Source organism: Nicotiana tomentosiformis, chromosome 6 (genome assembly GCF_000390325.3).
Source record: "Nicotiana tomentosiformis chromosome 6, ASM39032v3, whole genome shotgun sequence".
Lineage (NCBI taxonomy): Eukaryota > Viridiplantae > Streptophyta > Magnoliopsida > Solanales > Solanaceae > Nicotiana > Nicotiana tomentosiformis.
In genome coordinates, this window is record NC_090817.1 from 6603564 (window position 1) to 6747742 (window position 144179).

General features: G+C 38.1%; 4 protein-coding genes and 2 long non-coding RNA genes across 6 annotated transcripts; 3 read left to right on the forward strand and 3 right to left on the reverse strand.

Annotated features, from left to right (window-relative positions):
- Positions 1 to 235: 235 nt before the first annotated feature.
- Positions 236 to 3965, reverse strand: LOC104085905 (uncharacterized). The gene is made up of 6 exons (XM_009590029.4): positions 3605 to 3965; positions 2480 to 2647; positions 1861 to 2107; positions 1388 to 1537; positions 959 to 1224; positions 236 to 564 (listed from the first exon to the last, which is right to left on the reverse strand). Exons 1-6 carry the CDS (start codon positions 3863 to 3865, stop codon positions 409 to 411), a joined length of 1248 nt encoding a protein of 415 aa, XP_009588324.1. The 5' UTR covers positions 3866 to 3965; the 3' UTR covers positions 236 to 408.
- A 2305-nt stretch (positions 3966 to 6270) lies between these two features.
- On the forward strand, positions 6271 to 40219 carry LOC138893497 (uncharacterized). The gene is made up of 2 exons (XR_011409023.1): positions 6271 to 6522; positions 39767 to 40219. It is a non-coding gene; the product is annotated as an uncharacterized lncRNA (long non-coding RNA).
- Positions 40220 to 41794: 1575 nt separating this feature from the next.
- On the forward strand, positions 41795 to 44625 carry LOC138893525 (uncharacterized). The gene is made up of 3 exons (XM_070178138.1): positions 41795 to 41840; positions 42947 to 43474; positions 44234 to 44625. The coding sequence occupies exons 1-3, from the start codon at positions 41795 to 41797 to the stop codon at positions 44623 to 44625; spliced, it is 966 nt and encodes a 321-aa protein (XP_070034239.1).
- A 7602-nt stretch (positions 44626 to 52227) lies between these two features.
- Positions 52228 to 99881, forward strand: LOC138893264 (uncharacterized). The gene is made up of 2 exons (XR_011408317.1): positions 52228 to 52599; positions 99422 to 99881. It is a non-coding gene; the product is annotated as an uncharacterized lncRNA (long non-coding RNA).
- Positions 99882 to 100695: 814 nt separating this feature from the next.
- LOC104120592 (protein argonaute PNH1-like) lies at positions 100696 to 114944 on the reverse strand. Its single transcript, XM_018766344.3, has 24 exons — positions 114811 to 114944; positions 114081 to 114193; positions 106620 to 107003; positions 106323 to 106531; positions 106078 to 106224; positions 105860 to 105993; positions 105650 to 105759; positions 105246 to 105352; positions 105016 to 105154; positions 104817 to 104933; positions 104447 to 104554; positions 104176 to 104247; positions 103953 to 104075; positions 103689 to 103848; positions 103320 to 103441; positions 103102 to 103239; positions 102869 to 103011; positions 102709 to 102771; positions 102554 to 102617; positions 102339 to 102474; positions 102049 to 102122; positions 101375 to 101469; positions 101247 to 101278; positions 100696 to 101104 (listed from the first exon to the last, which is right to left on the reverse strand). Exons 3-24 carry the CDS (start codon positions 106977 to 106979, stop codon positions 100932 to 100934), a joined length of 2826 nt encoding a protein of 941 aa, XP_018621860.1. The 5' UTR covers positions 106980 to 107003; positions 114081 to 114193; positions 114811 to 114944; the 3' UTR covers positions 100696 to 100931.
- Positions 114945 to 123015: 8071 nt separating this feature from the next.
- On the reverse strand, positions 123016 to 126930 carry LOC104120591 (myb family transcription factor EFM). Its single transcript, XM_009632387.4, has 4 exons — positions 126326 to 126930; positions 125067 to 125624; positions 124433 to 124509; positions 123016 to 123727 (listed from the first exon to the last, which is right to left on the reverse strand). The coding sequence occupies exons 1-4, from the start codon at positions 126519 to 126521 to the stop codon at positions 123296 to 123298; spliced, it is 1263 nt and encodes a 420-aa protein (XP_009630682.1). The 5' UTR covers positions 126522 to 126930; the 3' UTR covers positions 123016 to 123295.
- Positions 126931 to 144179: the final 17249 nt, after the last annotated feature.

A 144179-nucleotide genomic window follows, 5' to 3' on the forward strand; every position in this document is an offset into this window, starting at 1 on the left:
TCCTACATATCTGAACAGACATATAGCCTAAAACATGATAATGGCTATGATGATCAAACAGTTATATATACCAAATGGCCAAAGAAGATAAAAGGGAAAAGTAAGGAAATGGGAGATTATGATCAAGTAAACAAACACATTTGAGACCGGATGGGCGACTAACCAAACAGAATAGACTTTGCCAAGTGAGCTCAGGAGAGAACAAAATTGCAAGCACTGAGTGTCAAGTACAGCCTAAAGATGAAAGATAACTTCTTCCAGATGTCAAACTTAAAAAGATAGAATACTTTGTCCATTACATTGGCTCAACAGCATTCACCAGAAAAAGAAATGGTATGTGATATCAAAAAACTATCAAATCTAACTTAGAAAAAGAAAAGACGGGAAAGGCTGAACAGTAGACGAAAGTCAACCTCTCCTTCCCCTACCTCTTCCCCTTCCCCTTCCTCTTCCCCTACCTCTTCCTCTAAAACCTGTTGTACCATAATCTCTAGCATCATCTCTTTCAAATGTGAACATGCTCATTCTAATATTCTCTGCCTCCGTCGTTGTACCGTCTTGTTCCTGAAAATTGGTATAAGAACTATATCAAATGGCACTTCCCAGTAAACTCTGGTGAAATATATGTCAATATAACTCTATCTGAGCTTTAAGAACGATTATTGTTCACATGGACTTTGGAGACATTATTACCAATCGTAGAGGCAAGAGGAATTTTATAACATCTTCTTTGCTTCAACTGGTAAACCTCAAAGCAATCATATTCCCAAAAATTATAAATTTGGTTATAACTGAATAAATATAAGCTGTAACCTATTCTAGTAAGTGGATTATTGACAATTATCGACCGAGGCTTGATCTTCGTATCATAACTTAAAGGGGGCATATAGAAACCACATTATGAAAATATAGGTTAGATGCCACTATTTTTTGAATATTGACAACCATATATTCTTACGTGAATATCTTCCAAATCTAATTGCTGTTGCAGCTGCCTTGCAAGTTCTTCATCTTGGCTTACATCAGGAAAATCACGTGTTGCAGAAAGATTAGCACCAGTTTTTCTCCTTTCCCATTCATCTAGGGTAAGGACCTCTGTCTCTTCCTCTCTTCCTCTTCCCCTGAATCTTTGCCCTCTTGAACGATGACCATCACGAAGCTGACTCATTTTCTGCAGTAGTTTTTGTGCAGCTGCTTGGTTTTGAACAGGGACTGCTTCGACCACTGTCAGACAAAGAGATGAAGGTCAAGATGAAAAGAACTTCAATAAACAGTGAAATTAAAACTTCGGTTTACTTGAAAGGACACGCGACATTGAAATTCAGGATGTATTAAGAGAATGCAGCAAGTAGTTCCCTTAGAGAGCAATTTGACGAGTAGGCTACACCTTCCTTTGGCCTTGATTCAGAGGTGCTTGACTTTTCTTCATTCTTTTCAATCTGAGCAGGTGGCTTCAGTTCATTACCCACGCTCTCTGTTCTTAAATCATGGTTCTGGTGTCTATGCATTTGACTAGCTGTAGAACTTTGAGCTTTTTCTGCAGAAGTCAGACAGGCACTTTAACCAAATGAAACAGAACCGGCTTCACAACAGAGGAGTATTGAGAAGAGATATATTTGACTTGGTAATATTGGAGGAAAAATCAACACCCTCTAAATAACTACAATATCCACATACGAAGAGAGCAAGGTTACAACCCACCCTCCCCCCAAACAAAAACATTCATTGCCTTCTGCAGATCACCTAATAAGAGGTACAATCGTTTAAAGATGGTATGTCAGACCCCCATGTTAAAAATCTAGGTTCAGGATGACAGGATATCTAACATATATTGTCAAAAAAATATGTCACGCCTCTGACCGGAATATCTCTTCTGCTGAGAAAGGTGTTTATGCAAAGCTCCAATCTGCAACTTTTCAAATGGTGGTGGACCAGCAGTTCCATCCTCATGTGCTTGTTTCAAGGTTGAACGGGAGAAACCTGAATATTTCTTGTTCATCTGCCATTCCTCGTAAAGAGAACTAACACTACCTCCTAGAACAGTAATCGTTTTGGCACTCAAACACACAATACCACTGTGCACTATAGCTTTGTTTTCCAGGCGCACCTGAAAAGCAGAACATATAAAAAAGAGGACTATTGTTGATGAGAACTGTTCGGCACATCTTATTATACTACCAACAAACAGGACAGTCATGAGTTGGAATTTTTATAACCGGAATTAGATATAAATTACAGCCATAAGTTGGTAGCCTCTGATGAGCTTTTAAATGTCTATATTATATGTCAAAAATTGTACCAATAACCAGCAGGAATCAAGAATAACATAATTTAGGACTAATTCTTTGTAAGAACGATTAAAAATAGTAACAATGAGAGATACATATTTTCAGTATGCCACGAGCCAATAGGATGTATATTAGAAAGTTACCCGTCTACTGTGAGTTTTCTATCAAATTGTCATAGCGAAAGGGATTACCTTAGTGCCAGGAACAACATCATCAGGAATTGAAGGTATATGAGAGTACTCTACAGCAGTTATTTCAGAGTGCCCATCACTGAGCCTTAATCTAAGTAGACGCCGATTGTTAGAAGTTCCAGAACTCTCAGCCATTTTACTTCGGGATATATCTCTAACAGAAGATATCTGCTCAAGACCATGATAACAGAATAAGGAAAGAAGCTCGGCGGCAGAAGTTCAAAGTCTGGACAGACAAATTTTCAGTAATATCAAAGTTACATGCACAGAAACTATCGATAAAGAAATTTATATCACATTGAAAGGGGGAAGGAGAGATAGCGAGGGGATGAAAAAAGAAGAGACTGATTGAAATCTGATTCTACTAAAGTAATTTAACGTCGGTGTTGTTCAATGTAACTCAGGTTGTGCTCTTTGCCTTGCTTAGTTGATGCTTTGGTGCAGGCGCCAAGGTGATAACTTATAAGGCAAGCCCCTCTACACCGATGGACCGAACTACGCCTCAGTCCCAAACAAGTTAAGGTCGACTATATGAATGCTCACTAATTCTGCCAGTGAGAGCTTGCTCACATTGCTGATTCCAAGCCAGGATAAAGGAGGAGTGCAACCAGCGTAAAACTAACCAATTTCATGATGAATCCTCGAACATATATACATATATAAAAAATTTATACAAAAAAAGACCATCCTAATCACAATCTACTGACTCTGAATACTGAATCTGCGTCACAGCAATCATCATTTGGCTACTAATACTAACATCCATGATGTACACAAAAATAATACTTCCTCTGTCCCACTTTATGTGGCGGTTTGCGGATTTCAAGAGTCAAACGAGTTAACTTTGACCGTTAATTCTGAAATAAGTTTTTTTTTAATTTATATATTTGAAAACTACTTAAAAAATTCTATAAGTCACAATAATTAATAATTCAAAATACTTAAAAAGGTATATGAAAAACTCACGGTCAAAGACAAACCAGTTTGACTGTCAAAATTTGAACATTGTCACATAAATAGAGACGGAAGGAGTACAAAATACACACACACAAAAAAACATAATGTATTTATACAAATTCGTTATGCAACAAAAATACATAAAGAGAATTGAAAAGGAATAATTACTTGAAGGATTTTAGGGCCTTGAAAATGAGACGCTTTACGGAGAGTAGAAAAATCGGGCAAAGATTTCCCACCGATGGATCGCAAGTCCATGTTTACGAGCTCCGATTCGATCGAATCAACGGTGTATGATGACGACGACGATTGAGCTGCAATTAGTGTATTTACTTCATTGACATCTCGGAAACACCAGCCTCTGGTGGTTAGGGTTTGTAGCAAATACTGTGATGAAGAGGAAGAGGAAGAAGAAGGTGAGTTCTCCATTTCAGCGCCTATTAGGTGTTTGATGTTTGAACTCTGAGAATCTCGTCCGCTTTGGGGAGTTTTTTGCCAATGTGCAATTTTGACCGAAAATTCTATTTATAAGTTGACTTATAATTGCAGTCCCGAAATGCAACTTATAAATTTCAGAAATTTCCTAAGCTAATGATATCAGTTGCATTTCACGTTGCGTTTAAATTACACAATTATGAAAATTTTAGTTGGATAAATAGAAATTATATAAGAAATACTATAAAATTCATAATTAAAAATAAATAAAAAGATACGAGATGTTGGAATAATAGTGTTAATATTGATTCTTCAAAGTTATCGATTCCTAATTTTGCTTTCACTTTTAATAATTAATTTTTTTTATGTAAAAGATAATAATGTTATTAATATTAATATGCATCTTATAAAAAATTTTGGTATAATGATATGGTATCCGAGACTCGCTAGGCCACGATTAATCTGGATTCACACCTACATAAGTAGGGGTAGACATAGTTTGGACAAATCTGAAATTCAAATCGAAATTCGATTTTTTTGGATTTTTGGTTTGGATTTTCGAATTACGGATTGAATTTTGGATTTAATTTTTAATTTTTTTGGATTTCGGATTGAATATTGGATTTGGTACTTCGAATTTTTGGATATCCGAAAATACGAAATTTTTATACTTTATATTTAGTCAATTATCCATATTTCAATAGTAATAATTTCAATACCTTACCCATTAGATATTATCTCATATATTCAATATTAATTACTAAGTTACAGTTAGAAAACTTTCTATTTGGACATGATTTTATTATTGCTACTTCTTATTGGCTGTATTAATGTCTCTTTGTTGTATTTTTTATAATAATTCCATTACTTGAAGACTTTATTTGGATAATTGCAGCAAGAATGAGGAACTTTTCAGGCAATTTAAGATGAGTAATTCATTTAGATATTCATTTTTGTAAAAAGTAGAAACATCTCAACTTATATGCTCAAAACCGAAAATTCATAATATCCAAATTGATTAATCCGAAATCGAACTTAAAAAATCCGATCGAAATCAAACTTATTTAAATTGTCATTTTTTTAATCCGAAAACTAAAAATTCAAATCGAAATTCTCATATCCAATTCGATCTCAGTGAGCCCGGCCCGGCCTAGTTGCCAACCTTACCCCTTAGAGTTCATGCGAAGGTATATATGTCGACATTTTCACGATATTTCCCGTCAAAGGAAATGTCGATAAGGTTGTCAACATATTCTTTTCTGCAGTGTAAACCTGTCAACATGGCGTGCCAACTAAGCATCCACGAGAGGCGGATGTAGCGTGTTACCGTTCAATTAAACTCATAACTTTCGACGCGGATTAAAAATTTATATATAAAAATTAATTAAAATTAAAAAAGATAATAAATATGAACTCATAACTTTAAGAATATAATGTGTTCAATACTAAAACCTATTAAAATTGAACCCATAAAATTTATATCTATCCGCCTCTAGCATCCACGTAGATTATATATACAACTTCCACGTGCCATGCACACGTTTCCATGGGCTAATTAAGATTTGTCCATTTGGGTCATTTGCCTACACAGTGAGCTGCAATTTGGACCTATACTTCCCTTTCAAGACTTTATTATGTCTTTTCAATTTTAATTTATGGTAAACTTTAAAGGTTCGAAACACTTGTAAGGAGGAAACTGTATGTGGCGAAGAGACTACGTTATGAAAGTGAAACCAGTAACGTGATGCCGATGATGATTTTTTATCTTGTAGTAATTTTTAAGTATGTTGTACGGACTTTTCAAAATGATGCCGAACTCGTGTCGGATCCTTCAAAAAATATACTATTTTTGGAGGATTCGACACGCACCCGATAATATTTTCGGAGAATCCGATCAACATAATTTTTTAATAGAATTTTTTTTTTGCTTTACGTTCTTTTTAAAGGATTTTGATGGTTTTATACTAAAATCCCGAACAAAAGTAGAGAAAATTATGAGGTCTCAAATTCGAATCCTGCTGAGGTAAAAACAATATACTAAGTGATTTTTTTTCTCTCATCTATTTACGCGTTGGTAGGGCGAAATAACCTATTACTCATGTATGCTGGTAGTAGGTAGCAGATATCCAATAAATTAGTCGAGATATACGAAAGTTTGCCGGACGCAACCATAATTAAGAGAAAGTCACAACGAGATTGAGAGATTCTATCTCCACCACCAGGATGGAGAATAATATAATCTCTAACACTCATCATATACAATGACATGTAAAGTGAATTTACATCGTGGCATGCCCAAAAGCAGCTTTACTGCAACCAAGCTTATGGCTGTGCACATTCTTCAGGTAACATAACACACTTCCTGACGTGCCAAACTCCATCAAAATAATAGTCTAGACTTTAGTGTTAGCTCTTACCATTATATATGCAAATAGTTTCTTCACCAATCGTCATATACACTATCAAAGTGATATACACAACGTAACATTCAATATCTCATATTCTAATAGTCCAATTAAGAAGAGATAAAATGTCTAGCACTTTCAAAATTATTGGGTTCGAGAAGAGAAGGTCGTTGTGTTTAGATGGAGATGGAGATGATGACGGAGATGATGGGTATGATTATGCTCCCGCAGCATCCTTAGAAAGAGGTGGTGACGACGATGATGGAAACTATTCCTATACTCCTGCAGCATCCTTAGAAGGAGATGATGATGATGGCGATTATGATTATGCTCCAGCTGCGTGAATTTCTTGGCAATGGCGGATATAGGATAGACGCAACGTGTTTGGTCAAACTCACTACGTCTACTTCAGCACATAAAGAATTTCGTAGGCAAGAATGAGGAAGAAGAATGGTTTTAATTTATCCAAGTCTGTTTTTTTTCTTTTTTAAAGTAGGAATATGTAGGTTTATATAACTATTACTTAGTTGAAATTTTTTGCGGCTTAGGTCTACATCAAGGTGTTAGGGTTCTGATATTACTAGCTTATTAGATCACTCACTTGATGATGTGATTGTATTTATATATTTTTCATACATTGGTCACATTATTATAATACTCGGCGAACTATAAATACTATTCTTTTTTGTCTATTCTATATACATTGCTCTAAAGTCTAACCATTATCTGTCAAGACTTTTTATTGAAAGTAGAGATGCATTTATCTTTTGAGATTTATTATGCTTTATTTACACCATGACAGTAGTTTATCATCCTCTAATTATCATATTTTAGTTGATTTGAATGTTGACTTACCTAGCGTGTTAGAGCTTGCTAGGTGCGATCACGACCATTGGTTGAATTTTGGATAGTGATATAGATACTTAATGTAGTTTTTTTTGTCTTTTTACAATTTGATATGTCTTTGGATTCTGAGTTCTTTCTCCCCCTAATTTTCCTACATGCCAAACATAAAAGGGAAGAAAGAGAAAAGTTTGGGAGAAAATTGTGTCTGGTTTTGAAAAGGGAAGAAAGATAAAAGTTTGGGGGGAAATCGTGTCTGGTTTCAAGAGTTTTATAGTCCAATAACTAAGAGATATATACAATGTCTAGCATTTTTAAGATTATTGGGTTCGAGAAGAGAAGATCATATTCACATGGAGATGACAATGGAGATGATTATGCTCCAGCAGCATGCATAGAAGGAGGTGGTGACGACGATGATGGAGACTAAGACTATGCTCCTGCAGCATCCTTAGAAGGAGATGACGATGATGGCAATTATGATTATGCTCCAGCTGCATGAATTTCTTGGCAATGGCAGATGTAGAATAGACACAACGTGTTTGGTCAAACTCCTACGTCTACTTCAGCACATAAAGAATTCGTAGGCAGGAATGAGGAAGAAGAATGGTTTTAATTTATCCTAGTCTGTTTTTTTCTTTTTTAAAGTAGGAATATGTAGGTTTATATAAATATTACTTAGTTGAAACTTTTTGCGGCTTAGGTCTACATCAAGGTGTTAGGGTTCTGAGATTACTAGCTTATTAGATCACTCACTTGATGATGTGATCGTATTTATATATTTTTTATACATTGGTCACATTATTATAATACTCAGCGAACTATAAATATTATTTTTTTGTCTATTCCATATACATTGCTCTAAAGTCTAATTGTTAATTGTCAAGACTTTTTTTTTATTGAAAGTAGAGGTGGATTTATATTTTGAGATTTATTACGCTTTATTTATACCGTGACAGTAGTTTATCATCCTATAATTTTCATATTTTAGTTGATTTGGATGTTGACTTACCTAGCATGTTAGAGTTAGCTAGGTGCGATCACGACCATTGGTTGGATTTTGAATAGTGATATAGATACTTAATTTAGTTTTTTTTTTTTTTGTCTTTTTGCAATATGATATGTCTCTGGATTCTGATTTCTTTCTCTCCCTAATTTTCCTACATGCCAAACATAAAAGGGAAGAAAGAGAAAAGTTTGGGAGGAAATCGTGTCTGGTTTTGAAAACGGAAGAAAGAGAAATTAAAGTTTGGAGGCAAATCGTGTCTGGTTTCAAGAGTTCTATAGTCCAATAACTAAGAGATATACACAATGTCTAGCATTTTCAAGATTATTGGGTTCGAGAAGAGAATATCATATTCACATTGAGATGACGATGGAGATAATGAATATGATTATGCTCCGACAGCATCCATAGAAGGAGGTGGTGGCGACGATGATGGAGATTATGACTATGCTCCTGCAACATCCTTAGAAGGAGATGACGATGATGACGATTATGATTATACTCAAGCTGCATGAATTTCTTGGCAATGGCGGATATAGAATAGAGGCAGCATGTTTGGTCAAACTCACTACGTCTACTTCAGCACATGAAGAATTCGTAGGCAGGAATGAGGAAGAAGAATGGTTTCAATTTAACCTAGTCTCTTTTTTTCCTTTTTAAAGTAGGAATATGTAGGTTTATATAAGTATTACTTAGTTGAAACTTTTTGCGGCTTAGGTCTACATCAAGGTGTTAGGGTTCTGAGATTACTAGCTTATTAGATCACTCACTTGATGATGTGATCGTATTTATATATTTTTTATATATTAGTCACATTATTATAATACTCAGCGAACTATAAATACTGTTATTTTGTCTATTCCATATACATTGCTCTAAAGTCTAACTGTTAACTGTCGAGGCTTTTTATTGAAAGTAGAGATGGATTTATGTTTTGAGATTTATTACACTTTATTTATACCATGACGGTAGTTTATCATTCTCTAATTATCATATTTTAGTTGATTTGTATGTTGACTTACCTAGCGTGTTAGAGCTAGCTAGGTGCGATCACGACCATTGGTCTGATTTTGGATAGTGATATAGATACTTAATTTAGTTTTTTTTTTTGTCTTTTTGCAATTTGATATATCTCTGGATTCTGAGTTCTTTCTCCCCCTAATTTTCCTATGTGCCAAACATAAAAGGGAAGAAAGAGAAAAGTTTGGGGAGAAATCGTGTCTAGTTTTGAAAAGGGAAGAAAGAGAAAAGTTTTGGGGGAAATCGTGTCTGGTTTTGAAAAGGGAAGAAAGAAAAATTAAAGTTTGGGGGGAAATCGTGTCTGGTTTCAAGAGTTCAATAGTCCAATAACTAAGAGATATATACAATGTCTAGCATTTTTAAAATTATTGAGTTCGAGAAGAGAGGATCATATTCACATGGAGATGACGATGGAGATGATGGATATGATTATGCTCCAGCAGCATGCATAGAAGGAGGTGGTGACAACGATGATGGAGACTATGACTATGCTCCTGCAACATCCTTAGAAGGAGATGACGATGATGGCGATTATGATTATGCTCCAGCTGCATGAATTTCTTGGCAATGGCGGATGTAGAATAGACGCATCGTGTTTGGTCAAACTCACTGCGTCTATTTCAGCACATGAAGAATTCGTAGGCAGGAATGAGGAAGAAGAATGGTTTTAATTTATCCTACTCTATTTTTTTCTTTTTTAAAATAGGAATATGTAGGTTTATATAAGTATTACTTAGTTGAAACTTTTTGCGGCTTAGGTCTACATCAAGGTGTTAGGGTTCTGAGATTACTAGCTTATTAGATTACTCACTTGATGATGTGATCATATTTATATATTTTTCATACATTTGTCACATTATTGTAATACTCAGCGAACTATAAATATTATTTTTTTTGTCTATTCCATATACATTTCTCTAAAGTCTAATTGTTAAATGTCAAGGCTTTTTATTGAAAGTAGAGGTGGATTTATGTGTTGAGATTTATTACGCTTTATTTATATCATGATAGTAGTTTATCATCCTGTATTTATCATATTTTAATTGATTTGGATGTTGACTTACCTAGCATGTTAGAGCTAGCTAGGTGCAATCACTATCATTGGTTGGATTTTGGATCGTGATACAGATACTTAATTTAATATTTATTTTTTGTCCTTTTGCAATTCGCCCTTATTTTCCTACATGCCAAACATAAAATGTAATATACAAGACAGTCTCGCATAAGCTGACCAAAAGAAAGTATAAAAAGGGAAAAGGCAAGGTTTTTAAGAATAAAACTTAACCTATGTACAAAATCAACCTCAGTTATAATCATGCATACGGTCGAAATAGATTTCGTCCTTCCTACGTTCGATCGAGTTCAAGTAGTAAGAAGTCGGAGTGAGATTTTGGGAGTGAGCTCCGAAGACAGTACTAACGAGCCTCGAGTCCGAAGGCTGCTCGAGGAGTCGGCTCGATAACCTTATCGAGCCCGTGATCGAATCGATCTGCAAGGCATTGCTTCGAGATCGAAAATACGCGACGCCCATCCCGAAGGTCGAACTCGAGCCAAGACCGAAGGGCTCGACCCAGTAACGAGTTCGAGCCAGTATCGAGCTCACAGATAAGATCCGATGCAACCGCACCAAGAGAGAGAATTTTGGCGGGAATCGAGAAAGAGACAAATCATCATGGGTCCTCCACTATATGCTTTATTTTATTATTTTTTGTAATGACCCTCTACTATAAAAGGGGAATCCTTGTAAGCTATTGACACACTGAATACACTGGAAAAAAAAGAGACCTCCTTGTGCTTGTTTTACTTCATTTTATTCGTCCTTCTGATTCATTATTCCCACTGTCATAGTCAAGAATATTCGTATTGCTATCTCTCTATACGATTTGTATCAAAGGGTATCACGTATCCTTAGAACCATACATAAATTTAACATTATCCGATTTTTTGGGTAAACAGTTTGGCGCCCACCGTGGGGCTAAGGATAACAGTGGTTGTTTGGTATAAATCTACAGTACACACCAGCTTACAACTTCAAATCAGCAATGGCTTTACCTATCGACCACGAAGTCAGCCTTCAATATGAAACCAACAACTTGGCACCCGGGGCCGGAAGGCCACTTGACGATGGCACTGAGGCTCGAATCGAAGTACCCAAAATTCGAGCCGAAGTACCATTGGATGTCAATTCACAAATAGCTCTGGAGGGGAATCAGCGTTCCGAACCGAAAAGAAGCATTCAAGGCGGTACTCGATCCGTAGCCCGAGACACCCATAACGCAGGGGAAATTGGGGCCAGCTTGCGTATGATCTTCGAGATGCTACAAGCCCAACAAGTAGCGATAGCTCAGTTACAGAGCCAAACTCATATACAAAGCAAGCCGAATTCCAATCCGCTTCGAGAAATCACCCCCAGAACGGAGCCCGCCATAGTGAAATCAAACGAGCAAGAATCGGGGACCACTCCCGAAATTACTAAATTGCTCGAGGAACTCACAAAACGAGTCGAAGCCAACGACAAGAGAGTGAAAACATACAATGTCAGGGTCGATCAAATCCCGGGGGCTCCACCAATGATAAAATGGCTTGATTCGAAAAAATTCATACAAAAGCCTTTTCCCTCGAGTGCGGCCCCAAAACCAATCCCCAAAAAATTCCGTATGCCCGAAATTCCCAAATATAATAGTACGATCGATCCTAACGAACATGTCACCTCTTACACATGTGCCATCAAAGGTAACGATTTGGAGGACGATGAGATCGAATCCGTGTTGTTGAAAAAGTTCGGGGAGACCCTCTCGAAGGGAGCAATGATCTGGTATCATAATTTACCACCAAATTCCATCGATTCTTTTACCATGTTAGCAGATTCGTTCGTAAAGGCACATGCTGGTGCCATAAAGGTTGCAACAAGGAAGTCAGACCTCTTCAAAGTAAAGCAAAAGGGTAATGAAATGCTGAGGGAATTCGTATCCCGATTTCAAATGGAACGCATGGAATTGCCACCGGTCACAGATGATTGGGCTGTACAAGCTTTCACCCAAGGGTTGAACGAGCTAAGTTCGACAGCATCACGTCGGCTGAAACAAAATTTGATCGAGTATCCAGCAATAACTTAGGCAGATATACACAACCGATATCAATCGAAAATTAGGGTCGAGGATGATCAGTTGGGAGCTCCGTATGGACCCGTGCATCAGAACAGGACAGCTACTAAAAACCAAAGGGGGATCGACAGAGAATAAAGGTCGAACAGAGACCGATATCAACCGTACGTCGCAGATCGGATGAACAACGGTTCAGCACGCAATACAATTCAGAACAATCGAAGGATTGATCGAGGGCAAAATTCTCGGGGACTTATGAGCAAGAGCGGCTTTGATAAATATGCCGATCCTATAGAAGCACCTCGATTATCAGAATATAACTTCAGCGTTGGTGCATCCGCCATCGTGTCGGCTATCGGATGCATCAAAGACACTAAATGGCCTCGACCCATGCAGACCGATCCTTCCCAAAGGAATCCCAATCAAATGTGCGAATATCATGGCACCCATGGCCACAGAACGGAAGATTGCAGGCAACTAAGAGAGGAAGTAGCCCGCTTATTCAACAAAGGGCACCTTCGGGAATTTCTGAGTGATAGGGCGAAGAACCATTTTAAAAACAGGAATTTCGACAAGCAAAACGAGCAAGAAGAACCGCAACATGCCATTCACATGATCATCGGTGGCGTCGATACCCCTCAGGGACCGGTGCTTAAACGCACTAAAATATCGATTGTGAGGGAAAAGCGATCTCGGACTCAAGATTATGCACCCATAGGGACTTTGTCCTTCGATGATGAAGATGCAGAAGGAATCATCCAACCTCATAACGATGCACTGGTAATATCCGTACTCATGAATAAAACTAAAATTAAGCGTGTGTTACTCGATCCAGGTAGCTCGGCCAACATCATCAGATTGAATGTCATAGAACAGCTCGGCCTGCAGGACCAGATCGTACCCGCAACTCTAGTTCTAAACGGATTCAATATGGTATGTGAAACCACCAAAGGCGAGATAATCCTACCAATAAATGTGGCCGGAACCATCCAGGAAACAAAGTTTCACATGATCGAAGGCGTTTTGAGATACAACGCCCTTTTCGGAAGGCCATGGATCCACAACATGAGAGCTGTACCTTTGACCCTACACTAGGTCCTCAAATTCTTTCCCAACATCGAGAGGTGTCAAAACAGTGTACGGAGAACAACCGGCCGCAAAGGAAATGTTCGCCGTCGAGGAAGCAAAATTAATATCCTCGCCTTCGCCGATAAAGGGATCAGGCTCAGAAGGAGAACGGAACACCAAATAGCAATCACATATGTCGGCTTCGACCCAGCCAGATAATCAGAAGATCGAAGAAGATGATGATCAGAGGATCCCTCGATCCTTCGTGATCCTCGATAATTTCGACGCCACCAAATCAACAATTGAGGAACTGGAGCAAGTCATACTAATCGAGCACTGGCCCGAACGAAAGGTATACCTGGGAACGAGGTTGAGCCCCGAACTCAGGAAGAAACTTGTTCGATTTCTTATCGATAACATTGATTGTTTTGCCTGGTCCCATTTAGATATAACAGGGATCCCACCGGACATAACGACGCATCGGCTAAGCTTGGACCCTAGGTTCAGACCGGTGAAGCAAAAAAGAAGACCCCAGTCCGAGGAAAAGCACGCATTCATAAAGGACGAGGTAACCAAACTTCTCAAGATAGGGTCCATTCGGGAGGTGAAATATCTCGAATGGTTAGCCAATGTGGTTGTAGTGCCTAAAAAGGGAACAAACTTAGAATGTGTGTGGACTATAAGGATTTGAACAAAGCATGCCCCAAAGATACCTTTCCGCTACCCAAAAATCGATCGCATGATCGATGCCATGGCCGGCCACGAGATCCTCACTTTTCTCGATGCCTATTCCGGGTATAATCAAATCCAGATGAACCCGTAGGACCAGGAAAAAACTTCATTTGTCAACAAATATGGAACATATTGTTATAATGTGATGCCCTTCGGGCTAAAAAATGCGGGGGCTACTTACCAACGCCTAGTAAATAAAATGTTCGAAGAATAAATAGGTAAATCAATGGAAGTTTATATTGATGACATGCTAGTTAAGTCCCTGCGCGCAGAGGACCATTTGCAGGAAATGTTCGAGATTTTGAGGAAATACAACATGAAACTCAACCCCGAAAAATGTGCTTTCGGGGTCGGTTCGGGCAAGTTCCTCGGCTTCATGGTGTAAAATCGGGGAATCGAGATTAACCCCGACAAAATCAAGGCCATCGAAGACATCGCCATCGTGGACAGTGTGAAAGCTGTACAAAGTCTAACGGGACGGATTGCAGCCTTAGGCCGATTCATTTCGAGATCATCAGATCGAAGTCACAAATTTTTCTCTCTACTCAAAAAGAAGAACAATTTCGCTTGGACACCGGAATGCCAACAAGCATTAGAGGAACTAAAACGATATCTATTGAGCCCACCACTACTTCACACTCCAAAAACAGACGAAAAACTTTGCTTGTACTTGGAAATATCGGAAGTCGCCGTAAGCAGTGTCCTAGTTCGAGAAGAGCAAGGTATGCAATTTCCCGTTTATTATATAAGTTAGACCTTAGGAGAAGCGGAAACTAGGTATCTGCACCTAGAAAAATTGGTACTTGCACTGATAAGCACCTCTAGAAAGTTAAGACCGTACTTTCAAAGTCACCCCATTTGCGTATTAACCACCTACCCACTTCATAATATTTTGCACAAGCCCGAACTCTCAGGTCGATTGGAAAAATGGGCCATCAAACTCAGTGGGTACGTTATCAAATACCAACCCCGTACGACCATCAAGTCTAAAATTTTAGCAGACTTCGTGGCCGATTTCACGCCAACCCTCGTACCCGAAGTCGAAAAAGAATTCTTGTTGAAATTGGGTACATCATCGGGGGTATGGATCCTTTTTACGGACGGGGCTTCGAACGTGAAGGGGTCCGGGCTAGGCATAGTTTTGAAACCACCCACGGGTTACACTATTAGGCAATCTATTAAAACTACCAGGTTAACTAACAACAAGGCCGAGTATGAAGCCATGATTGCAGGTCTCGAGCTAGCTAAAAACTTGGGAGCAGAAGTCATTGAAGCCAAATGTGATTCTTTGCTGGTGGTAAGTCAAGAGAACAAAACCTTCGAAGTTCGAGAAGGTAGAATGCAAAGGTATTTAGACAAACTACTTGTCACTTTGCACCATTTCAAACAATGGACTTTACGGCATGTTCCACGAGAACAAAACAATGAAGCCGATACACTTGCGAATTTGGGATCGTCGGTCGAGGAAGATGACTTGAGCTCGGGGACTGTCGTCCAACTCTCGAGATCGGTAATCGAAGGAGGTCACACCGAGATAAATTCTACAAGCTTAACCTGGGATTGGAGAAATAAGTATATTGAATACTTAAAGAGCGGAAAGCTCCCATCGGACCCAAAAGACTCTAGGGCCCTACGGACTAAAGCTGCTCGATTCACGTTAGCTTCAGATGGAACGCTATATCGAAGGACATTCGATGGACCGCTGACAGTATGCTTGGGTCCGGGAGGTACCGATTACATCCTATGGGAAGTGCACGAGTGCACTTGTGGGAATAACTATGGTGCCGATACATTAGTTCAAAAAATAATCAGAGCAGGGTATTATTGGACCGATATGGGCAAAGACGCGAAGGAATTTGTTCGTAAATGTGACAAATGTCAAAGGTTTGCGCCAAAGATCCATCAATCCTTTGAGCAACTTCACTCACTCCTATCCCCATGGCCGTTCATAAAATGGGGATTGGATATCGTCGGCCCTCTGCCATCGACCCTAGGTAAAGCCAAATTTATTTTATTTATGACTGACTATTTTTCTAAATGGGTTGAAGCGCAGGCGTTCGAGAAAATAAGAGAGAAAGAAGTTATAGACTTTATTTGGGATCATATCGTATGCCGATTCGGGATACCCGCCGAAATAGTATGTGACAATGGGAAATAATTCGTTGGCAGCAAAGTAACAAAATTCCTCGAAGATCACAAAATAAGAAGGATACTATCAACACCATACTACCCTAGTGGGAACGGACAAGCCGAATCAACGAACAAAACTATCATTCAAAACCTAAAGAAGAGGTTGAACGACGCTAAAGGAAAATGGAGAGAAATCCTTCCCGAAGTCCTTTAGGCGTATCGGACAACATCAAAATCCAGTACGGGGGCGACCCCATTCTCCTTAGTATATGGGTCCGAAGCATTGATACCAGTCGAAGTCGGTGAACCCAGTACCAGATTTTGATTCACGATGGAAGAATCAAATAACGAGACTATGAATACCAGCCTCAAATTATCTTACGAAAGACGAGAAGTTGCTCTCGTCCGATTGGCCGCCCAAAAGCAGCGAATCGAAAGATATTATAATTGAAGAACCAAGCTCCGCCATTTCAAGCCCGGGGACTTAGTGTTAAGAAAAGTCACCATCAATACCCGAAATCCGAACGAAGGAAAACTAGGACCAAATTGGGAAGGACTATATCAGGTTCTCAAGAACGTCGGAAAGGGATCGTACATGCTCGGCATTATAAACGGCAAACAGCTATCAAGCAGTTGGAATGTGTCACATCTAAAGCGATACTACTACTAAGGTACGACCCTTCCATATTCATTTATATTTCAAAACTGACCCCTGCAGAAGTTCGAACAAGAGCTAAGATGGACCCATCGCTTGAAAGCACGCGTTGCACTCTTTTTCCCTTAGACCGGTTTTATCCCAAATGGGTTTTTCGGCAAGGTTTTTAATGAGGCAACCACTGATTGTGCTGCATTTACAACAAGTATCCGAGGCCTCCGTACAATTGACCTCGAATACCGGGGGGCATTATCCCTCAAATATATCAAGTTCTGATACAAGAAAGTTATTTCGCAACAACGGGGTTCCAGTAGGAAAAGTTGTTAGAGACAAAATGGTAAAAATGAACCATGCTCATATAGTTGGCCCGAACCCAGACGCGATATCTTATATCCAAGAAAAATTCCTCTATTTGGAGATTTATTATGCAATCAGAATTAAGATAAACTCGACCATTACGCCCACAGGCTACATTACTTCGAGTTCGAATCATTCACTCGATGACTAAAGCTTACGAGATACTTTTATTTCGAGTTCGAGTGAGCACTCACTTGACCATTATGCCCATGGGCTACATTACTTCGAGTTTGAATCATTCACTCAACGACTAAAGCCTACGAGCTACTTTCATTTCGAGTTTGAGCAAGCACTCACTCGACCATTATGCCCACGGGCTACATTACTTCGAGTTCGAATCATTCACTCGACGACTAAGCCTACGGGCTACTTTTATTTCGAGTTCGAGCAAGCACTCACTCGACCATTACGCCCACGGGCTACATTACTTCGAGTTTGAATCATTCACTCGACGACTAAGCCTATGGGATACTTTCATTTCGAGTTCGAGCAAGCACTCACTTGACCATTATGCCCACGGGCTACATAACTTTGAGTTCGAATCATTCACTCGACGACTAAGCCTACGGGCTACTTTTATTTCGAGTTCGAGCAAGTACTCACTCGTCATTATGCCCACGGGCTACATTACTTCGAGTTCGAATCATTCACTCGAAGACTAAAGCCTATGGGCTACTTTCATTTCGAGTTCAAGCAAGCGCTCACTCGACTATTACGCCTACGGATTATATTTCTTCGAGTTCGAATCATTGACTCAACTAGTAAACCTAAGGGCTACGTCACTTCGAGTCTGAAAAAACAATCAATCATAGAGACTACGAAGTCCAAATTAGATTAAATTGTTAAGATCCTTGTGAAAACATTTGTAAGACACGTATAAAGTCTTCACAAGTCGGCCAAGTTATCTATATACAAATTTTTTTATATGATTGATTACAAACGTAAAAAATTAAGAACTAAGCTTCCTGACCATCCTCAGGGGCGTTTGCTTCTCTGTCAGACTCTTCCCCGTCCTCGGATCCGCTCTTGTTACTGTCATCATCATCATCATCGCCATCAGAAGCCAAGGCTTCAGCTTCAACTTCGAGCTCTTTGGCCTTTTTTATTTCTTCAATAAGGTCGAAACCTCGAGCATGTATCTCCTCGAGGGTCTCCCTCCGAGACCTACATTTAGCAAGTTCGGCAATCCAATGTGCTCTAGTGTAGGCAGTATCTGCCGCCTCTCGTGCCTCAATCTGAGCAGCCTCGGCATCAGCCCGATACACGACAATGGACTTATCCGCCAAAAGTTTCGACGAATCAACCTCTGCCTTGGCCTCAGCAAGCCGAGCTTCAAGCTCCTCGATCCTCTTAGCTTGAGCCGAACCCTTTTGCTTGATGTTTCGAAGCTGAACATCGGCCGATAATAAGTTGGTCAAAATGGTCTCTTTTTCCGCAGCCAGGCGGTCGATAGTCTCGTTCCACCGATTACATTCAGCTCTGATTTGATCAATTTCTTCCCGAAGTGACCCGATCTTTTCAACCTTTTGTTGCAGTTGAGACAACGAAGGGTTAACTTCCACAGTCGAGTCAAACCCATACTTTAACAGAACGAGGCTCACCTGCTTATCGAGTTCGGCCTCTTCTTCACGAGCCTTAGCCAAATCCGCTTGGAGGTCCTTTATAGCCTCGTCCTTTTGACTGCAAAGAAGCCGCATGGCGTATATCTCCCCCGAGACCTTCTGAAGCTCGACCTCACACTGGCTAAGGTCGACTCAAAACCTACTAATGGCCTGCATAGTAGGGAAAGAACACGAGTCAAGTTTGGAAAAGAACAAGGAGACCAAGTATAGTAAAATCATTACCCGAGTAATGAATCGTTGGGCCTCTTCTAGTAGAAGAGAAGCGTCACCAATATCGGAAGCATCATCGACTCCAGTAAATCAATCCCGAAAGGGATACCCTACACTACAGCCTCCGCCCATATCGGGGGTCTTCAATTCTCGAGCTTCCTTTAATGCCTCCTCAGAAAAGGTTGGAAGGGAAGGCGAATGACCCACTGTCATAGCCCCAAGTGAATCACTCGGTGCGCTCCGATCAAGACTTGGGATCCTGGGGCCAACCCCGAATGGTACAGCCACCATCGGCTCAGGAGCTTTAGTGACCTCGATAGCTCTCGCAGATCGGATCATCAGAGCTGAGGCACCACCTTCTTCTTCTTCTTCTTCTCTCAGCCGTTGGACCGAGTCAATCGGAAGAACAATTGCCTTCCTCCTCACCCTTCGAGTTTTGGGCTTGGGGTCCTTTGACCGAGAGGCAGCTTTTCGCTTCTTATCTTTCCCCGGTTTCGGGACCGGGGACTTGGTTCCTTCTTCACTGTCGAAGGCCTCAAATCGACATCCTTGGTTACACCTGCATGAAAGGAAATCGGTAACAAATGGAGCACAAAGAACACTTCGAAGGGAACTAGAAGTAAAACCTTACCGTGATTCTTGGCCTCCCATCTACCTTTTGCCAAATCACGCCAAGCGCGTTCGACATAAGTGGAGGTCGAGGCTAGCTTCCGAACCCAATCCTCGAGGTCGGGTACCGCTTGTGGCATCTAAGGGGCATCTGTATATCGGAGAAAAATATCAGAAAAAATTGGAAAATGATACTAAAAGCAATGTCTTGTGAGAACCACTTACGGTCGAAATTCCATTCCTCGGGGAACGACATCTTCTCTTTCGGAATAAGGTCACGGGTCCTCACGAATATAACGGCCCATCCAACCCCGATCCTTGTCTTCGTCGATGCTCGACATCAAAGCCTTCGATGCCCGACGATGAAGTCTGATTAGTCCTCGAAAGATTTGAGGCCGATACAATCGTATGAGGTGATTCAGGGAAACATCCAGCCCCCCGGCTTTGATGGAGAAGAAGCGAAGTAGGATTACTATACGCCATAGAGAGGGATGAATTTGACCGAGGGTGACTTGATATATTTTGCAAAAATCAATGATCACCGGGTCGACGGAACCCAATGTGAAGGGATAAGTGTAAACACTAAAAAACTCCTCCACATGGGTGATGACGCTCTCGTCGGGGGATGGAATTTGCAACACAACCTCGGAACCCCAGTTGCAGTCTTTCCTAACGGCCTCGAGATGACCCTCCATTATAGAGCACATGTACATCGACACGTGCTCGCATCGACTCGGAACAGATGAAGGATTCTCAACCTTAAAATCGATCTTCAGAGTACACGGGCCGGGAAAATAGTCGTAGGTGGACGGCTCCACCAGTGCCTTGTCGCCGGACGGTCGTGAAGAAGAAGCTTTCTCCTTCTGAGGTACAGTTTTCGAAGTTTTGGCCATTGATATGAGAGGAAGAAAGGCAAAGGAAAGTGAAAAATTGACGACACCAAAACTCTGGTGTAGATGGCTCTGCAAGCGACGAGATAGAGAGAAAAGATAAGAAAATTTGGGGGAGTGAATGCGCAAAAGTGGTAAATGTTAGATGGAAGGGTTATTTATAGGCTCGCATCATGACGGTTCAATATCAGAGGTGGCCGACCGCCATCTGACAAGCATTAAATACCTTGAAAGGCTAAATCGATGGGACAACTATCACATACGTCATATTCGATCCTTGTTAAAACGTCAGCTTATAACCCGATCGAACAGTCAAAAATCAAATCGACTCTCACCGCATCCTTCGTGAGAAATGAGGGGACTATCTGTATACGGTCGAAATAGATTTTGGCCTTCCTACGTTCGATCGAGTTCAAGTGGTAAGAAGTCGGAGTTGGATTTTGGGAGTGAGCTCCGAAGACTGTACTAACGAGCCTCGAGTCCGAAGGCTGCTCGAGGAGTCGGCTCGATAACCTTATTGAGCCCGTGACCGAATCGATCCGCAAGGCATTGCTTCGTGGTCGGAAATGCACGATACCAATCCCGAAGGTCGAACTCGAGCCAAGACCGAAGGGCTCGACCCAGTAACGAGTTCGAGCCAATATCGAGCTCACAGACAAGAGTCGTTGCAACCGCACCAAGAGAGAGAATTTTGGCGGGAATCGAGGAAGAGACAAATCATCATGGGTCCTCCACTATATGCTTTATTTTATTATTTTTTGTAATGACCCTCTACTATAAAAGGGGAATCCTTGTAAGCTATTGACACACTGAATACACTGGAAAAAAAAAGAGACCTCCTTGTGCTTGTTTTACTTCATTTTATTCGTCCTTTCTGATTCATTATTTCCACTGTCATAGTCAAGAATATTCGTATTGTTATCTCTCTATACGATTTGTATCAAAGGGTATCACGTATTCTTAGAACCATACATAAATTTAACGTTATCCGATTTTTCGGGTAAACAAATTAAAAAGAGCAAAAGGAGTTCTTCAACTACTGCTTCAGAGATGGAGCTGAATTGGGTATAGTGAAAGGATGATTTTCGTCCATTGGAGTTTGAAATTTGAGAGTGAAAATGATGAAGAAATTGAGGGGTTTTACAGAGTTTTCGTAGAGAAACGCAAAACGACGTCGTTTTAATACCTTGTATACATACGAGGTAATTAAATTTTTTTTTTTAATTTTATTTAACTCATGTGACCTGAATTACCCTTTGCAGGAGACAGTATTGAGACAGTAAAACACTTTTAAAAGAGTGAAGCTAAAGACAGTATCAATAATGGAAGATTCTCAATTCAATTTCTTTCATCTTTAGGAAGATTTGTCACGGACTCACACGTGACACGTATTGTTCGTTTTGGGTCTTGGTCCGTATAAATTTGTTTATATCACATTGAATCTCAAAAGTGTGCGTACCAAGCCCATGACACGTAAACTTGTGCCATGCTTTATAAATAAATTTTACTTTTCTTTTCCATTCTGACGTGAGATTCACCTAATGTGACATGTGCACCTAGGGGTGGCAAATGGGGAGGTGAGGTCGGATATGGTGCGAGTCGAAAACGGGTAATACAAAAATAGATAAATTATTCGACCGGCACATATTTAATATGGATAGAAAATAGGTTAACCGATGGATAATATGGATATTCATATTATCCATGACTTCTTGAATATAATTACTTTTGGGAGAATTCTTAGCTTCCCAAACTTGAGGAACAGTCCAAATTGAATCTTTGCAAATTTAAAAGTTAAACTCATTGGTTATCTAGTTTTTAAGTGGATAATATGGTTCTTATCCATATTTGACCCAATTTTAAAATGTTCATTATCCAACCATAATATGGGTGGATAATTATTCTTTTTATCCATCTTGCCACCACTATGTACACCCCGTCTTCAAAAACCTGCCAGTCCTACTTGACCCGCCCTCATCAGCCCGCACTCTGTCATGGGACTCACAAATCTATTATCACATGACACTAAATTTGAACTTCAGTTAATACGTGATAATTAACTAGTACCTTAAAAATATTATTCTCAAAGTTAACTAATGAATTATATAATTTAACGAATGTTTATTTCCTCATAACTCAAGATTATGACACTAAATAAACCAACATTACAGGATGCTATTATGTGAGGAGACTCAACCAACATTATATAAGAATAATGTTTACCCGTAAAATGGTACAGTTGGATTTATACATGATTTCTAGACAAGTGAACTAATTTGATCATAAAATAATATAATAATTGAAGAAATGTACAATACTTAGCCTTGAAATATAGATGAAACATCAGAGATGACAGTTCCGGGAACAAGGTTTCCGGGCACATCAATGATGAGATCAAAAAGCATGAAAGTAAGATTGTATTAAGCTTTGTATAGAATGTAATAAAAGTTTAGCCAAAAAATTCGTATCCTTTACAATGATAACTGAGCTCACTATTTATAGCTATGTCTAGGGAAGGAGGACCAAGGATCGTGTCCTCCCTTAATGTCAATTATGAGGGTCATTGATGAAGATGTAACGGTGAACATAAATGCCAAATTCTTTGTAACGGACCGTCGCTCTTAATGCTGCAAAATATTCCCTATTAAATGCTACCGTACGCGGAGCATTTAATATACCTTTATGAACGTTATCCTTTCCGGTGATAAGCGGAATGACTGCGTTCAGTCTTCGGCCACCCCTGTCTTGAGTTCCACATGTCCTCCCTTTAGACGACCACGTGTCATATCATATTTTACCCTATACAGATAGTCCTCCTACTTTTCGGTGACATAACTTTATGTTACCGGGAAGTTGGTAGAAATACCTTTTTGGCGGGAATGACTATAACTCCCTCTGAAGGTTCCTGATAGTTGATTAGACGCACGTCTCTCCACATTTAATGCCCCAAACACGCGTCATCCCATGATTCAGCACAACTTTTGCCGATTATCGAGGTAATCATGGCCATGAATTTAGCCGCCAAAATTTTACTTATACACAACATTCTTTTCCTTTGCGTTTTCATAATTTCTCGAGCTTCTGATTTGCATCTTTGTTTCCATCCTTTCTCTAATTCTCTTCAAACACAAAACCGTGCTGATTATACGAAGAATAAGAACAAAACCGAGGACTCTTTTCGTCCAACGGTGGGTTCCATCATCCCAAGAAAACTTAGTACCACAAAGGACCTTGAAGAGAAATTCCCTACTGCTAAACCTCATACGTGGGCTGTTAGTAGGTACCCTTCTTCCATTCATCCCTCCAGTATTCCTGCTGTGAAGGTAGAATGCTGCTGCCATGAGTTGGATATCATTGCTCCTGATCTATCGGAGCGAGTGACCCTTCCTAAGGAAGATTTTACATACTTTTATACGTATCCCTTTACTTTGGGTGCATTTTCTTTGAGTGGAGAGCTTGATTCTGTGATTGCGGAGTTTTGCCTTTAGCCATCAAGTGTGTTTGGCACAGGTAAGTCCTTCATTGTGGAGGACGGTCGCCTGTCTTCGACGCTTGTGCGAGGAAACTGGAGAGGAGCTAACCTTAGTTTATATGATGAATCTCTATTCTCCCAAATTCTTCCGCGGGGGAATGATAAACTTGTGCAAGCATGGCCACCATGCTTTGCTATCTATCATGGATAATGATAATGACCGTGGGTGGATGGAATGGTTCTTTGCAGTCGCCACCAACGACATCATTCCGACAATGGCTTCATCCTTTCCGGCCGCTTGGAACTGCACTCGTAAGCTCTTTGTTTTGTATTTATTTTTACTAGATATTCCTTTGTGGCCATATCAACTCTTCACCCTTCGCATGTTTCAGCAACTCTATGGATCCCACTGGTGGTGGAAGGTTTGGACCGGTGGGTTCAAAAGATCTTAGACGTCATGACGCCCGAAACTCGTTTGTGGAAATAACTGGCCCTTAAATACGGGTGGAAGGCCAAAAATCATGATAATCTTAATTTACCTTGCTTCCACTTTTTGTTTTGTATATGGAGAACTTGGTTGAACCCTTTTGACTTGTTCACGAAATTAGGTCTACCTGTGGGCTCTGTTGCTATCCCCGAGGAGGACGTTTTGGCTGATTATGCTGATGCAGCGAGGCTGCTTTAGGAAGCACTTACTCGAACAGGTATCTCCGGGCCTGTTTCGGACGCAAACACTTCTTTACGGAGTTCCCGGCCGGAGGATAAGCAACCAAATAGAAGACGTTCCTCTGCAGTTGGGGAAAAGAATAAGAGGGCAAAGACTGATGCCCCCGAACCATCTCCGGTGGAGATGACGACTGGTTCTCCTTTTGGGCCGATCATAGACACCGTGATGATTGATGATGATGAAGAAACTAGTTATGAGGGAGCTTCTCTACATAGAACGCGACGATCCTCATCATCTCTACATGATGCTCGACATGTTGAGGTAGTTACACTAACTGAAGACGATGTCTTGGCACTTTGGGGAGAATATGATTTAGTAGAATATGCCAACTCCCGTTTCGGGCCCCAATGTTGTAACCGGTGCTGCGAGGCTGAATACCAGGTCCTTGCCGTCTTTGGTTGGCGAGCATCCAACAACCAACACTGCATTTGATGCAGCTGCTTCTCACTCTTCAACTCCATCAGCTTCATCTCCACCTTCACCAACACCAGCAACTGCTACATCATTTCCATCTTCATTCATTCTTCCACCAACAGTTGCTACATCACCTCTATAGGCCTCCTCTGACCATGAAGAAGGTGTTCCTCTTCCACAGTCCCTAGTTCATGGGGATTTGGGGCAAAATTATGTTGCCTCTTCTGAAGATCCATAAAGGAGGAGGAACGTTACTCTTTCGGTCTCTACTAGATGCAATTTGCTATCCCGGCCGGTGGAGCTTACTAATTATCAGAAGCCTTTGGCTTCAGAAAAAGACTGGGAAAAGATTCAGGCACTCTCGGGAGAGTGCTTGTTGAACAATGCCATGCTCAACGCCGCAGCGGTACATTCTTTTCTTCCTTCATTACTTTTTCTACTTTTGTATGAATGTATTCTAAGTTTTACTTCTTCTTGTCTTGTAGGCCAACTTTCTTACTTCTGAGGGCCTTCAAAGTTTGATTTGTGAAAAGGAAGAACTTACTGGTCCGCCCGGGAAAGCCTTTTTGCCGAGGTTACATGACTCAGAGAAGAACTTAAATACCGAGCGACTACCCTCGTTGTTGAAAAAACTTACGCTATGTACAACATGAGGAGAAAGACCTTGGAGGAGGCCTTAGCCAAAATTGCTAAGGCCCGAAAGCTTGAGTTTGCTGCTAAAAATGAACTCCCGACGCAGTCTGATGCTCCTGGTTCTTCTGATTCCGGTTCAAAGTTTTCGAAAACTGAAGAGGGATCGGAATGTGATGATGCTGAAGACCAAACTGGGGAAAACGCCGAGCCATCGGTGGAACCACCTACTTCTCCCGGGAATGCAGACACTTCTCTTCCTCCTGGTTCCGGAGTTGCTGCAGTTTAACTTTTGTTTTCTTTTTCCCATGTTGAACTTTTACGTTTTGGCACGTTCTTGTAAATAAAGACATATATTTTCTCAAGTATCGTTTGAGTCTTACTTTCATTTGAATATCCATTCAAGTCTTTAATCTTTGCATTTGCTCAAGAGTTCTGCGCATATTTTCCTATTCGTGCTTTACTATGTGTGGTCTCGAATGTGTTTTCCTTGAAGCACTCTGGTTCCGAGCATTGTCCCTTTTACGTGAGTTTCTATAAGTATTTGCGCAAGTTTACTTTTTGCATCCTTTTCATATGTGGCTTCAGGTGTATTTTTCCCCGAAGGCATTTTTGATTCCAGGCATAGATTCTTCTGGAACCAATCCTTTAACATGAGGGTTTTTATAAATATTTGCGCAAATTTACTTTTTGCATCCTTTTCTTATGAGGCTTCGGGTGTATTTTTCCCCGAAGGCATTTTTGATTCCGGACATAGATTCTTCCGGAACTAACCATTTAACGTGAGGGTTTTTATAAGTATTTGCGCAAGTTTACCTTTTGCGTCCTTTTCTTATGTGGCTTCGGGTGTATTTTTACCTGAAGGCATTTTTTATTTCGGGCATAGATTCTTCCGGAACCAACCCTTTAACGCGAGGGTTTTTATAAGAGAGAGCCCTCTTATGTTTACGGTGCTCTTGAAGAGGACGTCTCTTGTTCATTACGATACTAACATTTGAAGTACTTGTTTAACTTTCAAATGAAAAAGTTTATTCATCGTTCAGACAAAAAACAAGATAAAAACAAAAGGATTTTATTTTATTCCTTCTATTTTCAAAAAAAACATAAGCATTTGCTATGCTGAAAAGAAATTGCCATTACTTGTGGCTATCTTGTACAACTTGTTTCTACGGGGCTGGCTGCGCAGTCCCAGGTCCCGATGATGCGTTTAGTTTTCGGATTTTCGTTCCCCGGTTGACGTGGCAGTCATTGTTGCTGTATCCTCATATCATTCCCCCCAGTGTTTGAATGCGAGTGCGAATTGGAACATTGGAAGTCTTGTATCTTCGAAGATTCCACTAATGAATTGCTAGATAATCCTCAACTTGGTAACAAACTTTACTTCCCCTCAGGAATTTATGCTATCGAGCGAAGGAATATCTAACAACCCTCTAGTGGTTTGTGCTCGTGAACGGTTGGGTAACCTTTGTTCGGTAGCAAACTTAACTTCCCAGTGGGAATTTGCTATCGAACCAAAGATTATCTAACCGTCCCCGAGTGTAAGCCTTATTGTTCTCCTTGCTATCAAAGGTCTTATTGTTGTTGTCTTGGTAGTATGATTTCTGTTGCTGCCTTATTAAAAACCTTGCCCGAAAAACCTAATTGGGACAAAAATTGAATGAAGGAAAAAAGAGTGCAACACATACTTTCCGCTTGAATAATGTTCATCAGTAATAATATCTTCTGAGGTGTGTCACGTTCTAGTTGCTAGGCAACTTGTCTCCATTCTAATTCTCCAACTCGTATGATCATTTCCCAGTGATAGCTGAAATCTGGTAGGGACCTTCCCACGTTGGACCTAGTTTCCCCGCGTTAAGCTCCCGTGTATTTTGGGTTACTTTCCTCATAACCAAGTCTCCTACTTGAAATAACGGAAATTGGCTCTTCGATTATAATATCGCTCAATTCTCTGCTTTTGAGCTACCATTCTTACATGCGCCAAGGCCCTGCGTTCCTCGAGCAGTTCCAAGTTGATTAACATCGATTCGTTGTTCGATTCTTCATCTACCCGAAAATATCTCAAAGTGGGTTCACCTACTTCCACCGGAATTAGGGCTTCAACACCGTACACAAAGGAAAACGGAGTTTCTCCTGTACTTGATTTGGTCGTTGTTCGGTAGGCCCATAGAACTCTGGGAAATTCTTCGGGCAATTTGCCTTTTGTCGCTTCCAACATTTTCTTGAGGTTTTGAATAATTTCTTTGTTTGTTGACTCCGCTTGACCGTTTGAGCTCAGATGATAAGGGGAAGATGTGATCCTTTTTATCTTCAAATCTTCGAGGAACTTTGTAACATTTGCACCGATAAATTATGGCCCATTGTCGCATGCTATTCCTTTTGGTATTTCGAATCTTCAAATTATATTTTCCCACATGAAATCGACCAGTTCGCATTCTCCGATCTTCTGATAAGGACCTGCCTCCACCCATTTAGAAAAATAGCCAGTCAAAATTAAAAGAAACCTTAACTTTCTGGGAACCGGTGGCAGCGGTTCGACGATGTCCATCCCCCTTTTCATGAACGACCATGGGGACAAAACCGAATGTAAGGGTTCTGCCGGTTGGTGTACTAGTGGTGCGTAGCGTTGGCACTTATCACACTTTCGTACGAAGTCTTTGGCGTCTTGTTCCATGCGAGGCCACTAATACCCTGCCCGTACCAACTTCAACACCAAAGTATCTGTGCCCGAGTGATTGCCGTATATCCTTTTGTGGACTTCTCTCATGACATAATTAGCTTCTAACGCTCCTAAGTATCGGGCCAGCGGGCCTTGGAAGGATTTTCTATACAATTGGTCTCTCTTGAAGCTATAACGTACAACTTTGGCGCTTAACGCCCGTGATGCTTTGGGGTCTTCGGGAAACTTCCCGTGCTCGAGATAGTTGATTATTTCATTTCTCCAGTCCCATACCAGACTATTCGAATTTACATTATAGTAACCATTCGTATCCAGGACTGAGCTCATCAGTTGTAGTACCATTCCAGATTCCGATCCCTTTATTTCCGTCGATGATCCTAAGTTTGCTAATGCATCCGCTTCTGCGTTATCCTCCCTCGGGATGTGAGTAATTGACCACTCCCGGAATCGCGCCAAAAGAGCTTGGATCTTTACCACGTATTGCTGTATACGTTCTTATTTGGTATAAAAGATCCCGTAGACCTGATTTACCACCAGCTGCGAGTCACATTTAATTTCGATAACCTGGAAATCATGTCCCTGGGCCAATTCGAGCCCTGCAACCAAAGCTTCATACTCTCCTTCATTGTTAGTTAAAAGGATCGTTCTGATAGCTTGCCTTAGGGTTTCCCCCGAAGGCGTGATTAAGATTATTCCGAGTCCAGACCTCTTTACGTTGGAAACCCCGTCCGTAAATAAGGTCTAGACCCCCGATGTCAATTCCGACACTATTACTGCCTCCTTGGTTGCCAGAGGTAGTAGTCCCGGACTGAAATTGGCCACGAAGTCAGCCAAGACTTGCAACTTAATTGCAGTCCTTGGTTTATATTCTTTGTCGAACTCACTCATTTTGACTGCCCATTTGGCCAATCTGCCCGAGAGCTAGGGTTTATGGAGGATGTTCCTCAAAAGGAAAGTAGTCACCACAGCTATCCGGTGGCATTGGAAGTAGGGCCTCAGCTTCCGAGCGGCGACTACGAGATCTAAGGCCAGTTTTTCCAAATGTGGGTAGTGAGTTTCTTCTCCCGTTAAAATTTTACTAACGTAATAAATGGGAAATTGCATATCTTTGTCCTCCCGGATTAAAACTGCACTTACCGCAACTTCTAAAACTGCGAGGTAGACTAGCAATGATTCACCTTCTTTTGGTTTCGAGAGCAATGAAGGGCTCGATAAGTACTTCTTCAGATCCCTCAGATTCTGCTGGCACTCTAGTGTCCATTCGAAATTCTTCTTCTTTTTGAGCAATATGAAGAAGCGATGACATTTTTTTGATGACCTAGAAATAAACCTGCTCAAAGCTGCTAATCTTCCTGTGAGCCTTTGGACTTCCTTTACGTTTGATAATTGATCAGGGATATCCTCTATGACCTTTATTTTGTCGGGGTTTACCTCAATTCCCCTTTGTGAGACCAGAAATCCCAGAAACTTACCAGAACTAACTCCGAACGCGCACTTCTCGGGATTAAGTTTTATTTTATGCTTCCTCAGGATGTCGAATGCTTCTTGCAAATGCTTAAGATGATCACCTGCATTCAAATACTTAACGAGCATATCATCTAAATAAACTTCCATAGTCTTTCCTATTTGCTTTTTGAACATCTTAATTACGAGCCGTTGATAAGTGGCTCCGACGTTTTTCAACCCAAAGGGCAATACATTGTAACAATATGTACTGAAATTCGTTATAAACAAAAAAAAATTCTGATCTTCCAGGTTCATCTTGATTTGATTGTTCCCGGAATAAGCATCGATGAAACTCATCAAACTCGTGCCCGGCCGTGGCATCAATCATTTGATCGATATTTGGCAGTCGGAACGAGTCTTTTGGGCACGCCTTATTATGGTCTTTATAGTCTACACACATGCAGAATTTATTATTCTTCTTAGGAACTACTACTACATTGGCTATCCAGTCAGGATATCTTACCTCTCGAATCGAACCGATTTTAAGCAAGCGGGTTACCTCTTCTTTGACGAATTTATTCCTGGCCTCGGCAATAGGGCATTTCTTCTACCTTACCGGAGGTATGTTGGGATCCAAACTCAGCTTGTGCACGGCTATTTCTGTCGGGATATCTGTCATATCCTCGTGCGACCATGCAAAACAATCAGCATTAAATTTAAGGAATTCAATAAAACTAGACCTGAGCTCTGGGTGCAGTCTTGTCCACAAACAGAATTTTCTCTCTAGGAATTCCTCGAACAATGGAACTTGCTCTAGTTCCTCCGCCGTGAACTTCGTTGCGTCCGTCTCTTCTGGAACTTGGAAATATCTTGGCACCTGATATTGTTCTGACAACTCTACTTCCGGGCTAACTCCTTCTAGCTCGGGAGTAGGTGCCAGTTCCTGTAATTGCTATATCGTGCGTTCCTTCCCTTTGCTACTGGAAACTGAGATTGTATTCATCTCCCTTGCTGCCTGTTGATCACCTCTTATCTGCTTGATTCTTTCGAGCATTGGAAACTTCAGCAATTGGTGATATGTTGAGGGTACAACTTTCATCTCGTGTAACCATGGCTTTACCAGGATGATGTAGTATCCCATGTCACCATCTACTACTTCTAAAAGAGTTGTTTTCATTACTCCTTTGGAATTTGTGAGAAGCAAAATCTCTCCCCGGATCGTCTCGCTCGCAAGGTTGAATCCAGCGAGGAGCTTTATTGCCGGAATAATGCTTCTGGTGAGTTTAGCTTGCTCTAATACTCTGTATTGTATGATATTAGCCGAACTTTCTGGATCTATTAGAACACGTTTAATCTTAAAATCTAACACATTTAAAGAAATTACCAGTGCGTCGTTGTGTGGTAACTACAATCCGTCTGCGTCCTCCTCTGTGAAAGTGATATCATCTTCCTAGAGTCTTTTACTATGAGTTATTGATACTTTTGTCTTCTTCGCTACCAAAAAGGTGACCCCGTTAATTTCATTCCCCCCCCAAGATCATATTGATCGTTTGGCGTGGGGGTTCTTCTCCTGCTTTCGGAAGTTTCGCGCCGTCTCTATTACGACCATAATTGTTCTTAGCTCGGTCACTCAAGAATTCTCTGAGGTGACCATTCTTCAATTGCCACCTCCTCTCGTAGGTGTCGACAGTCCCCTGTCCGGTGACCGTTCGTCCCATGGTACTCGCACAATAAGTTGGGATCTCTCTGGCTGGAATCGGATCTCATTGGTCTCAGGAATCGTGCATCTTTAATGTTTCCCATGGCTGACACCAACTCTACTATACTGACGTTGAAGTTATATTCGGATAACTTGGGGTAAGAAGGATCCCGAAACCCCGACGTCTCCTTATCCTGGAGTGATCTATTATTTTGACCACGATCGGTCCCTCTATCAGTGATGAACTTGTTTGCTGCCCGGAAGTTTCTGCCATGGCCTTCGGTCTGTTCGTAGGGCAAAAACCGGCCCCTCGAAGTCCGTCTTTCCGCGTCGTAGTATCCTTTGTTTTTTCTCTGCTCTTCTCCCGTCCTTTGGCCGATGATGTGGAACCGACCTGGTCATCTTCGATCCTTATCTTTGACTCGTACCTGTTATGGACATCTTGTCATGACCAAAAATCCAATCCTGTCGTGATGGCACCTATCTCAATACTAGGCAAGCTGACAACCTCAATAAACCATAATTTCCTTTAAGTTTGAAAATATAATATTTGAATTTTCATAGAAAATCTCACAAATTATTGACATAAAATACATTCCCAAAACCCGGTGTCACTGAGTACATGAGCATCTAAATGATAACAAAGTCTGACCGATAAAATACTGTCTGAAAATATAGAACAGTACAATAACTAAAAGGAAGAGAGTCAAGGTCAGCGGATGCCAAGCAGCTACCTAGATAGTCTCAAACTGATAACACTCTGAGATCTAATAGTCACCGTATCCGGAAGCACCTGGATCTGCACACGAAGTTCAGGGTGTAGTACGAGTACCACCAACTCAGCAATTAACAATACTAAATAAAGAACTGAAAATAGTGACGAGCTTCACAGCTAAGTCCAATTACAGTAATTTAAAACATAAGAAGGTCGGCATGATTTCAAGTTCAACATTTAAGGCCCAAACAGTAATTTCATGTCAAGTTCAACTGAAACATAGATAATATCTCTCAGAAATTTCCAAAACAGTGATATATGACAAGTGTAGTACAAAAATAATGAAATCAACGCATCCTCTCAAAGCATCAGTCACTCAGTCTTTCCATTAGCTCAGCACTCGGCACTCGCACTCAGTAGGTACCTGCGCTCACTGGGGGTGTGTACAGACTACGGAGGGGCTCCTTCAGCCCAAACGCTATAATCCTCACGGACAACTCACGTGCTGCACGGATAACTCATGTGCTAGTATAATATCTGGATCCACACGGACAACTCACGTGCTAGTATAATATTTGGATCCGCATGGACAACTCACGTGCTATAGTATCAATATCTCACAATCAGGCCCTCGACCTCACTCAGTCATAAATCTCTTCAGTCTCTCGGGCTCTCAAAAATCATGAAAATTAGCCCCAACAAAAATGATATAATGCATCAATAATGAACAATAGAGACTGAGATGTAATATGCAAGTAAAATTGTGACTGAGTACAAAACAACAATTTAGCAGATAATTCAGCATGTATATGACCTATGTGGCTCCTTACAGTGTCAATACATGGTGTAAACATGATTTGTAGTTCGATTTCTCTAATACGTGGAAAATGTACGGATAACAACAGATTATTCAACTACACAATTCCATGGAATTTACCAAGTCATAATTCCTACGGTACACGCCCACACGCCCGTCACCTAGCATGTGTGTCACCTCAAAACCAATCACATAACACATAATCCGGGATTTCATACCCTCAAAACCAGATTTAGAATTGTTACTTACCTCAAACCATATAATTCTTTATTCTGCTATGCCTTTGCCTCGCGAATTGGCCTCCGAACGCCTCGAATCTAGTTACAATTAATTTGATTCGGTCAATACAAATTATAGGAATTTAATTCCACATAAAAATATTAATTTCCAACAAAATTCGAAATTGCACTCAAAAATCGCCCGTGGGCCTCACGTCTCTGAACCAGACAAAAGTTACAAAATATGAACGCCCATTCAACTACGAGTCCAACCGTATAAATTTTACCAAATTCCGACATCAACTCGACCTTTAATTCTTCAAATTAAACCAAGAGAGTTTTCTAAATTTTCCAACTTAATTCATCAATTAAATGTTAAAAACAACCATGGATTCGGGTAATTTGACCAATATTGAGTTAAGAACACTTATCCCATTATTTTTCTTGAAAATCTCCCGAAATCCGCCTCTTCCTGAGCTCCAATTCGTCAAAAATAAAAAACGGGACTAAGTCCCATTTTCAGAACTTAAACTTTTTGTCCAGGCATTCCTTCTTCGCGAACGCGACAGGTCCACCCTCGCGTTCGCGAAGCACATTTTTGTGTTGCTCCAATTTCTTCTTTGCGAACGCGAAGGCAGTCTCGCGAACGCGATGGTTTACCGACCTTAGGCCTTCGCGAATGCGAAGCCTCTCACGCGATCGCGTAGGCCAATGCGTTTGGTCCAACCCCAGCTCCCTCTCTTCTTTGCGAACGCGACCACCCTCTCACGTTCGCGATGCACAACCTGCCCAACCCTCCGCGAACGCGTCCTCTCCTTCACGAACGCAAAGTGAAAATCTTGCCTGCCCCTCAGTTCCTCTTCGCGAACGCGAGACTCCTCCCGCGAACACGATGAAGGAAACCAGATAGTGCATCAGAAAAATTCCAGCAGCATTCCAAGTTCAAAATTTATCCGTTAATCATCCGAAACTCACCCGAGGCCCCCGGGACCTCAATAAAATACACCAACAAGTCCTAAAACATCATACGAACTTAGTCGAAACCTCAAATCACATCAAACAATGCTAAAACCACGAATCATACTCCAATTCAAGCCTAATGAAACTAAGAATTTTTAACTTCTACATTCAACGCCGAAACCTATCAAATCAAGTCCGATTGACCTCAAACTTTGCACACAAGTCATAAATAACATGACGAACCTATTCCAATTTCAGAATCCGATTCCGATCCCGATATCAAAAAGTCAACTCCCCGGTCAAACTTCCAAACTTAAATTTCTATTTTAGCCATTTCAAGCCTAATTTAACTACGAACTTCCAAATAATTTTTCGGACACACTTCTAAGTCCAAAATCACCACACAGAGCTATTAGAATTATCAAAATTCTATTCAAGGGTTGTTTATACATAGTCAATATCCGGTCAACTATTTTAACTTAAGCTTTAAAGCTTAAAGCTTAAAACTAAATATTCCAATTCATTCCAAAACCTCACCGGACCCGCACTAATTATCCCGGCAAGTCATATAACAACTGTAAGGCAAAAATTAAGTAGTAAATGGGGGAACGAGGTTGTAATACTCAAAACGACCGGCCGAGTCATTACACATCTGTCCAAGTTGTTGCTTTGAACTCAAGCAGGCTCTCCTTCAACTTCGGGGAAACATCTGAGCTTCTCGGGTTCAATCCTTTAGTGAATGCTTCAGCTGCCCATTCATCTGGGACAGCCGAGAGCAACATTCTTTCTTTCTGGAATCAGGTAACGAACTCCCTTAGTAATTCGGATTCTCCTTGTGTGATCCTGAATATATCGGCCTTCCGGGATTGTACTTTTCTGGCACTGGCATGAGCCTTGATGAAAGAATCTATGATCATCTCAAAGGAATCTATGGAATGCTCGGGTAATAATGAATACCGCGTTATGAATCCCCTCATGAGAGTTTCTCCAAATTTCTTTAGCATCACAGATTCAATTTCATGAGGAGCTAGATCATTTTCTTTTACCGCCATTGTGTAAATGGTAATATACTCTTGTGGGTTTGAAGTCCCGTTATACTTTGGCATTTCAGGCATTTTGAATCGCTTCGGGATTAGTTCTGGTGCCACACTCGGCTTGTACTGTAATTGAGTATACTTCTTCGAGTCCGGGCCTTTCAATATTGGTGGTGCGCTCGAGATTTGGTCCATGCGGACGTTTACTTCCCTCATAAACCGTAAAAGTTCATTCTTGAACGGGTCGTTCTGGTTGTTGAGACTGGATCTGCTCCCCCAGCCCCGTCGGAGCCAACTTTACCCCTGGGAGTGTTGTTGTCGACTCTCTGCATTGTTTGGTTTGCGGGGACAACGAGATGAACTGGATCTTGTCTGTTTGCATTATTCGAAGCCCCCGATATCACCTGCTTCAGTTCTGTCATTACCTGATCCTGCCGTGTGAGATGGCCTAGAATGATTGCCTGTTGCTCTCGCAGGATCCTCATCACATCCACGACATGCTCCTCATCAGCATCATCGGGAGTTGTCTTTCGAACCTGTCGAGGGTTTTTCCTGTCATGCATCGGCATGGCGCCATTTCCCTCATTGCGGGTGTCACTAATTGAATCCTCGAAATGAGGCTGATCCCCTCGAATTTCTGGGTTGTACGTGTTGTTAAAAATATTATATGCGATTTTTTGTGATTTTTTCTAAGACAAAAATAATCAAATCGCGTTAGTAAAAAAGACACGGATCAATTTAATTGCACGGATGTCTAGGCCCCACGGTGGGCGCCAAATTATTTACCCGTAAAATAGTACAGTTGAATTTATACGTGGTTTATAAACAAGTGAACTAATTTGATCGTGAAATAATGCAATAATTGAAAAAATGTACAATACTTAGCCTTGAAATGTAGATGAAACAGCAGAGATGACAGTTTCAGGAACAAGGTTTCCGGGCACAGCAATGATGAGATCAAAAAGCAAGAAAGTAAGATTGTATTAAGCTTTGTATAGAATGTAATATAAGTTTAACTAGAAAATTCGTGTCCTTTACAATGATAACTGAGCTCACTATTTATAGCTATGTCTAGGGAAGGAGGATCTAAGATCGTGTCCTCCTTTAATGTCAATTATGATGGTCATTGATGAAGACGTAATGGTGAACATAAATGCCAAATTCTTTGTAACGGACCGTTGCTCTTAATGCTGCAAAGTATTCCCTATTAAATGCTACCGAACGCGGAGCATTTAACACACCTTTATGAACGTTATCCTTTTCGGTGACAAGCGGAATGACTGCGTTCGGTCTTCGGCCAACCCCGTCTTGGGCTCCACGTGTCCTCCCGTTAGACGACCACGTATCATATCACATTTCACCCTATACAAATAAATAGTTTACTTTTTCTTTTTCCCAAAAGCTCTGCAGCTGAAATAAATCTTATGAATATTCTGTTTTAGATCCAATTTCAAAAGAATGTAAAGATGTCTTGACTGATTAAGATGCTCCTAAATGTTATCATATGCTTGATAATTAATTCTTGCAAAGGAATAATTTCGACATGTCCACAATATTATTTCTCGTCAAGTATATGTCTCAACGTATTCCTTCTGAAAGTATTGCACGTTAAAACTATACTACGTACCCTTTCAAGACTTGATATCACAAAAGTAGCAACATATATAGAGCCCATTTAGCCGAAGAGACCGGGTACTTAATTGTGAAAGCGAAGGCAGCAACAATATGCTGCTGCTGATGATCTTTTCTTTTAATTGATTTTGATGTTTTACTGAAATTCCATGGTATATATACACAACCAAAATTTAAAGAATAAATTTATCTAGCTATACAATACAATGTAATTTTCCGACGAACAACACCCATTAGACAAAAGTGGCTCCGCCATTGTATGTTTGTGTATCATCGTGTACTTCCTTCGTCTCATTTTTTGTGAAGGACTTCAGAGTTTGTGGGTCAATTAAAGTATTTAATATTCGGTGTGAATTCGGGCACAAATTCTTTAAGTTTTTTTTATAAAAACAAAGTTCACAATTTTGAAAACTACGTGAATACCACTATAAGTCGACATAATTAATACTTCAAATGTAATAGTGTATATGGTGAAATATGACATGACACGTGGTCGTCTAAAGGGAGGACACGTGGAATCCAAGACAGGAATGATTGAAAATCGAACGCAGCCATTCCACTTGTCACCGGAAAGGATAATGTTCATAAATGTGTGTTAAATGCTCTGCGCCCGGTAGCATTTAATAGGGAATATTCTGCAGCATTAAGAGCGATGATCTGTTACAGAGAATTTGGCATTTATGTCCACCATTATGTTTTCGTCAATGACCCTCATAATTGACATTAAAGGAGGACACGATCCTAGGACCTCCTTCCCTAGACATAACTATAAACACTGAACTCAGTTATCATTGTAGGAGACATGAATTTTCTGGAAAAACTTGTACTACATTCTATACAAAGCTTAATACAATCTTACTTTCTTGCTTTTTGATCTCATCATTGATGTACCCGGAAACTTTGTTCCCGGAATTGTTATCTCTGCTGTTTCGTCTATATTTCAAGGCTAAGTATTGTACATTTCTTTAATTATTGCATTATTTCAGGATCAAATTAGTTCACTTGTCTAGAAACCACGTATAAATTCAACTGTACCGTTTTACAGATAAACAAATAATGTCACATAAAATGAAACATATGGAAATCTTTTAACTTGAGCTCTTTATTATGAAAGGAGATTTATTATTAGAATTTTCTTTGTTTTCTTGTTTTTTAAAATAAACATGCTACATTTGGTACTGCATATCTCTTTGGTCATTTAACTTTTGCAGATCCAGGCGAAGTTCGTCGGTCATGAAAATTTATATACTTTAATATGCATATATCACTCGATATTAACTACTCCATAAAGTAGCAAGATAGAGCCCATACGGGAAATTACATGAAAAAGTACGTGCGTAATTAAATTTGATAAATTAAAGTTCTCTAACCAAAAATCGTGTTCAGCTTTTAGTTATGTTTAAGAAGGGGAACTTTGGCATAACTGGTAAAGTTGTTGCCATGTGACCAGGAGGTCACGTGTTCGAGCCGTGAAAATAGCCTCTTACAGAAATACAGGGTAAGACTGCGTACGATAGACCCTTGTGGTCCGGCCCTTCCCTGTACCCCGCGCATACAGGAGCTTAGTGCACCGGGCTGCCCTTAAGAAATTTTGTAAATATTCTTAAGTGGTTTTTTAGAAAAATTGTTCAAGGCCCTTTTCTTCTAAAAGGTTATTCTATAATTTGCACAAATGTTTGGCAAAAACAACAAATAAACACCCAATTGAAAATATCTACAAAATTGAAAATTTTACATGGTATTAGCGCCCCCTTGGCCCTTGCAAAAGAGTTTGAATATGTTGAGCAGTTTCTCTTTGACCTCAAAGATTTTATTTAGAGGCGGAGAACGTGAGAAGCAGATGATTAATCATCTCTTTCCGGAAGAAATCGAAGAATGTCCAAGCAGGAGACAATATATTTTGATATTCTTGATCATTCTTTGATTCAAAGCGCTTCTTCATGGCAAGCGCTACCCTAACCTAGCTAGCACTACATCTTGCTAACGTCATCTGAATTGCCTTGCAAGCGCTACATCTATATGGCAAGCCCATGTCGCCTTCGTCTACCATTGTAGTCGCCTTCTTCATATGGCAAGCGCTACCCGTCGCTTGCACTATATTGTCTGACGATTACCTTGCCTGACCGCTTCCGCTCTGACTAAGATGACCATCGCACCTGACTTCTATATCCCATTATCCATAGATCAAACAGAATTTGAATTTTTATGAGTTTCGAACTTACACTAAATTATAGCTCATTTTTGTTATTGTATAGCAATTAAACATTTAGAATATTTAATAAATTTTTAAATATAAATACAAAGTCTAAACAAAAGTTATTGGATTTATCTGAAGTCTGAACCCGTTCCTAATTTTATAGCTCCGCCCCTGTGACAATGATGAAGATGAAGACAAAATTTCACTACTAGATTCTTCGCTTAGTTGTGATTATTTGCACCAGAATTAATGGAGAATAATCTTTACCACTTAATTGTAGTATAATTACATGTAAAGTGAATATTGAATGTGTGGCAGCCCCTAAAGTAGCTTATAATGTAGCCAAGCATATGGCTTTGGCACATTCTTAAGTATATTACATACTTCCTAGTCCAGAGTTGGCTCTTCCCCTTATATAAGCAAATGGTTTCCTCACCTATTCATACTACAACCAACAATTCTTCATATCCTATATTCAAATAAACATATACAGCATCCAGTATCATATTTCAATATTTCCATAGTCCAAGAATTACAAGATGTATACGATGTCTAGCATTTTCAAGATTATTGGGTTCCAAAAGAGAAGGTCGTGTTTAGACGGAGATGATGATGGAGACGATGGGTATGATTATGCTCCAACAGCATGCTTAGAAGGAGGTGGCAACGACGATGATGCAGACTATGACTATGCTCCTGCAGCATCCTTGGAAAGCGATGACGATGATGATGGAGACTATGACTATGCTCCTGCAGCATTGTTAGAAGGCGATGACCAGAGGCAGACCTAGGATTTGAGCGCAGCTGGGGCACCGCTATTGACATAGATATGTCATCTAGTAATGGCAAAATCTAACGTGCTAACTCCTTGAATCGACGGATGTCTGCTACTTTGCCGAAGTGATCCTTGAAGGCGGAAGGATTTTTAGAGTTTTTTATTACTGTTTTGGGAAAAAATCTATTGAATTACGTATTTTTATACATGTCAAGAAAATAATAATACTTATAAACTTAATTATGAAGGTGATTGGCTTTATGCTAATGAAATATCTTATTCCCCTTCCAATTTTCTTTGATATATTTTTATGTCTCAAGTTAAGCACTAAATACATGATACTATTCTATCTTGAATTCAAAGAGGAAAAGAATAAAATGGAAAAAAGCGTCGGTATTGGGTCTTGAACCCAGATCATTAAGCAATAGAGGCAATAAACACGGCGTGCTCAACCAGTGGAGCAATGCATCTTTTCTTTAAGGGGCATATCAAAATTATTTAAGGTGTCCTCGTCATATATATATATACAATTTTTACCGAGACTAGCAGGTTTCGGTAACCCCTACGCTTCATGTGGGTCCGTCTCTGGCGATGGCGTTGATGATGGAGATTATGATTATGCTCCAGCTGATATTCATTAAAAATTCTTGGCAATGGCAGACTTCTTTTTAGAAATATATAGCTTTATATAGTAATATATTAGTTGAAACCTTTTGCGCGGCTGAGGTCTACACCATGGTGTTAGGGACTCTGAGATCACTTGCTTATTAGATGTACCTTTTTCTAGATAATATTATTTTGAATAATAATATTTATCTTAAAAATCGGATAACAATTAAATTTGTAAGTAGTTTAAGGATACGCGGATTTATTTGACACAAAGCGGTAAATAAAGACAAATTAAATAAATAAGGATGAAGTAAGCTCAAACCACAAGAGGAAGACGATTTAAGCCTTAGCGAAATATTTGCCCTCGATCTAGGCTGGTAATAACAAGCACTGACGTACGAAAGCAGAAGAACTAATAACAGAAAAATAATGATATATTGCCTTGAAATGCGTGTTACAATGTACTTTATGAATTATCAGACCCCATTTATATAATAGAGAAGTCCTACTTTAGGTACAATTTTATAAAAGAAATTTTTTTTTTTGATTTACTGATTGCCGGTTCTTTATCGGTAGGTGCCGAGATTTTCGCCGTAATATCCGGTCGGTCACGGATATTTCGGTCTTCCGTTGGCTATGTTGACAATGTTTCTTCAAAGTCGTTTGAGGCTAGGATCGGTTCCGAGATCATGACCTCAATATTCTCGAAGGTAGGCGTCCTGTCTCCGGGTTCTAGTCCGGATGAACTTGGGATCGATCTTCAGTCCTTTATCGTCATGTCTCGAGCCTGGCTTACCATGCCGGAGGTTGGAACGTACCACGAGCTCGATTTCGACCGTATATAAATAACTTATTCAGAAAAGCGATATGGATTATATAGTTAAATGTAGTCTCCCTTGATGATGTGATCGTATTTTTCATATGCAATAATTGGGTCAGAAGATAATTAATTACGATCAGCAAACTATAGAATAGCTTTACCTATTCCATATGCATTGCATGCGCTATTAGTCTATCGTAAAAAACTTGTTTGCTGTGATTAGTTGACAAGTTTGCACTATACCAAGTTAATGTAAAGTTGGACATCCCGTAAGATTTCACACTTCGAGCCTATTGATCTCGTTGAAACAATAGAAAAAGGAAAGGAAAAAGGTCCAAACATATACTTAACATTTGCGATATGTCTAATATTTTCCCTCTGTTTGTCTTTCGATCTATGAAAGTTTCGACCATTATCTTTTGTGTCAAATATGTCGATCCCATTAATTGCTATTGAACGTGTTGGTCCAAGTGAAGGTTAGTTTTGAAGATTGACAAAGAAAGCTCATGCATGAACCAAGTCCATCCCTTGTGTGCATAGACACGGATAGATTCGAGCATGTGAGATATACGTGAAAGAGATAAGCTTAACTCAGTCTAATTAATATCTCCTGATCAAAAAGGGTTGCATAATTGATAAGGAGAATGACTCATTTATCAAAGAGAACACTATCCAAGATAAAGGAAAGAGTTAGAGGTTGAGATCAACTAGAACTCTTCCACAAAGGAAGAGTAGCATTAGAACTCTAGTTATTTTCTACTCTACTGACTATATAAATCGTAGGATGTTCTCATTCTACAGGGGACGCACAAAAGCAGAAGTTAAACGTGAATTGAGAGCAAAATAGCAAGGCATTTTGCAAGCAGTTTGTGTGTGATTCAAGTGTGCAAACCTGAAGTTACATGAATCAGATAGAAGAACCAGCTCCGAGTGTCTGTCTTTTATTCTAGTTCAATTATAGTAGGTATTTTCATATTGTACCTTTCAGCTTTATCTAGAGACAATTGTAATAGGTACTCAGAGTTTTCAAGTTAGAGTTAACTTGAAGTTGTCGCAGCAGTTAGAGGCTGGTTGCCACAACGGGATTAGAGTTAATCCTAGATTTACAAAAGTATTTTGTAAATGCAGTTTTTGGCTCAGTGATTTAGTGAAGAGTTTGGGAAAATTCTACTAGGAAGTAGGTCGTAGTTTTTTCACCTTTTGAGCCAGGTGTTTTTCACGTAAAATACTTGTGTTCTTTAATTTCTGCATTTATTATTCCGCAACAGTAATATAAGGAACACATAGAAAAACTAGGTCCTTCTATAATCTGTCCACGCAAAAATTTGGACACCACACAAATCACCTCCCCCCCCTCTTGTGTGGTATTGAAGTTAAAACATCAATTGGTATCAGAGCGGGTTATCTTTGAAGAGGCTAACACCTTAGAAGAAGATCAAGATGAGTGCACCACCTGGAAACTGGGAAGGGCAATCCTCTGCTAGGCCACCACTCTTCAACGGCCAGTATTACTCTTGGTGAAAAAATATGATGAGAGATCACATCATAGGAGAAGATTATGAGCTATGAGACATTGTCACAGATAGTCCACTGGCTACCATGAAGATAAATGCCGAAGGAGAAGAGGTGCCAAAAACAAGAGCTGACTGCACTGCTGACGACTTGAGGAAATGGGAAAAGAATACTAAAGCCAAAAAATGGCTTGTTTGCGGACTCGGTCCAGATGAGTACAGTAGAATCCAAAGTTGTACCACCGCTAAGGAAATCTGGGACACTTTGCAAGTGGTCCATAAAGGAACACCTCAAGTGAAGAGGTCCAGAGGAACAATACTGTATTCTCAATATGATAATTTTACCATAAAGGAAGGGGAAACCATCCAAGATATGTATACAAGGTTTACCACACTGACAAATGAACTTAAGTCTCTTGGAAGGATTATTTCTGAAGAAGACAGAGTTGAGATGATTCTGACAAGGGTTCTGCCAGTTACTTGGGAGAGCAAAATCACTGCCATTCATGAATCAAAGAACATTGTCACTCTTAGGTTGGATCAGTGTTTTAAAAGGCGTGGGCGTAAGGCGGGGCGTTTTACATATGCCTCAGCGGGGCGTAAGCCCCGAGGCGCGGGGTGTAAGCCCCATAGATATTTAATTTTTAATATTTTATAAAATAATATAATGACAATTAATATTTATAAACATGTAAAATTGCATAAAAATTAAAGAAAACTTTATATATGTGTGCTCCATCCCCACAAAAAACTAATCAAAATAATATATTATACTTTACTTACAAGCACAAGTAATTTGAGTCTAAAAGAATAAAGTTTTCTATATGGAGGAACAAAAATGATGATTAACTTGCAATTTGAACTTTGAATTTGCTGCTATGAAAAAAAATATAGTTCTCTTTGTATTTGTAAAAAAAATTAAATATTCATTGCTTTTGGGAGATATTAGCAGACTAGCGGACAAGATAAAAATTTGAAAAAACCATGAATTAGGGCTTAAATCAATAAATAAAAGGTCTTTACTTTTAAATTTAATACTTTTGAGTTCCTTTTTAAACCTTTTGAGTAATTACCAAACTCACTTTTGAGAATTTGAGTATTATATGAAGGACTAATTCAATAAATTTTGTTTTAATTTGAAAAAGTCTCTGGGGCTTACTCCTTACTAAAAAAACGCGCCCCGAACGCCCGGGCGTACGCCCCAAATTGCGGGCGTATGCCTCTTGAGACTTTCGCCTCACACCATCACCCCGGGGCGTTTTTGGTACGCCTCGTCCCGGGGCTCGCCCCAGACACGCCTTTTAAAACAGAGGGTTGGATGAGCTAATTGGAAATCTCACTGCTTATGAACATAGTAGAAATGAGCCTGGCACTCAGAATCACTGAAGGTTCTGATCTAGAGGAAGATGAAATGGCTATGATCACAAAAGATTTTAAGAAGTACTTAATGAGAGGAAAGGGTTCTTCAAGAAGTGGAAGCTACAACAAACCAAGGGTTTCTGCAAAACAGACCAATGAGGGCTGCTACAAGTATGGGAAGACTGATCACCACATCAAAAATTGTCCTCAATGGGAAATTGAATGGAAGAAGGAAAGAGCTAAACTAAAAAACAGAAAGAAGGAACAGGTTCATCCCAAGAAGAACAAAGGATCAAGAAAGGTTATGGTTGCTGCTTGGAGAGAAAGCTCAGATGAGGACTCAGATGATGAAGTGAAGATAAATATGAACAAGCACTTATGGAAATTGTAGAATCCGATGAGGAATTTGAAGTAAGTATAATCCATCTAAAAGACAAGATTAAGTTGTTGTCTAAAGAAAGGCTATCTGAGTTACTTCTAGATTTCATTGATGAATCTAAGGATATAAACAATGAAAAGAAACAACTGTCTAAGGAATGTGTGATTTTAAAAGCAAAATGTAAGAACCTGGAACTTAGAGTTAGTGAAAAATACTGCACTAAAGAACCAAGTTCATGCATTTGAATCAAATGTCCTAGAACTTAGATCTGAAAACCTAAAACTGAAATTAGGAACAAGTAAGAAGACAGTTGATTGCAGACAACTCGCTCTAGAAGAAAATGTAGGTAAACTAAAAGATGAGTTGTATAAGAAGGATGAGTAGGTAAGAATTTTGACAAAGGATCTAGGCAAGGTCAAGCATGAACTAGACAGAACTTGTAAATGGAACAGGTCCTCCGATGCACTGTCATGGCTACAGGAACAACACAGTAGCAATAGAAGAGGAATTGGCTTTGGGAACCTGCCACCTAAATGGGATCCCAAAAGCAAATATCTCACACTTCCTGAGGATAAAATTTGCACACACTGTGGTAAGACTGGTCACTATAAAAGTGAATGCACTGCAAAATAAAAGGCTAGTCAAAACAATAAAAAGTTTGTACAAGGGAAAAATAGGCTGTCAGGTTGGGCTAAAAAGAATTTGATTCATCCTTTTGCCTATAGAAAAGGATCCAAGCTAGTTTGGGTTCCTAAGACTAACCCCTGATTTCCTTTTGCAGGTCCAAGTGAAGGGGAGCAGCCAAATATGGTACATGGATAGTGGCTGCTCAAAGCACATGACAGGAAGCAAGAACCAGTTCCTTTCACTTGAGGACCTCAAAGGAGGTAATGTCTCCTTTGGAAATGGGAAGAAATGTGAGATCATTGGGGTTGGTAAGGTAGGTAAGACTGACTGTCACTCGATTGAGAATGTCTATTTGATAGACGACCTAAAATACAGTCTAATTAGTGTATCACAACTGTGTGATAGAGGTAACTTGGTAGAATTAACCTCTACAAAATGCTTAGTGATTAATCTTATCACTGACAAGATTGTTTTGCAAGAAAAAAGAGTGAACAATATATATATTGTAGATCTGTCCACACTGTCAGAAAATAAACTCACTTGCTTAAGTGTGTTGGACAATTATCCCCTCATTTGGCACAAGAGACTTGGACATGTAAGTCTTAGTCAACTCAACAAATTAGTCTCCAAGGACTTGGTGATAAGACTGCCTAACATCAAGTTCAAGGAAGACAAAGTTTGTGAGGCTTGTGCAAGGGGGAAGCAGGTAAGATCCTCCTTTAAATGCGTGAAAGTGGTAAGTACCACCAGAACGATGGAACTGGTCCATATGGATCTCTGTGGTCCAATGAAAACATTAAGCAGAAGTGGTAAAAGATACGTGATGGTGCTTGTTGATGATTACTCTAGGTTTACTTGGACATTATTTTTAACATCTAAAGATGAAGCATTTGACATGTTCACTTCTTTTTTTAGAAAAATTCAGAAATAACTAGGTAATCAACTTGCATCAATTAGGTCTGATCATGGCACTGAATTTGAAAATGCTAAATTTGCTGAATTTTGTGATGAGCATGGCATAGATCATAATATATTTGCTCCTAGGACTCCACAACAAAATGGAGTCGTTGAAAGAAAGAATAGGACACTGGAAGATATGGCTAGGACAATGCTTCTTTCTAGTAAACTACCACATAGCTTCTGGGCAGAAGCTATAAATACTGCATGATACATCATAAATAGATGCATGACTAGACCTCTTGTTGAGAAGACTCCCTATGAGTTACTTAAAGGGAAAAAACCAAATATATCTCACTTAGGGCATTCGGATGCAAGTGCTTTGTGCACAACAATGGTAAAGACTCCCTAGGCAAGTTTGATCCCAGAAGTGATGAGGGAGTATTCTTGGGATATTCTTCACATAGCAACGCTTATAAAGTCTATAACAAAAGAACTATGTGTGTTGAAGAAAGTGTTCATGTGATTTTTGATAAAACTTACATTCTTTTTGAGAGACAGGAACATGATGATGAAGCAATTAGGCTGGTAAGAAACCTAAATGAAACCATAGCCCAGACTAAAGTTACACTGGAAGAAGGAACAGGTGATGGAACATGTTCTTCCACCCAGAGAAACATGACAGGGGGAACAATACAAAGAGGAAATAATCCTCAAACCTCAATGGAACCTGTCCATGAACTTGCTCCACGGTAACAAAACACTGAAGGAACATCAAGGGGAAACCAATTGGTTGTGAAACCTTACAAGTATCAAAGTTCTCATCCCATTGATAACATAATTGCTAATCCAACCTCTGAAATCAAAACCAGATCTTCATTAAAGAATCTTTGTGCTTTTGATGCTTTATTATCTCTTATTGAACCTAAAAATATTGCTGAGGCTTTGCAGGATGCAGACTGGGTAAATGCAATGCAAGATGAACTGAACCAATTTGAAAGGAGTCAAGTTTGGCATCTGGTACCAAGACCCTTGGACAGATCAGTAATTGGGACAAAATGGGTCTTCAGAAACAAACTTGATGAAGATGGAACAATTACAAGGAACAAGGCAAGATTGGTGGTTCAAGGATATATCCAAGAGGAGGGCATAGTCTATGATGAAACCTTTGCTCCAGTTGCAAGGTTGGAAGCAATAAGGCTCATCATAGCCTTTGCTGCTTACATGGAATTCACCCTTCACCAGATGGATATCAAGAGTACCTTCCTCAATGGCTATCTAAAGGAAGAAGTGTTTATCAAGCAACCTCCGGGGTTTGAAAGCAAGGAGAGTCCTCATCATGTGTACAAACTTGACAAAGCACTTTATGGGCTCAAGTAGGAGCCAAGAGCATGGTATGAAAGATTATCAAAGTTTTTGCTTGAGCATGACTACATGAGAGGTAAAATTGACAATACTTTGTTCTTGAAAGAAAAAGGTAAAGATCTCTTGGTAGTTCAGATATATGTTGATGATATAATCTTTGGAGCAACTACTGATAAGTTAAGTAAAGAATTTGCTAAATTAATAGAGAGTGAATTTGCAATGAGCATGATGGGTGAGCTTAATTTCTTTTTAGGCTTACAAATTAAACAAAATTTAAATGGAACTATGATCCATCAGCAAAAGTATGTAAAAGAGTTGCTTAAAAAGTTTAAAATGGAAGATTCCAAAGAATTTTGACACTCCTATTGCAACAGCTACAAAGTTGGATATAGATGAACCTGGTTCATCTGTTGATCAGAAGTTATATAGGGAAATGATTGGCTCATTATTGTATCTCACTGCTAGTAGACCTGACATTATTTTCAGTGTAGGCCTTTGTGCAAGATTTCTGGCAAATCCAAAGGAGTCTCACTTGACTGCTGTCAAGAGAATTTTGAGATATCTAAAAGGCACCACTGATCTCTATCTATGGTATCTAAAAGGTAGTAATTTCAATCTTGTGGGATATGCTGATGCTGATTATGCAGGTTTTCTAGTGGATAGAAAGAGCACTTCATGTATGGCACACTTTCTTGGCTCATGTCTTGTGTCTTGGGCCACCAAAAAGAAAAATTCAGTGGCCTTATCTACTGCTGAAGCTGAGTATGTTGCTGCTGCTTCATGTTGTGCTTAATTGTTGTGGATCAAACAACAATTAATGGACTTTGGAATTGATGTTGGTTGTATCCTCATTTTTTTGTAATAACACTAGTGCAATTAGTATGACCAAGAACCCGGTTCATCACAAGAGAACTAAGTACACAGATGTTAGACATCACTTTTTGAGGGATAACTATGAAAAAGGATTGATCATTGTAGAATTTTGTGCTACTGACAAGCAAATAGCTGACATCTTCACAAAAGCCCTAAGTAGAGATCACTTTGAAAGGAACATGTTAGAATTAGGGATGATTAAGATCACCTAAAAGGATCAGTTCAGAATTCACAACGAGAAAAAAATTTGTTGTTTTTGGTTAGAAAATCTGAAAATGTGTATATAATTAGATTAATTTTTGCTCAGACTCATACTTTCAATAGTATACTCTTGTGCCATGTGTTAAAATGACTCATTAATCTCTAATAATATTTTCTCTATTTTGGAAAATTTAGACTTACACAAGAGAATTATCATTGGAGAACCTGTTTCATCAAGATAACACGATATGTTTTCTACACTCTGCATAATTTAAAATAATAATATTTGGATCATGAGCAGAGTCCTACTTAATTCCAAATTCCTTTTGGACTTATCAGTTACAAGTGAACCAGTTCTGTTCAAAAAGAGTTCCAACCGAATTGAAGTACCTAGATTCTAGGGATACACTCCAAAGTCTTTTCAAAACTGAAATTCAGTTTGATTAGACTTCCACACCCACTACATCCCTTCCACCATCCCAATCTCTAAGAAAAGAGTAAAGATGCTTGCTCGCAGGGTTGTTGCGGGGAGAGAAAAAATCAAGAAAATAAATGAAAAATTGAAAGCACGTAAGGAAGAAGAACCCCAAAAATCTGATGAATCATTCAAATCTGCTACTGAAGGGAAAAAAAATTATTTCTTATGAAATTGAACAGGTACAAATTTGGAGAATATGTTTGTACTAGTAGGGTCTAAAGCAGGTATTGAAACTATAGAGTCTGGAGGAATTGGTGGTAAAAATAAAAAAAAGAAAAGAAAAAGAGAGCAAGGGTGTTCGAAGTGCTGTGAGGGGAAAGGGTAAAAGAGTGATTAATTCTTCACCCACTCCTGTGAGTTTAACCAAAGACACAGGTGCAATGGTTGTTTAGGGAGAAAAATCTGCTATAGTAGAGAAGAGTGTAAAGAAAACAGGGGGAAGTGGGTTTGGCGAAGCCGCTGAAGGGCTGGTTCAACTTGGAAAAAATATAGATGAACCTGTTTCATCTGAACATGAAACCCTCGCAGACCTACTGAAGAGAGTGACTGAAAGTTATAATCCAAAGAAGAAAGGGAGGTTGGTACAAGCAAGGATCATTTTGGGGCAAATATGCTGCCTTCTTGTGACTATGAAGTCCATGTCACTCCTAAAGAACCTGGTTCATCTAAGAAGGTACCAGTGAATAGCAAGGTGCGAGCCTTGGTGCAAGAAAGTGGGGCTAAGGATGCTGAGATTGAGAGGCTGAAGAAAAGGTTGGCTGAGGTAGAGTTTGAGAGAGATGCTCTCAGAACCGAACTAGCAAGGGAAAAGGAGAAGAATGATGGAATTCTTCAAGATATGCTGAAACTTCTCCAAGCTAAAAACCAAGCCCCCTAGTTCTTCCAAGCCTTAAAAGCCCAGTGTAGACCTTTCAGTGACCTAGTTTGGGATGTTTTTTGTTTGTTCATGTTTTCAGTATTTTTATTTCTTTTTATGCTTTGTGGAAGAATCGTATCAATCATCAATGAAATTCACTGTTTTTGCTCTAACTATTTATTTATATTTCTTTGATGGTTAAAATTCTTAGCTTGATCTATGATGATTAATCCATGATTGCATTTGAAGTAGCCCAGTGGCCATGAGTAAGTTTTAAAATCTGGTTATCTGACATTTTTATGTAACTTTTCGATGATACCAAAAGGGGGGAAAAGGTTGTGCTTTTTACTTTGAACAGTGATGTTTATAACCTAATGAACCTGGTCCTTGATGATAAGTGATAAAAAGAAAAAATGTTCTAATATTGTGTTGATGTTGGGCTAAGTTGAAACAGGGCCTAAGCTTATGAAGAGAACAGAGTTTGTCATCATCAAAAAGGGGGAATTTGTTGGCCCAAGTGAAGGTTAGTTTTGAAGATTGACAAAGGAAGCTTAGGCATGAACCAGGTCCATCCCTTGTGTGCATAGACACGGACAAATTCGAGCATGTGGGATGCACGTGAAGGAGATAAGTTTAACTCGGTCTAATTAATATCTCCTGATCGAAAAGGGTTACATAATTGATAAGGAGAAGGACTCCTTAATCAAAGAGAACACTATCCAAGATAAAGGAAAGAGTTAGAGGTTGAGATCAACTAGAACTCTTCCACCAAGGAAGAGTAGAATTAGAACTCTAGTTATTTTCTACCCTACTAACTCTATAAATCGCAGGATGTTCTCATTCTACATGGGACGCACAAAAGCAGAAGTTAAACGTGAATTGAGAGCAAAATAGCAAGGCATTTTGCAAGCAGTTCGTGTGTGATTCAAGTGTGCAAACCTGAAGCTACATGAATCAGATAGAAGAACCAGCTCCGAGTGTCTGTCTTTTATTCTAGTTCAATTGTAGTAGGTATTTTCATATTATACCTTTCAGCTTTATCTAGAGGCAATTGTAATAGGTACTCAGAGTTTTCAAGTTAGAGTTAACTTGAAGTTGTCGCATCAGTTAGAGGTTGGTTGCCACAACGGGATTAGAGTTAATCTTAGGTTTACAAAAGTATTTTGTAAATGCAGTTTTTGGCTCATTGATTTAGTGGAGAGTTTGGGAAAATCCTACTGGGAAGTAGGTCGTGTTTTTTTCACTTTTTGAGTCAGGTGTTTTCCACGTAAAATACTTGTGTTCTTTAATTTCTGTATTTATTATTCCGCAATAGTAGTATAAGGAACACATAGAAGAACCATGTCCTTCTATAATCTGTGCACGTGAAAAATTGGACACCACACAAATCACCCCCTCTTGTGTGGTATTGAAGTTAAAACATTGGAACGTGAAAAAAATTGATCATATTTAGGTTATATGGTGAAAGCCACGTAGAAGTATATTTGGACTTGTTAAATTGTCTAGTGTTATAATTGGACATTTTCAATTGCTCAGAGGTATATTTCAAATTATTATAGAGGATATAATATACATAAACCAACTTGATAGATTAGGGGTACAAGATCATAAGATGTGGTAGAAGAATAGTTTGCTTTCTCTTTTACCCAAAAGCTCGGCATCTCGAATAACTCTTATTAGTATTCTGTTTCTTGAGAACTCATGCACAAAGACATTTCACAAGTCAAAAGACATGTACTCGACATTTTAGTCACATATTCGTTTATGCAGTGTAGCCGTGTCTAGGTGGCATGCCAACTAAGCATCCACGTGGATTATGAACACGTTTCCACGCGGGCTAAGATTTGTATTTTTGGGTCATTTGCCTATACAGCAAGCTGCAATATATATAGAACATGTACCTTCCCTTTCAAGACTTTATTCTGTCGTTTTAATTTTTCTGGTAAACTTTAAAGGTTGAAACACTTGTAAAGAGGAAATTGTTTGTGACGAAGAGACTGCGTTATGAAAGTGAAGTCAGTAATGATGATGATTTTTTTTATTTATATGTACTTTTTATTGGATTTTGATAAAGGTAGTGACGTGCACAAAACATACCGTATTTATAGCAGGGTTCGAGAAAGGGCCGCACCCCAATAAAGTATATATAATGTAGGCAGATTATTCTGATGCAAATATCAATTGTTAATTCCACGGTTCGAACTCGACTCGTGACCTACAGGTCTCTTGAAACAAATTTTATTATTGCTCTAGCTCCTTTTAATGGATTTTGATTGCTTACTAAAATCCACCCAGCAAAGCTAGAGAGAGGGGGAAGAGAGAATATTCTATTTCCACTAGGATGGAGGTCGTAGTGCTCATCATATTTGATGGATGACATGTAAAGTGAATTACCCCAAAAGTAGGTTCAATGCAGCCAAGCTTATGGTTTTGCACATTCTTCAAGTAACACAACACACTTCTTAGCGTGCCAACTTGAGTTGAAACGAGTCCAGAGTTGGCTCTTACCTTTATATAAGCAAATGGTTTCCTCACCAATCATACACACCACAAAACCATCAATCTTCATATCTTATCAAAGAGCTAGGTACGACACACAATATCTCATATTTCAATATTTCTATAGTCCAATTAAGAAGAAAGATACAATGTCTTGCATTTTCAAGATTATTGGGTTTGAGAAGAGAAAGTCGTCGTGTTTAGATGGGGATGATGGGGATGATTATGCTCCATTAGCATATTTAGAGGGAGGTGGCGACGACGATGATGGAGACTATGACTATGCTCCTGCAGCGTCGTTGGAAGGAGATGATGATGATGATCGAGATTATGATTATGCTCCAGCTGCATGAGATTAATTCAACGGAGGTTCTTAGCTATGGCGAATCTAGAGTAGACGCAGCGTAGTTGGCCAAACTTACAACAGCTAATTAATACATGGTTAAGAAGTAGGAACCTTGATTTTAGTTAATCCTAATTTTTTTCCTTAGAAATATATAGGTTTATATATATACTAGTTACTTTTTGCGGCTGAGGTGTGCACTACTATGAGATCACTAGCTTAGTAGATGTACCTTCTTTTTTGACATATTAATTTGGACTTTATGTTAAGCGGGAAAAGAATAGTTAATTGTTATTTTAATTATGTGTATTCATAAGTGAAATATAATTAACTGTTGGCTTGTGATGCACAGATTTTTCTATATAGAGTTGGCTCTCGAATTATAGCTCAACGACCTTCGTCTCACCATAACTCAAGATTATGTTTGTGTTTTAATCTTTCCTAGTAGATTATGTGTATTCATGTTTATCATTTATTAGCAGCAGAATATTTTAGCTAAATAATTCAATCCCTCATCTTATTAATAACCACTACAAGATATATGATTTTTTCTGTCGATCTTTTGTTGTGACTAATTAAGTCGCAATAAAAGGGCTTTGTGAAACTTATTTGCGGCGTATTTTTTTATTTTTTGTGGAGAGTTTAGTCGCCACAAAATATATATTTTTGGTGTCTCGACCCCGAGCAATCATCCCAAAAAAACATTCATTATCAGAAGTACTTGCAGCAATCCAAGATCGCCACTAAATTTAATTAGTGAGACTTCTGAATTCTGATCTTTTGTACCTACTTTCGTCGCAAAAAAAATCCAGTTTCTTTTAGTGAACATGTGACACTAAATAAACCAACATTATAAGATGCTGTAAGAATAATTTTTTTGCCTTTTGTTTTACCCAAAAGCTCTGCCTCTTTGGAATAAATCTAAAGAATATTCAGTTTTAGTTCCAATTTCAAGCGAATGTAAAGATGTCTTGACTGATCATAAAGCTGCACTCAAATATTATCATGCTCGCAATCATATGCTTGAAAATTCATGGAAAGGAACAATGTCGACATGTCCACAACATTCCGCAGTGTAACCCTATCAAGGTGGCATGTAAGCAAAGGTGGATTCAAGATTTGAAAGTTATGGGTTCATATAGTAATATTAATTAAGTTAATATACAATAATAATCGAATTTATAAGCAAATATTCATAGATGGTGAATTTCTTGATGCATTTATGGAGTTGAGATAGAAACTACTGGTTTCACGTGAACCATAGTAACACTATATAGCTCCTCCTTTGCAATAAGTTTCCACAACTCTTCACCATCAAGAAGGTACTTTTGAAGCTTCGAATTCGTATAAGAGTGTCCATAGTTGAGTTCAGTCATTATGGTGAACTCACGAACGTCGAAGCGAACTGGTAATCTTTTGTAATCAAACCATAACTCATGGGTTTTCTCACACAATACTCTACAGAGTAGAAGGCCATGTACTATAGACGCTTGAAATAGTGGCCTCTCAGGTAAATCCAAAAAGTGTCCGAAAGGACTACTCCTAAACTTGTTTTCGAGGCCCTCATCCTGCAATAACTTTCGGAACTCACCCATACCTGCTAATCCTAATGAGGATCTCACAGTGATCTTCTTGTTGAAAGTCTCATTATCATCTAAAAATGCCTTACACTTTAAGGGTGGAAGTTTCGACCGAACCTTTAAGATTTCAACCTCGCACTGTCAAACTCATCCTCAGGTATCTTATCATGTACATGATTTAAAGGTGTTGATTAATTAAATGCACAAAAATAATTAATTTAATAATTAAAAAGATCTATTTACAGTCATGTTTAGTGAAACATCCTAGGAATATTTTAAACATCAGACATATACTTTTAAACATCCAGATAGATATTTTAAACTTCCAGAAAGATGTTTCAAACATATTAAGCTTACATAAACAGATTGGGAAGGTGCATTATCATTCTTTCTCAATATTTGTCTCCTCTTTTGATTCTTTTTCATCAACATTTATCTTTTCTTCTCTTACTTTCCTTGTTTCAACTCTTCTTCTTCCTTTTATGTTTCCTTCTCTTTCTTTCTCTTTCTTTCTCTTCTTTTTCTTTCTCTGTTTCCCCTTCTCTAGCATTCCCTCCTAGTACATTCCTTGTTTCCTCTTCATTCTCTTTTTCAATTTCCTCTTCATTCTCTCTTTTTCTTCTTCTCCAGCATTCCCTCCTCCTACTACTTGAAGGGACTTGGCTTCCACTTCAGCTACAATTGATTTTTGTAGCTCATCCTTCTGAGATGTCGTAATTCTTTTGCTAGATTTTTTGGAAAGAGATTTATCTCTTCTTCTTCCACCCGTCTACACACGTCCCTTTTCCATTTTATCTGCACACATAAACAAGTAGCGACCATCAATAAAATAAATAAATAATTTATTTCTAACACATAAAAAAATAAAACTATAAATGTTCAAGTATTCTTTGGTGAAATATCTCAATGAGACGTTTGAAGCCTCATATAAGATGTTTCAAATATCTCAACAAGATATTTATAATATCTCAGTAAGATATTTCAAACATCTTACTGAGATATTTCAAACATCTCTAAAGGTACTGCATTGAATTACCTGGAAGTTGATCATACAAGATTAAGCTTAAGAGACAAAATTAATTTTTTAATCTACAAATGCTAAGAAAAATATAGTAATTTAAGTTTCTAACTAGTTAGATGGAGTTTGAAAGCAAGCTAGCAATGTTCATATTATAGTTCTCCAAATTTCTTTATATATACGTCTCTATCAATGATTTTCTTAATCGCTAAAATAATCAACCATCTCATTGTGATAATCAGGTATCTTTTGGTGAAACATCTCATGGATTGTTAAACATCCTTACAGATATTTCAAACATCTTATATGAAATTTCAAACATCTTAATGAGATATTTCAAATACTCAGTTCAAAATATCATTAACCAAACCCAGATAAACATTGCAATAACTTCATAATATATAACAACAACAATAACAACACGAATATTTAACAATATCTTAAGATGTTTCAAACACTCAACTCACATGTTTGAAACATCTGGGCAAAAAAGCGTTCCACAAACTCAAAATAGAGCAATATAGCCGTTTCAACGTCACAACAACTAATTTTATAGACATGTGGACCAACCACATCAATGTCTACAATTAAACAACATAAAAATACCAAATTTTAGGTCAAAAAATCAACTATACAATAACTCTAGAATTTAGGCAAAAAGAAACGAAGCTAATATGGCTGATGTTAATCATAACATATGGAAGATTGATTCTGGCTCTACGATCCAGATTAAAAATTCCTTGTAGGAATTAAGAAATCTGCGGAAGCCAGTGGGAGCTGAGCGAAGCATCTGTTTTGGAAACAAGATGCAGTCGCATGTGAAGGCTATTGGGACATGTGTTTTAGTTCTTAGTAGTGGTTTCATGTTGAAATTAGAAAAGACCTTTTATGTTCCTAAATTTTCTAGGAATTTAATTTCAGTTTCAAGACTTGTACCCTTTGGTTATTCCTTCAACTTTTCAGAAAGTTATATCAATCTACTTTATAAATATAAAGTTGTCGGTAATGGTACATTGTCTGATGGTCTTTTCTTTCTTAATTTACAAAATGATGTCACTCATAATGTTATGCATGTTCAAGCTGGTACTAAAAGATGTGTTATGAATGGAGATTCCTCTACTTTGTGGAACCAAAGATTAGGACACATCTCCATAGATAGAATTAAGAGATTAGTGAATAATGGAGTACTCAGTACTCTAGATTTTACTAATTTTGGTACTTGTGTGGACTGCATTAAAGGCAAGTAGATCAACAAGTCAAAGAAAGGTGCCAAGAGGAGTTCAACCATATTAGAAATCATACATACTGATATATATTGTCCAAACCTGGAGGCATATGGTCAAAAATACTTTATCAACTTATTGATGATTACTCACGGTACATGTATCTCTACATGCTTCATAATAAGAGCGAAGCATTAGAAGCTTTTAAAGTTTTCAAGGCTGATGTGTAGAAACAATACAGAAAGCAAATTAAGATTGTGAGATCTGATAGAGGTTATGGTAGATATACTGAGTATGGACAAGCACAAGGTCCCTTTGCTAAGTTTCTTCAAGAAAATGGGACTGTTCCCCAATATACTATGCCTGGATCTCCAGACCAAAATGGTGTAGCGGAAAGAAAAAACCAAACTTTAATTGACATAGTGTGAGGTATGTTGAGTAGCTATAGACTACCTAAGTCCTTATGGATTGAAGCTCTTAAAACGGCAGTGTATATATTAAATCGAGTTCCAACCAAGGTTGTCCAAAATACACCTTTTGAGTTATTAAAAGGTTGGAAACTGAGTTTACGACATATACGCATATGGGGATGCCCGTCTAAAATTAGAGTATATAACCCACAAGAAAAAAAACTAGATCAAAGGACCATTAGTGGGTATTTTATTGGATATGCCGAAAGGTCTAAGGGATATAGATTTTATTGTCCATCTCATAGCACTAGAATTATGGAATCAAGAAATACAAAATTTCTTGAAAATGACCTGATCAGTGGGAGTGATCAATTTCAGAATATAGTATCTATAAACAATCAACCTTCCACTTCAGGTGAAAGACTGGTTATTATGCACAACACTTCTCAAGTACAAATGGGTGTTGAGCAACCAGTCATTGAGTTTCCACAAGCTTATGAGAATATTCTAGTAGATCAAGTTGTTCAAGAAATTTATGAAATTATAGAACAACCAGTTGAACAACATAATCCTCAGGAAAGTGTTGATACAACATTAAGAAGATCTACTAGAGAAAGAAAATCAACAATTTTTAATGACTATGTTGTGTATCTACAAGAATCTGACATTGGAGACGAAAATGATCCGCAGTATTTTTCATAAGCTATGAGCTGTAAAGAATCAGAATTGTGGTACAATGCCATGAAAGAAGATGTGAACTCCAAGAGTAACGAGGTATGAGATCTTGTCGAGTTGACTGATGGTGTAAAAGCCATTGGATATAAATGGGTCTTCAAAACTAAAAGAGACTCATTGGGCAACATAGAAAGATATAAGGCAAGACTCGTTGCTAATGGATTCACTCAAGAAGAAGGAATCAATTATATAGAGACTTTTCTCTTGTATCTATGAAAGATTCCTTGCGCATCATGTTGGCATTAGTAGCCCATTTTGACTTAGAATTGCAACAAATGGATGTGAAAACCGCATTTCTCAATGGTGATGTAGAGGAAGAGGTTTATATGAAGTAACCTGAAGGATTCCCCTCTAGTATTGGTGAGCACTTGGTATGAAAGATAAATAAATCTATATATGGATTAAAACAAGCATCCCGTCAATGGTATTTAAAGTTTCATGATGTTATCTTATCATTTGGCTTTGTTGAGAACATTATGGATCAATGTATATGCCAAAAGATCAGTGGGAGTAAAATTTATTTTCTAATTGTATTTGTGGGTGATATCCTTCTTGCAGTCAATTGATCTCGTCCAATTTCACACCTCAATTCAAGGTAATGAAATGGCCGAATGCTATGATAGTACCCAATAAGAGTCGGGGTCGATTTCCACAGGGAGCTATATATGAGAGTTAGGAGTATATATATTGTAGTATGTGAATTTGACTATCTCAATTTATACTTCCACAAATTGAAGTTATTTTTAAGTCTAATTTAAAACTAAGAAATTATTTTTGTTGTTTTTCAAGTTTTGTAAAAAGCCTAGGGCTATGACCACCGCCTAGGTATTTTTCTAATGGAATATAAACCTTAATGCTTATTTTATTGATCGGGTGTATTATAGTAATCAACACTTAATTACCACTCAATACCTCTCGGTCAAAGATTGATTTTGTCCAATTTGACTTTCTCAAGTCCAAATGGGTATTGTACAAAACAGTTGATAAAAGCTCAAGTCGGGTTATTACTATCTCTAAGTTGAACCCTTTAATTGGGATTATCAATCTCTCTATTGACCCAATTTCTTGTTAGCCAAGTTTTCCTAGACTAAGTCTCTCTTTTTCAAGTAGAGACCAAGTCAAATAGGCATGAACCAATATTTGCAATCGTTAATTCCACAAATTAAAACATGAACAAGGCTCAATAATAAATACCTAACTATAAACACGCATTAAATTAAACATCCATAAGGTTTACATACTAGGGTTGGGTCACAACCCTAGTGAAAATCTAGCTACTCAAGCTTGAAATTGAAGAAAAAGAAGATGAAATGATAATTAAACTCATATTACAAGATTAAAATGATAAAATCTATGTTAAAATAGCTCAAAATATAAAAAACTACTAAAAGAAGTAAAGAGAAACGACTATTGTAGCTGCTGATGTCAAAAGTTAACTAAAGATTGTGAAACTCATCTATTTATACAAGGCTGAAAATTTGGACAAAAATGCACTTTGGGAGGTTCTGCCGCCGCACAATTCCATGTGCGGTCCACAAATTTCTTCAACTGGTCAGGACTGGGAGTCTGCGGCCTTATAATTCTGATCTGCGGCCGCAAGGCACTCTTTCTGTGGTCCACACTTTTGTAACTATAACCGCATCTTGCTCTTCTGCGGTCCGCACTTTTACATCTGCGGCCGCATAATTTCTTTGCGGTCTGGACTTTTGATGGACTTGGAATGCACATTCTCTGAACTTTTCTCTGGCTCAGCTTTTGCAGCCACACTTTGCACCAAACTTTGCTAGCTTTTCCTTCATCATCTGTGACCGCAGATGATATTCTACGGTCCGCACTTTTGAGCTTCTGTGCCTTTTATGTACTTGAGTTAAATTACTCCTTTTTGAGTTGGATTTCATCTCTGGAGTTTATCTTCCAATATTCCTGCAATTTAGCATATTTTATATATTTTCGGGAACACAATTAAACGCTCTTGGACTAAAACAAAAGCTAAAAGGCGCTAATAAGTAGTCAAAATCCCCAATTATCAACTCTTCTAAAATTAAGTTTTTGCTTGTCCTCAAGCAAATAAATTAGTTCCCACCTCCGCAAGTTAAGAGCCATTCCAACTAATCAAAAGTGAGTCAATCACACATCAATTGGGACCAACAATTACCCACACCACTTATGAATTATCAACAAGGGAACAAGTTAAACGTTTATGCACAAATAGTTCTAATATGACACTTGAGCATCAAGAGTTGACTTTACTCATCGAGGAAGCTCGCTCTTTCATGTAGGTCACTGTGGATCCCAAACTCCTCCTCCTCTACTCTCTGTTTGCCTTTCTCGCTTAAGAATTTTAGCACTCAATCCATAGATTTGCGAAAAGTTCACTCATCTCTCTCAAAAGAATGTCGCAAGTACGGCTTTAAGTACCATAGGCTTGCCCCTCATGTAAATCGTCACTAATGAAAGCTCACTCGGCTCGAAATCACATAGGGCTTTTTTGGAATGCAATGAAGGCTTATGGACTAAGGTTAGATATGCTATGATAGAGCGGGTTCATCTTTCCTTAAGCACTCCATTTTCTGTTCTCGACTCGTGCTTTGCCATTTCTTTGCGACATTTTCTTTTCCTTGGGGGGGGATTAGAGAGACTTAACATCACTCTTTCTTGATCATGATATTCATCTTCTCCCTCTTTGATTTCTCCATGCTTTGCATCATTTCTTTGCATTTTACTTTTCTTGCCCTTCCTTCTCTTCATTTCTTTTCTCTTTTTATGCCTTGATACCTCTTTCAAGTTCCTCGTCTCTCCCACAAACTTATATTTTTAGCCAATTATTTCACAAGAGTGTTAAGGAAAGCTTGGGTGCCAAGAGAGGGTTACGACAAAACAGGTAAAGGCATATAACATGGTTATCAAATGAGAAATGTTCGAGGCTCAAATGGGTTAAGTAGGGATAACAACATTGGTGGGCAATGTAAAACTTCAAACGGGTCAAGGAGAGCCTACAATCATTTCTCAAGCCAAGCAAAACTTAAGATTTCGCCTTGAAACACATTCGGGGCAAGTTCTAGACCATTCGCACGGGTACTTGGACTTTCAACAAAAACATCTCACCTCTCACACAGCTGCATTGTTAAAGAGAATAGATTCAAGGGCCCACAATAACCATATTCAAGATTGAAAATCACTATGGTTCGATTAAATCACCCGATCATTGCCTAAGTCAACATAAGACTCACAAGGTCACTAACTAGAGCTATTTCTTTTCAAAAACCTTATTTTTAACCATAATCACGTAGTTAAGTGTGTTGGTACCAAGTGAAGCATGTTTGACTCTTCGAGCATGACTCAATTAGGTCTTTTTATTCATTACTACTACTATTGTTACCTAAATACCAAAAACGGACTCAATCCCTTAAGAAGGTTGTCACGCCATCCATCGTTGGGAAGAGTCACCCGGTTCACGCAAAAACTACCTTTGGAAAGAACCATGGAATTAAGAAAATCAAAGGCTTATTATCTACTAAAACATGAAAAAAAGCTATTAAATCAAAAAGAAGCTACTAATTCAAAAAGAATCTACTTAGTTAAACACTAACTAATAAGAAAACAAACATAAAAGAAGCTACAAAACAAAAACTATTGAAAGCATAACGAATATACATAATGAGAGTAGAGAGAATATATACATAATGAGAAAGAAGATGAAAATAGTATTAAGCTAATTACATGCCAAATGTCTCAAGATCATCAAAATATATCAAATAAACTGCACCCCCCCCCACCCTACCCACCCGAATAAAAATAAGCATTGTCCCCAATGCTTAACAAAATAAGAGTAAAGGAAAGGTTAGGGTGAAGAAAACTCCCTATGGCTCTGTGTCCATCTTTGTGTCTCCAGCAGTGGCACCGACCTTGACCTCATCCAATTGGATCTCATCATCCTCAACTCCAGGAGTGGCTGGGTTGCTGAACATCTGACATACTGCCTCGGCAATGTCAGTAACAGTGTCTGGCTCTTCAGACCGGCCAGCTAGTGTTGTAGGTGTTGTAGGATCTAGGCCTGGGTGGTGCGGGTCAATCAGCATATCAAATGGAATGTCACCTGCTGCCGCTAACGTAGTAACCTGGCTCCGAAGCTCGTCCACTGACTTCTTAGAGGCATGTCATTTTCTCATCTTCTTTACCTCTTTACCCAACTCTTCGATCACTGCCCCATGCTGCACTAAAGTGGCCATAATTATGTTCTGATTTTCCAAGAGCTTCTTCAAAGTTTCTTTAACTGTGGGGGGAATCTGGTGTGCCGAAATGGATGACTGTGCTGCAACATGACTGGATATGTCAGACAGCTTTGCAGTAGCTATCTGCATCCAGTTATTGAGGCTCGCCAGTGTCTGGGAGACTCGTGAGTAGTAAGTGGAGCAGTGGGCATAGGCACCTGCTTCAAAGTTGAGGTGGAAGGCACTGACGCTGACGGTGGGGGCATGACTGCTGCATTGGCTGAAGTCTCTGCTGAAGTGGAGGGCATGTCGGCTGTCTCTGTAGCTACCACTGATGGCTCATCAGACTGGACTATGGTGGTAGTCAGCTGACCCTTTCTCTTAGGGGTCTGTGCATCCATCAGAGAATACCATAAGAAAGGCTTCTTAGCTCGAACCTTCGTATCAAAATCTCTCGGCTCCACCTGTGCATCCGTAAGGTACTCAGTGATGGTGTTGGGATACGGGTAGGAGGTATCAGCTTGCTTGGTGTCACGACCCAAACTAACCCCTGTCGTGATGGCACCTATCGTGGAACTAGGCAAGCCGACTCATTTCCAAAACAAACCGATATTTTTCATTCCAAAGATAATTTCAATGTTATTTAACATAAAAACCTTCATAAAGGAGTTCCCAATCAAAAATAAAAGTGCGGAAGGAAAAGCCCGACATCGAGGTGTCACTAGTCATGAGCATCTACTACAATCTGTCTAACAATATCAAGGCTAACTCAGTCTGGAAAATAGCTAAATACAACTAGAGGAAGACAAGAGGGAGAAGAGAAGGGGCTGCGATCGCCAAACAACTACCTTGCTATCTCTAAGAAAATCTGCAACCAAAATAATTAATAACCGCTACCGTGTCCAGCTACACCTGAATCTGCACACAAGGTGCAGGGAGTAACGTGAGTACGCCAACTCAGTAAGTAACAACAATAAATAAAGACTGAGCAGCAGTGACGAGCAATAAAACATATAACGTTCATATCATGAAATCTGAGTAAAGTACAACATGCTTTAAAAATCAATGTTTGAATCAAATCATCTTGTTTAAACCCGGTTTCAGTAAAAATCATTTAAAGATATTTTTCCAACAGTTTTTTTCTTCAAACAAAGGCTCAATGCAAAGGTGAGAAAAATGATGAAATCATAAACAACCCCTCGGGCAAAACATAACTCATATACAGCCCCTCGGGCAAACCTCACAGTCAGTCTTGCCACTCGGGCATACCTCACAATCATTCTTGCCACTCGGGAATACCTCACAGTAACTCATGCCTCCCAGTCACTCAGCACTCGGCACTCGCACTCAGTAGGTACCTGCGCTCACTGGGGGTGTGTACAGACTCCGGAGGGGCTCCTTCAGCCCAAGCGCTATAATCTGCACGGACAACTCACGTGCGATAATAATAAAGTATGTTGCAGGCGGGCAGCCCCGATCCACACTCATCCTCACAAATCAGGACCTCGGCCTCACTCAGTCATAAGTATGCTGCAGGCGGGCATCCCCGATCCACACTCATCCTCACAAATCAAGCCACTCGGGCATTTCAGTAAAACAGGGCATTCGGCCCAAAACATTTATATGCATCAAAATAGAGTCATAAACTGAGTTATGCGGTAAACAAGCATAAACATGACTAAGTATAGATTTTCAATCGAAAATAATGAGAGGATGGTAAGAAACAGCCCCTAAGGGTCCAAACAGCATTGGCACAAGGCCCAAACATGGCATTCGGCCTAATTTACAGAAAAATCTTTCTAAAACATATAAGTATCAATGGTTTCAACAAAGTATGCAACTTTACAGTTGCTACGGGACGGACCAAGTCACAAATCCCCAACAGTGCACGCCCACACGCCCGTCACCTAGCATGTGCGTCACTTCAAAATAATAGAATGATACGAAATCCGGGGTTTCATACCCTCAGGACTAGATTTACAATCATTACTTACCTCAATACGAGCAATTCGTTATTCCAATAAGCCTTTTCCTCGCGATTCAGCCTCCAAATGCCTCGAATCTTAGTGAAAATAATTCGATACAATTAACATGAGGTGTAGGAATCAATTCCATATGAAAATGCTAAATTTCACAAATAAATCCGAAATTAACTCAAAAATCAATAGTGGGGCCCACGTCTCAGAACCCAACAAAAGTTACATAATATGAACGCTCATTCAACCACGAGTCCAACCATACAAATTTTTCTAAATTCCCACTCTGATTTCGGCCTTCAAACCCTCAAATCAATTTTTGAAACATTTCTATTCTGATCCCCCAAATCATGAAATAAGTGCTGGAAATAATGTTAGATTCATAAATAATGGACCAAATCAAGTTAAGATCACTTATCCCAGTCCAATTTGTGAAGTTCGCCTCTGAAAATCGCCCAAACCGAGCTCCCCAACTATTTTTATGTCAAAAATGGCCAAAAGACCCGTTTATAGTGCCTCTGACGTTTTCGAGCATCACCGGTAGCGTGGGGCGCTTCTTGTGGCGCTATTTCCAGTACCCTTAAATATCCCAGCGCCAGGGCTAGCGCCCCACGCTACCCTGGGTGCTCGCGGCGACAAAACATCTTTTTCGATACGGAAATGGGGATAACCCTCTCATACGATGTCCGAATTCGACGATTCTTTTTGGCATGGCTCCGAAATTTCAATATGAATCTAATTATTCAATAAAATATTAATTTGGAACTAAATTTCTTAATGTGATACCACTTATTCTCGAAGAAACGACGTCCGAACATTCTACATTCGATGCCGAAATACCTGCAACCCAAAACCGATGTTTCACACAAGTCTAAGTACATCATACGGAGCTACTCATGCCCTCAAACAACCAAACGAAGTGCAAATGTTCAAAACGACCGGTCGGGTCGTTACATCCTCCCCCACTTAAACATACGTTCGTCCTCGAACGTGCCCAAAGTTATTTTAAAAGCCATCAAATAGATGTGTAACTTCCCCATGCACAAAAGCGGGGTGATCCCACGTCACCCTATCCCATACAGGTCCGATAGCACAGCACAACCAAAATTTCTCAATTCAACCTAGCCCACAAGCCTTCGAATCAAATTTCCAACATCCGAAATTTCCTATAAGATGAGATGTTTGCATCTACATACCGTATAAGTCTTAACACTCTCTACCAAAAGCCGTAACCATAACTCAAATACTCAAATTCAATACCGCATAGCTCGAATGCTCAAAGAAATGATTTCTAATCACAGTATCGACTCAAATCAACCTAGTGCCGGTAATAACCTCATATTAGACAATACCTATTTTTCAAAACCTTCGTACACTGCTGATGATAAAAGAAACATACCAAATTCATAGCCATTCATTAGACCAACATGTCATGGAGCTCTCATTCCTTCTACAAGAACTATAGCCAATTTCAAAGCCGACTTCCGATATTATCCTCCCAATTATACCACAATCAAATCTGATAGCATCCATTCTAGGCCCAATGACCTCGTCTCATCCCACACGACCACTCTAGTTATATGACACATCACTACAACATTCCAAGTGTACCCAATCATAACAATGACCCAAACAGGAGAACCGTTCCGCAAGCTCGACGGGTACCACCCCGACGCAATACTAAGAACCCATCACACACCGCAGAACCCTAACACACAAATCTTACACAAAGGATCATATTTCCACATAACTCTGCTGCAATGCGTGACCCTATCCAAATACTGGTCCATATGAAACACCTCAAGCCACCCTGCTAAAATCAATAACCCTGCGCAATTCGACATCAAGTACCCAAAGTGCATTACCATAACCATGGAGAAGCAAACAACACCATGCCACACAAAACCTGAAAGAACATGACCAATATGCCATCAACCAAGCAATATCTGATACTATTATCGCTCAAATTCCGCTATAAGGCCACAATAGAACCGCACCATATGTGTATATAACCAACGAATCACAACTCCTCGTAGCATAGAAGAGTAACTCACAGATCATTCAAGAACACGAATAAGGTTCACATCAACTGAATGGCACATCCTTCAACAATAGTAGTATGGAGTAAATCAATTCGGCTCGGTGTAGAATACACATCCTAATTGGGCCTACCAATGGGCCCCAAATCAACTATGGTCAGCCACCAATAGATAAACAACCTCCGAAAGTCCACAATGATGGAATCATAATACCTTCTATCATCTGGCTAGCTCCGACCACAACTTCACAGTCCACAACCATGAAACAATCTGTTCCTGAGAACTCCTAATCTCCAATTCCATAGAACACATGAATCACCATATTTGATTCCACCTCCACCGCCCGAATGCCTAACACCTCTCTCATACACAATCATCCCACGAGAAATACTTAAAAACATTTCTTCGGTTCCACCTCGCAAAAATTTGAATATCAACAATCGATCAACCAGGAGAGTGTCACAATACCAGCGAAGTACCCATAAATCAAAACACACTGCCTCTTCTGAAATGTACACTCTCATCAAGCTATACCAGATAGTAATATCATTTACCTAGACATCAGAAACTGTCCATGCTGCCTAAGAATTTATGTCATTCCTTTCAAAACTGAACTGTGACCTTGTACATGTAAATCATATTCCCGCATAACACCACATCTAATATGCCATCATGTGACAAGCATAAGAATTCCATTATCAACTCCGAGTTACTAGCAAATTACATACCTTATTAGTCAGAAACCTCTTTCTTGCTTCTTTCAAGGAGGAAATCATAACACACAACACGTTCCCTACATCGGAAGAAAATATCTGGTTCAAACCATGGTAGAAACCATCATGAACACTTTGAAATCCATTTGCACATAACCAAGCTAGCTGAACTAAATTCCTCTAACTCTACCAAGCCACATAAGTTTCCAAATTCGAGAGCAATACCACAAAACCCCACGTCATAAGTACCCAAAGAACCGATCATACCCATTACTGTGCTAACCCAACTTACTACCAAGATATCCTATTTCTTCAAGTCCTTTCCAAATTGCCTTCAAATTGCAATTTTTTTCCTTGTTAGAAAACTACTATCCTTAACTAAAACTTGCCCCACGAACTCTAGCATAGAATCACACCGCCCTAAGGCTTATAAGCCGTCGAATTCCCTTTTTATGTATCCCAAAGGTTCCACAACCAAAATTCTTACTCCGATGAGACTTCATGTGATCCTAAAATTATTTTCTTCACCTTCTTGATACTGAAATGCATAATTCACAATGATATAAAATGCCACGAGTCTCGACACCGTTCAATGCAACTCCTAATTTTCTAGCCATATATATAAATCTTGAATGCATTGGAACCATTCTTGAGAGTCATCCACTCTACTCAAATCTCGAATTAACCGACCAAACAGACCGAAACGACCTGTGCCCCATTAGCACACCAATACCCAAGGGAAATAAAGAGTAACACACACTCCTACGCAACCGAGCAAATTCCCGCTCCACGTACACTACATTCTTCATGAATAACCACCCAATTATTTTATGGTCCTCCTATAACCATAGAGTGTAATACAACTTGTGTCCAAAAATTCGTTTACTAGAGTCATCCTCGATCTTGATCTCTACAAGTCATAACTGATTTACCAGTATACCCCGAACCGAAACTAATACGACACATAACCGTGCAATCAACTCGTCAATAGCAGACTCCCCCACTTAGTCTTAAGCTGCAATTATATAAAATTAGAACCCGCAATGATTTCTCCTTCTCAATTACCAAGTTCTCACACCGTTGACTTGCCAGACTTCTCGAGGTCTTTTATTAAGCCTTTCATGGACATGCTGAATCTCCAGCCAAAATCACACATGCGACCTCCTATCGGGTAGCAAGTAATATTCCTCGCAAAAGCTTCATCAACATCACGCCACCGTTAGCTGCACACGGGAGATAACTCACATGTGGAATTCCTAACTAACATCTTCCAATGACACTGCACTGAGTGCAACGACCACTAAATCCGTAAATTCTCCTGAGTTCATGCTCGCCCACCATTTGTGTAAGTCTGCACTTTCCCTATTGACATCAATTATACGTCAACAATACCTTACGAACCAAGTCATATTGCACCTGACATGATAATCAGATCTTCACACCTCTATTCATTTCAAATACACTCCTTTCTGCCATATTCAATTTTCCTTTGTACACTAACCATCACTCCAAATAGAGTCTGCAAGCCGATTCACATACTAACACAATTCCAAACCATTCTACACTTTCTCAAGGTGCACTACTACCCTACCATTGAATTCATATGCCAATCTGCCACTCTTACTTCAGTTAAATTATCTCCTTTAAGAAACTTCTCAACCTCCACTTCTCCCACTTGACCTGCTAGTACTTCAACCACCGCAAAATACTTCCCGTCATGTCTTCCCTCATACTTTGCTACCCAACTGCTGCATCAAATCGAAATGCATCTCTGTCACACCTGAACTAATAAAATGTTACCGACTCTAAGTCTCTTCGAAGATCATATTTCTCGAGCCATCAACATCAGAAATACCCACCACAATTACTACACAATCACTTACTCTTCTTGAGTCCAAACTCATTGACAAGACATGAGAATTTAATTTATCCCAAAATTTAACAACGTGAAAGATCCTTCAAAACATTCACCCGAGACCGTACGTCACATCAAAATGAAAATCAAGCGCCCAATGGCCTTCCTTTACATTTCAAGGAAACACTTCTCGTCACATTCAAATCGTCTTATCATATCCCACAGTTACATCATACTCATCACAAAGCCATTCCACCTCTCATCGAGCCACAATTTACACTCGTAGGGGCATTACCGTACATAGGAGTCCAAATGTATAGGTTACAACTAAAGCTACCGAGCCAAAGTTGTGGTCTAAACCTGGCCTCAAGTCCTCCAGATAGGCTCATTACTAAAATACATAACACATCTCAAACATCATTCGTAGAATCACAACCTGGCGATGTATAACTGATACCGAGCGCTCATGTGCACATACGAGATGCGTGGAAAGAATTCAAAGAGTTATATTTCAAGCTGAATCAATTTCGCACGATAGAATACAAGAAAGTGAAATTTTCCTAAGGGTTCTGCAGCTTCTCGAAGATAAGTAGAGACGTCTCCGTACCGATCCGCAAAACTCTACTAAACCCGCTTATGACTAGTGAGACCTATGTAACCTAGGCTCTGATACCAATCTGTCACGACCCAAACTAACCCCTGTCGTGATGGCGCCTATCGTGGAACTAGGCAAGCCGACTCATTTCCAAAACAAACCGATATTTTTCATTCCAAAGATAATTTCAATGTTATTTAACATAAAAACCTTCATAAAGGAGTTCCCAATCAAAAATAAAAGTGCGGAAGGAAAAGCCCGACATCGGGGAGTCACAATTCATGAGCATCTACTACAATCTGTCTAACAATATCAAGGCTAACTCAGCCTGGAAAATAGCTAAATACAACTAGAGGAAAATAAGAGGGAGAAGAGAAGGGGCTGCGATAGCCAAACAACTACCTTGCTATCTCCAAGAAAATCTGCAACCAAAATAATCAATAATCACTACCGTGTCCAGCTACACCTGAATTTGCACACAAGGTGCAGGGAGTAACGTGAGTACGCCAACTCAGTAAGTAACAACAATAAATAAAGACTGAGCAGCAGTGACGAGCAATAAAACATATAACATTAATATCATGAAATCTCAGTAAAGTACAACATGCTTTAAAAATCAATGTTTGAATCAAATCATCTCGTTTAAACCCGGTTTCAGTAAAAATCATTTAAAGATATTTTTCCAACAGTTTTTTTTCAAACAAAGGCTCAATGCAAAGGTGAGCAAATTGATGAAATCATAAACAGCCCCTCGGGCAAAACATCACTCATATACAGCCCCTCGGGAAAACCTCACAGTCAGTCTTGCCACTCGGGCATACCTCACAATCACTCTTTACACTCGGGCATACCTCACAATCACTCTTGCCACTCGGGCATACCTCACAATCACTCATGCCTCCCAGTCACTCAGCACTCGGCACTCGCACTCAGTAGGTACCTGCGCTCACTGGGGGTGTGTACAGACTCCGGAGGGGCTCCTTCAGCCCAAGCGCTATAATCTGCACGGACAACTCACGTGCGATAATAATAAAGTATGCTGCAGGCGGGCAGCCCCGATCCACACTCATCCTCACAAATCAGGCCCTCGGCCTCACTCAGTCATAAGTATGCTGCAGGCGGGCAGCCCCGATCCACACTCATCCTCACAAATCAAGCCACTCGAGCATTTCAGTTAAACAGGGCATTCGGCCCAAAATATTTATATGCATCAAAATAGAGTCATAAACTGAGTTATGCGGTAAACAAGCATAAACATGACTAAGTATAGATTTTCAATCGAAAATAATGAGAGCATGGTAAGAAACAGCCCCTAAGGGTCCAAACAGCATTGGTACAAGGCCCAAACTTGGCATTCAGCCCAATTTACAGAAAAATCTTTCTAAAACATATAAGTATCAATGGTTTCATCAAAGTATGCAACTTTACAGTTGCTATGGGATGGACCAAGTCACAAATCCCCAACAGTACACGCCCACACGCCCGTCACCTAGCATGTGCGTCACTTCAAAATAATAGAATGATACGAAATCCGGGGTTTCATACCCTCAGGACAAGATTTACAATAGTTACTTACCTCAATACGAGCAATTCGTTATTCCAATAAGCCTTTTCCTCGCGATTTGGCCTCCAAATGCCTCGAATCTTAGTCAAAATAATTCGATACAATCAACACGGGGTGTAGGAATAAATTCCATATGAAAATGCTAAATTTCACAAATAAATCCGAAATTAACTCAAATATTAATGGTGGGGCCCACATCTCAGAACGCAACAAAAGTTATAAAATATGAACGCCCATTCAACCACGAGTCCAACCATATAAATTTTTCTAAATTCCGAATCCGATTCAGCCTTCAAACCCTCAAATCAATTTTTGAAACATTTCTTTTCTAATCCTCCAAATCATGAAATAAGTGCTGGAAATAATGTTAGATTCATGAATAAAGGACCAAATCAAGTTAAGATCACTTACCCTAGTCCAATTTGTGAAGTTCGCCTCTGAAAATCACCAAACCGAGCTCCCCAACTATTTTTATGTCAAATATGGCCAAAAGACCCGTTTATAGTGCCTCTGACATTTTCGAGCGTCACAGGTAGCGTGGGGCGCTGCATGTGGCGCTATTTCTAGTACCCTTAAATATCCCAGCGCCAGGGCTAGCACCCCACGCTACCCAAGGCACTCGCGGCGACAAAAAGTCTTTTCCGATACGGAAATGGGGATAACTCTCTCATACGATGTCCGAATTCGACGATTCTTTTTGGAATGACTCCAAAATTTCAATATGGATCTAATTATTGAATAAAATATTAATTTGGAACTAATTTTCTTAATATGATACCACTTATTCTCGAAGAAACGACGTCGTAACATTCTACATTCGATGCCGAAATACCTGCAACCCAAAACTGACGTTTCACACAAGTCTAAGTACATCATACGGAGCTACTCATGCCCTCAAACAACCGAGCGAAGTGCAAATGTTCAAAACGACCGGTCGGGTCGTTACACTTGGCGACCACAGACATGTTGGCCGATATCACGACACCTACATTGATCGGGTACCCGGCCATGATAGAGGCGACTAGAACTGCCCGCGGAATAGGAAGGTTTGTTTCATTCTGGCACGGATCTAGTCTGTTGCAGACAAAAGTCTTTCATCCCTTCGCCTTGAAGTTTAGGGTGTTCCGCTGAATAGGAATCCCTACTGTGATCCATGATGGTGGTGGCCCCGGGGCTGCAAGAATCTCAGCTGGCCATGGGCAAGCTGCATCTCCCATCGCCAGCTTCTCTAAGTACTATGGAGGCTCAATATCCTCAAACCCCAAGTAGGAGTTCAGCGTGTGTTGGTCAAACCTCACTTTCAGACTCCTCAATTTGGTCACTTTTGTCCCTTTCTTTATGTGCGCCACATTGGCGTAGAACTCCCGGACCAGATACTCCTTTGAGTCCACTACACTCTGGGTGAACCACATCCACCCCTTCTACTCTCGGATTCGGAGGGCTACGTATTTCTTCCTAGGCCGACTGTAGCCTTCTTTGCGATTATCTTTTGGAGGGCGAGGGGTAAAGTACTTTTGCCTCGGCCTATGGAAAGTTCACCCCTCTCCTTTGAAGTATCTCCTCGGCCTCGAGATCTAACCATTTTCTGTAACAAGCAACATCAGATCTCAGTTGTAATTCAAGTGTAACATACAAAAACACACTAGAGAGACAGTGAACACACAGTGTAAAATATGATTGCAGGGTAGGGGAGTGCGGCTACACAATTATGAGAGCGGCCGCAGGCAGGGTATTGCGGGCCACATAATTTAATCGTGCGGCCGTAGAACTAGGTCTGTGGTTCGCACAATTATTCGTGCGAACGTAGAACTAGATTACGGTCGCACATTTTCCATCGTGGCAGCACATCAGATTCACCAAACTGCCAACTCTCTGAAGACAGAGATTGGGTTGTTTTGTGGCTGCACTCACTTTTCTGTGGCCGCGATGGTATTTCAGCGGTCCGCATAATTTTCAGGGCAGCCGCAGAATCATGCTTGACCCATGACCCTAATCTCAACTTCTGCTGACCGCACAATTTCTTGTGCGGCCGCAAGTTTCAAAACATTTACGAGCAGAGTTTCTAGGGTTAACAATTTTTGTACAAATTTGACATGGTACTAACATTTAAGCTGTGCAAATGAGTGATTGAGGCATACCAGTTATGAAGTGGTGCAAATGAGTGATCACAGATGTTGATTGTGTGTGGTAGATGATTTAACAGACGATTTCAAGATTCAACTTCTTTAAAGACCACATGGCTTTGTGCTCAAGTTCTAACGGAAGATGACAAGCTTTGCCAAACACCAACCGGTATGGAGACATCCCGATAGGAGTTTTGAAAGTAGTCTGATAAGCCCATAGTGCAGCATCAAGCTTCTTTGACCAATTTGTATGGTTAGCATTCACTGTTTTGGATAAAATACACTTTAACTCCCAATTAGAAACTTCCACTTGACTGTTAACTTGTGGATGATCGAGAGTCGTAACTTTATGAGTGACACCATACTTTCCAAGCAATGTGTCAAAAGCCTTGTTGCAAAAATGCGACCCCCCATCGCTTATGATAGCCCGCAGAGTATCAAATCTTGTGAAAATATTTTTCTTCAAGAATGCCACCACACATCTCGCTTCATTGTTGGGTAGAGCAATAGTATCAACCTATTTAGACACATAATCAACCGCGACCAAGTTGTAGGTGTTTCCACAAGAACTCACAAAAGGACCCATGAAATCAATACCCCACACATCAAAAATATCAATCTCCAAAATGGTAGTGAGAGGCATTTCACTTTTCTTCGAGATTCCACCGGCCCGTTGGCATTCATCACATATTTTCACTATATCACTTGCATCTTTGTAAAGAGTGGGCCAATAGAAACCGCAACTTAGCACTTTGGCCGCCGTTCTTGCTCTGCCATGGTGACCACCATAGGCGAAGAATGGAAAGCCTCACGAATAACATTTTACTCTTCGTATAGTACACATCTTCTAATTACCCCATCCGTACAAATCAGGAAAAGGTATGGCTCGTCCCAATAATAATCTTGACAATCCCGTTTGAGATTCTTCTTTTGATTTGAAGAGAAATTATCCGGGATGATTCCACGCATAAGGAAGTTTGCTAGATCCGCGAACCATGGCACCTCCTTCATTAAAATAGCCAAGAGTTGCTCGTCGGGGAATGAGTCATTGATTTCAAGGCCATCATGCGGCCTCCCCTCCTCCTCCAAACGAGACAAGTGGTCTGCCACTTGATTTTCACTCCATTTTTGATCTTGGATGTCAATATCAAACTCTTGCAATAATAGCACCCATCTCATAAACCGAGTTTTTGAATCTTTCTTTATCATAAGATAGCGAAGTGCCGCATGATCCGTATGAACAATAACCTTTGCACCCATCAAGTATGGGCGGAACTTCTCAATTAAAATCATAATGACAAGGAGCTCTTTCTCTATAACGGTGTAATTGACTTGGGCATCATTCATGGTCTTACTAGCATAGTAGATCGGATAAAAAACCTTGTTGATGCATTGCCCCAAAACTTCTCCAACCTCTACATCACTAGCATCGCACACGAGCTCAAAAGGAATACTCCAATTATGAGCGATGATAATGGGAGTGGTTTTCAACTTGAACTTTAGCAATTCAAAGTATCTCATGCAATAATCATTGAAGTGAAACTTAGCTTCTTTCTCTACGAGCTTGCAAAATGGGTTCACCACTTTAGAAAAATCCTTTATGAAGCACCGGTAGAACCCTGCGTGACCCAAGAAACTTCGCACGCCTTTCACCAAAGTTTGAGGTGGAAGTTTAAAAATCACCTCTTTCTTCGCCTTGTCGACCTCTATGCCATTCTTTGAAATCTTGTGGCCAATTACAATGCCTTCCTCGACCATGGCATTTCTCCCAATTTAACACTAAGTTCATTTCTTCACACCTTGCCAATACTCTATCCAAATTTGCCAAACAATCATCAAATGAATCCCCGACTACCGAGAAGTCATCCATGAAGACTTCAAGGTAGTCCTCTACCATATACATAAAGATCACCATCATACACCTTTAAAAAGCCACCGGTGCATTGCATAAGCCTAATGGCATACGCTTGAAAGCGAAAGTTCCATAAGGACAGGTGAAAGTTGTTTTCTCTTGATCTTCCAGGGCAATAAGGATTTGGTTGTAGCCCGAATATCCATCTAAAAAGTAATAGAACACACGGCCGGCCAACCTATCAAGCATTTGATCAAGGAAGGGAAGTGGAGAATGATCCTTCCTCGTGACTTTGTTAAGATTGCGATAGTCTATACACACTCTCCACCCGGTTACCGTTCTTGTGGGAATCAACTCGTTCTTGTCATTGATGACCACTGTCATGCCCTCCCTTCTTTGGGACACATTGCACCGAAGAAGTCCACGAACTATCTGAAATGGGGTATACAACCCCGACATTCAACCATTTGATAATCTCCTTTTTGACCACGTCTTGCATAGCTTCGTTGAGTCTCCTTTGATGTTCAATAGATGGCTTGGCATCTTCCTCCAAGTTAATCTTGTGCATGCATAATATGGGGCTTATTATCCGAATATCCGCCAAAGTCCATCCAATAGCCTTCTTCCTCTTGTGGAGCACCGCCAATTTGGAGTCAACCTGCACGTCAGTCAAACAAGAGGGAAGAATAACCGGTAAAGTAGAACAAGGGCCAAGAAATTCATACCTTTGATGTGGAGGCAATGGCTTCAACTCCAAGGTAGGAGGCTTTTCAATTGAAAGCTTTGTAGGAGGAGTTTTCCTATTCTCAAGATCCAAGAAAAGTTTTTGGGGTGCATAGTTGTACGACCCCATTCCTTGCAAAGAATTCACACATTCCATAAAGCCATCCATCTCGTCATCATCAAAGTTGATCAAGACGGCCTCCAATATATCACCCACATTAATCGTGGCACTTGTATCATCAATAATCACATCGCTCACCAAGTCCACGAAAGAACACACTTCATTGAAATTTGGTTTCCGCATAGATTTGCACACGTGGAACACCACCTTTTCATCACCTACCCGGAAAGTGAGTTCTCCGGCTTCCACATCAACAAGAGTCTTCCCCATGGAAAGGAAAGGTCTTCTAAAAATAATCAGTACCTCATAGTCCACTTCACAATCAAGAATAACAAAATCCTCCAGAAGAATGAACTTATCAACACGAACCAATACATCTTCAATCACTCCCTAACGGACTCTTCATTGTACGATCGGCCATTTATAATCTCAGAGATGTGGGTCTTGGTTGACCAATTCCCAAGGTCTTGAAACTGAATCGGGCATCAAATTGATACTTTCCCCAAGATCACAAAGAGCTTTATCAAACTCGGCACTTCCAATGGTATAAGGGATTGTGAAATCACCAGGATATTCCAATTTAGGATCCATCGAATGCACAATTGCATTCACTTGATGAGTGACCTTCATAGTTACAAAATTCATCGATCACTTCTTTGTCACCAAGGCCTTCATAAACTTTGCATAACCGGGAATTTGCTCCAAGGCTTCAACTAATGACACATTAATCGAGAGACTCTTTATCATATCAATGAACTTTTTAAATTGATTCTCGCCATTTTTCTTGGCGAGTCTTTGAGGATACGGAGGAGGTGGCTTAGGAAATGGTGCCTTAGACTTTTGCACTACCGGTTCCGGTATGTCAATAACATGATCCCTAGACGGGTTCACTTTCTCTTGAGTCTCTTCCACAGTGTCATCGATAGCAATTCACACTTCATCATTTGCTTGCACCACATTGTTCGGGATATCCTATTCTTCTATCACTTGCTCATCATCCACAAGTTGCCTTTGACTTGAGGTGGGTGCATTCCCACATCTTCCACTTCTTGTAGTAACGTCCATAGCATGCCCTGTTTGTTCCCACCCTTTGGGTTCACCACCATGTCGCTTGGTAGTGCCCCCTTAGGACAAGAATTTAAAGCTTGAGAGATTTGTCCCATTTGCACTTCTAAGTTACGGATCGATGTATTGTGTGAAGAAAGTTGAGCATTGAAATCGGCATTCTTCTCCATCATTTGATTGAACATGTTCTCAATATGGCCCATTTCATTGTTGGAAGAACTAGGACCATGGGAAGGATAAGGAGGTGGGTTGTTCGACTGTTGATACATCGGGGGCCTTTGAAAATCCGACCCCCGATTTCCTTGATTGTTATTCCACCCGCCTTGATTGTTGCCTCCCCCATTGCCTTGGTTATTGTTGTTATGCTAATTCCCTTGATTATTGTTTCCACTCTAATTTCCTTGATTGTTGTTGTTATTCCAATTGCTTTGATTGTTTCCACTACTCCAATTACCTTGGTTGTGAGAATTCCAATTGCCTTGATTATTTTGAGGTCTCCATTGTTGTTGGCTAGGGCCTTGGTAGTTATTTCTTTTCCCTTAAAAGTTGTTCACATATTGGACCTCCTCTTCTTGGTCATTGTAAAATTTATCTTGGTCAAATCCACTATCATCTTGTAGAAAATTGTCCACTCTTTGTTGCACTTGTGGACTTCTTGGTCTTCGCTTGTTCCCCATCATACCTACTCCCTCCATTGCATTGACTTGCCTCATGTTTTGCACTTGTTGAAGTTGAGCCTTTGCAAATTGGTTCATGGTGGTAGTCAACTCGTCTATGGCTTGTCCATGATCATGCAACTCTTTGTGAAGGTGAATCACATTGGGATCACCTTGTGGAACATTAGCCCGAGATTGCCCCGCCGATGAAGTATCTGCCATCTCATCAAAGATATCACACACCTCCGCATAAGGCACAGTCATGAAGTTACCACCGAAAAGTTGATTCACTACATATATTGGTTGGTTGTATTGATCCCCCGATAGAAAGTTTGTTGAATCATGTTGTTACACCCTATATTTTCGTACGTAAACCTGCGTCGTGAGCAAACTAATGTAGGACTAGAAATGAGATCATCTTTGAAAATATATAAAGTAAGTTAACCATGTTACCTCTGAGGTTATAAATTGAAGATCATGAAAATCAAGTGCAAAGAGGGTTGAAAGGTTCAGAAGCTAAAGGAATTGAAGAAAATAATATTTCGTCGAAAGTTGACAAGTTGGGAATGTTATAGCATGTAATTTTGGGGTGAGACCAGGGTGTCTAACATGATATGGAGGTTATGTTATAAGTTATGTTAGTCGTATGATAGTCATGTGTTATGTTTTGAAGTCAAGTGAGTGGTGGAACAAAAGTCGATGAAAGTCATCACAAGTTACGTTCATAAGTTTTATTGAACCTTTGGGTCAAATGTAACTGCAATTTTCTCCCAATATACTTAGCGTTATTGGGTGTTCCACCCATCAAATTAAACATCTATGAATATATTTTCTAACTCAGTAAACCGTTTGTCAATACGATATCGGAGTAGAGAGATATGGGCGTTTTTGTGGGACTGCGCAGACTGTCACCTACTTGCTTAAACGAGAATCCAAAAATGGGCCAGTTCGGGTCATCCAACAATGGGCCAGTTCGGGTCATCCAAAGAGGCCTTTTTAAAGTCCTATCTCCTTCATATATTATACTTATAATAGGGCAAAATAACCAGGCATAATCTCTGCGAAAATCCTCCCAAAAATTGCCCACAAACCCCAATTGATTTTCTCTCCCTTTCAAGCTCTAATTGGAGGTAAAGCCTAGAGTTTGAAGAACCAAGATAGGAGCTGAGTTATCCAAAAAATAAGGTAAGTTTACTGCTCTATTTCATCCATTTTCTTCTTTTGTAGATGCACAGTAAGTCGTTCTATATTTGTAATAACTCACGGGACGGTGATCGGAAGCCGTGAGTTCGAGTTATTCACTTGTAGCGGACTATTTTGTGGATTGTTTTCTGTTGCTGTTGGGCTGCATGTTTTACTAATATTTTGTGGAGTTTTGGAGGAGGAATGGTGTGGATAAACATCACATAAATGCAGGGTGGTGGGCTGGTCGCCCGTCGTAACATTGTTTGACACTACTACGATGGTCGTTTTGTATATGAAGAGATTGGGGTATGTTGGGCTATTTTGTAGTATTTTGTGGTGTATATAAGGATGGAAAATAATGTATATAGGTTGTTATTATTGCGTTCTTGTGTTGTTGGTGTTATCTTGAATTTGGAGGAAGTAAGGATTATAGGGGAGATGCTGCCCGTTTTAATACAAAATAAGCTTGTCGTTCGTTGTGCGATAGTTGTACCTTTCGTAACTTAATGATAGTATTATAATCGTTGTTGTAGATTAAGGTGCGAAGAGGCGAGTTCAACTTGGTGATTGGAAAGATTGTGATAAGGTATGTTAAGGCTAAGCCCTTCCTTCATTTTGGCATGATCTCGTAGCTACATGTGTTTGATAATGAGACATAAAGAGAAGTTCGTATTCATGAATTTATTCACATTATCCTAGTATCATAAGTTACAGTATTCTCCCTTATAGAGACTTTATATTCAATTTAGTATTGTATTCTCCCAGTCAAGAGAGCAGAGGGTCTATATATATACAGTATTATACTATTTTCACTACAATCGAGCTATAATCGGTGGGCAGGCCCCTATTGGGCAACCTCTGATCAGATGGTCGAGCACCTACGAGCGAGCCCAGGATGGCCGAGATACAGAGAATAGTATGGTCGAGCGCCTATGAGCGAGCCTACTACGGCCGAGCAGTTACACGTACCGAGCCTTATAGGGACGGACGTTTATTTTACTTACCATATTAAAGGAGTTGAGTCAGTATCAACAGGTAAGTATATCTCCAGATCATCTTTGACTCACAGTTACTTTCAGTTATTATATTGTCAGTTCAGTTTCAGTTTTCAATTATGTTAATACCTTACATACTCGGTACATTATTTCATACTGACATCCCTTTTCTGGGGAATCTGCATTTTATGCGTGCGGGTTCAGATAGACAGACGGGTAGACCTCCTCAGTAGGTGTTCCCCGAGTTTAGCCTGATCGGTAAGCTCTGCGTCCTTCAGAGTTATCGGGTCTAAGGTTTCGTGTACATCTTTTTTATGTATGTATATATCTTATGGGTAGGTCGGGGCCCTGTTTTGATCACAATACATCCATCAGTAGAGGCTTGTAGACATATCCTGTCAGTTAGTGTAGTATGTTGGGCTTGTAGGCCTGATATGTATATTTTGGTGGTTTGTCAGCTGTAGTAGTTATGACAGCCTTGTCGGCCCAGCTTTATATTGATGTTTAGTCAGCGCTAGTTTCCATTCAGTTTTATATTTTGCTTCGCAAATTGTCTTGTAATGTGGCCCCATGGCCAGATTATGACATTATATGTTCAGAGTCCCTTAGTCTCAATTTGGTATGCTAGGTTAGGTGAGGCACCGGGTGCTGGTCTCGCTCCCAGGTTCGGGGTGTGATAAACTTGGTATTAGAGGAGTTTTGTCCTAGGTAGTCTATAAGTCGTTTCTAGTAGGGTCTTGTTAATAGATGTGTTGTGCACCACATTATATAAGCAGGGAACTACAGGGCATTTAGGAGTTGGTTACCCTTCTTTCAAATCTAAATTGTGTTGTAGAACTGAGTTATAGGAAATTTGAGTTAAACTTATGTGTTGGTGTTTGCATACACAGATGACGGTGACTAGGAATACTACGGCTAGCCAGAGGGGAGATACAACAGGTGCCAGCAGGGTACCCCCAGTAGATGAGTCCCAGTTTGAGGCCCAGGGCGAGACCCCTACTCAACCATTACCGGCTCCTCCACCACCTGAGGAGATTCTTAGGGATGCCGCACATCCAGTTCCCCCTCCACTTCCATCAGATCAGGACTTGAGGAGTGTGGTGCATTTGTTGACACAATTGGTAGCTACCCAGCAACAATCTAGGGCATCAGCTAGTGCAAGATCTTCTGAGGTGTTTGGGAGTTCAAGGGTCTAAGAGTTTATTTCTTTGAGTCCCCCAGAGTTCACGAGGACAGATCAGAGGGAGGACCCGCAGGATTTCATAGATCAGCTTCACAGGATCTTTCGGGTTATGCATGCCACAGAGAAAGAGGCGGTTGAGCTAGCAGCTTTTCGACTCCGAGATATAGCCATCATTTGGTACGAGAGATGGGAGAGGTCCAGGGCACGTGATGCACCTCCAACTAGTTGGGAGAATTTTTCAGATGCCTTCCTTAACCAGTACTTACCGCGGGAGATCCGATAGGCTCGGGTCGATCACTTTATAGCCCTCGAGTAGGGCAACATGAGTGTTCAAGAGTATAGTCTCCATTTTGACTCATTAGCCAGATATGCACCATCCATAGTTGCTACTATGCGGGACAGGATCCACAGGTTTATAGCAGGGTTAGCCCCAAAGTTGACCAAGACATGTGCCTCCACTGCATTGTATGATAGTATGGATATCTCCCAGATTTAGACATTCTCTTAGAATATAGAAAGGGCTAGGCATCGACAACAGGGTACAGAGAAGACTGAGCAAGAGTAGCGTAAGAGGATGAGATTTCCCAGGTCTCAGGAATAGTCTCAGGGTAGTTATAGGCCCCAGTACTTCGGACGGCCACCTAAACCTCCGCCACCTCAGTTACAGGGTTACAAGGATGACCGTTATACCCAGCCAGGACCAGGTGAGAGCTCACGGGCGTCGGGTTTGCAGCGACAGCAAAGTTCAAGGCAGACATGGTCATTTCTGCCGCGGTGTGACATCTATGATAGAGGACACTTGGGCTAATGCCGAGCAGGTTCTGATGCTTGTTATACATGTGGGCATCCGGGGCATATGATGCAAGATTTCCCAAATAGTGATTCTAGGGGTATGGCACAACCAGCGAGTTCAGCAACAAGATCATCTATGTTCGTGCATCCTTCAGGGCGCGAGTCTCAGTCTTCGACTGGTAGAGGTAGAGGCAGAGGTAGAGGTTCCAGTTCAGGTGGTAATCAGAACCGTATCAATGCTTTAGCGGGTCAACAGCACCAGGAGTCTTCACCAGACGTTGTGACAAGTATATTGACCATTTGCTCTCACGATGCTTATGCCTTGATAGACCCAGGATCTACACTATCATATATTACCCCATTTGTCGCGGGTCAGTTTGGTATAGTGCCTGAAATACTAAGTGATCCTTTTGTGGTATCTACACTAGTCAGAGAACCTATTATTGTTAGACGGGTTTACCGAGGTTGTACAGTGACAGTTTGTAGTCGTCAGACCTCAGATGACCTAGTTGAGTTAGAGATGATGGATTTTGATGCTACCATGGGCATGGACTGGTTGGCATCTTGCTATGCCACAGTTGATTACCGAGCAAAGGCAGCCGGATTTCATTTTTCGGGTGAGCCAGCCCTTATATGGGTAGGTAATACAGCGACACCCATAGGTAGGTTTATTTACTATCTGAAAGCGAGGAAAATGATCGCAAAAGGGTGCATTTATCATATTGTGCGAGTTAGAGATACATATGCTGAGATACCTACACTTCAGTTTATTCTCGTAGTCAAAGTGTATGCAGATGTGTTTCCAGATGAGCTTCCAGGTATTCCTCCAGAGTGAGAGATTGATTTTAGCATCGATTTGCTTCCAGGAACTCAACCAATAACCATCCCTCCGTATAGAATAGCACTTGCCAAATTGAAGGAGTTGAAGGAGCAGTTAAAAGATTTGAAGGAGAAAGGTTTCATCAGGCCCAGTACCTCACCTTGGGGTTCACCGGTACTGTTTGTGTGGAAGAAAGATGGCTCGCTGAGGATGTGTATCGATTATAGGCAGCTGAACAAGGTAACCATTAAGAATAAGTATCCACTTCCAAGGATCGATGACTTATTTGATCAGTTGCAGGGGGCTAGATTCATTTCAAAGATATATTTGAGGTCGGGATACCACCAGGTCAGAGTTCGGGAGAAAGATATTCCGAAGACAGCCTTCAGGACCCGATATGGCCACTTCGAGTTCCTTGTCATGTCTTTTGGGTTGACGAATGTACCCACCATATTTATGGACTTGATGAATAGCCTATTCCAGACATTTTTAGATCTGTTCGTGATAGTATTTATTGATGATATTCTGGTTTATTCAAGTTCAGAGGATGAGCATGCGGACCACCTGCGAGCGGTACTCCAAACCTTCTGTGATCGTAAGTTGTATGCTAAGTTTTCTAAATGTGAGTTCTGGTTGAAGTCTGTAGCATTCTCAGGGAATATTGTATCCGATGAAGGTATTAAGGTAGACACTCAGAAGATTGAGGCCGTGAAATCTTGGCCTAGACCTACCACTCCGACAGAGGTTCGTAGCTTTCTAGGCTTAGCAGGATACTACCGGAGGTTTGCAGAGGGTTTTTCTTCCCTTTCGGCACCATTGACGAAGTTGACGCAGAAATCAACTAAGTTTCAGTGGACGGAGGCTTGCAAGCGGAGTTTCCAAGAGCTTAAGAACAGGTTGACCTCAGCGTCAGTTCTAACACTTCCAAAGGGTCCATAGGGTTATGTCGTGTATTGTGATGCCTTAGGTGACAGGTTTGGATGTGTCCTGATGCAACATGGGAAGGTAATTGTGTATGCTTCAAGGTAATTAAGGAAGCACGAGAAGAATTATCCAACCCATGACCTCGAGTTAGCTACGGTTGTCCATGCACTTAAGATATGGTGACATTATTTATATTGTGTCTATGTTGATGTATTTACAGATCATAAAATCCTGCAATATATCTTCAAGCAAAAAGAGTTGAATTTGCGACAGAGGCGATGGCTTAAGTTATTGAAAGATTACGATGTTTACATTCTCTACCATCCAGGGAAAGCTAATGTTGTAGCAGATGCCTTAAATCGCCGATCTATGGGTAGCTTAGCACATGTAGAGGCCGAGAAAAGACAATTAACTAGAGAGATTCATCATTTGGCTTATTTGGGGGTTCAGTTAGTAGATTCCGATGATGGTGGAATTATACTCCAAAACACTACAAAATCACATAGTTGAAGTCAAGGAAAGGCAGTACGAGGACCCAGAGTTGGTCGAGTTGAGAGAGCGAGTTCCGCAGCAGAAGAAGCCATTGTTAGAGCTCAAGGGAGATGGGGTTCTCAGATACAGGGGTCGTCCGTGTGTTCCAGATGTAGCAGGGCTATGAGACAGGATTATATTGGAGGCACATTATTCGTGGTACTCCATTCATCCTGGGTCGACGAAGATGTATCATGACATTAAGGATGTGTACCGGTGGAACGATATGAAGAAGAACATTGTTGCGTTTGTCACCTAGTGTGCTAGTTTCCAGTAGGTGAAGGTAGAGCATCAGAAGCCCGGGGGGCTAATGCAAACTATAGAGATCCCGACATGGAAATGGGAGGCGATAAACATGGACTTTGTCACGGGTTTACCTCGTTCTCATCATAAGTTTGATTCTATATGGGTGATAGTCGATAGGCTCACAAAATCAGCTCATTTCCTACCGGTCAGATCTACATATACAGCAGAAGATTATGCAAAGTTATATATTATGGAGATAGTGCGGCTACACGGAGTACCAGTATCCATTATATCTGACCATGGGGCCCAGTTTACAGCACATTTTTGGAGGTTATTTCAGAGAGGTCTAGGGACTCATGTGAATCTCAGTATAGTTTTTCATCCACAGATTGATGGACAAGACGAGCGCACAATTCAGACGCTCGAGGATATATTATGAGCATGTGTGTTAGATTTTCAAAGAAATTGGGATGAACATCTACCTCTTATCAGGTTTTCATATAATAACAGTTACCACTCCAGTATCCAGATGGCTTCGTACGAGGCTTTGTATGGGCGTAAGTGTAGATCTCCTATAGGTTGGTTTGATGTTGGAGAATCTGGGTTACATGGGCCAGACCTAGTTCAGTAGGCCGTAGAGAATATAAATCTTATCCGGGAGTGACTGTTGACAACTCAAAGTCTTCAAAAGTCCTATTCTGACGTGCGGCAACGAGACTTAGAGTTCGAGGTTAATGATTGGGTATTCTTAAAGGTATCCCCTATGAAGGGAGTGATGAGGTTTGGCAAGAAAGGCAAGCTTAGCCCACGGTATATTGGGCCTTATAGGATCATTCGGAGAGTGGGCCAAGTAGCTTATGAGTTAGAATTTCCCTCAGAACTGGAGTCAGTCCATCCGGTTTTTCACGTATCTATGCTACGGAAGTGCATTGGTGATCCTACCAAAGTGATTCCCATAGATGATGTACAGATTACGGAGGACTTGTCATACGAGAAAATTCCAGTTGCCATCCTAGACCGACAAATTCGTAAGCTACGAAATAAGGAAGTAGCCTCTGTGAAGGTTTTATGGAGAAGCAATAATGTGGAAGAGATGACATGGGAAGCGGAGGAAGAAATGAAGTATAAATATGTCACGACCCAAAATCGCACCCGTCGTGATGGCTCCTATCTCAATAATAGGCAAGCCGACAACATCAATAACCCACAATTTCTTTTAAATACTGAAAACATAATAATTAAGCTTAAGAGTAAATACCACAAACATTAGAAATAAACATACTCCCAAAACCCGGCGTCACTGAGTACATGAGCATCTATATATTACAAGTCTGGAAAACGTGGTCTATAATAATCTGAGACCAATTACAATAAACAAATGGATAGGGAAGGAGAGACAAGGTCTACGAAACATGGCAGCTACCTTTGAATCTCCGAAAAATTGACTGTGTGAAAGAATCAACACCCACTGTATCCGGGATCACCTGGATCTGCACACGAAATGCAGGGTGTAGTATGAGTACAACCAACTCAGTAAGTAACAATAATAAATAAAGAACTAAAAGTAGTGACGAGCTTCTCAGATAAGTCCAAATACAGTACTTTTCAATATAAAAGAGTAGGCAGTACTTTCCAATATAAAAGAGTAGGCATGCTCTCAAGTTCAATATTTAAGATTTCACTAAAATTTCATATCAAGTTTGACCGAAACAGAAAATAATGTTTTTTCGAAATTTTAAAAACAAATAGTGATATATGACAGCTGAATTGCAGCAAATAATGAGATCAATGCATCATCTCAGAGTAACAGTCACTCAGTCCTCCCATTCACTCCAACCTCACAGTCACTATTTCCTCACAGTCACTCGTTCCTCACAGTCACTCATTCCTCACAGTCACTCATCACTCGACACTCGGCACTCTATGTTCACTGGGGGTATGTACAGACTTCGGAGGGGCTCATTCAGACCAAGCGCTATATCAAGCAAATCATGGCATAAATCAATGAAACATGTTGCGGCGTGTAGCCCGATCCATAAATATCCTCACAATTAGGCCCTCGGCCTCACTCAGTCATCAACCTCTTCAGTCTCTCAGGCTCTCAGAAATCATGATAAGCAGCCCAACAACAATGATATGATGCACCAATAATGAATAAGAGAGACTGAGTTAAAAATGTGCAAATAGAACTGTGACTGAGTGCAAACAACAATTTAGCAAATAATTTCACAAGTACACGACTTCTGTGGATCCCAACAGTGTAAACATATGATTTAAACATGATTCATAGATTAATTTCTCTAATATGGGGAAAAATGTACGGATAGCAACAGATTTTTCAACTACACAGTTCCATGGAAATGACCAAGTCATAATTCCTACGTTGCACGCCCACACACCCGTCACCTAGCATGTACGTCACCTCAAAACCAATCACATAATACATATTCCGGGGTTTCATACCCTCATGACCAAATTTAGAATTGTTACTTACCTCAAGCCGTGTAATTCTTTATTCTGCAGTGTCTTTTACTCGTGAATTGGCCTCCAAACGTCTCGAATCTAGCCACAAATAATTCGATTCAGTCAATAAAATTTATTGGAATTAATTCCATAAGAAAATATTAATTTTCCAACAAAATATGAAATTTAGCTCAAACATCGCATGTGAGGCCCATATCTCGAAACCTGACAAAAGTTACAAAATCCGAAATCCCATTCAACCACGAGTCTGACCATACCAATTTTACCAAAATCCGACCTCAACTCGACCTCCAAATCATATTTTCAAATCCCTAAGTTCAAATCCCTGATTTACACCTCCAAAACATGTAATCTAGTCGGATTATTCGATTTTAATTCAATATTATGAAGTAGAAATGATCACAAGTGACTTACCTCAAGATTTCCCATGAAAACGTCGCTCAAAATCGCCCAGCCCAAGCTTACAATGACCAAATATTCGACCCCGATATCAAAAGGTCAACCCCCCGGTCAAACTTCCCAAAATTCAACTTTCGCCATTTCAAACCTAATTCTACTACATACCTCCAAATAATGTTCCGGACACGCTACTAAGTCCAAAATTATCATACGGAGCTATTGGAATCATCAGAATTAAATTTCGAGGTCGTTTACACATAAGTCAATATCCGGTCAACTTTTTCAACTTAAGTTTTCAATTAAGAGACTAAGTATCTCATTTCACTCCGAAATCCTTCCGGACCTGAACCAACTAACTCGGTAAGTCATAAAATAACTATAAAGCATCAATTGAGCAGTAAATGGGGAAACGAGATTATAATACTCAAAACGACCGGTCGGGTCGTTACAAAATACCCCCACCTATTTCAAACTGAAGATATGGCTCGATATGGGATGCTACATCACAACTCTATTTAGGCTAGTAGGTCATCAGGTAAGCTCTTATTTACTGACTTTCAGTATTATGATTTACGACTGTGTGAGGCAAAGTGTTGCTATTTATAGACATTGGCCATGTGTGGCATGCATAGTATATTTCTGGCTGCGTGCAGTTTGGTTATAGTCTAGTGTACAGAGGAGGCTCTGGCAAACAATTTTCAAAGTCTCTAAGAGTAAACATTCGAGGACGAATGTTCCCAAGGGGGGAATGATGTTACACCTTTTTTTTTTTTTACGTAAAACTGCGTCGTGAGCAAACTAATATAGGACCAAAAATGAGATCTTCTTTAAAAATATATAAAGTAAGTTAATCATGTTACCTAGGAGGTTACAAATATTTAACATCTTGAACAACAAGTACAAATAGGGTTGGAAGGTTCAGAAGCTAAAGGAATTGACGAAAATAATATTTCGTCGAAAGTCGACAAGTTAGGAATGTTATAGAATGTAATTTTGGGGTGAGACCAGGGTGTCTAACATTATAAAGAGTTTATGTTATGAGTTATGTTAGTCGTATGATAATCGTGTGTTATGTTTTGAAGTCAAGCGAGTGGTGGAACAAAAGTCGATGAAAGTCATCACAAGTTACGTTCATAAGTTTTACAGAAATTTTGGGTCAAATGTAACTGTATTGTTTTCATAATATACTCAGAGTTATGGGGTGTTCCACCAATCAAATTATATTTCTATGAGTCTATTTTCTAACACATTAAACCGTTTGTCAATACGATATCGGAGTAGAGAGATATGGGCGTTTTTGCGTGACTGCGCAGACTATCACCTACTTGCTTAAACGAGAATCCAAAAATGGGCCAGTTCGGGTCGTCCAAAGAGGCCTTTTTAAAGGCCTATACCCTTCATATATTATACTTATAATAGGGCAAAATAACCAGACATAATCTCTCCAAAAATCCTTCCAAAAATTGCCCACAAACCCCAATTGATTTTCTCTCCCTTTCAAGTTCTAATTGGAGGTAAAGCCTAGAGTTTGAAGAACCAAGATAGGAACTGAGTTATCCAATAAATAAGGTAATTTTACTTCTATCTTTCATATATTTTCTTCTTTTGTAGATGCATAGTAAGTCATTCTATATTTGTAAGAACTCACGGGACGGTGATCGGAAGCCGTGAGTTCGAGTTATTCACTTGTAGCGGACTGTTTTGTGGATTGTTTTGTGTTGCTGTTGGGCTGCGTGTTTTACTAATATTTTGTGGAGTTTTGGAGGAGGAATGGTGTGGAGAAACATCACATAAATGCAGGGTGGTGGGCTGGTCGCTCGTCATAACATTTTCGGGCTATTTGACACTACTACGGTGGTCATTTTGTGTATGAAGAGATTGGGGTGTGTTGGGCTATTTTGTAGTATTTTGTGGTGTATGTAAGGATGGAAAATAATGTATATATGTTGTTATTGTTGCGTTCTTGTGTTGTTGGTGTTGTCTTGAATTTGGAGGAAGTAAGGATTATAGGGGAAATGCTGCCCGTTTTAATACAAAATAAGCTTGTCGTTCGTTGTGCGATAGTTGTACCTTTCGTAACTTAATGATAGTATTATTATCATTGTTGTAGATTAAGGTGCGAAGAGGCGAGTTCAACTTGGTGATTGGAAAGATTGTGATAAGGTATGTTAAGTCTAAGCCCTTCCTTCATTTTGGCATGATCTCGTAGCTACATGTGTTTGATAATGAGACATAAAGAGAAGTTTGTATTCATGAATTTATTCACATTATCCTAGTCTCATAAGTTATAGTATTCTCCCTTATCGAGACTTTATATTCAATTGAGTATTGTCTTCTTCCAGTCAAGAGAGCAGAGGGTCTATATATATACAGTACTATTTTCACCACCATCGAGCTATAATCGGTGGGCAAGCCCCTATTGGGCAACCTCTGATCAGATGGTGAGTTATATATATATATATATATATATATATATATATATATATATATATATATATATATATATACACACCGAGCCTACTGTGGCCGAGCACTATGAGCGAGCCCAGGATGGCAGAGATACAGAGCCTAGTATGGCTGAGCGCCTATGAGTGAGCCTACTACAGCCGAGCAGTTACACGTACCGAGCCTTATAGGGCCGGACATTTATTTTACTTACCATATTAAAGGAGTTGAGTCAGTATCAGCAGATAAGTATATCTCCAGATCATATTTGACTCCCAGTTACTTTCAGTTATTATATTGTCAGTTCAGTTTCAATTTTCAATTATGGTATTGCCTTACATACTCGGTATATTATTTCATACTGACATTCCTTTTCTGGGGACGCTGCATTTCATGCGTGCGGGTTCAGATAGACAAACGGGTAGACCTCCTTAGTAGGTGTTCCCCGAGTTCAGCCTAATCGGTAAGCTCCACATCCTTCGGAGTTATCGGGTCTAGGGTTTCGTGTACATCTTTTGTATGTATGTATATATGTTATGGGTAGGTCGGGGTCCTGTTCTGATCACAATACATCCATCAGTAGAGGCTTGTAGACATATCATGTCAGTTAATGCAGTATGTTGGGCTTGTAGGCCTGGTATGTATATTTTGGTGGTTTGTTAGCTGTAGTAGTTATGACGGCCTTGTCGGCCCAGCTTTATATTGATGTTTAGTCAGCGCTAGTTTCCACTCAGTTTTATATTTTGCTTCACAAATTGTCTTGCAATGTGGCCCCATGGCCAAATTATGACATTATATGTTCAGAGTCCCTTAGTCGCAATTTGGTATGCTAGGTTAGGTGAGACACCGGGTGCCGGTCTCGCTCCCAGGTTTAGGGCGTGACACATGTTCTCCGTCATATCATTTTTGGGGAATTCTTTTACCATTGATCTATAACTTTCTTATATCTCGTGTAGTGGTTCATTGGGCTCTTGCTTAAATGCTAGAATTTCATCCCGGAGAATAACCATGTGCCAGGGAGAGAAGTACTTAGAAATAAATTTCTCTGTTAATTCATCCCAAGTATGAATGGAATGATTTGGCAAACGTTCCAACCAGTCTAAAGCTTTACCCCGTAGAGAGAAGGGGAAAAGCCTTATCCTCAAAGCATCCTCAGATACATTTGTTTGTTTACTCCCCGAACACGTATCTACGAACCCCTTCAAGTGTTTGTATGCATTTTGACCCGGTGCACCGGTGAAGAACGCTCGTTGCTTGAGCAAAGTGAGCATCACGTTGATTATTTGAAAGTTTCCCTCCCTAATACGGGGAGGGACTATAGCGCTTGCATACCCTTCATTCGGCAATACCCGGTGTGGAGCCGCTCGTGGTAGAAGTGGGGGTGGAACGGGCACATTGTCATGAGGCAGTCAGCCTCGTCTATTGGCTTGAGGTTTAAGAGGGACCTCATCCATTTGATCATCCTCAATGTCCACATCCCCCAAAGGTCAGCTTCCGAGTTCATTGTTTGCCATGATTGCACCTACAATTTCTCAACGCGTTAGTAACACGGAAGAAAAAGAAGATATTCCCCAAAACACACCTAAATATATAGCTAACACCGTTTTTAGTTCCCCGGTAATGGCACCAAAAATTGATCTCATCCAATTTCACACCTCAATTCAAGGTTATAAAACAGTCGAATGCAATGATAGTACCCAACAAGAGTCGGGGTCGATTTCCACAGGGAGCGATATATGGGAGTTAGGAGCATATATTATAGTATGTGAATTTGACTATCTCAATTTACACTTGCACAAATTGGAGTTGTTTTTAAGTCTAATTTAAAACTAAGAGTGCAAGTTGAGAAATAAAACTAAGAAATTATTTTTGTTGTTTTTCAAGTTTTGTAAAAAGCCTAGGGCTATGACCATCGCCTAGGTGTTTACCTAATGGGATATAAACATTAATGCTTGTTTTATTGATCGGGGCGTATTATAGCAATCAACACTCAATTACCACTCAATACCTCTCGGTCAAAGAGTGATTTTGCCCAATTTGGCTTTCTCAAGTTCAAATGGGTATTGCACAAAACGGTTGATAAAAGCTCAAGGTTATTACTATCTCTAGGTTGAACCCTTTAATTGGGATTATCAATCTCTCGATTGACCCAATTTCTTATTAGCCAAGTTTTTCTAGACTAAGTCTCTCTTTCTCAAGTAGAGACCAAGTCAAATAGGCATGAACCAATATTTGCAACCGTTAATTCCACAAATTAAAACATGAACAAGGCTAAATAATAAACACCCAACCATAAACAAGTATTAAATTAAACACCCAGAAGGTTTACACACTAGGGTTGGGTCACAGCCCTAGTAAAAATCTAGCTACTCATTCTTGAAATTGATGAAAAAAAGAAGAAATGATAATTAAACTCATATTGCAAGATTAAATGATAAAATCTATGTTAAAATAGCTTAAAATATGAAAAACTACTAAAATAAGTAAAGAGAAACGACTATTGTAGCTGCTGATGTCAAAAGTTAATCAAACATTATGAAACTCATCTATTTATATAGGGCTAGAAATTTCGGACAAAAATGCCCTTCGGGAGGTTCTGTGGCCGCACAATTCCATGTGCAGTCCGCAGATTTATTCAACTTGTCAGGACTAAGAGTCTATGGCCACATAATTCTGATCTGCGGCCGCAAAGCACTCTTTCTGCGGTCCGCACTTTTGTAACTGCGGCTGCACAATTCCTGTGCAATCCGCACTTTTGATGGATTGGAATGCACATTCTCTGAACTTTGCTCTGGCCCAGCTTTTGCGGCCGCACTTTTCACGTGTGGACCGCACTTTGCACCAAACTCTGCTGGTTTTTCCTTCATCATCTGCAGCCGCATATGATATTCTACTGTCCGCACTTTTGAGCTTTTGTGCCTTTTATGTCCTTGAGTTCAGATTACTCCTTTTTGAGTTGGATTTCATCTCTGGAGTCTATCTTCCAATATTCCTGCAATTTAGCACATTTTATCAGTTTTCGTGAACACAATTAAACGCTCTTGGACTAAAACAAAAGCTAAAAGGCGCTAATAAGTGGTCAAAATCCCTACTTATCACCAATGATAAGGGAATGCTTTATGAGGTGAACCAATTTCTCTCTCAAAATTTTGATATGAAAGATATGGATGATGCATCTTATGTCACTGGCATAAAGATTCATCGAGATAGACATCGAGGTACTTTAGGTTTATCTCAAGAAACCTATATCAACAAAGTTTTAGAGAGGTTTCGGATGAAGGATTGTTCACCAAGTGTAGCTCCCATAGTTAATGGTGACAAGTTAAATTTGAACCAGTGCCCGAAGAACGACCTTGAGAGGGAACAAATGAAAAATATTCCATATGCTTTTGTTGTTGGAAGCTTAATGTATGCTCAGGTTTGCACTAGACCTGATATCGCATTTGTTGTTGGAATGTTAGGAAGATATCAGAGTAACCCAGGTCTTGACCACTGGAGAGTTGCAAAGAAAGTCTTAAGATACCTTCAAGAGACAAAAGACTACATGCTTATGTAAAGCCCCAGAAATATTTCTAACAAGATTAAGCCGAACTCGAGCTTAAGAGAATATTTTGCGAGACCTCGAAGTGCTTGCAAACCCACACGAGTGTATCGAGATCATTAAAATATTTGGACATGAATATTATGAGGATTGAAAGTCACTAAGTTTCATGAATAAAGGCATAACTTGGAATGGTGGAGAAAAGAGGCAAAAAGGAAACCTAGCAAGTCTGTGTAGCCTTATTGCGTAGCCTACGCAGGCTGCGTAGGCAAAATCAGCATGCTGGAGGAGGGGGAGGATTTTTTTATGTAGACTACGCAAGTCTGCGTAGCGAAGCTGCGTAGGCTAGTAGGAGGTTGGGGAGAGAAAGAAATTACATTTTTTGCTAAGTTTTGGATTCTAGAGAGAAGGTGGAGCATCCTCAACCCAAATACACATCAAAGGTGATTTTTATGATATTCCTATAATGGATTAATACTAGTTAATGGTAGTATTAACATCTACATGGATTGAAATTCATAGGGATTCCTCTAATCTTCAAGAATCATTCAAAAGGGTTCAAGTTAGGGTTTGAGCTATAAGTGGTAAATTCTATACCCTACACTTAAATACAACTATGGATTAAGCATTTAGAATGTATTGTGAAGTAAAAAGTATCAATTGGTTGAAGAATTATGTTAGTCCTTGAAATGGGTATTGTGAGTTAGGTTTCTTGAATGAGGAAGAAGATGAATAGTGGTTTTTTGAATCTTGTTAGGATGGTTGGTGATTATATTGCTTCAATAGCTTAATAATGATTAAGTATTGAATCATATAACCTGAATGGGGGCTTAAAGGCCAAGGATGGAATCTATTAAGGTTAAAGGGATATGTTTGGGTGAATTGGGCTTATTGAAGACTTACAGTCAACTTGTTAACCTTAAATAGGTATCGACATATATATTTGGAAAAGCTTTGATGTCTTGGGATGTCTAATGTAGATATTAGCTTGTTGGCGACGCTTGAGAGTTCTAAATGAATTGGAGCGTCGTACTATTATTTGAAGCTTGGACTTGAGGTAAGTTGATTAAAACTTACTCTTCTTGAGGGATTTTCTCTAAAATCATGTTTGAGTTATTACATGAGTTTGTTTGTAAATGTACATCCGTACTTGTGGGGACAAACGGGAAAGGATGTCACCATGTATTTTGAGTTTTGTTGCATAAAGAATGTCTTGTTATTTTACAATTGAGAAATTCTATTTTTAAAGATTTAAAGGTAAATGACGCTTAAGGAAAATGTTATAATTCTTATTTAAACTTATGTATTGGAAAGAATATAAAGCATTTGAGTAATAAAGAAGTATTTTATGAAAAGTATTTCTTTTGAAACTTGATTAATGGATAACACTCGTCGTATCTTTGAATGATGGATGTTAAATTGCTAAAGGCTTTAACAAGAAAAAGATCATATAGTTGATTGTTTTATTCAAATGGTTTAGTTTGGCCATGAGCTATGATTTGATAAAAATAGATCCTTTGAGGCTACTATGCTATGAATCTATTTTAGAGATATCAAATATTTTGGGAGTTACTAGTGGAGACCACCGAGATTGGTTTGAATATTGAGTTAGTTGCCATGAAATTACACGTGCCGGTGTAGGGACACATTCCAAGGCTAAGCCGAGGTTTGTGGGATAAAGTCCCCCATTGAAAGGACAAATGATCATTACTTAAAGTAATGAGGTTAAGTCGACTCGTACGGCACTACGGGAAGCCGCCCAGACAAGTAGGGTCAAATACTTATTGCTAGGTCGATCACATAATAGTTGTTTATTATGTTGGTGTCGGTATAGTACTCCCGGTAAAAAGTTAAGAGATAATTTTATTATGTTTAGGCCTAAGGACAAGAGAGGTTGCTCTGATGGTAAGCAACCTCCACTTCCAACCAAGAGGTTGTGAGTTCGAGTCACCCCAAGAGCAAGGTGTGGAGTTCTTGGAGGGAAGGATGCCGAGGGTCTATTGGAAACAGCCTCTCTACCTCATGGTAGGGGTAAGGTCTGCGTACACACTACTCTCCCCAGACCCCACTAGTGAGATTATACTGGGTTGTTGTTGTTGTTGTTGTTGTTGTTGTTTAGGCCTAAGAAGCCGAAATTGGTTTCAATGACTTAATGAAGTTGAAATGGTTTCGTATGATTTTATTAGAATCATGGATTTATACAAATATTTTATAAGTTTGTATCATGATTTATATTTTTCTAGTCTTGTCATTTAAAATGATAAAGAGCATGAATTGATATAATTGTCATCATTTTATATCGAATGTTAGTTGCACTATTTTTGTTAAGTCTTGTCCCATGAACTTGAGTTATGATACTTATTGAGTACCGCTGTGATGTACTCAGCCCTCAGAGGCCCTTCTTCAGGGTCTCGCTTACTTTATATGTTTCAGGAGGAGGTATGGTACGTGATGAGCAGATGAGCCTAGAATGACTCTCTTACCGAGGTGCATGGTGAGGCACCACTTCTATTTTGTGGTAGTTGTCATGTTGATTCTTTACTCTTTGTTGATTGGGATTGTCTCAAATATTTATTTTATTCTCATGTCATAGAGATTCCATAGACTATTAGTATTCTTTTGGGGTTGTAATTGATGGTCATTCATATATCATGAAATGAAAGAGACATTGTTATCCTTATGTATTTTCAATTATTAAAAATAATGTATTTAAAGATTATACTTCATGTATGGTTTTAATCATTTAAAATGATTATGTTTTAAAAAAGGCTTCCACATGCATCTATTAGTCATATAGATATATATTATAGTATGGGTTGGTTCTTCCGGGTTGGGTAGTATGTCGGATGTCGGTCACGTGGTCTTGGGTCGTGACAGCTTATGTACAAACGATCAGATAATTTAGAGGTGATTGGCTACTCTAAATTTGACTTTGATGGATGTGTTTATTCACGCAAACCAACGTTAGGATACACTTTTATGTTAGCCGGTGGAGCTATATTTTGGAGGAGTCCCAAGCAGACATTAACTGCTACTTCCTCTATGGAGGCTGAGTTCGTTTCTTGTTTTGAGGCTACCTCACATGGTGTATGGGTGAAGAGTTCCATTTCCGGGCTTAGAATTGTCAATTCGATCTCTAGGCCATTGAGGATATATTGTGACAATTCAGCTGATGTCTTTATGGCTAAGAATAACAAAAGTGGGAGTCGAAGCAAGCATATCGACATTAAGTATCTAGCCATAAGAGAACGTGTTAAGGATAAAAAAAAAAGTGGTCATTAAGCATATTAGTATTGAATTGATGTTCGTTGATCCTTTAACTAAAGGCATGCCACCACAAAAAGTTAAGGATAATATAGTTACGATGGGACTTGGTTCCACTATGTAAATTTCGTTGTAACAATGATATTTATGAAACTCTATTATTATATGAAATTTCTCATATTGTTATTATGTACACATACAGTTATTTTGAGAAATATCACTAAAGTATGGACCTAGAATAAACATTAGGTTTATTCATTAAGAAATATGGGCTTAAGCATAGAGGCATAATGCATCGTGATACATGGAAAACACTACTCACTCGTAGAGAAACTATCGCCATGATTCATGTATTATGATTCTCTTTAAAGTATGAGTACTATGGCCTTGGGCATTAATTATATGGACAAAGTGGGAGAATGTTAGTAACGTCCTTTATTGAATATTTCATAAAGATGGTTCGTTTAATTTGAACAAGTTGAAACTTTATTTCAACATAATTATTTGAAATTGCCCATTGTCATAAAGAAACTATTTGCCCCTTATGCATCTGAACAAGTAATTATTCTTGATGGAAGAACAGTATAAAAGGAGAAACTATGGATTGGATCCCTAAGCACAGAAAAACCTTCTTAACTACTATACCATCTAGTGAAAATTTCGGAAGTTCTTAGAAGACCCGCCGGAGGAAAACTTCCGTCGCGGACGACACCGTAACAATGGCTGGAGGTATGTCCGATATTTATTTCTGCTGTGCACTGCTCTAATAGCGCTTGCATTTTGGATAATGTTTATAATCCTGACCACCACCATCTTTAGCTTCATGTTCTTTGTTCCTCTCTGGTTGAGCATATTAACAATGACTGTAGAGTCAAGTTCAAGAGCAAATTTAGTGTATCCTAATTGGTTGTACCATTTCCCTCCAAACTCAGCGGCTAAGGCATCGGCCATATTATTGTTGTCGCAAATAAAAGGCATTGCAAAGGCCATGATACAATCACCATTGCCATCTCCGATTATGCCTCCTATACTAGTTTTCCCACTCTCATTTATGTAACTACCATCAGTGTTGACTTTGATAGTGTCATATAAAGGAGATTGCCATTGAACTTGTTTCCAGGTTTGCATAGGTCTCAGCTTTTCCACTCTGCTGCATATAGTAGGCCATTGAAATGAGGCATCTCCATTAGGCATCAACTTAGCAATAATGGACTTGATACTTGATAGTCCATATTACTTGGTATTTCATGAAGTTGAGTTGAAACTTCTTCTGTATGCCATATCTACATGAGCTTCTCCGTTTTCATACTTCCCAGTATATGACAGTTGGTGCAACTTGGAGAATCAAGCCATGAACTATGTTGTTTGTTTTTTCTTCCCACCACCTTTTGAAGATTGCAGAAACAGGGACCTGTTGGTTCCTAATTCCTAGTGGGTTGCCAATTGCATTCCATATATACATTGCTGCTTCACTATCCATGAACACATGTTGCATGGTGATCTCTACCTATGGAAAACTACAACAAGAGCATCTAGATGTGATGTTAGTACCAAACCTACCAATCATGTCATCAAACGGCAAATTTCTTTTGAACAATCACCAAGTTAGGAAAGATATTTTAAAGGGAATAGAGTTATGCCAAACCTTCCTTAAGAAATCATTTTTCTGTTTTTTTTATCTAATTAAATGCCAGGCAGATTTGTTAGCAAAAAGACTATCATCACTTCATCAGATATACTCCAAACAGATCCAGACAATTACCTATATCAATATTCATAATGTAATCAGTAATATGGGATTGTGATCGTATTTATATTCCATAGTTGATCACAATATGATTATAAACATCTTTCTGTCCCCCAGAAAATGCATGTAGTAATTCTTAAGATGAAAGATATAGACATCATAATCATAAGATCCGGTATCCATTATCAATCAATTTGCAACACATTTACAAGTAATTAAAGCCCCATATACTCGAACTATAAGGGTAACGACTCTGAGCTTTTCACTGACATATCAATGAATTCCTTTGCCAAATTCTTCTTTTCACTCTGCAGAAATTAATGTTGGTCGAGTAGAAATATGGTAGCTTCAACAGGTTTGAAGCCGGCCCAAACAATTGTCACGATCCAAATCCAGATTTTCACCACTGTATGTAGGAGTCAAAAAAGGTGTCAGATACTCTCCGTGATCCTATTTGATTGGACACGAAGTTTAAAATTGTGATCTTAAATATATTAATTATAACAGTTATGTGACTATAAACCTTGTAAATGAAATAAAAAGTTTAAATTAAATTGTTTTCGTTTTTAGAAAAGGTCACCTCTAATAAAAATTTACTAAAACGAAAATAAAGTACTCAACTGCAACTTTTAAAACAGATATATTAAATTTTGAACATATATTTCTTGGTTCACTAGGGTAGTCAACCGCGCTTATGTTGGATACATATACTTGAGCACAAAAAGGAATGTCGACATTTTCAAAATATTTTTAGTCTAAAGGACATGTACTCGACATAAATATAGTCAATATATTCGCCTAGGTGGCATGCCAACTAAGCAAGTCAGCATCCACATAGATAATACACACTTCCACGTGCCATGCACACGTTTCCACGGACTAAGATTTGTTTTGGCTCATTTATGCACACGTTCTATCTTTTTTTTTGGGTAAAAGGTTGAAACACCAAATATAGACAATTGCATGGGGCGAACAGATTAGTTTATGTAAAGTGAAGACAACAATAAATTATGCTGATAATGATTTTTTTGCTTTACGTTCTTTTAAAAGGATTTTGATGGTTTATACTGAAATCCCACTCAAAATTTATACATAGAGAGAGAGAGATTCTATATCCACCACTAGGATAGAGAATAATCTTTTTAACACTCAGAGGCGGAGCTAGATTGTTAAGTACAGGTTCAGTTGAATTTCTGTATTTGTATTAATAAATTTTCAAATATGGATAAATATTCAACTACAGATCCAGTAACTAAAATAAGCTATGAGTTTGACGTTAAGATTAAAATTCTTAAACTTCAAATTCTGACTAAACCCATGAATACTCATCATATATAATGACATGTAAAGTGAATTTTGGATGTGGCAGCCCCAAAAGTAGCTTATAGGCAGCAAACTTATGGCTCTGCACATTCTTCCGAGTAGCATAACGCACTTCCTAACGTGCCAACATCCGTCAAATTGAGTCCACAGTTTGCTCTTACCTTTATATAAGCAAATGGTTTCTTCACCAATCACACACTACAAACACCATTCTTCACATCTTATCAAAGAGATAAACGCAACATCCAATATCTCATATTTCTATAGTCCAATTAAGAAGATATATAATAATGTCTAGCATTTTCAAGATTATTGGGTTCGAGAAGAGAAGGTCGTGTTTAGATGGAGATGACGATGGAGATGATGGATATGATTATGCTCCAGCAGCATGCTTAGAAGGAGGTGGTGACGACGATGATGGAGATTATGATTATGCTCCAGCAGCATCATTAGAAGGAGACGACAATGATGGCGATTATGATTATGCTCCAGCTGCATAAATTCAACGACTAATTTATACATGAGGAAGAAGTAGGAACCTTGTTTTTAATTAATCCTAATTTTTTTAAGTAGGAATATGTAGGTTTATATATTTGTTGAAACTTTTTGCGGTTGAAGTCCACATCAAGATGTTACAGGGTTTCTGAGATCACTAGCTTATTAGATGTATTTTTTTTCTTTACAGTATTTGAAAAACTTATGACTAAGAAGGAAATTCAGAAGGAAAGCTTGTTACATGTAAGAAGTAGGAAACTTTGAAAGTCCTAAAATAAAGCATCGCATTTGTAAGACTAATATCTCAATAAATATTTTTAAAGGGGGAATGATTATGAAATATGCCTAATTAATGGACAAATTGGAATTTGCCACTAATTCGTTATTATATAAGGCATACTGATATACTCTGCAGTGGAAGAGCTTATTCAGAAGTACACTGAATATCAACTTAATCTCGATTTGAAAAATATATCTATATGTATCTACATTCTTAATTCCCTCCATTTTTTTTACGTCAACGGACGATATGAGCTCAAATACCACAGGTTCACTTCCGAATAGGTGACGTGTTCACCTGCCTGAGCCTTAGCAGACAAAATTATTCGATACTTATGCTGGTGGTACTCGGTGAAATAGTCAAAATGCATCAAACTTACCCGAACACAACCATATATATATGTCACCACTCCTCCGAGTACAACAAAGTGAAAGGAGACAAGACTCACCTCCCCCTACTTTGTTAATCACAGCCATCTCATCTATTCTATTCTCGAATGTATGTTGACAGAAGGCCCATTTTTCAGACTGTCTTGTTTTCGGGTCTCAACAATCATCCATACTTCGCTGTATGAACTGTGTTGTAAGCTTTCCAGTCTTTGAAGTAAGGTTTAATGCTAGGAAAAATGCTTTTGCTTCGCAGGTCTAAAATATTTCTTACCGATCGTATAGTCAAGCTTGAGTGCCTCTTTTTTGATGATCTTGTCACTTCTCGTAAACTATAGCTCAAGTTACTATTGATGCAGGAACAAACCACTATAAATAGGTATCTCTACACGTAAGAATGAAAATATATATATATATATATATATATAAGTAAAACACCCTACCTTATTAAAACACTGATTTAACTGCAAATATCTCCAAGTGAAGCTATTCATCTGATTCCTAAATTTTAACTAGGCATTATACATGTATTACACAGAGAGCAGACCTCTAGTCACAAAACTTACAAAATTTCTTATTGCAATTCGCTCCCCACCATATAAACATAGCATTAGTTCATGATTAGATCCCTATCCTAATTTCATACATGTACTGACTACTATGTAACATTAACATTAACTCTAGCAATAGAACATCACATTCTTCACCTTCTCTTTCAATGCTGGTAGAGGACGGACGCTGACACAACCATTCGTTGTACGTGTGCTACGCTTTGAACCATTGCCATACGAGTCAGGTTCTACGTAGCAACGTGCCCTGTAGGCTGCCAAATGAGCATAATACGCCGGAGGAACTGCATCCAGAACAAAACTTATGTAAGTTATGCGAACGAGCTTATTATCAATTTCAGCACAAGGATTAAGCTCACACAACTACAACAAGCCTATGGAATCTAAGCTCTCTAATTCTCTTAGGAGAGAGTATTAGAAATTTACCTACTGAAACAGATCGAGTGCATCGAGCATATCTGCAATTAATCAAACAGTCACTAAGGAACTTCCCAAAAATAAATATCAAAAGCAACTTTCGAAAAGGATAAATGTTGAGAATTAAGATTCCTTACGTATAGCAAAGGTTGTTAGTCAAAGACTGCATTTCATCTGCAGTAAAATTGTTTTCATCCCAGAGAACATGATAGTGCGCGGGACGACTAGTTCCCTGCAAAATCCAACATTGTTAACTCTTGTGGAGCTTTCTTCCAAATAAAGAGTTGTATCCCTAACGAGCTAGCGTATGGTATTTGACTTGGTACGAAATATGAAAAGGGCAGCCCGGTGCACTAAGCTCCCGCTATGTGCGGGGTTCGGGAAAGGGCCGGACCACAAAGGTCTATTGTACGCATCCTTACCCTGCATTTCTGCAAGAGATTGTTTCCACGGTCAAACCCGTGACCTTCTGGTCATATGGCATCAACTTTACCGGTTGGTACGAAATATGAGCACATCAAAAATCGAATATTAGAAGGGGAGCCTAGGATCAACGGTAAAGTTGTCTCTGTGTGACTTATAAGTCACGGGTTCGAGCGGTGGAATCACCCACTGATGCTTGCATCAGGATAGGCTGCCTACATCACACCCCCTTAAGGTGCGGCCCTTCCTCGGCCCCTGCATGAACGCTGGATGCTTCATGCACCGGGCTTCCCTTTTTTAGAAATCGAATATTAACAGACTACATACTAAGCAAATGAGGTACTTTAGAAATCCAAAATTAAACTGAAGCAAATGATTAGCAGTTCACCTGAATTCCAGCATGACTGCACAAGTAAAAATCAAATTCAGTGGGATGACAAATTTTAGTATCAACCACAGTACCTGCATTTGGTGATTTTAAGTCAAACAACTGGAAAAAATAACACATAACTAAGTCAAAAAGGAAAATTGGCCAGCATATTAACTAACAAAGTTCGCAAACCTCACTTAGGCTATCGAGCATCTAATTACCAGTCGGAGAATTTCTCCCATTTCGTAATGTGAACTTTTTCAATAAGTTTAAGCACAATAGTTAGTGTAAGAAGAGTAGAGTTATACCAGGTAGGATGTTTCCACTTCTGTCAGTATGATTTCTATCATTGTGATTGTTTGGCAAAAGTCGTGTGTGGTGACGTTTTTGGACAACTATGAACGTTACTGGAGGTTGATAACCTGGTTCAAGAGATGCACAAGCCTGTGTATTGCAAAGAATGAGTGAACTATACAAGCACAGAACTGAAAATTATATAAGAATAACGCCAAAACTTGCATACCTTACGAATTGCATCGAGTTCATAAAGTAGGACCTGATAAAATTGCCCGTCACTGACACCATCCCTACATAAAATTGAAAGATAATGTAATTCACAGCAATATCCACTTGTTCGTATTGAATGAACTGATCGAGAAAATTATCACATGATTGTACCTGTAGAATATAATTCTCAGTGGTTTTTGTCCTGTGGCTTTCTTGAATGCCAACAAAAGTTCTCTGGAAAATGGTAAAAATAAACATGTCAGTGCATTTTAGTTAACTGAATGTTCACATTTCGCAAGATTTAAGTGACGATATTAAGCATTATATGCACCTAATCATCCCCCCGGACATTGTTCCCCGTTGAGGATCTTGCCAGGTCCGGTAAAGATCCTGAATGAGTTCTTGTCTATGAGGCTGAGCACATACCAAACCTGCATATTTAGTAACTTCCGGCCAATCTTGTGATGCTACCACCTGTATCAAGAAAATTACATATCCAAATTTATACACCAGAAAAGATTCTAGCTTTTATATATATAACAAAATATAAATTTTGATGCTCACAGCTGCAATTGATGGACTACAATCCTCTCCTGATTCCGGATGAGTCACGTCCGCACCAAATATAATCGTTGGGATATCACTGACGAGAGGAATTTTCCATCTCAAAGCATCTAAAAGTACAGTATTTCTTCCTCCCATCTATCACACAACATAAGAAATGGATTATAATCATCTCAGCACATAAAATTGCTAGCGGTAGCTGGTTATTTACTACATACCTTCACATTGATTTTCAGAGATACATTTGAAAGGTATTGCTTGCTAATTTTCAATACATGCTTTGTAAGACAACACTGAGAAATCAGCCCCAGATCTGTCTCACAAATTTTCTTCAAAGTACCTAAACATTGATGATCAACGTGTTAACAACAACAACCACAAGAAGCCTGTACGCAGACCTTACCCCTAACTTGAAGGTAGAGAGGCTGTTTCCGATAAACCTCTCGGCTCATGATCAATGTGTTAACGATACTCATAAATCTATAGACGACATATATTCCAGATCTATCAAGCGGAAGAATTTTTTCCAACATATGCTCACGACCGTAATCACCATTATAGAAGATTTAACAAAGCTTGGCACTTACCATACAAAGAACCATTGTTGTCAGGAAGAATGACAATTAGCAACTCCAACTCTTTTCCTCCAAGTTTGTTTGCAGCAGCATTATATACATAATTTAGTGCCTTCTTTGCTTGATCTGGTCTAGCACTATAAATCGGTACCACTGGCTCACAATTAAATTCCTGATATCAAATGTCAATATTCGATATATTTAGTATAATGCGAACTTGTTTCCACAATAAATGAGTTAAAGCCGCTAAAAGATGTTCAAATCGGAAACATTTACCATTCCAGAAACTTGGCACATCTGGGCAAGCTGATGACAAAATCCACGGGCCGCATTTTCTTGGACGTTACATGAGAAGTTGATGCAAGCCCAGTGATTTACAGTACTTCCATTAATAACTTTCTGTATGATAAAGGAAATGTTCAGATTTAATCATTCTTCGAATACTAAATACGACAACCAAAGGATCCTAAGTATCGATATTTCACCAGGACTTTATTACCTTATTTACCATGTTCCACTGACCTAGCTGTGGATGACATTCCTTTTCCTTCCCTGAATCATTGTACTTCAACTAACAAAGACAAGAAAAACAAATGTATAATCTCTTAGTGATTATAAAACCAACAACAACAACCCAGTATAATCACACTAGTGGGGTCTGGGGAGGGTAGTGCGTACGCAGACCTTACCCCTACACTGAGGGGTAGAGAGGTTGTTTCCGATATACCCTCGGCTCAAAAAGAAGAAAGACAATAGCTCAGTAACATTACCCACGGGGCTGGGAGAACTCGCGCTTCCACTGTTGCAAGCTTATCGTCAATACTTATGCCAAACTCCTTTGCAATTGGATCTTGCTTGTATCCGTTCTGGTGAATGGTCTGGACATATAGCGGACACCTTTCAGTTCATTATATTAACACAAAAACCAATCCTTTAGAAAGAAAGAGCTTACAAGAAGTAATTTCCGAGGAGAAAATGATCGTCATCTTATCAAATTTATAGACGATTTGTGATAATATCAAATAAAACAATTACCTACTAACCTTGTGTCTATTACAAGAAAGCCAAATGCATTCCAAAAATTGGATTAAAAATGTATATATCTACATATTATGTTTTTACGGAAATAAATTGACAAACCTGCAAAATGTCCATTTCTTGTTCTCGTGGTCTTTGGCATGACGATTTTAACAGTGAAGTTATTTGCTTCTCATCCAATCTTTTGGTGTATCTCTGTCCCTCGAGTATCTTACAAGCCTATTAATAGCAATCGTTATTTGGAAAACTTTTCACTTGAGATTAAAGTGAGTTGAATCTTGAAGTTTTTCCGCATGTTTACCTCCATCGGTAAGTAATTTACTTTCTTTGGGCTTCCCACGAGGAGACAAGGTAAATGAGGATACTGAATGGTAAATCCGTACACCTCTTGGAAATACTCAATGACTGATTTCATGTTCTTTTCCTCATCAACTGGAAAACTGTAATGAACATAAGAAAGTAAAGTGTTAAGATCCAGAAAAAGTGCAAAAAATAAAAATAAAAGTGAAAGGTATATGAAAGTAGAAGTACATAAGCTCTCTTGTTGGCTGTGATGTCAAACCAGAAATTCGGTATTTCCTTCGAATATTTCCCCTATGTGTAACTTCAACTTTGACACCTCTGAGAGCCTTCTTAACCTGTTTGAGGCACAAACGATCAATCAGCTTTTATCTAAAGACACTACAAAAAAAACAGGAATTAATGACAAACAAATTCTGTAGGTAAACAAAAAAATATGTCGCTAGTCCTATTTAGCGACATATTATCAAGAAATTTTGTTAGCTACGAGCGATTTAGCGACGAAGTTCATAGCTAATTCCAGTTTTTTTTGTAGTGAGAAAGCGTTTCTAGACTAAACATATGCTGCCTTATGGTTGATGTTTTCAAGAAAGTTAAAGGACAATTAATTTGATTCATTTGTGTAATATCTGTACCTTTACTCGATCTGCATCGGACAGTGGCCTCGAACTCACATCTTTTCCCAAAACTTGAGCAACAAATTCAATAACTGGGAGTGGTTCAATGAAAGCTGTTGTTGACATATCTGTTCAATAAATACAAGACATTAAATTGTAATCAAACGCACATACCATCATATCAAGTTGGCGAAATTCAATTTTTACAGAATAATACGATTGTCCTACCAATATTAAGTGACAATCCCATTTGAGTAGGTTTTATGCTCTGGTAGAACCCCCTCCAAGACTGTAAGCCATTGCCTAGTGTCTGTGGCTTCTTAATATTAGGAGAATAGAAAAATCTCCCAACTGATATGTACCTAAACAAACACGAGAAGAACTAAGTAACAGCAGATAACTTGATTTAATTGCAGTAATATTAGAGAACAAACACTGAAATGCACCTTTGAGAAGCAAGCTCCCTGAGTACAATATCAATAATTTTAAGTGCTTGTGGAGGACTGTCAACTTGCTTCCCGGAAAGAAGTTCGTGTAACTGATGCAAGTTCGCCTGTGAGACGAACTTGATCGTGACAGTAAATATCCGCTCCCTGGAAATATTATCAAGAATATCAATCACTCACTACTCCATTGTAAGTAGTTAATTAAACATAAAGTGAAAAAAGGGTTAAACAAGAAAAAATGGTACTTTGTGATTCCTATCCATTCATCATCATCAGCAAGAGCGATAGTGAATTCTTTCGAGTTAAAGGGGAGCAACCCTGCTGTATAAAGTGTTCGTCTTCCATCGAAAACAGGAATTCTTTTACCCAAGTTGGAATCTTTATGAAGTTTTACCAAATCAGCCATAATAGCCTTGTTCAATCTTGTACATTTAACTTCTGGAGTAATTTTTACCTGCATTCAAAATCATCAAAGGAGTAGAATTTTAAACCATTGCCAAAACATTACCAATAAATTTAGGCGCCAAGAAGTAACGTCTTACGCTATACTGGCTTAAGTTCCTTTCTGATAATTCAGCAATGAAATGGTTGGCTTTTACCATACACTTAGTACCGAGTTGGCCATATCCCGGCCTACAAGGAAACACGAGACTTCTTTCGGATGACGAAGCAGAACAAGGGGTACTAGTCTGAGAATCATTTATATCCTGCATTTTTTCGACTAATATCCCTTTTCCTTTCCTCCTGCCCCTTCTCCTCCCCACATTATTATTTCTCTTGACTTCTTCAATTCTATGATCTCCACTAATTTGGGATTGCGCGTTCTGATTCAACGACTCTTTTAATGGAGTTCTTGAAATCATATGCTTTTGCTCGGCGTCTTTCATTTGCCACTGAGGCATTTTTTGTGATATTCAACTATGGCCCTTCACATGACAAATATAATGAACATCAGCTAGTTTCACAAATATAACAATTCAGAAAGCTAAAAGAGGATAGGGATAAAGGGAAAATTTTGCATAATAAGACAATGAATAGATAATTAAAGTACTGCTGCTAGAAAGTTAACTGGCATGACATTTTTCACGTGTAAATCCAAGAATCTGAAGGGATTAAAAGAAGCAAAAAGAATAGTAATAAAGAATCAAATCTTCACAGTATTTTGTCTTCAATACAGTTTTTTTCGCTGAAAAGATTCAAAGCCAAAGTAACAGACCCATGCAACCATGCAAATACCAACGGGCCAAGTAAAACAAAAGGATTCCTTAATTAAAAAGACACCCCCATAAAAAAGCAAAAAAATAAAATAAAAATTGAAGCTACTGGAATTCACCTCAGAAAGATAAATAATAAATAGTACCAAAAGTACACCTGATATATGTAGACGACATCAAAAAGTACAAGAATACACACATGTATGGATCACTTTATTAGTCTCTATTCTCATGCATAAGGGGATAAAGCTATTCAACATATGCAACCACATAGACCTTTACACCGACATACATACATACATATATATATATATATATATATATATATATATATATATATATATACGCGCCCGGTGCACAAGGCATCACGCAGGGGGTCCGGGGAGGGGCCGCTTCCCAAGGAGTGGGATGTAGTCGGCCTATCCAAATGCAAGCATTAGTGACTGCTTCCAAGGCTCGAATTCATGAACTATAGGTCACACAAAGACAACTTTATGGTTGCTCGATATTTATATAGAGGATTTAAATTACATATACTCTTACAGTATTTGTAGCAAGTTATTACCCCATTTTCAAGTTACTATATCAGATTTGTTATAAAGTAAGTATTATTATACTGTTCGTATAAACAAAATTTACACAATTTAATCACTTATTAGTAAATTTGACATAAATTTCTTGATGAGACTTAATTGGTAATCTGATAAAAATGATAAATAACTTGCTATCCAAGTCATTAATAGTACTGTAAAAATTATTGTTTACACTATTAATGTACATAACTTAAATCTTAAAAAATTACCTATTGTTATAGATCAACTTATCTTGTAGTCTTAGAAACTGAAACACTTTCCATGTACAAAGCTTAAACACATATACACACACATACTACCTCTGTCCCATTTTAAGAATTCGGAATACAAGGGTCAAAACATTTAAATTTCAGTGTTAATTCGAGTAACCAATTATTCAAGTTTTCTAGAATAAGATATACATATTTTAAAACTACGTAAAAGGTACTATAACTCAATATACCATCATTCAAAATATTTAAAAAGTTTGAGAAATTGTAATCAAAGTAGAAATTTATCTGACTCCCCAAATATCAATAGTGTCACATAAATTGGGCGGTTAGCGCATAAATTAATTAAGCATTAGAATTTCTTCTCTGACAAAATTTGTCTGTCAACTTAATGCTAACAAACTTCTTCAATGAAATGTCATAATCAATGTGACAGAAAATATATGGTCCCCTATATATCACCCTATTTTAGTTTTTAAGTTTTAACCTGTTTCATCCCATTGAGGTCCGTGACCAAATTTTAAAGACCGCTAGATTTCCCCCTCCCAATTTTCTGCCTGATACCTTTGCAAAAAGTAGCCAAAAAAAAAAAATTAATAATAATAATAAAATAAAAACCTTCCCACAATTAACAGTGGGATCTGAGAAAAATTTTATCAAAATTTGAGCAGTAACTTTTATGAAATTTTGTTTAGCTATTTATACTTAAACATTGTTCCAAGAAAGATCACAATTCTTTGCACTTTTTTGAGGTGTCCATGCTACAAATAACACTACACTGAATAATGTGAGTGCTTTAGCCGCTACTATAGCTTAGCTTATATATGAGAGCTATAAATGGAAAGAGAGTTTTAACTTATTTATACAATCAGGTTACTAATTGGTAAAAACGATAACTAACTTGCTACAATATGTTAAATTATACTAATACTAATAGTATAAAAGATATTTACCCTATAAGTGCATATAAGAAAAGTCCACGAGAAAAAATTAAAACTTGTTGCATTCTTATCAATGATTTAACCAATGTAAAAGAATTTTATGCTATCAAGTTATCTAAAAGATAATCACAAATAACAGTTCATAATAAGTGAAATTCACGCATAGTATTTAAGTGAAGAAAGATAGAGGGGCGAGCCATTTATCCACCTAGTATATAACCACGCACCACTTGGTAGGAGATTCTCAGTTATCAAAAAAAATGCATTAGTAAATTTGGAAAATAAGGCATTTAACATGCTACAACAAAATTATAGTACTTTGATAATGTAATTGTTTTAGTGTATATATTAGCAGAGGCGGACCCAGGGTTTGAAGGTTGCGGGTATATTTTTGCATTCAACCAACATCTACTTTATATATCGGGTGCCACTACTAATATTTTACTATTTTTAACTACATGCATACACAAAATTTTTGCTGAACTCTCCAGGTGTCGGTAACCTCTCTAATTACTACATAGGCCCGCCTCTGTATATTAGTGCTTATAAGTTACATCCATAGGTGTATACAAAATACAATAGTGTATTTAGCTCAAATAATCAGAATCAAATGAATTACTAGTGGATCATAATTTTTGTCTATAATTTACAATGTAGCCCAAAAGCTCCAGCCTGTGACTGTGAGCTAAGACAACAGTACAAGAATGCATTTAATGCTAAATGCTGCTGCTAATAAAATAAATCCCTGGGCACCAAGGATTTTTCAACAGTTTGGCAGAAACCAGAAGATAATTACTTAGAACACTAGGAGTGAATACTGTTCAACTATTTTTTTTTCCTCTCTGGGTGACCCGCAGTCTTGTCATAACTGATAAAGTTGCTGCCATGTGACCAGGAGGTCACGGGTTCGAGCAGTGGAAACAGCCTCTTGCAGAAATGAAGGGTAACGTTGCGTACAATAAAACCTTATGGTTCGACCCTTCCCCTGACCCCGCGCATAGCGGGAGTTTAGTACACCAGGCTGCCCTTTAGGTGTTTGGAACTTGAACCCTGCTTGAAAAATTATACTGGGTTTGTTGGTGGTGGTATTTGGAACCTGACATGGGGCCTAATAAATTCGGATTCGTGCCGAGAAATCTTACTTTGGGTAAAACTACCTTTCAAAGACGATTCTATACTTGAAACTCAAAACCTCTAATTAAAAATAATAAAATTATTGCTCCACCCCAACATTTGGTGATGAATAGTGTTCCAGTTATTAAATTCAAATTGGAGGATCCAAACCAAGATAGAGATGTATCAAAGCTGGTTGGCAGAATGGTTTCACCATAACGGTCCAAGTAGTTGGCTCAGGGCCCAATTTCTGACTAATTGATTTATTCCCAATGTTTGTAATAAATAAAAACAGTAGCAACTTTGCTTGGTCCTTTTACTCCTTTACTTCTTACAGATATTTACTTATCCATTTATCTGTTTCTCAAAAAACATTTTAAAAAAATCTAAGAATAAAAGAAAAACACCCTAAATTGCGTCTTTCTTTTTGCCTCTACTTTTTTAACAAGTTCCGGTTAATTTATACGTACCTCAACTTCCTCATAGAGTATTTATTAGAGGTCGTTTGGTATGATAGATAAACAAAAAGAATAATGGGATAAAAATTTAATATCGCCTTATCCCTTGTTTGGTTACTAATTTTGAGATAAGTTATACCGGGATAACTTATACTTGCCAGAGAGTGAAAGTAATCCCAAGATAAGTTATCACAGAACAAAGCAGTAAAATTGACAATTTTAGGATTAAATACAATATTTCAAACAGTTAATAAGAAATAATATCAGAATAACTAATTCCAGCATAACTTGTTTTCAAACCAAACAACCCCTTACATTTTACCAACATAACTCATGTTAGAACTTAGAATAGAAGAGGGGATCACTTAATATTTATGCTTCTACTAAAATTTAAATCCTACTCTAATAATGTTTGCACATTTTGCTTTTTCCTCTATTTATTGGGCTTGCAAACCTCCAAAGCTTGCTTTGTTTGTCTTATTGTTTGGAGTTTTTTTCCTACTTAATTTTCTTTTTGGGGATTGGTGAAATATATAATTTTTCCAAATAAAAACAAAAGAAAAAAAAGAAGAAGATAGGGGTTTTAGTATTCCAACCAAACAGTCCAAAATGTCTGTATAAAACAAGACAACAGTGTCTTGTGGAGTGTAGGCAGCACTTGAAACAATGAATATCCCCATTGACCAATAAAGGAGTTGCTTTCTGATAACGACGATTCACTGCAAAGCCAAAGTTTATTCTTTCTATCCCCTTTGCATATATTCACTTTGTACGCACTCAATATTTACATCATATTAATATACATAATATATACGACTTTTTAATAAATATATTCTTATCTTGATTTATCCTTAATCATGATAAATTTACGTATTTTTAACGCAAATATCAAGTGCGAGTAAATTTTTTCCTACTAACCAAACCCACCAAATCCCCCTAAGGTCCTATGGTGCTTTGATGCAGTTGAACTTTGAGAGCTGTGACCAAAAACTATATTGAATTTCCAGTTCTCAGTCTTAAATATGTTGCTTATATATTTGTGTACTTTGATGAGAGAAACTAGACTTGAAAAATGTGGCTATATATACAAAGGGTTGTTGTGAAGAAATTATTCACCACTTGTAATAGGTGAAGGTACTATAGGTCAACACTCAATCTTTAATTCTCCCCACCAAAAAAAAACAGAAGTGAATCCTCTAAAGAAGAAGCCCAGTTAGAATCACTAGAGTTGCCTTAATTGCGAGACGCATTAGTTTCAAACCACTAAGTTAGATGTTCGAGTCATGCAAATATCACGAGATCTTAGGTTTAAATTTTCACAGAATAAAAAGTATTAGGTAATGTTTTTTATCTATCCAGCCTTAATGGACAAAGCTATCTAGTAAGTGTGTTGACAAGAAGTAACAGATATCCCGCAAAAAATAGTTAAGGTAGCACAAATCGAGCCGGATATTACAGTTATAAAAACAAATGAAAATAAAAAGAGTTTGAGGGAGACCAAGTGAACCACTATAATCCCTTGGATGAACGGAAAAAAAAAGGAAAAACTTATTGATAATTCTTAAGCCAAAATATTTTATGATCTAAATATAAGAGTGAACTATACATTACAGTCACTAATAAGTAGCCATAGGCTCACCATTTACAAAAAACATATTAACATAACTTGGATCTGATGTATAAATTCAACAAAAACAATTAGCTTTTATTTGGTGACAAGAAAAAAAAAATCAACTAACGGACTTTGCTTAACTTATTAAAATGTCAATATAGACTTCAAACATATGATCGGTTAATTAAAGGTCAATTTTGGTTCTAGGCCAAGATTCGCTAATAGTAGTTCCTATGTCGATTCTCATTCAAAATTTATTTAAAGTACTCTAAAATTACAAATGGGATGGAAAGATAGACCAGTTCAGATAATTTCGAAAGTAGACTATTGGCAACAAATATAAATTTTTTTTTGGATTTTTAAAATACAAGAAAATGCAAATAGGATGAAGCTCGGCCACCTTTTAAAAAAAGTTTAATATTTTCCAATATTTTACTATTAGGCTGTGACTTTGGTCATGGCTATAACCCATAAATGCACGCTTAAAATATTTGGTCACACGACCAAAAAATCAAGACTCATACACAAAGGTCACATTTATTAACTTTCTTTAACTACTCATCACGTGTGATGAAAAAAAAAAAGAAAACAATAATGGTGGTGTGTAGGTGTGGTCTATAGGGTTAAGACTCACACCCACCAAAATACTACAACTCTAATAGTATAATTTTAGAAGTGGAATTTGTGAAGATTAGAGAGTACTTTGTTATTTTTAATTAAAGATCTCGAATTTGATTACTATAAAATTATTTTTTTGGTAGGAAATTTTTTATCTCAAACTAAAGTGAGACTTTTCAACCCGATATATGAAGGACCCGTTGGTCATAGATTTTACAAAAATAAATTTGAGTTTTATTTGGCAAGCACGGCCATAAATTTTCTTATATTTTGGCAAAATTCCAAATCCCAAAACCAACTCAATAGCTAGTTTTGGGCCAAAATATCACTATTACATTTTTTAAAATTGCTCCAAACTTTTGTATTTTATAAAAGAGCTCATCATTTATTATTTTGTAACAATGTTGATTCGTCTTCTCGGTCACCTGATAGTGTATCATGTAGTTCATTATAAAAATGATAATTTTGTATCAAATCTATTTATGTTACGGACTATGATTTGCGATAATATAATGAATGTTATTGATAATGGTACTGTTGGGTATTTGTGATAGTTTTAGAACTTGTGGGTATAAGTCATGTTTCATATTTTTTCAAAATAAATTTGAAAAATATATTTTAAAAATTAATGTCCAAATACATTTTCATATTCAAACCAAACTTCACCCAAATCAAATTTTTCAAAAAAAAATTGAAAATCTATAGCTAAACGCTAGCGAAATAATCCGAATCCAAAATAAATATCGGATACATTATAACAAGAACAATAAATTTAGTATAATTTCATAAGTGAAATCCGGAAAGATAATTTGTATCGAGACTCATATCTCGTGAAAATAAAGAAACCATTTTCGATAGAATTTTAGCTCAAAGCCGGACACGTTGAAATCCAACAAAAAATAACAAAAGAAAGAGAAAATAAAAGTTGAACAAAAAGGGAGGGAGAGAGAGAGTAAAGAATATACTGTAAATTCTCTTCTTCTGTTCATTCCCAAGGATTTAAGATATGGTTGAGAATTAAAGGCCAAAAGAGACAAACAGAAACAGCAATGATGAGAATGTACAGAGACACTCTATTTTAGACTCATTTACTCCTCTCTCTCTCTCTCCCTTCTATAAAAGTCTGCATATAGCCGACCCTATTCCCTTAAAATCCAACAGAAAATAAATGCACGTACGTACCACGAAATAATAATAATAAAACTATAGTAATATAAAAGAGAAAGAGAAAAACAGAAACAAAACCTTGTGATTTACGTTATCCTTATAACTTTAGCCTGCTGCTTGAATATATGTCCTTGACTTTTTGTTTCCTCAGTAGCCCCTCTTAACTCTTTAACTGAATATTTAGCCTTCTCCTGCAAAAATAAAATAAAAATTAACCTGATTTTATTTCTTATACGGACTAGAGAATTGGTTCAAAATATATAAAATAACTTAACTTCTATACACTGATTTTATGAAAAAAATTAATCACCTAAATGTTAAATGACATATAGTCGTCCATAATAAATGATAGTGTGAAAAATCTTCACTATCTGTGCATATAGGTTGAACAAATCATCAGATTATAGTAGAGAAGATCATATGCAGATTTGACCTGAAGTGAAATTTATGAAATGGGTAAGAAACAAATCTTTGACTTTGAAGCAAAAGGAGCAGTTGGAGCAGTAAAATCAAGCAAAAGAAGTAGATAAGACAGGTAAAAAATAAATAATGTTAATTTGATCTTTGAATAGTTGAGAAGTGAATAGTTACCCAAAAAACTTCAAGATTTGGTTTCTAACAAACATAAGAAGAGAGCTGGAAATTTTCACTTAAAATGAGTAGAAGAAAGTGTAGAAGAAGCTTGAATAGAAGTGAAACCAAATAATCCAAGATTTGATTTTTTAGAAAAAGAGCAAGGCCATGAAAAAGCAAACAAAAGCAGTTCAAAATTATCTTTTTAAGAAAACAGAGAAGAGCAAAACGAAACCTTTTTATAGAAACCACTTTGCTGGAAAATGCGAGTCTTGAAAATGTGTTTGGTTGACGAGAAAAGCAAAAGGAATGAAGGAGAGAGGAGTTTATAGAAACGAGTTTTGGGAATAAATAGAGTTTTGGGAAGTCAAATAATACTCTTTCTCATTTCTTATACACTCAAACATCTCTATAATATTCTCATTTGTCACAATATTAACTGTTAATATTATAAAAAATATATATTCTAACATAACACAAAAATCAATTTTCAAAAAAAATTAACTTTTATATAATAACTGTTATATAAGAATACTGTTGTAAAAAATATAAAAAAAAATTTAACTTTTATATAATAACTATTATATAAGAATACTGTTGTAGACAGTATGTGAAAGTATCCAACTAAACACGAGTTTAACTAAAATCAGACTTCTGAAACATACCAAAAATAGTGAAATAATTGAGTTGTGCATAAATTGATCTGAATATCTTCGTTATTAAAAGAAGTTACCGAAAGTATCTATAAATTTTTTAAATTTCATACCGTGTGAAACTATAAATTAAACGGAGAAAATATTTTAATTTGGGCATTGGGAATATAATGTGTAAGATGTGTGATTAAGATTAAACAAATGGAAATGAACTCTGAATACAGAAAACAAAGTTGCACACTCGCTCACAACCTTTAAGGAAAAAAGAGAACTTTCATCGAAAGAAAAGAGAAGCTAAAGACTAAAAAAGAGCTTTAAGCATGCAGTTAACAAAATGTATTTTTTTTCATAGTTAGCAGGCTTTTGAATGTTTAATACAAAAAACAATGAAGATTAAAAATAGAAAAAGAATTAAATAAAGAAATGACTAAAGATAGGTAAAGATTCCATACTAGCTCTTTTGATTATTTGAATGTTTGTTTTCTGCAAAAGGGTCTGTTTGCTTTTTTTCTCTTTAACTTTGTTGCAGATCTGAGGACACAAATATAGAGATTGCAGAGTTGTTTATTCGCCGGAAATATAGTCGGAAAATGAATAAGAATTAAGATTCAAAAATGTGTAAAAAAGTGAGAGCAAAAGGCAAGAAGTAGGATTTTTTATAGTTAAAGAAGTGGTGGTGGTGGCTATGAATTAAAACACTTTTAAAATTGAGTCTATAGAGGACTAAATTCAACTCCCAAATCAAGAAAACATGCGTGGCTGTAGTAATTGCAAAATAATGTCAATTTTATGCTTTTGACGATAATTAAAAAAAGAGAGCTTAACTTTACTTTTTTTCGATAATTCTGCTATTCAGTCCGGCTCGAATGTATTTCGACTAATTTTAGGAGATGCTAGTATATGATATCTAACAAATATAGATACCAAATAATTTTGTCTATTAAAACTTGAAAAGATGAAAAAAATTATCTAGTTTGTCATTACATCGCAAGAAAATGCTTATCAACATCAGTGGCGGAGCCACATGCACTCAAGGAGTGTCACCGACATCCCTTTATCACAAAATTATACTGTGTAGCTATGGTTTTTAAAAAAAATATGTATATATCATATGTATTGACACCCCTTAACTTCTTTGTAAGTTTATTTCTTTATAATTTGATCCCCTTAATGAAAATCATGTCTCCACCATTGATCTAACACCTTTATACCAAGCACTTAACTGTTTATTATCAATTCAACACTTAAATCCAAATACGTAATTAGTTCTAGCACTTAAAAGTTTTTTTTCATCGCTTGATGCTTATCCTTCACTTTGAATAAGGTAAGCCAAACGGGCTCTTATACACACGTTTATAGGAAACTTAATTTGATAGAGTTTAATTTCTATATACATTATAAAAAATAAATAAATAATGTTATCAGGCTACTTAATTTGCGTATTATAGTCCTTACATTATACCCATATAGTGATTTGCAGACCACTTATATATTATCAGGCTACTGGATTTACGGGAATCTACTAGCTTTAAGGCTAGATCCGCCTCCCTAATCCCACCACACTCATTATGTTACTAAATCATTTTATATTTCCGTGTTTTTCATTGTTTTCGACTTGTTTTTATCATTTAAAAGAAAAGTCATAAGGGAAATCTAAGAGAAAAAATAAAAAGGAAAAGGAAAGCAAATTACACGAATTTTATCCAACAACATAGAATGAAAGCTTACATTTGCCGCAGCTGTTTCCATAAAACCAATCGATACCTTAAAAGATGCATATCTTTGTTCTTTCCCTTTTAATGGTTTCAAAAGACGTGAAGGTTAAAACTTTCAACTACTCAATGATAGCAAAATCTAGTGAAAGTTGATGCATAATTTCTCCCTTCGATCCCCCTTCAGCTTCTTTTTCAGAAAAGAGACAAAATGGTTTGCTGGAATTGATCCCACCACACTTAGAAAGAAAATAAAGTAGTTTGAGTTTTGAGACGCTGAATTTAAACTTGATGAGTTCAATTTTTAAATTTCGTAACGTTGAATCTATAGAACGTTTGCAAGCATGAGTTCAGAATGTAATAATTGTTAAAATTATACTCCTTCCGTTTCAAACAAATTTACACTATTACTATTTGGGAAGTCTACAAGATTATTCTTTGACCACATTTTTCTTAAATATTTTATAAATATTTTGAATTATGAATTATTATGACTTATAATATTTTTTACGGAAAATGGTCAAATATACCCGTGTACTATCGAAAAATGATCGAATAGATCCTTTGTTATATTTTGGGTTCAAATATACCTCTACAATCATACTTTGACCTAAATATACCCTTTATTTTAACGTAGGGACACGTGTCATCATCCTATTAGTTTATTTTTAACTATCCTTGACTTATTAAAATCCAACTCATAACCCGATATCCAATTAAAAGATCCATACTCATATATATATCCAATTAAAATGAAAGTTTTGCTCCCTTCTTCTTCGCACACTCCTCCCATTATTTTTCCTCCGGACAACTTCGCTTCTTCCTCTTTTTTTTTTCTTTTCTTTTTTTCCCCCTCGTCCTCTTTCATGTCTAAAGAATACTCGAAAATAGAAAACAGAGAAACATTAGTTTGATTTTGAATCTTTTTGGTTGTAGTAAACCGAAACCATCAAAATGACTAAAATATGTCCTTTTAACTGAACTTGCATGCTATAAAGTATAAACATATGAAAGAATTCAGCTTGCGATTCAGAGCAAAGAAGGAAATCAGTCAACGTCATTAACTAATTTTTGACTTTTAATGACTTTGCATTTATAATCCAACTGTCAATTACTTGCTGCTATGGTGGCACCTTAGTACTCCAATTTTTTTTGTGTTGAATATTTATGTCAATAAAGTAGAGTAATTTTTGGGTTTCGGGTATGGGTATTTTAATTGGATATCAGGTTATAGGTTGGATTTTAATTAATTAGGGGATAGTTTAAAATAGACTAATAAGATGATGACATACGTCTCTTTGTTAAAATAAGGGGTATATTTGTGTCAAAGTATAATGGCAAGGGTATATTTAATATATTTGGACTCAAAGTATAACGAGGGATATATTTAGCTTTTTTTTTATAGTACAAAGATATATTTGACATTTTTATTATCCGTACTTTTTATGTAGTTTCGAAAATATAACTTAGAATCTATGTCCAAATTCATAGTCAAAGTTAAGTACTTTGACCCTCGTACTCCAAACTATGCTAATCTTATCGAAACGGAGGGAGTAATAATTTTAAAACTTTAATTTTTGAAGAACTAGATTTGATTGAATCTACAACAAATAAGCTATATTCATCACAGGTGATGGAGCGGACTGAACATTGGAGCGGTAAAATATGCAGATATACATGAACGGAGGTAGAAGCCCACCTATGGGTCAGGTTGAATCCACTAAATTTACTCGAATAATATATTTGTGTTAAGAAATTTATTACTCTTTCGGTCCATTTTAAGTGATGTTTTGGCCTTTTTATATCAAAAAGGAATTAACTTCTTTTTTTCAAAGTTGCCCTTGAAGTAAAGAGCCTAAGAGTAGTTTGTTATATTTTTAATTTGCAAATTAAGGTTAATATGATCAATTCTATTGTTAATTAATGCTAAAAGATGAATTTGTTAATATGTGTGAAAAGAGCAAAAAAAATTATTTAAAGTGGATCAGATGAAGTATATATATAAGTCAACTATTAAAATTTGAAATCGTCGTTCTAAAATTCAGAACTAGTAAAGGTAAAATTATTGCTCCGCTGTCGCAAATATATACAACTCTTGTATGAGCATTATAGTGATTTGACCTAAGTGCTTTAAAGCTATATTGTCACCTACTCATCTTTGCCATATGAAAAGGACTTATTATTGCTACTGCAAAGTTCAAAGCACATATATAAAGGCAAGGTAATTTTATGACTTTTGAGTCTAATCAAACTATGTTGTATTAAATCTTGACATTCCTTTTGCCTCTCCTTAAGGTATATATATAATTATATATCATGAGAATTACATGTTCTGATCATTATATAGCAGATATTAGTAATCATTAGCTTTTTGAAATTAGTTCTTAAAGATAGTGGTAATTGATAGAGAAAGGACAGTTTTCATTATGAAAAAAAGGAGATCTTATGGATATTTTTTTTCTGACATCTCGTGGATTATGAGTTGTTTTGAACTTGGAAATTTTTATAGTTGAACTCACTACATTTTGTAAGTTATATGTTCAAAATTTATTGTTTTTTTTTAAATTTAGTAATCTTTTACTTATATATTTTAAATCTGTGTCGAAAATGCAAAATTCAATTGGACCTATTGATTGGATGTTACATATGCCTCTGGAGATTCGTATACATTTAGCGGAATAATTTCTAAAATTGATTTAAATTAAAGTTCATATGTTTGTTATGAAAAAATATGCGTAAGTGTTAATCTTGGTAACAATTTGAAATAGTTATGTCTACAGTACAAAAAATGAGACAAAAAGCTTAAAGTCCTTGTAAACTATTACCAAAATGTTGCAGAGTTATAGTTACAAATGAAGTAATTTTCTTCTCTCAACATAATTTAGTCACTTGATTATCATTATACGAAATAAATATGAATGCAAATAAATATCAGATATCGGATGGAAAATTTTTAAAAAAAAATACCGAGATAATTTAGATTCAATGTAGATTTTAACTTTTTTAAGATACAAATTAGTAATTTCAAGGAGTTAAGGACTTTAGTACTAATATTATTAGGTAAACCTCAAATATTTTTGGCAATAAACTTTATTATCTATGAAAAAAAAGCGAAAAATATCAGTATTTGTAATATAAACCTCAATAACCTTAAGGCTGGATAAATCTTTCCAAGTCAAGGTCACTTTCATATATTTCTTAGCCCCCTATCTTTTGTTTTGGTTTTGGTTTTCAAATTTTTTCTTCGAACTTTTAGCAATTTACATTTGGAGATGGTCAATTAAAAATCTTTCCAACATACACACACACGCACTCGATCTGCTACTACTTATGTCCTTTGAATAAACTTAAATCAATTATGAATCTAACGATATAAAAATTCTCAGAAATTCTGATATAGGAGTAACTTGGTTTAGTATTTTGATTAGTTTGCAATTTGTAAGAGAAAAAGGTTGATTTTTGCAAGTCTAGTATCTAGGAAAAGACAAATTATTCGTCGGGATTATTATAAAAATAGTCGGTCGAATTCACTGTTTATTTTTTCTAATTAATATATATAAATTATGCACTAATTATATATGATTATACGTATACTATACATGAGTTATATATTTATGCTATACATTCGCCGACTATTTTAGTTTAAACAGTTAAGATAGCGGCTTTTTAGGTTAATATCCTGTTTGACCAAACTTCTAAAATCAACTTATTTTGAGAAATATTTTTTCACGAAACTACTTTTGGTAAGAAATAGTTTGCGCATGACTAATTAATTTGAAAAGTATTTCTGAACAACAATTAGTATTTTGGTCAAGCTTTTAAAAAGTGTTTCTAAGTATATTTTTCTCAAAAATATTATTTTTAGAAAAGTGCTTTTGGGGAAAAAATTATTTTTTTTCTACTTCTCCAAAATTGCTTCTGCTTCTACTCAAAAATACTTTTTTTCTTCTAAAATATTGACCAAACACTTCGACTTGGAAAGGAAAAAAAATTACTTTTTTTCAATTTTTTATTTTTTGACAAAAAAGTGCTTTTGACTTTAGAGAAGTTTGGCCAAATACGCTATAATTTTGTACGAATCTTACAGAAATATTCCAAATAAGTCCTAACTTACCAACCTCTAGCCATTAATCATAGACTTATCAAAACTAGCCAAGCACATATAAAAATTAAAAACTCAAATAAATAAGGTTATTTCTCTCCAAGAATAACACGCAAAGATCCCTTCCACATTTACATTAGATGCAAGACGTAAATGAAATTTTCATGGATGAGGTAGCAAACAAGTTGATGAAATACTATATATATATATATATATATATATATATATTCAAGATTTCAAAAATCTAAGAAAAAAATAATTTTTTTCAATGTGTATGGTTGAAATTCATTGAAAACATATGGATGAGTCAATATATAAAATTTGAGGAAGATTGGAGGTGATTTGGACTGATTTGGTATCAAAATTCGTAACTAAAATCGAGTTCATTTTTTTTTTCTACGGCACATATATCAAACATGTGTCACGCATGTATCACACACACAAGTATATATGGATATACATGTGATACACATTTGATACACATATGATATATATGTGACACACAAATGATACATAGTGTGATACACATATCATTATTGTTTATGTTCATCTTCTACTTCGAATTTTCAATTTAAAACCACCTCAAAACTCCACCTATTCATCCAAAACTATGATTCAAACTCCTTAAGATGTACCAAATCTATTCTAATAACACCCATTCAGAAGAAAACAAAAAATTGACTTTTTTTTTTCTACAAATAGCTTGTCGGCTAATATTGAGAATATTTAGCTAATATTAGTAATATTTTTTCTGAATTGCCCAATTTTTATAATAAAATGGATATATTTGGTAGTTTCCCTAATTCTTTTTAGTCGCATAAAACGAGGTCCACTCTTTTGCTTCACGAGTTGGACCCTCAATATCTGTTTTGGACTTATTCTAATGGACAGCCCAATTAAACTATTTCAACCTCCCCGAATCCGATGGTCCGAAAAAAAAAGATGAAAACGAACCATTCTAGGCAAAAATTCCACCAACCTCATGCAAAATTGTTTGTTTCCCATTTTCATCATTTACTATCAATGTTTATTATACAAATTTAATTATACTTAAATTTAAAGTAATATGATTATGTAAATATAGTTTTACGCTACAAATATTGTGATTATGTTTTTCCGGAGCCAATGGTCTATCGGAAACTGCATATCTATTTTCACAATGTAGGGATAAGATCTGCGTATACATTATCATCACGAAATCTCATTTTTGGGATTACACTGAATTTGTTATTATTATATTTTTAAGCTACGGGAGGCATAGAACTTAAAGACAATTCTAAGATAGTTATGAACCTGGTATGAGACAGAAGAACTAAAATCCGACATTCTTATATACTCGTGGAAAGTAATCCAGATGTTCTCATGTTTTTTCAGTTTTTGAATAGGTAGATGTAACTTTTTAGCTAGGGTTCAACCGAAATTCAGTATTTTGACACAGAACATGAATATTTCGAAACCATAATTTCAAAAGTCTAATAAATCCAATGTTAAGAATTTAAAAGTTAAACATCAATCTATCAAGTTTAAGTTCTGAATCCGTTCATAACTGATTGTAAAATAAACTTAAACTTAAATATATTTAACATTTGATTCACCAACTTAATTAATCTTATGCAGAAACAAAGGTGAACTAATAGAGTTGGTAAAAACTTTCGTTTGCTTGCAGTTCTAAGAATTCTTTTTGTTTCAAGAAAGTAGGGAAATTGATGAAGAGTTTTCTCTTTCAATTTATTTATTTATTTTAGTTCCTAAGGAAGAAGAAGAATAGATCTAAATACTAGTCCATTTAATAGCTTCAGCCAAAACAATTGGTAGATTTATAATATAATTTATGTATAATATATAATTAGTATAAAAAATATATTTATAATAATTAAAAAATAAACAGTAAAGGCCCCGAAGAATTTATGCTTTTTATAAGGTCAAATCCGTCAACTGAGCAAAAGCCTAAATGGCAAGGAAGACCCACAAAATGCCAAGAAAACCAAATAAATCTAATTTTCAAACTTTATCCAATTAGGATATATCAAAAGCATAGTACAACGGAATCTCAAAGAAAACAAACACTACCTTTTTTCATTATGCCTTTTTTACCCTTCCCTTCGTGTAGCATAAAATAGGAAGATGCAGCTTATTTTTCCCAGTTCTTTCAACGACAAGAACCTTCTAATAATTAATCTAAGCTAGTAATTCTTAATTAGATAAACACTAAACTAAATTTAATCACAGAAAATTGTTACGTAGAAATTTTTCTTAACTACTGCTCTCCGATTTTCCATCTTCAATACTTTCTGACCGGTCACCGCCATGACCGGTTCCTCGGGATTCGGGTTCCGGCGAGCTATGAGTATGTGAATTTGAGGGTGGCTTGTTGTACATTTGGCCGCCGTGATGGTACAACTGCTGATGCTGGAGGTGGTGGAGTGATGGTAAGTGTTGCGGTGCAGTAGTAGTGTAAAATTCTTGAGCCATTGTTCCATGTGGGGCTGCAATGTAGTGTGGTGAAGGTGCATGGCTAGTTGGATGTGCTCCATATAGGGTGGCTGCAGGTGGCGCACCGCCGTGTGCGGCGGCGGCTGCTGCATACTCTGGTGGGACCCATATGCCACCTAAAACCACCAAGTGAGGTGCTGATGTTGCTACTTGTGGGCTTGGACTTGGCCTTCTCGTGTGAAGTCTGTACTTCTGTATAAATGACACAAAAAATACAATTATTTTAGCTAGAAATTAAAGAAGTTTAAGTTTGCATGAAATAATGAAAACTAGTCACATATTTTATCTGATTGCATGTCAGTTAGTTTGATAGAGAATTAGTATGGTTTAGTAATAACCATGTTTGTGTAGACATGTATCATAATTATTATAATTTAATATAAACACATGATATGGACAAATTTTTGTGCACTAGACTCTAAATGGACAAATTTTACTAGAAATGTCCTTAGTTGTAGCATTATGCAGCGATATATGGTACTACTCCCTTTATTTGTTTTAATTTATATAGCATATTTTGATTGGACACGAAGTTAAAAGTTTTAAACTTTTGGAATGTTTTAATCTCCCTTGAGATTTTTAAGACTATAAAAAAATGTCATTTAGTGTAATAATGAGAATTAAAATCAAATTATTTTCAGATATAAAAGATACCACCTCTTTTTATTAAAATAGACAAACACGAATTTTTTTTGTATCTTTTGTAGAAAAAAGAAGAAGAAAAAGATCACACTAATTGGTTTAAGTTTCTGTCCTAGTACTTTAATTTGTACTGCCTGTATGGAATATGCACAATTACCAGTGCAGCAGTGTGTTACCTACAACTTTTTTCAAGGTTAGGCTTTTCTTGGTTTAGGGGGGGGGTTGAGTGTGAGGTTACAATTGGTTAATATATACCTGCAGATGGCTTTTAACTTCATCATTGGTCAAACCATCAACCTTCATCAGTTCTCTAATTTGTTTTGGAGTGGCCACTGAAATCATTATATTCAAAAGATAGTTAGCCTGTTTTCTTGATTGTTCTCAAAGTAAGAAGACAACCAAATGATGATATAGATGATTTTGTTTTGCACTATAAGCTCATTTAAAGATAGCTATAAGTATTCGTTTATAAGAAGTAGGAATGTTAACTTAGAAAGGAAGACAGATTACTTGTTATAACATGTTAAGAGTATAACTAATAGTGAAAAAAATTATATACTATCTGTGTGTATAAGTTAAATTCAACACAAATATATAAATTCGTCTTTCTTGGCCTTACAACGAAAAAAATATGAGCTTGCCAAAAAAAAAAAAGAACAACCTACAAAGAAAAACAAAAGAATATGAAAAAAACCACGTTCCAAAAAAAGCTTGTTTGACTCTTGAAATCCGAACGAGGCCAGATAAATTGGAAGGGAGGGGTAATATTTTTATACTGTCAGGTTATATTACTACCAATGACGTGTATTTCTTAAATCGTAAATAACAACAGATTAAATTATACCGATAATATAAAATAAAAAGCTTGGTTTGCACAAATATATCTTACCTTGAGAACCACCTAACATCTGAAGAGCATTAACAAAACGCCTGTGTAAATCAGGTGACCAACATCTTCTTGCCTTTCTATGTTGTTGAGTACTTGTACTGTTGGTTACAGCTCCTGTACTTTGAGAATCTGGCTGCAGATTGATAGTAGAAGCTCCTTTTCCTTGCTCTAATATTGAATTATCTTTTCCTGAATAATTATTCACTGTTTCCAAATTCTTGTTATCTTCCACTATTCCAATACTTTGTTTAGTTGAAGCAAGAGCTAGAGTTGGGCTAGGAAAATTGTTGTCTAAGGCTAGTTTTGAAATACCCATATCAGTAGTTTCTTTAAAAGATGTTAGTGTGGATTTTTCTTTAATTTCTTCACTTCCTGGACTCCATAATTGTGCAGAAGTCATCCAATTTGCCTTATTATGATCAGTTGTGTTTGATATATTCTTTTCATCTCCTTCACCACTTGCATTATTATTCTTAAGTGGAATAAATTCTTCAAGTACTGGTTTTCGCCCTTGATTTTCTCTATAGGATTGAAGTTGTTGTCTTGAAGCTTCCATAGCTGTTAATTTCCAAAAATAAAGTGAACCAATATTAGAATTGGTGCAAGAAATAAGATCATTAAATATTAACCAATTTAGCATATGTAAACTTTTTGTGCTATTAATTGAAGGAGCCGATGGTTTGTCGAAAATAATATTTTTACCTTCACAAAGTAGGGATAAAGTCTGCATACACAGTATCCTTTTCAGATCCCATTTTGTGAGATTATACTGAATTTGTTGTTGTTATTATTGTTATTATTGTTGTGCTATTAATAGAAGAAATCAATAATTAACCAAGTACTTTTTGAATCCTACTATTCTTGATTTGATACATCACGCACATATAAAGTTGTAAACACAGAAAACCATTTGAATCTTATAAGCTATAAAATGAAGAATTTAACTTTTATACGCCAACAAATTATCTAAAGATAACTACAAGCAACTATTCATGAAAGTAACAGATTAGTAACCTAAAAAATAAAGACATATAATTACATGCTGCAACATATTAAAATAAGACTAAGCATACATGAAAGACTCAAGCTAGTGAAGGAACATGATTATGAATATATTCATATTTACCTTATGTAATTTTAAACTGTACACTACTGTTATATATGTTATAGAGAGAAAAGCTTGTAAACCTAGCTATGAAGGAAATATAAGCATGATATTCTCATGAGGATGTGTAAAATAGAATGAAGAGATAAATTACCATTGGTTAAAAGTTGCATGCAAAGGGGAAGTTCACGTTTGAAAGCATCAATCTTAACCCTTTCTTCTTCAAGTCGAGCAACAAATTCTTCTAAATTTTGTGTTTGGTCAATTTTCTCTCCAAAGGATTTTAGAAGCATAGAATAGCTTTGATGGGGTTTGCATTCAAGGCTTAATTCTGAAGGTGAGGACATCATTTTGTCTAGATTTTCAAGATTCAAGATTCACAAACTATGACACCAAATTAAGAGAATTATAATTATATAATTCTCAAACTACAAATAGCTTAAAAAGAAGCTAGAAAAAGAGTGACCTATTCCTTTCTAGGTTTGAAACACAAGAGGTGGAATAGAGAGAAAGGGAAGAGTTGTTTGTTTATGAACACAATGAGGATCAAGATGTGAGGAGGATAGTGGTCTTTTTAGAGGGTTGAGTTCGAGGGAGAATAAAGTAAGATTCTGAAGTGAGAGGGGAAAAAAAACAAAGTAAAAAGGAAAAGCAAGGGAAGGATTAAAGAAAGCAAGAAAGAAAAGAGGGGATGGTAACTTCTTGCAAAGAGCAAAGGCAAAAAGCCATTTGGTAATAAAAGTGTAAAAGGGGTATGCTGTCGTGAGGTATATTTGGCTATGGAGTTTCACTTTTATACCTTTTAAAGTGTATGGTTTGCACGAAATATTTCGCGTTTATGCCGGGTTCGAGAAATGATCGCACCCTAAAAAAATATGATATATGCAGTTGACCCTGATTCCAACATCAGTGACTAATTTCATGGTTCGAACCTTTGACCCAGTGGCGGATCCAGAATTTTCATCAAGGGGTGTCAAAATATAAATAATTAGATATATCGAAAAGTTAAGGGGAATCCACGTATAGTAAATATACATAAAATAAAAAAAATTATCTAGCAAAATAGTGTAATTTTCCGGCGAAGGCGTGTCGCTTGACACCCCTTACTTCAATTATACCTATATAGCCCACATGGAAACAACTCGATTATTACACAATTATACCCTTAATTGTTTAAATTTTTTATTTTATCATATCAACGAAAAGATAATTATAGTTAATTATTTGTAATAGGTGGACCTAGTTACCTTAAAAATAACACAAATAACTTCAGATAATAAGATAAATTTAAAGTCGGACTCATCAAATTTAAATTTTGAATCAGTGTAAAATTACAAGCTTGAGAGGGTCATGTGGTTAGAGAAAAGGATAGAGCCTGATTTTGGAACCTTTGGGACTTTGGGACAGTCTTTAAGTGAATTCAAATCACCGAAATAAAAGATGATTCTCTTCTTCTTCTCATGTTACTTTTTTTTCTCCTTTAACTTCTTTTAATCTTAGCTTACATTTTTCATATCTTTAACTAATAATGCTGTAAAAGATTCATTTAGTAGGTTGTATTATTCAAGATTCCGATTATAATCCTCCTTTTCGCTTAATGGGTATCTTATCTTACAGTATGCCACTACAAAAAACCCTTTTTTTTTTTTTTTTTTGGCCACTGAAAATAAATTTCCGAGAACAAAATTAGCTTTCCAGAAACAAAAGATGGATTTCCAAAACAATAAAAATAAGACCCCAATTTTGGACTTTTATTACCTATAGTAAGCCTAATACAAACGTAAAGTTATTTGGACTGAATGTTTTTCAAAAACATTTCCTAATGCCAAATTTTCCAAGTTTCGGACCCTAAAGCTACTTTAAAAATTTGAAAATAAGATCTTATCATTCAATCTACCAAAAAAGTAGAGCAAATAAAGGATTTAAATTATATACATTGACAATATGATTTTTTTTTATTCACTATAAATAAATTTTAATATGTGATATCAGGTTGGTAATTGTTTTTACTAAATTTTCAATTAGTGCTTATCAATAAACTTACCTTTAATTATTTAATACGTGACCCGATTGTGTAAGACTTTATTATATTGACGATAAGCTAGGAATTCATGTTTTTAACTATATTTCGCACTCTAATTACTATATTTCGATTGTATTTGAGCCTAATTGCTAGTACTCAGGGGCGGCTCAAGAAAAGTTGTGGCCTAAAACCAAACTTTATTAAGAGGCCTTAAGCTTTTAAAAAAAATTCAAACATATTTTTATTTTAATTCTATTTTGTCTAATTTTTTGAGATGTAAAATTATTAATGATATGTATATAATTTATTTTAATCGTTCTTTTCTATTTGACAATATAAATAACATATTTAATCTTTTTTGACCACCCATGAAAGTATTAAAGTTTCAATAATAAGCTTTTTTAAGTTGAGTAACCTTATTCATACTAACATATTTGAATTCTAATTTTTAATGAAACAAAAATAACATCTATGAAGTGGAAACACACAAAAAAATGCAAAGCAAAGTGTCACTGTTTTAGTTAATTTTGATTGTTATTGTGCGTGCTTGAAAACTTGAGAAATAGTAATGACAATGAATGTACAATTTAATTTATCAATGTCCTTATTTTTGAGAGAATAAATAGTTTTGTAGGAGAAAAATAAAATAAAAAAATATAAGTTTTATTATGAAAAAAGGAGAAGACAATATTAATGTCATACTGTAGATTGACCAACATTCATTTTCAATCCTTGAGTAAATAGTTATCTATTCATCTTCTATAAGTATTTTATACTTTTTACCTTATATTATTCAATATTTTTGAAAGAAAATCAATTATAGAAAACATAATTTAGAAAATGGGGCTTCCAGAGAATTGAGGGACCTAAAGCCGTGGCCTTACCTGCTTGGCCCTTCAACCGGCCTTGCTAGTACTTTATACTTATTACGTGTGTTATGTCGTGTATGATGTGATTTTGAGAGGAGAAATAAGTTTGGAGCTAAAATGGATGATTTGGAGCTTTGAAGTCTGAGTAAAAGCTCAAGGAATTAAGCAGAATCATGTTCGGGGTTCGAGGACCAAGTCTGAATATAAAAAAATAAGAAGAATAATTTACTCTGACAAAATTGCACTACCATACCCGGGGCGCAAGGTGGTAGTGCTATTTTTCTGCAGAGTGTAAAAATCAACCCTCTGAAGTAACTGGCGCGACGACGCATGGGGTGCCGCGCATGTGCATTTTTGTCAGAGTACTTTCCCGTTTCAGCTTGGAAAGGGTAGTTCCTCCAGACCCGTTCCTACATGGTATAAATACACCAAAAATATAATTTTGAGAGGACTTTTGACCTACGGAAGATTGGAAAGCATTATAGCTCATAGCACAAGGATTCATCATTCTTTCCTCAACTCAACACCCAAGTTTGGATTAAATTAATATTTTCTTATTTTTTAACTTTATTTGTATGATTATGGAGTAGTTGACTTTAGGGTTTGAGGGATATGGTATTTTGATTGTTATTTGTGGATTTTAACTCTAGTTATTTGCATGAATTCATTTATGGAGCTTTGAATTGATTGCAATTTTGTTCACCAAATTATTTAATCGAAAGAGAAATATTTGTCACGACCCAAAATCCAACCAGCCGCGATGGCACCTAACCTCACCCGCTAGGTAAGCCAAATAATAATAATCCGATTTAATTAATATTTAACTGGCTCTAATACACTCCCCAAGGACTGGTAGTACAAATCATGAGCTTCTAAGATTAGAATTTACAAAAATTGGTGTGAAATAAAAATACGTCATCTGTCTGAAATATACATGAACAAATTTAAAAATTCTAAAGCTACCTAGAACAAGAGGCAGCTGTGACTGGATCGCAGGTACATCTTCAGATCCAACTCTCGTCGTACGCAGAAACATCAGTATCAGAAATCTGCACGCAAGGTGCAGAAGTGTAGTATGAGTACAACCGACCTCATGTACTCAATAAGTGACAAACCTAACCTTAGGTTGAAAGTAGTGACGAGCTTGTACCAAGGTCAGAGTCCACGTCAATAACCAAAAACATCTCATAACAATACAATTTAAAGCAACACAAGCAATAACTCAACAATAAAATGCTCAGCTCGTATACAATTCCAGAAAATAAATATTTTCTTTTCAAGTATAGCAGTAAAACTCAAATCCTTTACCGAAAATCACCGAAAATATAAGTAAGTTTGAGATCTGTTATTTTTTTTCAAAAACTTTAATGACAGATAAGAAATTTTATTATCAGATGGCATGAGGAAAAATACTTCTCTATGCCTACATATCAAGTATGCATATCTAATGCAATGCACCATAGTGATGAACTTATGTACTCACACTCTTATAGTACTCAATCTCACTGTTTCGCATTTCCACCCATCACGCTCACTATTTAGCACACTCAATCACTCGGCACTGTACCGGGCAGATCTAGCCCAAATATAATAACAACTCGTGCACAGTCATTCAGTTATGTATATGGCCAATCCAGGCCAAGGAAGATTCATCTCAAATATATATACATAATAATTGACATTCAGTCACTCTGTACTGTATGAAGCCAATCCAGCCCAGGGAAGATCCATCCCTCAATATAGATAATTAGACAAGATCCATGCCAGGAAAAAATTTATCCCAAAAATATAAATGATTCGGGCAAGATCCATGTCCAGAAATTTTTTTTTTCTAATATAAATAAATAAATAAGGCAACTCCATGCCCTGGGAAGTCCATCCCAAACATAAATAAATAAGGCAACTTCATGCCCTCAGAAATCTATCCCAAATATAATATCATTTGCGCTCACTGTGGGGGTGCACACTCCGGAAGTACTTCTTCAGCCCAAGCGGCTATAATAAGCCATTTAGGCCTGTTGCGGTGTGCAGCCCGATCCTATAATAATAAAGCCTATAAGGCCTGCTACGGAGTGCAACCCCGATCCATATAATAATAACATATATAAAGCCAATATGACATGCTGCGGCGTGCAGCCTGATCCCATAAATATCCTCATAATCAGACCCTCGGCCTCACTCAGTCACCAATCTCTCTAGTCTCTATGGCTCAGAATATCATGAAACTAGCCCAAAATGATGATATGATGAATTAATAAATAGCAACAGAGGCTGAGAGATGATATGAAATGAATTAACATGGCTGAGTATGAAATTACATTTTAAATAAATAATTCAACAGCAATACGACCTATGTGGGTCTCAATAATACCGGCATATAGCCTCAGCATGATTTTTAACATGATTCTCAGCTCAATTTCTCTAACACATGAAAGTATATGGAAAATGCCAAGATTATTTGACTACACAATTTCACGTAATCAATTACGTCACAATTTCTACGGTGCACGCATACACACCCGTCATCTAGCATATGCGTCACCTCCAAATAAAACACATAACATGTATATTCAGGGTTCATACACTTAGCTCCAAGTTTAGAAATGTTACTTACCTCGAACAAGCCGAATCCAATACCGAGACAGTTAAACAATGCTCCAGAAATTTCAGTCCGCGCGTATCAACCTCCAAACGCCTTCCTATCTCCTCAATTCAAGCCAAACGACCTGTATCTATTCAAACCATGTGCAAATTAATCACAATATACTCCAATGCTTACAATTTAATAATTTATAAAAAATTTTAACTCCGCTCGAAAAGTCGACAGTAAGGCCCACGTCTCGGAATCTGACGAAACTCACAAAATTCAATAACCCATTCAATTATGAATCCAACCATACTAATTTCATTCAAATCCGATTCTGAATCAATGTTCAAAGCTCGAAAATGCATTTTATGGAATTGTAAACAATTCCTCCGATTTCTCTTGAAAAATCAATAATCTAACACCGAAAACGAAGATTAATTCATGAAATATAATCACAAAGGATTCAAGAAAACTTACCCCAAGTCGTGTGGAAAACTTCCTCTCCAAAATCGCCCAACTTGAGCTCCAAAATTCGAAAATAAAGAAAGAAACCAAAGACCTCGAATTATAAGTTCTGTCCAGGGTTGCTTGCACCTGCGATCCCAATAACGGCTTCTGCGACGTCACATTTGAAACTGGAACCTCACATCTGCGGAGTCCACTTCCCAGCTGACCCCCTCGCACCTGCAGAAAAATTCCGCTTCTGCGGTCGCGCTTCTGCGACTATCTCCCACCAGTCCAATTTCGCTTCTGCGGTCGCGCCTTTGCGCGGATGGCTCCACATCTGCAGCTCCTGACCAGCAATGCCCATGCCGCTTCTGCGGAGTCGCTTCTGTGACCAAGCTTCCGCAGAAGCGGTTGCACCAGTAAATCCCAAATTCCAGCAGCTTGAATAAGGGTTCAATAAATCCGAACTCCGTCCGAAATTCACCCAAGCCACTCGGGACCTCGTCTGAATATATCAATAAGTCCCCGCTTTTGCGGAGACCTTATCGCTTCTGCGAATTTGGGAGCCTGGGCAGCCTTCTTGCTTCTGCGAGCAAATGACCGTAGATGCGGCCATCGCTTTTGCGGCTTGGCGACCGCAAATGCGAAGAAACCGTTTCTGCGACTCCTTTATGCGCTTCTGCGCAGCTGCAAATGCGGACACCCGTTTGGTAAGATCTTTTCGCATATGCGAGATTATTCTCACAAATGCGAAAATAATGTCCGCAGATGCGAAAATACTGGACAGAATACATAAAATCGGGTGTTAGCCTTTTTTCTCATTTTTTAGTTTTGCATCTCAGATTTGGGCGATTCCAAAGGGGTTTTTCACGACTTCGTATTGGGTAAGTGTTCTATAACCAAAAGTGATTATATTTCATAAATCCTTGTCTATATTCATCGTTTATTTCGGATTTAGATGGAAGAAATGGGAGTTTTTGTAAAACTTTCCAAAAATAAAAATTTAGGATTTGAAGATCCATTTGATATCGAAATTCGATAATATTTGTGTGGTTAGACTCGTGATTGAATGAGATTTCAGGTTTTGTAACTTTTGTCGGGTTCCGAGACGTGGACCCCACAAGCGATCTTTGAGTGCAATTTCGGATTTTTGTTGAAAAATTAATATTTTTATATGGAATTAATTCCTATAATTTATATTAACTGAATCGAATTAATTGTGACTAGATTCGAGGCATTCAGACACTAATTTGCGAGGCAAAGGTGTATTAGAATCTTGAGTTGGTTGCAAAACAAGGTAAATATCGTGGTTAACCTTGACTTGAGGGAGTATGGCTTGTTTGTCTATTTACTACTTGATTTAATGTGCGAGTACAACACATATGTGAGGTGACGAGTACTTATGCGTTGTGGTTGAGTCAAAACACGCTGAAGGAATTTGTTCATTTTGAATAATTGCCTATTTAATTAAGATATTCCTGCTTAAGTTTATTATTGATTATTTGATCATTATTCATGAAATTATTATTTATTTAATTATTGTTGAATATTGTGGAAGAGTGTAAAAGCACAAAGGCTAATGTCGTGCCATTTATATTATTTATATTATCTTTGTCATGGTGAGAAAGAGTGTAAAAGCACGAAGGGTGATGTCGTGCCATTTTCAAAAAGAGTAAAAGCACGAAGGGTGATGCCATGCCAGTTATTATTATAATTTATTTATCAATTTATGGGAAAAATGCGAGTAAAAGCACGAAGGGTGGTGCCGTGCCATTTTCATATTATCAGCTGCTCATTTTATTGTTGATGAATTAATTGGCTGCTACGTGACACTTCTCCTGCTGAAATTATTATATCATCCACCTTCGCATATTCCCTCCCAAATTTATAAATTGTTATTTATTGTGTTATTGTTGCTTCTTATTTGTATATACTTGTAGGGGTTGTTTACGTATGTGCCTTGTCATAGCCTCATCACTACTTCGTCGAGGTTAGGCTCGACACTTACGGAGTACATAGGGTCGGTTGTACTCATACTACACTCTGCACTTCTTGTACAGATTTTGGAGTTGGTCACAATGACGTACCATAGACTTGCTCGGATTTAGTTACCCAGAGGAGACTTGAGGTATAACTGCACATCGTCCGCAGTTCTGAAGTCCCCTTCTATCTTATCTTAGCTGTGTATTATCTTTCAAACAACTTGAATTTTATTTAGACCTTTATTTGTATTATTCTAGTAGCTCGTGCACTTGTGACACCAGATTCAGGGATGTATTTGGATGATTCGGTTGTTATGGTCTTCCGCACTTTATTTCAGTAATTGACTTCCGTTTAATTTGATTTGTTTAAAAATGGTTAAGATTATTTTAACGTTGGCTTGCTTAGCAAGTGAAATGTTAGGCGCCATCACGGTCCTGAAGGTGGGAATTTCAGGTCGTGACAAGTTAGTATCAGAGCACTAGGTTACTTAGGTCTCACGAGTCACGAGCAAGCTTAGTAGAGTCTGAGGGATTGGTACAGAGACGTTTGTACTTATCTCTCATAGGCTATGACGTTTATGAACAATATGACTTTTTTCTTATTCTGTCATGCGATTTTATTCTATCATCGATGATTGAACCGTTCTATTCTTATTCTCTCGCAGATGGTGAGAACGCGTAACACATCTATTGACGGACAAGGGCCAGAACCCCCGGTGGCAACTATGACCAGGGGTAGAGGCCGAGGTCGTGCTAGAGGTCGAGGTAGAGGCAGAGGTAGGGCTCAGTCTAGAGCTCGAGCAGCAGCACCTGTTGTAGAACCTCAGGTGGATTTGGGAGCGGAGGTTCCAGCTCATACTGTACCCTTTGGACCAGTTCAGGTCCCGGAAGGATTCATAGCTACTCCAGTGCTTTAGGACGCTCTAGTCCATTTGGTGAGTCTTATGGAGGGCGTGGCCCATAATGGTACATTTTCAGTGGCACCAGCCATCTCACAGGCTGGGGGAGGAGCACAAAATCCCACTACTCCCGCTCCGGAGCAGTTGGCTCCCTAGTATCAGGCTCCAGCATCCCCGCTAGTTGGGGTAGTTCAGCCAGTTGTTGCGGTACATGCCGGTGATAGGCCCGCCATGTCTTCTGAGGCTTTATTGAGGTTGGAAAAGTTTACTAAGCTCTTTCCAGTTCACATCAGTGGTACACCTTCTGAGGACCCACATGATTATCTTGACCGCTGCCATGAGATGTAGCGGAACATGGGTATAGTTGAGACAAATGGAGTCAATTTTGCTGTAATTCAGATGACGGATTCTGCCAAGAGGTGGTGGAGAAATTTTATGTTGACCAGACCAGCTGGATCGCCTGTACTGACTTGGGAACAGTTCTCACGTCTATTTCTAGAGAAGTTCCTCCCTATCACATTGAGAGAGGATTACCGCAGGCAATTTGAGCGTCTCCAGTAGGGCAATATGACTGTTACTTAGTACGAGACCCGGTTTGTGGATCTAGCCCATCATGCTCTCCTTTTACTTCCTACTGAGGGAGAGAGAGTGAGGAGGTTTATTGATGGACTCACTCACCCTATCAGGCTTCAGATGGCGAAGGAGACCGAAAGTTAGATTCCTTTTTCAGGTGGCTGCTAATGTTGCTAGGAGGATCAAGGTGGTTCTTGCACAAAAGAGAGGGCAGGGGTCTGATAAGAGGCCTCATCAGCGCTCCAAGCATCCCACAGTGCTTCAAGTGGTCACGACCCTCATGTGTCTCATTCCAACCAGCTAGCTTACAGTGCACCACTAGCTCATATTAGTGCACCTCCGATTCGGAGTCATCAGAGTGGTTATCCAGGTCGACATGGCTAGTTCCAGGGTCAACAGTCACAACAGCGGGGATCCTGTTATACTTGTGGTGATCCTAGGCACATTGCTAGATTTTACCCCAAGTCTCAGGGCAGCATGCAGCAGCAGGGTTCTCGTGCTATGATTCCAGCACCAGCTGTTCCGCCACCCGCCCAGCCAACTAGGGGCAGGGGTTAGATAACTAGAGGTAGAGGTCAGGTCATAAGAGATGGAGGCCAGCTAGTTAGAGGCCGTCCCAGTGACGCGGTTTAGAGTGGTGGGGCCTAGCCCTGATTTTATGCTTTTCCAGCTAGGTCTGAGGCCGGGTCATCCGATGCCATGATCACAGGTATTGTTCCAGTTTGCCATAGAGATGCTTCAGTTCTTTTTGATCCATGATCTCTTTATTCCTATATGACCTCCTATTTTGCTTCATATCTGGTTGTGCCTCGTGATTCTCTGAGTGCTTTTGTGTGTGTGTCCACACCGGTGGGAGATTCTATTGTGGTAGATCATGTCTATCATTCGTGCGTGGTTACTATTAGGAGTCTTGAGACTAGCTTGGATCTTCTATTTCTTGATATGGTAGATTTTGATGTTATCTTGGGTATGGATTGGTTGTTGCCTATATTGGATTGTCATGCCAAAATGGTGACCTTAGCCATGCCGGGGTTGACTCAATTAGAGTGGAAAGGGATTCCTGGCCACTCTACTAGTAGGGTTATCTTTTATATGAAGGCTCGGCGTATGGTCGAGAAGGGCTGTCAAGCTTATTTAGCTCATATTCATGATTCTAATGTGGATGTTCCTTCTATGGATTCAGTCCCAGCTGTCCGTGAGTTTCCAGATGTATTTCTTGCAGATTTACCGGGGATGCCACCCGACAGAGATATTGACTTCTTTATTGATTTGGCTCCGGACACCCAGCCCATTTCTATTCCACCATACCGTATGGCCCCGTCGGAGTTGAAAGAACAATTACAAGAATTGCTTGATAAGGGCTTCGTTAGACCTAGTGTCTCGCCCTGGGGTGCGCCCGTGTTATTCATGAAGAAGAAAGATGGGTCGATGAGAATGTGTATAGATTATCGGTAGTTGAACAATGTCACTATCAAGAATAAGTATCTGTTGCCAAGAATTGAGGACTTATTCGATCAGCTTCAGGTTGCCAAGGTTTTTTCAAAGATTGATTTGAGGTCTGGTTACCATAAGTTGAAGATTAGGGAATCCGATGTCCCTAAGACAGCTTTTTGGAGTCGATATGGGAATTACGAATTCTTAGTGATGTCATTTGGGCTGACAAATGCCCCAACAACTTTTATGGATTTGATGAATCAGGTATTCAAGCCCTATTTGAATTCTTTTGTGGTTGTATTCATTGATGATATCTTGATTTACTCTAGCAGTCGAGAGGAGCATGAGCAACATCTTTGAATTGTGCTTCATACTTTGAAAAATAATCAGTTATATGCCAAATTTTCGAAATATGAGTTTTGGTTAGACTCAGTTGCCTTTTTGGGTCATGTTGTATCAGCAGAAGGCATAAAAATGGATCCTAAGAAGAATGAGGCAGTTCAGAATTGGCCTAGACCTACTTCAGCTACAGAGATTCGGAGTTTCCAGGGTTTGGCAGGTTATTATCGCGGGTTTGTGGAGGGGTTTTCATCCATAGAATCCCCACTGACCAAATTGACCCAGAAGGGTGCCCCATTCAGATGGTCAGACGAGTATGAGTTGAGCTTTCAGAAGCTCTAGACTGCTTTGACTACGGTGCCAGTGTTGGTATTACCCACAAGTTTAGTATCTTATACAGTGTATTGTGATGCATCTCACATTGGGTTTGGTGTAGTATTAATGCAAGATGGCAGAGTGATTGCATATGCGTCTCGAAAATTAAAGGTTTATGAAAAGAATTACCTGGTTCATGACTTAGAATTGGCAGCCATTGTTCATGCGCTGAAGATTTGGAGGCACTACCTTTACGGTGTCTCGTGTGAGGTATTCACTAATCATCGTAGTCTGCATTATCTGTTCAAACAAAAAGATCTCAATTTGAGGCAGAGGAGATGGTTGTAGCTGTTGAAAGACTATGATATCACTATTTTGTATCATCCCGGAGAGGCCAATGTGGTGGCTGATGCTTTGAGTATAAAGGCTGTGAGTATGGGCAGCCTTGCGTATATTCCGGTTGGTGAAAAGCCATTAGCCACAGATATTCAAATTTTGGCCAATCAGTTCGTGAGGTTAGATATTTCAGAGCCCAGTCGGGTTCTAGCTTTGCACAGTTGCTCGATCTTCTTTATATGAGCGTATCAGAGAGCGACAGTATGATGATCCTCATTTGCTTGTCCTTAAGGATACGGTGATGCCAAACATGTTGGTGTGGGGGGAAGATGGAGTTCTACAGATGTAGGGTCATATTTGTGTGTCTAATATGGATGGGCTTCGTGAATTAATTCTTGAAGAGGCCCACAGTTCCCGGTATTCTATTCATCCAGGTGCCGCCAAAATGTATCAAGATTTGAGGCAACATTATTGGTGGAGGAGAATGAAGAAGAATATAGCTACATATGTATCTCGGTGTTTAAATTGTCAGCAAGTCAAGTACGAGCATCAGAGACCTGGTGGTTTGCTTCAGAAGTTAGAAATTCCTGAGTGGAAGTGGGAGCGTATCACTATGGATTTTATTGTTGGACTTCCACGGACTCAGAGAAAGTTCGACGCAGTATGGGTCATTGTGGATAGGTTGACCAAGTCAGAACACTTCATTCCAATAGCAGTTACCTATTCTTCAGAGCGGTTAGCGAAGATTTGCATTCGCGAGATTGTCCGTCTTCACGGTGTGCCCGTGTCTATCATTTCTGATCGAGGTACGCAGTTCACCTCGCATTTTTGGAGGGCTGTATAGCGTGATTTAGGCACGCGGGTTGAGTTGAGTACAACATTTCATCCACAGATAGACGGACAGTCAGAGCGTACTATTCAGATATTGGAGGCAGTGTTTTAAAAGGCATTTTCGGGGTGAGCCATGGGACGAGGCGCACCAAAAATGCCCCGAGGCGATGGTGTGAGGCGAAAGTCTCAAGAGGCGTATGCCCAAAAATTCGAGGCGTACCGCCAGGCGTTCGGGGCGTACGCCCGGGCGTTTGAGGCGTGTTTTTTTAGTGAGGCGTAAGCCCCAAGGATTTTTTTAAATTAAAACAAAATTTGCTGAATAAGTCCTTCATATAATACCCAAATTCTCAAAATTCAGCTTGGTAATTACTCAAAAGTTTTAAAAAGGTACTGAAATGTATTAAATTTAAAAGTCAAGACCTTTTTTATCGATTGAAGTCCCAATTCATAGTCTTTCCCAATTCTTTATCTTGTCCGCGAGTCTGCTAATATCTCCCAAAAGCAACGAATATTCAATTTTTTTTACAAATATAAAGAGAACTCCATTCTCCTTCATAACAACAAGTTCAGAGTTCAAATTGCAGGTTAGTCATCCTTTTTGTTCCTCCATGTAGAAAACTTTATTCTTTTTGACTCAAGTTACTTGAGCTTCTAAGTAGCGTATAATAGATTGTTTTGACTAGTTTTTTGTGGAAAACCCCAACGAACGTTTGTTTTAGAGGTGGAGAATGTGATGACCCGAAAGGTCATCTTTAAATTTAATATTTATTTCTGTGTTCTGTGACCTCGAATAGCACCATTTAGCATTCCTTAACTTGCGTGCGCAGTCCGTAAACTTTTCCGAAAAGTTTTTATGTGAAAAATTGATTAAAATTTGAAATGGAGCTTCAAAACTCATTTGAGTTGACTTCGGTCAACGTTTTGAGCAAACAGACATGGATCAATATTTTTACAGTTCCGGTAGGTTCGTATCATGATTTGGGACTTGGGCGTATGCCCAGAATTTAATTTGGAGGTCCCAAGCTCGAGTTATCGCCATTTATTAAAAATTTAAAGTTTGAAAGCTTAAAGATTCCCAAGTTTGACCATGAATTTGAATTTATCAATATTGGACTCGGATTAGGATTTTGAGAGTTGGAACAGCTCTGTTATGTCATTTATGAGAGTTGCGCCAAATTTGAAATCATTCCGGATTCATTTAATACATTTCGGCGCGTATTTTGTAAAGTGAAAAGTTTGAAACTCATAAGTCCGAATTGAGGTATGAATTAAAGTTTTGATATTATTTGACGTGATTTGAGACCCAGAGTAAGTCCGTATTATGTTACGGTACTTGTTAGAATATTCGGACGAGGTCCCAAGAGGTTCGGGTGGGTTTCAGACGAATTTCAGATCTTTTTGTAAAAAATGACAGGTTTGGTTCTGGTGTCTCGCACCTGCGAAGCTTGGAGCGCAGGTGCGGCCCCGCTTTTATGGAGACCTTGTCGCTTCTTTGAATTTGGGAGCCTGGGCATCCTTCTCGCTTCTGCAAGCAAATGACCGCAGATGCGACCATCGCTTATGCGGCTAAGCAACCGCAAATGCGAAGAAACCGCTTCTGCGACTCCTTCATGCGCAACCGCAAATGCGGCCCATTTTCTGGAGATGCGGACACCCGTTTGGAAATCTCTTTTTGCAGATGCAAAAATAATGTCCGCAGATACGAAAATGCTGGACAGAATAAATAAAATCGGGTGTTAGCCATTTTTGATCATTTTTGAGTTTTGAGTCTCGGATTTGGGCGATTCCAAAGGGGGTTTTCACTACTTCGACTTGGGTAAGTGTTCTATAACCAAAAGTGATTATATTTCATAAATCCATGTCTATATTCCTCGTTTATTTCGGATTTAGATGGAAAAATTGGAGTTTTTGTAAAACTTTCCAAAAACGAAAATTTAGGATTTGAAGATCCATTTGACATCGGAATTTGAAGATCCATTTGACTCGTAGCTGAATGGGCTTTCGGGTTTTGTAACTTTTGTTGGGTTCCGAGACGTTTTTGCGTGCAATTTTGGATTTTTATTGGAAAATTAATATTTTCATATGAAATTAATTCGTATAATTTGTATTGACTGAATCGAATTAATTATCACTATATTCGAGGAGTTCGTACACTAATTAGCGAGGAAGAGGTGTATTGGAATCTTGAGTTGGTTGCAAAATAAGGTAAGTGTCGTGGTTAACCTTGACTCGAGTGAGTAGGGCTTATTTGTCTATTTGCTACTTGATTTAATGTGCGGGTACAATGTATATGTGAGGTGACAAGTACTAATGCGTTGTGGTTGAGTCAAAACATACTGGAGGAGTTTGTTCATTTTGAATAATTGCCTATTTAATTAAGATATTCCTGCTTAAGTTTATTATTGATTATTTGATCATTATTCTTGAAATTATTATTTATTTAATTATTGTTGAATATTGTGGAAGAGTGTAAAAGCGCAAAGGCTAATGTCGTGCCATTTATATTATTTATATTATCCTTGTCATGGTGAGAAAGTGTGTAAAAGCACGAAGGGTGATGCCGTGCCATTTTCAAAAAGAGTAAAAGCACGAAGGGCGATGCCGTGACAGAAGAGAGTTAAAGCACGAAGGGTGATGCCATGCCAGTTATTATTATTTATTTATCAATTTATGGGGAAAATGCGAGTAAAAGCACGAAGGGTGGTGCCGTGCCATTTTCATATTATCAGCTGCTCATTTTATTGTTGATGAATTAATTGGCTGCTACGTGACACTTCTCCTGCTGAAATTATTATATCATCCCCCTTACATGTTCCCTCCCAAATTTATAAATTGTTATTTATTGTGTTATTGTTGCTTCTTATTTGTATATACTTGTAGAGGTTATTTACGTACGTGCCTTGTCATAGCCTCGTCACTACTTTGTCGAGGTTAGGCTCGACACTTACGGAGTACATTGGGTCGGTTGTACTCATACTACACTCTACACTTCTTGTGGAGATTTTGGAGTTGGTCACAGCGGCGTACCATAGACTTGCTCGGATTCAGCTACCCAAAGGATACTTGAGGTATAACTGCACAACGTCTGCAGTTCTGAAGTCCCCTTCTATCTTATCTTAGCTGTGTATTATCTTTCAAACGGCTTGAATTTTATTCTGACCTTTATTTGTATTATTATAGTAGCTCATGCACTTATGACACCAGATTCGAGGATGTATTTGGATGATTCGGTTGTTATGGTTTTCCGCACTTTATTTCAGTAATTGACTTCCGTTTAGTTTGATTTGTTTAAAAATGGTTAAGATTATTTTAACGTTGGCTTGCCTAGCAAGTGAAATGTTAGGCGCCATCACGGTCCTGAAGGTGGAAATTTCGGGTCGTGACACAGATATAATCACATAACATACTAAACAACTCACATACTCGAAACACCATTCCCGATCACAATAACTACTCAAAACCAACTTGTTACTAGTATTAAACCTCATTCCAAAACCTTCGTACCCTGCTGATAATGAAAGAAACATGCGTAATCTCATTACCACTTATCAGATCAACAAGTCAGTGAGCTTTCCCTCGTTCAACAAGTACCATATCCAATTATCTAAGACGATTTCTACAATTATTCTTCCAAACATGTCGTAATCAAACCTCATAGTACACATTCTAGATCCAATGACCTTATCTCTTCAAACACAACCACTTTATTGACATGCAACCCCAACACAATCCAATATTTACAACCAAACCTAAAATTTCGTGAAAAGAATAACCGTAGGTGCATGTGCACAATTCAAAGAAATGATATTCCCACACACTATACGGATAACTCACATGCGACACGGACAACTCACGTGCCAATGATATCGGGTCACATGCCTCTAGTCCAAGCATATCATACAGGAGCAATCAAACAAGTACACACGTATATGATAACGAAGTAAGATTCTCACACTCCTGGACTGGTATAAATAACACGCCATAGTGTAGGCATGTGCAAGTGTGCTATTACAGCTCAAATCGGCAAGTTAACATAGAAATAGTAACTACCAAGTTTATTCAGGGAATTAGCCTTTTTTGTAACCTCAAGTATGGCACAGATAGTTCTCAACAAAGGTACATATATGAGAACGTTATAACCTTAAGCTTAACAGTCAACTCTAGGCATATAATAGCCTAAGCATTTTCCCGAGTATGAATACTTGCACCGATGCCCGCACATGGGCTCAAACCTCACATCTCTACACACTCGTAGCGCGTAGCTATTACAAATAATTAGCGCAACTAGTGCCTCCACCGAGTTCAAATAAAATACTCACCTCAAATAGTATGCAACCCTGAAACAATATGCTTCTGAGAACTCCCAATCCCCAAATTTAAAGAACACATGAATCACCATAATTGGTCCCAACTCCAGCACTCGAATTATTAACACATCTTTCACGCACGATCATCCCACGAGGAATACTTCCATAATTCTTCCATGCCACATAGAAATAATTGGAATCTCAACAGTCTATAAACCATGTGAGTACCGCAATACCTATGATCATCTGTAAGTCAAAACACAATGCGCACCATTCTCATGAAATACCAAGTAGTAATAGTATTCATCTAGTCATTTGGAACTGCCCATGTTGCCTAAGAATTCATGACCATCCATTCAAAACTGAACCGTCACCTTATACATGCAAATCTCAATCTCACTCCACGCGCCGCCTCTATTAGACCATTTCATGAAAACACGAGAACCTCTTTAACATTGTGAGTCACATGCAAAATATATACCCGGTTTGTTAGAAACCTTTCATTTTCTCTCATATAGGAGGAAATCATAATACACAACATGTTCCTCACGCCGGTAGGATATATCCATCTCAAACCGTGATAGAAACCATCGAGAACTCTTTGAAACCCATTTGCACATAACCAATCTATCATAACTTAATTCCTCTAACTCGACCCAGCTACGCAGGTCACCAACCCAAGAATATTTCCACCAAAACATTTGTAAAGTCTCACCATATCATAATTACCCCCATAAATACCACAACCGAAACACCCATTTTAAAAATACCTTATGTGAATTTAAAATTGTTCATCTTTCCTTTATTATACTGAAATGTAGAATTCATAGTCAAACAGAATTACCGCAAGTCCCGACACCATCCAATGTAAATAACCGACTCTAGTGATATGCAAATTCGAAAAACAAATTCAATTGCCACATATTTTTTTTTAAAATCCATTAGAACCCTCTCGAGAGTCATCCACTCTGCCCAAATCTAAATTGTACCACCCAAACGGGCCGAAAGACACGCACCCCATTAGCACAACAACACCCAAAGAAGTAACGCCACTTTAACACCACCT

Bases quoted from the DNA above. Each gene is read 5' to 3' on its own strand.
- LOC104085905 (XM_009590029.4), bottom strand. From the start codon at position 3,865: ATGGAGAACTCACCTTCTTCTTCCTCTTCCTCTTCATCACAGTATTTG. The intron at 2,648-3,604 runs GTAATTATTCCT...GGTCTTGAGCAG, and splicing joins AAGGCCCTAAAATCCTTCAA to ATATCTTCTGTTAGAGATAT. The intron at 2,108-2,479 runs GTAATCCCTTTC...TCTGCTTTTCAG, and splicing joins ATGTTGTTCCTGGCACTAAG to GTGCGCCTGGAAAACAAAGC.
- LOC104120591 (XM_009632387.4), bottom strand. From the start codon at position 126,521: ATGATGTCCTCACCTTCAGAATTAAGCCTTGAATGCAAACCCCATCAA. The intron at 125,625-126,325 runs GTAATTTATCTC...GGAAATTAACAG, and splicing joins CATGCAACTTTTAACCAATG to CTATGGAAGCTTCAAGACAA. The intron at 123,728-124,432 runs GTATATATTAAC...TCATTTATACAG, and splicing joins AAGTTAAAAGCCATCTGCAG to AAGTACAGACTTCACACGAG.
- LOC138893525 (XM_070178138.1), top strand. From the start codon at position 41,795: ATGTCGATCCCATTAATTGCTATTGAACGTGTTGGTCCAAGTGAAG. The intron at 41,841-42,946 runs GTTAGTTTTGAA...ACATTGTCACAG, and splicing joins ACGTGTTGGTCCAAGTGAAG to ATAGTCCACTGGCTACCATG. The intron at 43,475-44,233 runs GTAAGCCCCGAG...TGAACATAGTAG, and splicing joins TACATATGCCTCAGCGGGGC to AAATGAGCCTGGCACTCAGA.
- LOC104120592 (XM_018766344.3), bottom strand. From the start codon at position 106,979: ATGCCTCAGTGGCAAATGAAAGACGCCGAGCAAAAGCATATGATTTCA. The intron at 106,532-106,619 runs GTAAGACGTTAC...TTTTGAATGCAG, and splicing joins GGAACTTAAGCCAGTATAGC to GTAAAAATTACTCCAGAAGT. The intron at 104,934-105,015 runs GTAAACATGCGG...TGCTATTAATAG, and splicing joins TAAATTACTTACCGATGGAG to GCTTGTAAGATACTCGAGGG.